This window comes from Porcisia hertigi, chromosome 34, assembly GCF_017918235.1.
Source record: "Porcisia hertigi strain C119 chromosome 34, whole genome shotgun sequence".
NCBI classification, from domain to species: Eukaryota; Euglenozoa; class Kinetoplastea; order Trypanosomatida; family Trypanosomatidae; genus Porcisia; species Porcisia hertigi.
The window spans coordinates 1,109,901-1,245,543 of record NC_090593.1 but is presented as its reverse complement, the minus strand read 5'-3'; the positions used below and the strand labels follow the sequence as shown (position 1 = coordinate 1,245,543).

At 54.5% G+C, this 135,643-nt stretch overlaps 39 protein-coding genes across 39 annotated transcripts in view; all 39 read right to left on the bottom strand.

The window, feature by feature from the left end:
* JKF63_01866 (uncharacterized protein) overlaps positions 1-532 on the bottom strand; it is a gene marked incomplete at both ends in the record, with an annotated part of 2,805 nt that extends 2,273 nt beyond the window's left edge. Inside the window, one exon of the mRNA XM_067897911.1 lies at positions 1-532. This exon is cut by the window's left edge and continues 2,273 nt beyond it. Coding sequence (XP_067754068.1) covers positions 1-532 — 532 coding nt within the window.
* Positions 533-3,525: 2,993 nt separating this feature from the next.
* On the bottom strand, positions 3,526-4,275 carry JKF63_01865 (uncharacterized protein; the record flags this gene model as incomplete). The annotated part of the gene is made up of 1 exon (XM_067897910.1): positions 3,526-4,275. One exon carries the CDS (start codon positions 4,273-4,275, stop codon positions 3,526-3,528), a length of 750 nt encoding a protein of 249 aa, XP_067754067.1.
* Positions 4,276-5,505: 1,230 nt separating this feature from the next.
* Positions 5,506-7,353, bottom strand: JKF63_01864 (uncharacterized protein; the record flags this gene model as incomplete). The annotated part of the gene is made up of 1 exon (XM_067897909.1): positions 5,506-7,353. One exon carries the CDS (start codon positions 7,351-7,353, stop codon positions 5,506-5,508), a length of 1,848 nt encoding a protein of 615 aa, XP_067754066.1.
* Positions 7,354-8,331: 978 nt separating this feature from the next.
* On the bottom strand, positions 8,332-9,624 carry JKF63_01863 (uncharacterized protein; the record flags this gene model as incomplete). Its single annotated transcript, XM_067897908.1, has 1 exon — positions 8,332-9,624. One exon carries the CDS (start codon positions 9,622-9,624, stop codon positions 8,332-8,334), a length of 1,293 nt encoding a protein of 430 aa, XP_067754065.1.
* A 1,800-nt stretch (positions 9,625-11,424) lies between these two features.
* JKF63_01862 (uncharacterized protein) lies at positions 11,425-12,456 on the bottom strand (the record flags this gene model as incomplete). Its single annotated transcript, XM_067897907.1, has 1 exon — positions 11,425-12,456. The coding sequence occupies one exon, from the start codon at positions 12,454-12,456 to the stop codon at positions 11,425-11,427; it is 1,032 nt and encodes a 343-aa protein (XP_067754064.1).
* A 1,119-nt stretch (positions 12,457-13,575) lies between these two features.
* JKF63_01861 (uncharacterized protein) lies at positions 13,576-14,139 on the bottom strand (the record flags this gene model as incomplete). Its single annotated transcript, XM_067897906.1, has 1 exon — positions 13,576-14,139. One exon carries the CDS (start codon positions 14,137-14,139, stop codon positions 13,576-13,578), a length of 564 nt encoding a protein of 187 aa, XP_067754063.1.
* A 2,376-nt stretch (positions 14,140-16,515) lies between these two features.
* On the bottom strand, positions 16,516-17,784 carry JKF63_01860 (uncharacterized protein; the record flags this gene model as incomplete). Its single annotated transcript, XM_067897905.1, has 1 exon — positions 16,516-17,784. One exon carries the CDS (start codon positions 17,782-17,784, stop codon positions 16,516-16,518), a length of 1,269 nt encoding a protein of 422 aa, XP_067754062.1.
* Positions 17,785-18,426: 642 nt separating this feature from the next.
* Positions 18,427-19,311, bottom strand: JKF63_01859 (uncharacterized protein; the record flags this gene model as incomplete). The annotated part of the gene is made up of 1 exon (XM_067897904.1): positions 18,427-19,311. The coding sequence occupies one exon, from the start codon at positions 19,309-19,311 to the stop codon at positions 18,427-18,429; it is 885 nt and encodes a 294-aa protein (XP_067754061.1).
* Positions 19,312-23,846: 4,535 nt separating this feature from the next.
* JKF63_01858 (uncharacterized protein) lies at positions 23,847-24,419 on the bottom strand (the record flags this gene model as incomplete). The annotated part of the gene is made up of 1 exon (XM_067897903.1): positions 23,847-24,419. One exon carries the CDS (start codon positions 24,417-24,419, stop codon positions 23,847-23,849), a length of 573 nt encoding a protein of 190 aa, XP_067754060.1.
* Positions 24,420-25,517: 1,098 nt separating this feature from the next.
* JKF63_01857 (uncharacterized protein) lies at positions 25,518-25,784 on the bottom strand (the record flags this gene model as incomplete). Its single annotated transcript, XM_067897902.1, has 1 exon — positions 25,518-25,784. One exon carries the CDS (start codon positions 25,782-25,784, stop codon positions 25,518-25,520), a length of 267 nt encoding a protein of 88 aa, XP_067754059.1.
* A 6,098-nt stretch (positions 25,785-31,882) lies between these two features.
* On the bottom strand, positions 31,883-33,181 carry JKF63_01856 (uncharacterized protein; the record flags this gene model as incomplete). The annotated part of the gene is made up of 1 exon (XM_067897901.1): positions 31,883-33,181. The coding sequence occupies one exon, from the start codon at positions 33,179-33,181 to the stop codon at positions 31,883-31,885; it is 1,299 nt and encodes a 432-aa protein (XP_067754058.1).
* A 2,206-nt stretch (positions 33,182-35,387) lies between these two features.
* JKF63_01855 (uncharacterized protein) lies at positions 35,388-36,647 on the bottom strand (the record flags this gene model as incomplete). Its single annotated transcript, XM_067897900.1, has 1 exon — positions 35,388-36,647. One exon carries the CDS (start codon positions 36,645-36,647, stop codon positions 35,388-35,390), a length of 1,260 nt encoding a protein of 419 aa, XP_067754057.1.
* A 974-nt stretch (positions 36,648-37,621) lies between these two features.
* On the bottom strand, positions 37,622-38,881 carry JKF63_01854 (uncharacterized protein; the record flags this gene model as incomplete). Its single annotated transcript, XM_067897899.1, has 1 exon — positions 37,622-38,881. One exon carries the CDS (start codon positions 38,879-38,881, stop codon positions 37,622-37,624), a length of 1,260 nt encoding a protein of 419 aa, XP_067754056.1.
* Positions 38,882-39,729: 848 nt separating this feature from the next.
* Positions 39,730-40,083, bottom strand: JKF63_01853 (uncharacterized protein; the record flags this gene model as incomplete). The annotated part of the gene is made up of 1 exon (XM_067897898.1): positions 39,730-40,083. One exon carries the CDS (start codon positions 40,081-40,083, stop codon positions 39,730-39,732), a length of 354 nt encoding a protein of 117 aa, XP_067754055.1.
* A 1,777-nt stretch (positions 40,084-41,860) lies between these two features.
* JKF63_01852 (uncharacterized protein) lies at positions 41,861-43,102 on the bottom strand (the record flags this gene model as incomplete). Its single annotated transcript, XM_067897897.1, has 1 exon — positions 41,861-43,102. The coding sequence occupies one exon, from the start codon at positions 43,100-43,102 to the stop codon at positions 41,861-41,863; it is 1,242 nt and encodes a 413-aa protein (XP_067754054.1).
* A 1,498-nt stretch (positions 43,103-44,600) lies between these two features.
* JKF63_01851 (uncharacterized protein) lies at positions 44,601-46,655 on the bottom strand (the record flags this gene model as incomplete). Its single annotated transcript, XM_067897896.1, has 1 exon — positions 44,601-46,655. One exon carries the CDS (start codon positions 46,653-46,655, stop codon positions 44,601-44,603), a length of 2,055 nt encoding a protein of 684 aa, XP_067754053.1.
* A 761-nt stretch (positions 46,656-47,416) lies between these two features.
* On the bottom strand, positions 47,417-47,728 carry JKF63_01850 (uncharacterized protein; the record flags this gene model as incomplete). Its single annotated transcript, XM_067897895.1, has 1 exon — positions 47,417-47,728. One exon carries the CDS (start codon positions 47,726-47,728, stop codon positions 47,417-47,419), a length of 312 nt encoding a protein of 103 aa, XP_067754052.1.
* A 2,116-nt stretch (positions 47,729-49,844) lies between these two features.
* JKF63_01849 (uncharacterized protein) lies at positions 49,845-51,740 on the bottom strand (the record flags this gene model as incomplete). Its single annotated transcript, XM_067897894.1, has 1 exon — positions 49,845-51,740. One exon carries the CDS (start codon positions 51,738-51,740, stop codon positions 49,845-49,847), a length of 1,896 nt encoding a protein of 631 aa, XP_067754051.1.
* Positions 51,741-53,897: 2,157 nt separating this feature from the next.
* Positions 53,898-57,509, bottom strand: JKF63_01848 (uncharacterized protein; the record flags this gene model as incomplete). The annotated part of the gene is made up of 1 exon (XM_067897893.1): positions 53,898-57,509. One exon carries the CDS (start codon positions 57,507-57,509, stop codon positions 53,898-53,900), a length of 3,612 nt encoding a protein of 1,203 aa, XP_067754050.1.
* A 1,871-nt stretch (positions 57,510-59,380) lies between these two features.
* On the bottom strand, positions 59,381-61,198 carry JKF63_01847 (uncharacterized protein; the record flags this gene model as incomplete). The annotated part of the gene is made up of 1 exon (XM_067897892.1): positions 59,381-61,198. The coding sequence occupies one exon, from the start codon at positions 61,196-61,198 to the stop codon at positions 59,381-59,383; it is 1,818 nt and encodes a 605-aa protein (XP_067754049.1).
* A 1,229-nt stretch (positions 61,199-62,427) lies between these two features.
* JKF63_01846 (uncharacterized protein) lies at positions 62,428-62,910 on the bottom strand (the record flags this gene model as incomplete). Its single annotated transcript, XM_067897891.1, has 1 exon — positions 62,428-62,910. One exon carries the CDS (start codon positions 62,908-62,910, stop codon positions 62,428-62,430), a length of 483 nt encoding a protein of 160 aa, XP_067754048.1.
* A 1,626-nt stretch (positions 62,911-64,536) lies between these two features.
* On the bottom strand, positions 64,537-66,420 carry JKF63_01845 (uncharacterized protein; the record flags this gene model as incomplete). Its single annotated transcript, XM_067897890.1, has 1 exon — positions 64,537-66,420. One exon carries the CDS (start codon positions 66,418-66,420, stop codon positions 64,537-64,539), a length of 1,884 nt encoding a protein of 627 aa, XP_067754047.1.
* A 2,676-nt stretch (positions 66,421-69,096) lies between these two features.
* Positions 69,097-70,158, bottom strand: JKF63_01844 (uncharacterized protein; the record flags this gene model as incomplete). Its single annotated transcript, XM_067897889.1, has 1 exon — positions 69,097-70,158. One exon carries the CDS (start codon positions 70,156-70,158, stop codon positions 69,097-69,099), a length of 1,062 nt encoding a protein of 353 aa, XP_067754046.1.
* Positions 70,159-72,676: 2,518 nt separating this feature from the next.
* On the bottom strand, positions 72,677-73,579 carry JKF63_01843 (uncharacterized protein; the record flags this gene model as incomplete). The annotated part of the gene is made up of 1 exon (XM_067897888.1): positions 72,677-73,579. The coding sequence occupies one exon, from the start codon at positions 73,577-73,579 to the stop codon at positions 72,677-72,679; it is 903 nt and encodes a 300-aa protein (XP_067754045.1).
* A 972-nt stretch (positions 73,580-74,551) lies between these two features.
* On the bottom strand, positions 74,552-75,826 carry JKF63_01842 (uncharacterized protein; the record flags this gene model as incomplete). The annotated part of the gene is made up of 1 exon (XM_067897887.1): positions 74,552-75,826. The coding sequence occupies one exon, from the start codon at positions 75,824-75,826 to the stop codon at positions 74,552-74,554; it is 1,275 nt and encodes a 424-aa protein (XP_067754044.1).
* A 6,859-nt stretch (positions 75,827-82,685) lies between these two features.
* On the bottom strand, positions 82,686-83,531 carry JKF63_01841 (uncharacterized protein; the record flags this gene model as incomplete). Its single annotated transcript, XM_067897886.1, has 1 exon — positions 82,686-83,531. One exon carries the CDS (start codon positions 83,529-83,531, stop codon positions 82,686-82,688), a length of 846 nt encoding a protein of 281 aa, XP_067754043.1.
* A 2,522-nt stretch (positions 83,532-86,053) lies between these two features.
* JKF63_01840 (uncharacterized protein) lies at positions 86,054-88,300 on the bottom strand (the record flags this gene model as incomplete). The annotated part of the gene is made up of 1 exon (XM_067897885.1): positions 86,054-88,300. One exon carries the CDS (start codon positions 88,298-88,300, stop codon positions 86,054-86,056), a length of 2,247 nt encoding a protein of 748 aa, XP_067754042.1.
* A 1,221-nt stretch (positions 88,301-89,521) lies between these two features.
* On the bottom strand, positions 89,522-90,940 carry JKF63_01839 (uncharacterized protein; the record flags this gene model as incomplete). Its single annotated transcript, XM_067897884.1, has 1 exon — positions 89,522-90,940. The coding sequence occupies one exon, from the start codon at positions 90,938-90,940 to the stop codon at positions 89,522-89,524; it is 1,419 nt and encodes a 472-aa protein (XP_067754041.1).
* Positions 90,941-92,888: 1,948 nt separating this feature from the next.
* Positions 92,889-93,659, bottom strand: JKF63_01838 (uncharacterized protein; the record flags this gene model as incomplete). The annotated part of the gene is made up of 1 exon (XM_067897883.1): positions 92,889-93,659. The coding sequence occupies one exon, from the start codon at positions 93,657-93,659 to the stop codon at positions 92,889-92,891; it is 771 nt and encodes a 256-aa protein (XP_067754040.1).
* Positions 93,660-94,461: 802 nt separating this feature from the next.
* Positions 94,462-96,183, bottom strand: JKF63_01837 (uncharacterized protein; the record flags this gene model as incomplete). The annotated part of the gene is made up of 1 exon (XM_067897882.1): positions 94,462-96,183. The coding sequence occupies one exon, from the start codon at positions 96,181-96,183 to the stop codon at positions 94,462-94,464; it is 1,722 nt and encodes a 573-aa protein (XP_067754039.1).
* A 1,253-nt stretch (positions 96,184-97,436) lies between these two features.
* JKF63_01836 (uncharacterized protein) lies at positions 97,437-99,065 on the bottom strand (the record flags this gene model as incomplete). The annotated part of the gene is made up of 1 exon (XM_067897881.1): positions 97,437-99,065. The coding sequence occupies one exon, from the start codon at positions 99,063-99,065 to the stop codon at positions 97,437-97,439; it is 1,629 nt and encodes a 542-aa protein (XP_067754038.1).
* Positions 99,066-100,111: 1,046 nt separating this feature from the next.
* Positions 100,112-101,989, bottom strand: JKF63_01835 (uncharacterized protein; the record flags this gene model as incomplete). Its single annotated transcript, XM_067897880.1, has 1 exon — positions 100,112-101,989. One exon carries the CDS (start codon positions 101,987-101,989, stop codon positions 100,112-100,114), a length of 1,878 nt encoding a protein of 625 aa, XP_067754037.1.
* A 2,109-nt stretch (positions 101,990-104,098) lies between these two features.
* On the bottom strand, positions 104,099-106,822 carry JKF63_01834 (uncharacterized protein; the record flags this gene model as incomplete). The annotated part of the gene is made up of 1 exon (XM_067897879.1): positions 104,099-106,822. One exon carries the CDS (start codon positions 106,820-106,822, stop codon positions 104,099-104,101), a length of 2,724 nt encoding a protein of 907 aa, XP_067754036.1.
* Positions 106,823-108,392: 1,570 nt separating this feature from the next.
* Positions 108,393-110,183, bottom strand: JKF63_01833 (uncharacterized protein; the record flags this gene model as incomplete). The annotated part of the gene is made up of 1 exon (XM_067897878.1): positions 108,393-110,183. The coding sequence occupies one exon, from the start codon at positions 110,181-110,183 to the stop codon at positions 108,393-108,395; it is 1,791 nt and encodes a 596-aa protein (XP_067754035.1).
* Positions 110,184-113,226: 3,043 nt separating this feature from the next.
* JKF63_01832 (uncharacterized protein) lies at positions 113,227-117,729 on the bottom strand (the record flags this gene model as incomplete). Its single annotated transcript, XM_067897877.1, has 1 exon — positions 113,227-117,729. One exon carries the CDS (start codon positions 117,727-117,729, stop codon positions 113,227-113,229), a length of 4,503 nt encoding a protein of 1,500 aa, XP_067754034.1.
* Positions 117,730-119,332: 1,603 nt separating this feature from the next.
* On the bottom strand, positions 119,333-121,393 carry JKF63_01831 (uncharacterized protein; the record flags this gene model as incomplete). Its single annotated transcript, XM_067897876.1, has 1 exon — positions 119,333-121,393. The coding sequence occupies one exon, from the start codon at positions 121,391-121,393 to the stop codon at positions 119,333-119,335; it is 2,061 nt and encodes a 686-aa protein (XP_067754033.1).
* A 4,665-nt stretch (positions 121,394-126,058) lies between these two features.
* JKF63_01830 (uncharacterized protein) lies at positions 126,059-126,328 on the bottom strand (the record flags this gene model as incomplete). The annotated part of the gene is made up of 1 exon (XM_067897875.1): positions 126,059-126,328. The coding sequence occupies one exon, from the start codon at positions 126,326-126,328 to the stop codon at positions 126,059-126,061; it is 270 nt and encodes an 89-aa protein (XP_067754032.1).
* Positions 126,329-127,354: 1,026 nt separating this feature from the next.
* Positions 127,355-128,761, bottom strand: JKF63_01829 (uncharacterized protein; the record flags this gene model as incomplete). Its single annotated transcript, XM_067897874.1, has 1 exon — positions 127,355-128,761. The coding sequence occupies one exon, from the start codon at positions 128,759-128,761 to the stop codon at positions 127,355-127,357; it is 1,407 nt and encodes a 468-aa protein (XP_067754031.1).
* A 5,851-nt stretch (positions 128,762-134,612) lies between these two features.
* On the bottom strand, positions 134,613-135,230 carry JKF63_01828 (uncharacterized protein; the record flags this gene model as incomplete). The annotated part of the gene is made up of 1 exon (XM_067897873.1): positions 134,613-135,230. The coding sequence occupies one exon, from the start codon at positions 135,228-135,230 to the stop codon at positions 134,613-134,615; it is 618 nt and encodes a 205-aa protein (XP_067754030.1).
* Between the last annotated feature and the right edge of the window lie 413 nt (positions 135,231-135,643).

The following is a 135,643-nucleotide window of genomic DNA, read 5'->3' as shown; positions in this document are numbered from 1 at the left end:
AGGCGTCAAAGCCCCTGGTTATGCCCTGAGTCGTTAGTAGGTTTGAGAGAGGGAGGTTGTTATTTGTTGCACTGGTCGTTGCGGATGTGTTTATCCACGGCCCTAGTGCGGTTTTCGATACCCCGACAACCACCTGAGGTGACCGGGTGGCGACCTTCCCGGGTGACCGGGACCGCACGGAACAACTGTGTGCGGTGCGGCTCTGCAGCCTCGTCTCGTGCCTTTGATACGAAAGGCGGGATCCGACGGACGAGCGACTCTGATTCAGAGACGAGCGACCGCTCGAGTCGGGCACCCTGTCCAGGTATCCCGGAGCACCGGGTGCCCCCAAATCTCTCTGGGGATGCCTGTGACGGTGCGGCTGCGCGATGCCAAGAGCGCTGTCCCCTTGGTGATGCGAGCCTGTTGTGTGAGAGGATGCTGCACCGCGGTACTCCTGCCGTAGACGATCGTTCAGGTGACGAATCTCCTCACTGGAGACGATGCTGGTGAAGTTCTGGAGAACAGCGTTGCTGCCAATATCCACTTGCATAACCGTGCGGTCGAGTAGTGGGTGACCACTCGTGTTGTTGTTTCTCTCCCCCCTCCCAGTAGATGTGGAGTTGCAAAAAATATATATACCACCTCTCGCTTCACCTCACAGATAAAGAAAGAAAGCGCAAAACGTCAACGCGAGAACACGGCAACTAAAGCGACGGCTGGGGGTGCGGCGGCGGCGCGTGCACACGCGCGAAAACGCACACGGAGAAGACGAGAAGGAAAAAATAAAGCACCAGTACAAAATGTTGAAGCGAGAAGGGGGGGGGGGAGGAAGGGAAGGGAAGGGAAGAATGCACTTGAGTAAAAACTGAGTAGTGCTTCAACGTGGTTCTGAAGATGCCTTCACTACCAGCATGCAAGCCCCCTGAAAAACTCAGCTTCTTTGCTAACAGACAGACACACACACACACACACACACGCACACAAAGACCACGGATACAGCAAACACGGGGAAGCGATGTAGCGCCAAAGGGGAATTCACAACAGGATCAATTCACGTGGGCGAGAGTCTATAAAAAAAAACAGGAGGAGGAGGAGGAGGGAGGATTAAGTCGCAACAAAAGACAAAAAAAAAGCACGACGGGGTAGGGAGGGGGAGAGTCCGGAATGAAGGTGCGCGTGTGCGTGTAGAATGTCTTCTTTGATCGAAACACATGCAGGGGATTTCCAAGATGACGAGAAACGTCCCCGTCCCTGAAATCACACACAAAAAAAAACACACGTAACCTTAGCAAGGCTCACGCATCCGGAAAAAAAAAGGGTCGACCCAGGAAGGGCAATGTAGAGAGTATGGACAACCAAAAAAATATAACCAGCACCCCCCCAAAAAAAAAGAAAAAGAGGTGGGGGAGGGAGGAGGGGTTGACGAACAGATGCGTACAAAAAAGCAGATAAGTTAACCGAAGTCGAAAATGCACAACAACGGATTCGTGAGAATAAAAAGCGTGAAAGAAAGAAACACACACGTACGCACACGCACACACACACAAATAGCAGATGTACGATTGGTGCCGTTGGGGGGAGGGAGGGGGCAAAGAGAGACGTTCTGAGAGGGGGGTACTCGAGTTGGATAAAACCAGCAGATCTTCCACACACACTCTCACCCTCTCACTCAAAATAGAAACTGATGCCGTCCGACTACCTTCCTGGCCGTCTTTTGCGCACGATCCAGTACACACCAATAGATGTGTATGTGTGTGCGTGTGTGTGTTTCCCGGGTGGGACTTTTAAAAAACGAAAGTCCCAGCGCGAAACCTCCAGTTCAGAGATGGAGGTGTTGTCGTGTGTGACGCAACCTCAAGTGCATCACACGAAGCTCTCCTCCTCCCCTCTCCCTTTGCCTGTTTACCTAGAGGTGAGTAGCGGTGCCAAGGACCTCAAAAGCAGATGGGTGGGTAGAGAAGAAAACAACGGAACGAGGTACGCACGTTGCCTATGTTGTCGCACCGGCGTTGCAGCGTAGTCACTTAATGTGAATTCAGAGCGAAGGCGCTATATGCCGTGTAACGTGCTGGGTTGCGTACAGGCGAACCGCCGTGCCGTCTCCACGACCGCTGTGACACCGGTGTCAACGTTCCGGGGATGCACAGGAAAGTGGGCAGGAAATTCTCCTCCGTGTTTTTTTGTGTCAGTTCTCGTTAGCTTTTCCGCCAATCGACTCTGGTGCAGGAGGGAGTGGAGAAGGTTGTCGAAGAGAAGTGCAGCAAAAATCCTCCGCCCCAGACGACACACGGCAAAGAGACGCAACAATAAAGGCTGAAAAAAAAACCTTCTCCCCCACACCAACAAACGGAATGGTGAAGCGCGACACAAAAAAAAAAGAAAAACAGTACAAGGCAATTCAGAATGCACGGGATCGAAGCGGAAAGACCGGCTACGACAGAGTTAGAGCAGAGAGCGAGGGCTAGAGCTAGAATCAACCGTGTATGTGTGTTTGGTGGGTGCGTGAATCTTTTATTTCTCGGAGTCGGGTATGTGGGGGAGTGGGAGGAGTAAAGGTAAAGTAACGCACAAGGATTTGCCAGAAGCGCTCAATACACACCACTGCTCTGCCAGAAAGGTGGGGGGAGGGAAGGGAACATATACCAACGACGAATGATGTCGTTATGACGAGAAATAATGCAAGCCATAAAAGTTAGAAAACAAAATGGGGATGGGGGATGGGGGATGGGTTGCGGGAAACACGCGGAAAGAGTACCGCAAATCAGCAGGAGCAGGAGAAAGGCGGGGGGAGAGAAGAAAGGGAAAAGGGAGTATGCGTCGGCGATGGGATAAGATGATCTGAAGACATTGCTTTGTAGCACAAAGCTGTAGCTGCGTGCTATTCAAGAGGGGACACTGATGTTGTGCTTCCATAGACATATTTCCAGAGGTGTTTTTTAGAAAGGAGATGCGTCCCCAACGCGGAGGGCGAAAGCAGCATCATACGAATCATACACACACACACACACACACACCTGCTTCCCCCTCCACATAGTGGGGCCTGCCATCATCGTCCTGTTTTTTCTTTCGAGTGTGTATAAAAAGTGCTTCCTCGCACCAAAAACAGAAGGTGAAAATGCCTTTAAGAAAAGTGTGTGGGGGAGCGAGAGACATCGTATCGAAGCGAAGGATAAGATGAAAAAGCGAGGAGGTAGGTAGGCGCACAAGACCGGCAGCGATAGAAGACCAGCCAAAAATAAAAACAGGGGTCAAAAATGTGCACTGCTGCCTGCCCCCGAAAGCTCACACTGGGGCCTCTGTTTGTGTGTGCACGTACTCATTCTTGTGGTACTTGGCTCTGCAGCCCTCCATCACTCGTCGCCAAAAGATACGCAGGCAAGGACATGGTCGACCATCTGTGGTGACGGAGCACAAAAAAAAAACGCGAGCTCTTGTTGACGCACGCGAGGACATGCAGCGCTGCACGTGCGCACTCGTAGAACACAGGTAAAACAACACAACAAGAAAGTCGCTATTTGTAGTGCGCCACCCATGCGCATCGCCTCAGAAAGTCCCTTTCCGAGTACTGCGGGCGAGGCTGCTCGACAGGCTCTTGGGTTTGTGCGACATGGAGGAGCGAGCCTCGGTGCGCGCCTGCGTAACCTCGTCGGCACGCCGCTTCATGCGCAAGTCTCTGGGTATGATCGGAACAGGTGACGGTGCCGTGAGAAATTCGGCATAATCCTGGGCGAATTCCCGCAGCCCGCCTGCGATGATGGCGGCATTGTCAATGCCTTTCTGGAACATTGTATTGGCTAGTGGCAGAACCGCCTCTTCCTCTAAATCGTAGAGCACGATAAACATGTTCTCCTTGTTTTTGTAGGTGTACATCTCTGGCAAAAACGGATTGGTGGAGTGGTGCAACTTTATTTTCGGGTAGTGTAGTGCTGTCTTGATGTGGCACGACTCGTAGTCCTCTACTCGGCGGCAGTCGAGCAACAAAAAACTCATTGCTGGTTTGCCGTCTGCGTTCCCGATACCGCCGTACTCATCCATCGGTCGCGCGAAGCCGCCATCGTCCAAGACAGACTTGGGCTCTTGGCGATCAAGAAAGTCGGCGATGGAGTGTGTGCTTAGCCGTCGAAACAGCTCGCCAGGCTGCTTCTTTGTTTTGACCACCTTGTCGCGCATATACTGCGCAAGCTCGGCGGTCATGCCGGACTCCACAACGGGCTTCACAGCATTGTACTTTGGATTCACAACTAGACGTCGGTTGAGAACATCCTTGTCACCAATGGCGGGATTGATGCTCATGATGGGCTTCGAAGAGGTAGACGGGGGAAGTGGGAGGAGAGAGAAAAAAAAAATGCGTTAAATGGGGGAGTGCAGCCCCGCGCCTTTCATGCGATGGCAGCGTATATCAGTTATATGAAAGAATGGAGAGCGAGATTTGTGTGTGTGGGGGGGGAAGGGGGAGGGAGGTGAGGGAGGTGTCTGATATGCAGGCGCTAAAATCAAACTCTCACCACACAATGAAGAGAGCGCGCGCGCCCAGGTGGTTAGGTACGAGCGTTTTCTTTTTCCCCAAAGAGAGAAAAGACCGATGGGGCCAAGAGAGAAAAAGAGAAGAAGCAACCACCCATGAGAGAGAGGGGGGGGAGGGGAGGAGAAAGCGCGAGTAATCCTTCCTTGAGCAGAAAGGGTTTTGAGAGAACAAGAATGGATTTTTGAAGGTGTAGGACAGTGTGCAGATTCCAAATGGAAGAGGAGGAAGATGGAGGGGGCGGGGGCGGGCCCTATGCCAACCCCTATTGATGGCGGTGGCAGTGGGGGGGGGGGGTAAGGCGTAGTTTTTCCACGTGCGCCCTATGCAAATATCGACCACAATAGCGCACAAGGCGCTAGGTAGAGTGCCGCTCGCCTTCTATTCCCGCAGATCATCGGCTACTTGCGCGGCACTCTGGTGCGTGTTCAAGCGGCTGCGTGTGATTCCCTTTGTAATGATCGAGTCTATCACCAACTAGCCAGAAATGAGCTGGAGTTGCGTTCGTTTCGGGTGTGACCGCGTTGCCCGAGTTCACCAAGGATAAGCTGCACTTCTTATCGTTCTACCTTCTCAACACACCCACACGAGAGAGAAAGGGGGAAAAAATAAAGGTCAACAGCCCACAGAAAAAAGAAAAAAAAAACAGTTGATGAAGGGGGGAGGGGACCAGGAACAGTGAAGCGCACATAGTTGCGGGGGCGGGTAAACGCGAAGGCGTGAGTAAAACAATTCGAAGAGGGGGGAGGGGGAGACACGATCATACACCCGCCCCCTTCGCCGGACAAAAAAAAATCTCTAGAGCGGGCACACGTCAGCCGGTTACCTAACCTTTTGTTTCGTTTTCGCCACCTTGACCGAGACACACAGACACACACACATCCGACTGATCAGCAAGTCGGAATGGTCGTGTATCGCCTTTCCGGGCGGACCAAGCTAAAAACGACAACAACAACGAAAAAGAAAATGAATTCAAATGGGTCATTCCTTGGCTACTTCACCTACAGTTGTACTGTGACCATCGGGGTTTCGTGTACACCTTGATAGAAAGTATTGACATGGTGCGACGGGTTGGCACAGTAGTAGAGAAATCCCTCATGTTGCTCCGCTTGCGTGATCACTGGTGGTGAAGGCAGCCTTGATAATGCAGCAGTTTTTTCTGACGCCCCCAACGCAGTAAGTTCGGTCGGTATTGCCTTCGGCGGCGGCGGCGACGACGACGCCGCGGCCCTCTGCTGCTGCTCCTCCGCCGCGCAGCCTTCTTCGGTGCGGGATGCGGCAGCTACGGGGGTTCCCGCACAACTCAACGGGACTTTCATTTCTGCAGATAACTGCACCGATCGAGCAAGCATATTAGGCACCAGTTGCGACGACCGGGTCGCATGGTTTGTGTATGTACGCCTCGCCAGCGGGGTCAAGGACTGGTTCGACGTCGCTGATGTCAGCGCTGGGGTGGACCTCGGCGAGGTTGCGTTGACCCCCCCTTCCAGGGCAGCCGCCGCAGCCGACCCACTCACCCCCCCCTCGCCGAAATCGGGAAACAGTGGCAATGTGTAGTTTGACCGAGACCCCTGATGCGCCTTTTCCCGCCCCGCTACCAGCACCGCGGTGGGTGACCGCTGGAGAACATCCGCTGGCCGCGACGTCGGCGCTGACTCGCCCATACCCAGCAGTAGCTCGAGGTGACTACTGTTGATGGAGACGATGCTAAGTTCCTGCTTCGACAAAGAACACAACTCTACCTTACCGTTCGCCTTTCGGTCCAATGCCTCAGGAACGTCGTCGGTGGTGGTGTTGACAAGACTTGTGACCACCGGCAATGACAGATGTTGCTTGTTAGCAGACAAGTTTGCTGGACGCGCCGTGCTTGTGACACCTCGCCACGACGAGGCTGGGGTGCCAGGGCACGATGTGGGAAGAGGTGCACCGGACGGGTTGCTAATGCGGCCCTGGATGCTGCGGTTCGAGAAGTAGCTACTGTTGAGCAATGAGACATCGCGCGGCGTGTAAGGGAGATTCCTAGACGGGCTTGGGGTCGCCTCAAAGTCGGCTAGTCCTCGATCACAGACATCGTCAAAAGTCTCTTTGCTTGCTGGCGTAGCTCGTGCGGAAGAAGTCGATGCAAGGGGACCATGGCTTGGTGACGTGCACGATGCCTTTGGCGCACCCATGGCGCTTCCCTCGTGGTGATGGTTCGCGAAGTGTCGACGATCCCGCAGCAGGTCCTCCCTCACCCTTGAAGTAGACAGCAACTCGGCCGCCGCCGTGCGATGAGCCTCTCCACGGTGACCAGCGGCATCTCGGTGAACCCCCGAAACGGTGTCGCTGGTCACCGTGGAGAGGTCATCACCTGGCCTGTGTTGAGGTCGCATTCCGTCTAAAACATCCTCAGCTATCAGTTGGCGTCGCAGCTCTTGCAGTGCTGCCAACTGAGGCGCCCGCAGCCTCTCTTGGTTCTGAAAGGCAACGAACGCTGCCAGCTTCTCTTGCGACGTGCCGAGTCCCACGGCCATTTCGCTGAAACTGCGCAACGCAGACTGCATCAGTGCTTCGTACCCTTTGGTCGTTGAATGGGGAAGTGAGCGGAGCATGTGCGGCTTCCCGAGGACGCAGAAGAGGTGCTGCTTGAGAGAAAACTTCTGCAAGGTGACCTTCGGATTCACACCTCTCAAAGCACATGCGCGAAGGGAACGAGGGGAGTCGAGAAGCGGCGGCGGTGGTGGATCGCGCAGAGTCTCGAACTGCCTGCACCACGCATCTTGCAGCCCCTCGATTGTCTCCAAGTTCACCCCGGCCACCTCACCTGATTGGCCCGACATTGATGCACCCCGTGACGCGTTTCGATACATAGTAACCCTCGAAGTGCCCGTGTGTGTGTGTGTGTGTGTGTGGTGGAGGTAGGGGACGGGGGGGGGGATTCTGTGCAGGGTTCGGCAATTGCAATTTCAAACAAAAAACGACACGCAGGAGTCAACCCTGGTGAATGGCCTGCGCATACTCGGGGAAAAAAAACAAAGAGATGAGAGACGGGAGAAAAATGAATTGACAATTGGAAGGCAAAGAAGAGAACAACGATCTCTCGAGTGGGGGCTGCTTGCATTTCCCCCCCCCAGGAGAGTCAAGGAATGGAAACAGTGATCACAGCCTTTCAGAGGAGGCGTGGAGTGCATGCTCGTGGGGCACTCTCTCAAGTACGAATACCCGAATCAAGCCGAGATAAGGTGTGGGCACCTCTCTGAGAAACAATCGGGCACGCATACCCGAATAATAAAAAGACCCCCCCCCCCCCCCCGAAAAAAAAAAAACGACGTTCCCCTGAAGACGACGCGCGACGTGGAAGTCATGTGTGATTGTATTTTGTGGCTTTTCCGTGTCCCCCCCCTCCGTTTGGCGAAGCGCAGAAGGCGCTGGGAGGGGGGGAGGCAAAGAAAAATACGCCTCATCTCCTGGGCATTGTGCGCTGTTTAGCGAATAGCTCTACGACGTACTCGACCGTTTCTGCTTATCCATTTCTTGCATCACCTGTTTTGACGCAGTTAGCACAACTATCATGGAATGGCAGCGCCGCGAAGGTGAGAAGCTCCGCATCTCAGGCCTAGCGATATAACCTTTACCGCCTGATTCAGGTGGAGTCTGTGTTACTACTATTAAAAACTGCTGCGTCTCCTTTTTTAGGCGTGTGTAACACCGCTGTGGTGGTAACTGAGCAAGGCAACCCTGGCGCCCGGCGGTGGCAGGGGAAGGGGAGAAGAGCAAGACACACTAAAGTAACGGTGAGATGAGCAGCTAAAGAGCACGTCTTATACACATAATCGATTCCGTTCGCGTCATTTGGGTAAGCAAGGAGTCGGAGGTGATGCTGAGTGCACTTGGCGTGCCTTGCGGCTTATGATCCTTTTCAATGTTCGCACAGTGGTGCGGCTCAGTGAAGTCTCCCGCACTGTCAGTCGGCATAGCAGCGGCAACAAAGCGGCAAATTTCTTGAGAGAGACAGCCACCTTGTCGGTGATCATCGTGTTGCCACTCAAATCCATCACCTGCAATCTACGCAAGTACGTGCGGCAAAACAGACACAGCACCCGTACTTCGTCGTCGTCAAGACGCGTCTTGGACAAGTTGAGTGAAACCACGGTGCTGCGGCACACCTCGAGAACACCGAGCAGTACAATAAAGTGGTGTCGACTCTGCCCAATTTCAGCACAACCGCTAAAGTCCGCATTCACCTCGTACGGTGTGGTGTTCATCTCGCGCAGAAGCACAAGTGTCCGGGGAAAAGACATCCAGACCCGCCCCGCGGAAGCGTTAAGAGGAGCTGATGGGGTGTGTGGATGGTGTAACATCGGTGATGATCGGCTTTGCGCTGAAGAAGAGCCCGTGGTGGAACTGAGAGAATTCTGCACGCACTGCGAGAGTCGGTGTCGCACAGTGGCGCTTGGACGGACATCCATGACGTTGCAGCAGCGCTTGTAGCGGCGCTGGAGCCACGCCGAAGCCTCGTCCACATTGAGGGTAGGATGCTTTAGCACGTGTGTCTCGAGTCCTTCTTCTTCTTCGGCCATCTCACTCTCCTTGCAACTCATAAAAAAGCTCGCCCTCGCTTCTTGTGACCTGCTCGTCTTGAGCGAGAAGTGCAGGGGGCCTGGCACGGACGGCGACAACGTGTAGGGTACACCGGAGGGGGTTTGGATCAGATATGGACTAACAGCGATCAACGCTGAAACTTTTTTCTCGCTGTCTGGCAGCGAGGATGAAGCCTCGGCGAGGCGCATCACCGCCTCGCCGTAGCGGCGAGCACGCACCTCTGAGCGGTGCTGCAGACTTTGAGCGACTGCATTCCTGGCCAGCGCGCATGCTATCTGGGAGTGTGCACACAACTGTTCGGGTGTACAGATACACGCGAGATCCTCAAGAGAAAGGGGGTCGTCGGTAGTTCCGCTTCTGCGTGCCCTATCGCGCGTAACTTGCTTCTCCTGCAGCTGCATAACCATGGAAAGGCCCGGGAGAGGGGATGCGCTTTCCTCTCTCACATGGCGGCGAACGCCATTCTCAAAGACAAATTGGATAGCGTTGCCAACGCTGTAGCGGGGTAGGCTGAACTCCGATCGGGCTTGATGCCCCATTCGTACTGCCGTACACGCTCGTAGCGCAACTTACACCTTGACCTCTCCGCTACTCATTACATACCGTGCGCTTATGAATGCCCCGTGCGAGAGAAAAAAATGAGAGAGGCGCCGGTGTAAAGCTAGCCCATCAATGGAAAAGAAAAAGACGCTGATGTGATTGGCGAATGCGTGTAGGCGACCGGCACGGAAACACGCGACGGATGAATGAAGGCACACACACACACACACACACACACACAGACACAAAGTCCTGAGAAGGTGTGAATAGGGACAGAGGGAAGGGTGGATTGGAGGGGTGGGGGGCCTTTCGGCAAAGAGAATCCGAGAAGAGAGGGAGGGGGGGGGGGGGGGTAGGCAGAAGCGCGCGCGAAAAAAAAAATGTACAAATTGAGAATGGAGAAAAAAAATGAAGACACACACACACAGTTAAGGGGGAAATCCCCTCCTCCTTCCCCTGCAGATAAAAGCAATGCTGCACAAAAAAAAACTGGGAGTATAGTTGTTTGGCGTCGAATTGAAGAAAAAAAAAACTTGAGAAAGCAATGACCCACAAAGCGAGACTTTTAGACGCGGTGTGGCGACACACCATATAGTCCTCCCTCGATGTATTCAAGTTTAATTTTTGGGTGATTTGGAATGTGGATAGAGGTGGGAGTGTCTACATGATCACAGGAAGAGGAGGAGGTAATGTTGATAGTGGAAGTGGGGAGAGTATGAAGCGGTGAGAGATGCCCCCGTCACACTTGAGGGGCATGTAGCATGCCGCTGGTGAAAAGCAAATCACTCACATTTTTCTTTTTTCTACAGAGACAGGTGCAACTGTGTCCCAAATCCAGTCCAGAGAAAAGAACGGGCCACACAAAACTGGCAGCTCTCGGAAAAGATGAAAGGACACTGGCGGGTGGAGGACCCAGCGTCACCGTTCCCCTGCGACGTAAAAGAGTTGCCCACACGCTACGTGTATACGAGCACCGTAAGGAGGAGGATAAAGAGAGCACCGAGACGCGGCGACTGAGCAGCCTCGCTTCCCAAGCACATCCGTCCCCCGCCCACGGGGAAAAAAAATACCCTTCGGAGGGGGGAGTCTTTTTGCTGTACAGACGTGAGCCGCCTCTCGTCGATGACACCCACACTTTTTTTTTTCCAGAGTGTCCGCGACACGTACATCACTGTCGACAAAAGAGTAAACCATGAAAAAATACGGCAACAAGACAACGGGGTGGGGGGAGAAGGGTTTTGGCTGTGTCCAGACGCAAACCGGGCATCCAGACGGAAAGGAGGGGAAAGGAGTAGAACATACACCAATGAAATAACGTAGGAGGTGACAGCACATCTATCCACGATCACAAGCTTCATTTGCCGTGATACATCCACCTGCACGCCCCTCTCGCCTGCCCCTCCCCCTCGCATATCTCAACTTGTGACGCTCTCCCCCTCCCCCTCCCCCTCCCTCCGCCCTTGGCCCGCGTGCGGCCCGGTGATATATTGTACATTGGCGTTACAGAGAAGGAATGGACGCCCAACGCTACGGAAAAAAAAAGACCTCCTTTTATCAGCGTTGACGTGCTGCCCTGTCCTGCCTCCTTTTTTCTCGTGTTGTAATGTTGAACGCACGACTAAAACCAACAATATGCGAGAACCACGTTGCGGTGCGGTACGCCTACAGCCTTACAAAGAGGCGTACACGCATATCCAAAGAAACTGAAGGAGAAAAAAAGGGGGGGCCCAAACAGACACACGCACACACGCCAATCGATGCATAGACAAGGACGGCTCCCATAGGTGTCGGTTTCTTTCCTACCGCTGAAAAAACATTCTTGTGTAGATTAGCCCGTCACCGGGTAAATCGCAACAGTGTACCGCGTTACGGGCTTCACTGTCTCCGTAACGCGCACGAATCGACTTCGGGTAAAGCTTCTTCGCAATGACAATGTCATATGGCCCACAAGCTTTGCGTACAACGTCCACTACGTTCACCGTTTCATCTAAGGAGACAAGCTGCAGTACCCAGTTGGTGCCCGTGAAGCTGTTGGCAGTCCCTTCCAGGTTCGGCAGAACGCCGTGATAGGGCTCAACGAACTCCCGAGCGGCCACAGTACTCATGGAGATCGTGGTGAGTGCCGTGGGCTCTAGTCCGACATCTAGCAGCCCCTGGATAGCTGCTCCGCACCGTCCGGAACTGATCAGGTGCGGCTTTAGTAGAACCACCGAGACATTTGGCTCGTCGAACACGGCCAGCGGCTTAGCCTTCGCAACTTCGACCAGTCGGGACCACAAAGCAGCTTGCGCTGCATCCTTGGCGGTGCAGGTGCCGATTGCTCGCTTGACAAAGTCAAACCCCTTCGCAACTGCGTCGATCCGAGTGCACCGTGCTACGACCAACCGAGTATTCTTCAGCTGCTCTGGTAAGTCGAACTCTGAGACGATGTCTGCCCACACCCAGAGCATCTCCACAACGGCAATGGTGAAGCGACACTCCTCCGTCAGCATCGCCAAATAGCGACCCAGGGACTGGAACGCCTCCTCGGCGATGAGCACCGTCGTAGTCTCATTGCACTGAGCGCACAGCTGCCGCGTCACCTCGTCCGCGAATGCTGTGATCGTCGTCGGCTTGCCAAACAGCATTATAGTTGAGCCAAGCGTGAAGGCAGAGACGGGCAAGTCGACGGCGGTGCGTTGTAAATACAGCCGACCGCTCGGTGCCTCCATTAGCTCCACCGTACCGCTTTCGTAAAAGTAGCGCACAATCAGATGCCGCGGTTGTGGTGCGCCCGGGTCCTGCTGCTGAGCATGGAAAGCCATGCGGGGGTCTAAAGTGGATGTAGCCATGGCGACGTGCAAAGAGCGTGATGACTCTTCTCTATCCCAGATGCACGTAACCCTCTGTGTGTGTGTGAGAGAGAGTTTGTGCGCGCACGCCTCTGTGTCAGTCGTCTTTCAGTGTATCGACGTCTCTTGATTGTTGCTGGGGTGTCTCAAATCCACCGGACTCCTTTAATGTGAGATGAAGTTGGGGGGATAACATGGGCGGTGATTCATTGAGGAGATGAGTGTAGCCTTGACAACGATATGCCTCCCTGCCCCACCGGGGGAAGGGGAGGGACAAGGGGAGGGGAGGGGGAGGGGGAGGGGGGTCGTCATGTAGTGCGGGACCGTTTCAGCCACGACTTCTTTCCATCTGCCCCGGCAAACGCCGAGCTTGTCACTTTACAATGACACAGACACGAGACGAGCCTCGCTCTGCCTCACCAAAGATCGCCCAAAACATGCCCGACACGCCGAAAGGTGGGAAGGGGGGACCCGCAGTCTCTGAGTGCCTGTGGGGGGGAGGGGGGGTTCTCGTGAAGATTGAGCCGGTGGAGTAGTTCACTGCATAATGACACAACGCGGCACTGCTGAAAAAGTCATATGCAGAAAGGTGAGAAAGTGTGTGCGGGCTTTCTGAGAGAGGGAAGGGGGGGGGGAAGCATCTGAACACAATGAGACAAGTTTCTAGAAATAAAAAAAATAGTCCGTTCTACCCTGCGATATATCAACGCACCCGGGGAGAAAACATCTCTGTATCGAATTTCCCGCTAGATGTGCCATTGACGGTGCGCAGAAATAACGCAATGAAGCGTCGACGTATAACGCGTGCAGCCCTGATCTCGACAAAAAAAAAGCATAACGCAGGGAAGCAACTCTCTCGATGTGCCAGGCGGGCCTACTTGGAATCTGACCGGCTCGAAACACGCGTGCTTGCGCAACGAGCCACATTGCAGGCGCAGTAAAACGGCAATGAAAGTGTGATGGGGATGTTGCAGAAAGAGTGTGTGTGTGTGTGTGTGAAGGGGGTTGAGAGGGGGGAGGGAGGAGGGGATACTGGGTGAGTTGCCTCGGCCGCTTTCACCCCACCGTGCACACCCCCTCTCTTTCCCTAGACTGTGCTGCTCGCTTTCTTTGGCATGTTCACCGAACGCGTTTCGCTATCTTGCGGAGTCGATCTACTTCCATTTGTGTTCGCTTCACCTCAAACTCCAGCCTCTCCCGCTTGCGGGTCAAGTCCACAAGCTCGCGATGGCGCTGCTTATTGAGGCTTGCGTTCTGCTGCATTTGATCTCGGAACTCCCTCATGTCAGCCGAGCTCTTGGCAGACATACTGGACACTGTATTTTTCAGTTTCTCTGTTCGATCGCGGAGGAGGTTTATTTTATCCGTGTCGCGTGCGCGCTGCTCGTCTAGAAGTTTCACACGAGCATCGAGTTGTTCCACATCCTCTTTTTCTCTCCGCAAGTAATGCAGCAGCGCGTCGACGATCTCAGGTGGTAAGCAAGACGCAGACGCACATGTGAAGTCTCTTTTCAGTTGTGGGGGACCTCGAACGTCGCTGTCGCTCGCACAGCCCAACCCCTGGAGCATCTCGTGCAGGGCGACCACGTTCATGTTGACGCACTCACTCTGCCGCACGCGGTGTCCCTCGTCGACATCGGCGCATTCCGGGAACCGCTGGTCGACTAGTGAAACGTCCTCCATACCTCTATGGGTCGATGCACTGTGCTACGAGAAGATGCAAGCACGCCAGAGAGAGTAAAACACAACTCGTTTCGTATGTGTGAAAGGGAGGGGAGGGGATCACCCCAAACTACAGTAGCCTTGACAAAGGTGAGGAGAGTAAAAGAACCGTATCCATGTGGGCCAGGAAGAACAGAGAGTGGAGGAGGAGAATTCTGGGCTACAAAGAACACATTCTGAGAGGCGTCAACGCCGAGGCTTGTCTCTGCCCTCGCCGCCACAATCGCACGGGGCTCGTCCCCTTTGGAGATGCCAGAAACTCAGTCAGACGCATGCGTCACCGACTACGGCTCTAAGGCTCTTCTACGAATGAAGACCTTGTGCACACATGTGTACCCACCTCACCATCGGCCACAGCTCACCGTACAATCAGAAAAAAAGGCTTACAGTAATGTGTGTAGGGGTGGCGAGGTGACGATTTCTTGACGTACAGGCGTCGATACGGTGAAAAAAAGATTTTGGGGGTGGGGAGTCGATAGCGTACGTCGCTTTGCAGGTGTGTGAGGCGCACTCCGACGCCTGTGCAAGTACGTGAATCACTGGGGTGGTGTCCTCGAGCAGCGTCTCCCAACCGGAAAGGCTCTCTAACCCACTCCTTGGGGGATGCTTTCAAGTAGACAAACACGAGGCCGCCCGAGAAGTCTGCGGCCATTGAAGTTCACCGCGGCCAGACATGCCTGTCCCAACGCATCACCATCTGTTTTGGCGAGTATCCGCTACGGTGGCGGCTTGATAACACCACTCGGGGTGCTCTCATGTGGGAATTCATGAGCAGTGCAGGTTCACTGCGGTCCTCAGCCTGGTCAGTAGAGGAGGTCCACACTGTTGCCCCTTGTTTTACTCGATTTCCTCGTCAGCGCCAGGCTTGGCACCCGCACCCGCACTGATGTCGCCACTGCAGGTGCACGACTTAACTGACGACACCGAGCAAACGCCAAAAAAGATTCTTGGACGCGCCCGCCCTCTCGCTCCAGTCTCCTGATTCCAAAAGTCGTGGTTGTCTGTACCCAGCTAACACGGTGGCCTACTGGAGTCCAACAAACAGACCGAGCGCCACACACACACACACACGCACACAACGGCTTTGCCACCGCGAGCAATACCACTGATGTTGCTGTAAAGGGTGCAGAATTTCGGAACATGTTCAAAGCATAAGAAAGAAAGGCACGCGAGCCTCATCAAATTGGGGCGCCGCAAAAAAAAAAAACCATCCGCCCAAGCCCCGCCTCCTTGTTCGTCTCGTCGAGGTTACGACGCTCCGAAGGGAACTTGGACCCAACCGCGCGCACATGGTCAGCACCTGCAGCAGCAGTCGCCTTGAAAGGTGCAGTGGAAAATACGCCACATGGATCTCCTCACTAGGCAATGGAATTTTGACCCATGTGAAGGGGACAGCAGGAGGTAAAAAGAAGAAGCCCATTCCTCAGACACCCACATCTTTCGAGACTCAGTCAGTCTTTTTCTCATGAAGCTTCACCATGACTGCACCATCACGTGTGACGACGAAGGTAGTGTATGCCACCCGAAAACAAGACGCCTCGCGGATGGATGTCGACGCCTTTGCAGGATACAACAAACGATGAGAGCGAAGGGAGCGGTGTCGTTGTTTTTTTTTGGTGGGGGGAAAGGGGAAGGGGAAAAGAGATGGAAATGCAAATGGAAAAAAGGATATCGGCGCCCCGGCGTGTGTGTGTGCGTGTGTGCCCGCACGCGCAGTGGAATACAGTCGCAGAAGTGGGATTACCGCACACCCCTTGTGCATAACTACTCACGCTTTTCGCCCCTCCTCATACAGCCACATGAGTGTGGGCCAGAGTCCCATATAAAACAACGCATGAAAAAGGTGCTCAGCATTCGGCTGAGAAAACGAATCATGACGCCAAGGGACTTGATGTATCGACTACACTTGAGCTCACTCCGATTGCTTTCTGTTTTGTTTGGTTTTCGGTTGTTACTGCTGTTTGCAGTCAGTCACGGAGGCGCGCAGGTATGCTAGATCGAGGAGGCGGGGAGGGCAGTAAATTCATACACCTCAAGAGATAGAGAACACAGGCAGAACAGAGAGAAGAGAGTGCGCTGGGGTGTGACGACGAACCCCTGTAAGCCTCTTCCTCCTCCCCGTCCCTCCCATGCAACCCCACGCACTTCCCTCCTGTAGTCGAGCGCACCCTACGGCGGATACTGTACATGGAATTTAGAGCTAGAAACCACATCATGAAGAGAGCCAATGCATCCACCCGCGCGTGACACCAAAGGCCAGACCGGCGCCACGTTTCATAGTCAGACGCATCAAGAAATGTTATGCGTGACTCGTTTTGCAAGAAACGCGGACTTCCTTTACTCGCTGTACTTTCCCCACTGCTGATGCAGAAGGGCCTCGAAGCACCGGTCGGACTCCACCATCGCGCTTTGGGGGACGTACCACTGGACAAGCTCCTCGAACTCGACTTTTCCCTCCCGGGCCGTTCGCACATCCCAGGCAGTGAGGAAGGCATCCTTGTCTGCTGGACTAGAGGAGTGGTACTTTCGGTGCAGCTCCTGCACCGGCACACGGTAGGCAGTGTCTTTGGTCTCGAAGCAGTGCACCCACAGTCGCTCCAACAGCATAAGTCGCGCAGCAGACGGCGAGGGAATCAACAGCGCCTCGTAGTACTTGATGTCGACGGAGCCATCCCCGTTGGTGTCGAGACACTCCAGAAGGCTCGTATTCTGCACGTAGAGACGCTGCTGCCGCAGTGCATTCAGAAAGGCGGCCTCGCTCACGAAGCCTGTGCCTGCCTCGTCCGCTTGCGCTAGAGAGAGAGACAAAGCGCGTACTGTAACGCCGCTACTGAGGACGACCGGCGCGTGTTCTCCACGGATCATTCTCATCAACGCCGACTGCGCCGCCTCGCGGTTGGCAACGGCTGTCTTTTCTTCTAAACTCTGCACTGTCCTGTAGGAGGTTCGGTATTGCGCCTCGCCCTTCGCAAGTGAAGAGGAGAAGGCGCACGACACGCCAGGGATCGGCCAGACACCACAAAGGAGGGCTACGAATGACTCATCGTCGCTGCAGGAGGCTGATACGCCACTGTAGTACTGTGCAAACTCCTGCCCACTCACCCTGCCATCTGGGTTAGTGGCTTCGTTGAACGTTGCGTCGAAGTCCCTGCGTACCTCCGCTGCAGTCGTCTCAGAGCGCACGACGGCTGGGTGACCCTCCGCTCTGAATAGCCGGTGCAGCTCGTGGAGGTCGACCGAGCCGCTGCTGGGGTCCTTTTGGAAGATTCGCCATACACGCTGCAACCACACTTGGCGGAGGGGGCTGGGGATCTTACACAGGATGGCGATGAAGTCCGTGGGGTCAATGGTCCCCTTCCTATTTCGATCGAGTACTGTGAAGATGTTCTCGATCTCATGCTCCTTGAGAACAACATTATTCTCCTGAAGCGCCCGCCGAAACACCTCCGCCGTCACCTGCGGGCCGTCGAGATCATCAGCGATGCCAAGAGACCGGCTGAAGCTGCGAATGCCGTTCACTGAGGATGGACTACAGCGGAGAAGCAATCGCCTTGTCTTCTGTGCCGTTTGCTCCAGCTCCAGAGCATTCAGCGTTCTTCTATTCATGGAACGGGCAGTGGTGGGTGTTGGCACGAGCCGAGACAGTCCTGAAAGAGGCAGACGCGAGGCACCGTATGTGCTCTCGTCAGCAACTCCACAATCGGCGGAGATGAAGCCTATGCAGATGTCTTTCCGAGTTTGTGTAATCGCCTCTGTAGCGCTAGCAGCCGCTCGGCTAGAGAGGACGCAAACAAAAAGATGCAACAGGGTGTTCGAAGCTGTGTGTGCGTGTATGTGCGCGCGTTTTTCATGTACGTGGGTAAACAGAGTAGTGAGGTGTGAGAAAGAGGTGGACACTACAGATCAGCACAATATGTGCTGTGTGCAAAGACTGTCGTTTGCATGGGTCAAGGACCCGCTTCAGAATCAGCCCCTCCACAGAAATCCACGGCGAAAAGAGCCACGAGGCTGCCGGGAAAAAAAAAGCATCGACACACTGAGCCTGGACGAACTTGGTCTTGATCACGTTGCTTTTTTTTTTCGTTTTTAATTGTGTGTGTGTGTGGGAGGAGGAGGGGTCTCACTGAAATGTACAGAGGCCTGTCACTTTGTTTTCGTCTGTTGTTGTTGTGGACAAGCAAAGGCGTGAGGAAATGGCTCCAATTGATACATGATGCGGGGAGGGGGGGGGGAGAAGGCGCCGACGCGCTACATCGTCGGTGGCTTGGATGAGTAAGTAGCATAAAGGGTCCTGCGGAAAGTTGTACTGAACGGGTTCGCTCTCATCGAGTCCGCGAGAGACTGCATGTCGCGCGTCACCGCCACGGGATCCATGTCCCACCACTCGTCGGCGTTGCTCAACTTGAACGCCGCAGGACCAGGTTGTGAAGCGTAGAAGTCGACAAGGCTTTCCGCAGCTGCCGCCTCTTTTAGCTTCCTCTGCCTTTTAAGGGAAACGCTGAGCTGCTTCACCCGAGAGTACGGCGTTACATACCCTCCGCTCAGGCTTGCCGTTAGCGTGTTGTTGAGTTTACGGTGAGCCTCGGCATGCGACATGTCCTCGGCGGCTGGGGTTATGTGGCGATTGCCGCGGAAGCCCTCCAGAGTCGTGCTCGCACACCATCCGACCTCAAGACGCTTCTTTTCAGGTCGGTTGTCCTCACGGATGATGGTTGAAAGATAGCTAAGAGGTGCCTCTTGACGCTCGAGCGCCTCACATCGATACGTGTGGCGTTTTGTGGAGGCGCAGGCGCGGTCTCGGTTCCGCGTCCACACGAGTGGTTGCACCGTCTCCTGCATTTTGAGAAAAGCCGTACCTCTCACGGTTTCAGGAAAGTGGGTCGAAACGACATCGACGCCATTGTAGCAAGTGGTGGTGTTGTTTAGGGCTCGCTGAGGAAAAGGATGCAGCTCGTCTGTGGTGGAAGGGTTCCAGCTACGGCGGCCATGGGTGCCGTCGCCGTTGCGGAACCGCTGCACCTCGCGTCGCCGGATCGACAAAGGATGTGTTGCAGGGAGCTCGGGAAAGACGCGCTCTTCACGACGGTGAGACGCTAAAGCATAGGCGCGACGCTGTTCGTTTGAGGAGCTCATTACGGATAGCGGATATCACCATCCCCTCCCCCCCCAAAAAAAAACTCGGACAAGGAATACACGAGTCTGTTGACTCAACAACAAGAGAGGGGGGAGAGAGCAAAATGGCGCCCTGTTGTCTACCAGGTTTGGGGGAGGGGAGTGGGCCTGTGTGTCGACTTGAAGATGCGTCCCTGGCATACACTTTTCTCAGCCGTTGAAAGCGGACACCCCCCACACACACGATTGGTGGGGAAACGAAATGTGAGTGAGGATGGATAACAGGAATCCGCACAATATACGGGAAATGGAGAAAGGAAAAGGGAGGAGTGATGAAGTAGAATTAGATGGAGGCGATATATCCTGCGCGGGGCAAACACCGCATTTTCTCCTTTGCGTCCCCGCCTCTCTGGGCACAGCCAACCGTGCTCTGGTGCCAAATACTGTGAGACACAGCGATACAGTCCAACTGCAGGAAAAAACAAGGGCACTGCAAGAAGGCACAACTAGGAGAAAAAAAGAGAAGACAACAGCGACGCAGATGCGTGCTAGATTCAGGAGTCACGCTCGTAACTGAAGATCCTTCCTTTGAAGAACGGGCGCAGCATGCGTTTTGTAGCGTCGCACATGAGCAAAAGGAGCGGGGATGTTCCACCTTCAGAAACACCGTGAATGCTTCACTGGAGGAGGGGGAGGGGAGAGATCCCTTCCGCCTGAGAAGTGGAGAAAAGCCAGACAAGGGGGCGGGGTATCAGAGAACGAGATGCGCCGTTCACTCTGTGAGGAAGCCAAGCGAATACAGTCTCGTGTCCTCTTGCCAATGCTGAGCCGCTCCTGGCGCTGGTGGGGGGGCACGTACCGCGCGAGGACGTACACGCGATGCATCACTACCCATGTCTGTTGGCATGCCCCGGACGGCGTTGCGTTGCAACAAACCACGACAGTGAATGCCTGTCCTGCGCCAGTCATTGGAAAGGGCGGCCCTGTAAGGCTGACTGGGAATGTATCACTCCCGGCCCTGGCTGACGTACACTGGTGAGGGAGCCGGAGGGCCAGCCTCAGCGGTGCGCCAGGGGGGAGGGTGGGACCTGCATCCTGGGGGGAAGAGGGGCAGCGGCGGTGAGGCTCAGGCGAGTAGAGGCTGAGAGAGCGGACCGTGCCCGGGATGCCTGTGTCGGCATTGCCCTCTGGCGCGTATAGGGACTGCGTTGCACCATGGGATGATGGGGCCTGTGGCGGGCCGAGAGCGGTGTGTGTGTCTGTGTCTGTGGCACTTGAGGACATAACCCTATGCGGCAGAATGGGCACCTTCAAAAACATATATGGAAACTGTAAAGATTTTTTTTTATATTTCGATACGCATACATATAGATGTGTGTGCCCAAAGGTGGATGTGTTTATACGAGAGTATACACTCATCACTCTGGACTTAGAAAAAAAATAACACAGAAAAAAATGGAAGACCCAGGCACAAGCCTGGGCCAAGGAAGCGAGAGAGACCGAGGAGAAACCCCGTGCAGGCCATGGGGAATGGAAAAGCGAGGCGCCGCCGCAAAGAGCGCGCGCACACACACACACGAGGGCGCTAGACAACGTTAGAAGTGCTCAAAATTTATGTAATCCGTGCATGTATATTTTGGCGAGGAGAGGAGCCGATAAAGTAAACTCGCGGATTGACGACAAAAAAAGGAATAGACGAAAAAATTAATCACAACCACGACATTTCGAATCATTTGTGAGAGATTATACGCAGGAATGTTGTCACAGAACTTGGAGAATACGTTTGAAAATGGAGGAAAAGGACACAAGTACAGACACAGGTGATACCATCGCACACATTATAGTTCAACAGACGGGTGGAGGGGGGAAGGGGGGGGAGGGGGAGGGGGAGGGGGAGGGGGAGGGCTCCTGCCTCCGAACACGGGAATGCGATATGGGAAGAAGGCATAAGGAAGCACAGAAAAAAAAAGAATTTAGATATGACGGCGGTGTACCAAGGGTAACGTGCATAACACTTCTCACCTACCCCTCGCCGTGACGTCCCCCACCCCATCAAACGCGGGCGCGCGCGTTTGTCGTGAGATGGAGTGTGGCTGGTCTTTCCACACGAAGGGGAGAACAGAGGTGAAACTCTCGCCCGGCAAAAGTGCTGCTCACACACTTGGCTGTATGGGCTTGTCAGGTCCCCTAAAGAGATCACGCTGTATGGCATCGACACTCGAGAAGTATTCGTCGAGGTGACACGACATCCCTCCTTCAAGTACCTGCCCATCACAAACAACCCCCCTCCCCCCCACCCACCTAACCCCCCACAGTGGAGGGAGCTATGGGCAAGGGGTCTCCCGGACCGCTGCACAAAGCAGTGGTTCAGCGGCCTTTGGTTCCTAAGCATAGCCTTGACTCTACCGAGACTGCCAGAGATCCCGATAGCGTCAAATGCTGATATAACAACGGTGTTTTGAATGAGAGAGTTGCACCACGCTACCAAAACCAGCACCGGTGGGGTCAAATGAGAAAGAGCGCACTAGAGTAGCGCCGTGAATCAGTGGCGCTGATCGTGTCGCGGAGCAGTCACCACGTTCGTGTCGCGCAATTTATCAACCTGCTTGCGTAGTGTGAGCGAGTGGAAAGAAATAAGGGTCGAGGGAGCCGCTTTTCATCAGTACTGGTGACTGTGGCAGAGGTGGCAGAAGCAAAACAGAGTACCGTTCATTTAGATGTACGCGCCGGTTTCTCCCAGGTGAGAAAAGAGATACTCACATGGCACCTCAAATAGATGTCGAGGAGCTGTCATCGACGCGGTTCGAAGCCAAAGAGGCGAATACCACCAAACGTCCGTGAAAAATCCAACGCAACCGATCAAATGCAAGGAGAAATCCGCGCTTCGCTGCGTGAGTCCTGAAAAAGACACGGATGTCCTGCGCCGTAAAGCATGGACGCATCAATGCAGACAAAAAGGAGTATAGCTACAGAATATGTGACTCCGTACTTGTGTGACAGCCAATAAAGTGTGTGGGGGAGGGAGGAGAGGGGTTAGAGCGAAATAACACGAGGAACGCAAACCCATCTTCCGAGAAAGCGAAGCGGGTCTCGTTGGCGGGGAAGGTGGGGGAGATGCAGAGGCGTCGTACGCCCCCCTCAGAACCCCAATGAATGTTGGCCACCTCTTCGAGGTGTGTTGGAAACTAGTACTCCTGTAGAGAGAAAGCGAAGCGCTGATGCTCTCACAGCGAAACCTAATGGGTTCAGCACCCCCCCCCGACTTTGGGTGCGGCAACGTCGCCTGGACTCTCCCCTGGGCGCGGAGTTCGGCAGCTTGCTGCAGCTCCCTTGTCGAGAGTATTGTTGCTCCGGTGTGGGGATATCGAATCTGACCCTGGACCTCCTCTCGATCGTACAAGCCAACGCGAGCAACCCCGAGCAAGGTCAGGCAGTTCGCACCGCTTGCAGCTCACGCGGATCTTTACCTCCTCCAAGACGTGAAGCTCTCGCCAAGCCCTGCCAACACCTGGAAGGTCCCCGGGTACACAACATATTTCAACTCACCGCAACGACCGGAGTGGCAGTACTGCAAAATTTGTGCGCGAGAAACAAGGCGTGCAGTCCCGAAGGATCCCACGGCAACAGCGGAGTGAGGACTCCTCTGTCGAAGAAACTGTCGTTGAGATAATCTACCACGACGCGGCGCTAAAAAGATAAGCAGCGTTTACCTACCTACCCCAAGCCTAGGTCAAGTCTTTTCCGCTTCGTGGGCATCTTGGGAGGCTTCCCTTGGTCGCTCTGCGGGGACTTTCACTCTCCTTCACACCTCCTGGTGGACCCAAGCAGAGCAGCCAGACATAGCCGACCAGCTCGTAGCTTTGACGGGCGACGCCGGCTTCGTGCTGGAAACCATGCTGGACAAGCCAACGTACTTTCAGAGAGGCACAGAAAGCGCACTGGACTTGACGTGGTCGTCCCAGGGATATCAGGGCCATCAACTGGTGTGCCAATAACACCGTCGATGGTGATTATACGTTCCTCACTTATACTTTCACTTTGATTCGTGGAACACGTTTAGCCCCGTCAATCCCCACCTTCCCGAGACTCTTCTAGAGCTGGATAAAAGGGAAATTGGGGTCATTCCCGTGCCGGGGTACTAAAAGCCGTGAAACCGTTCGGCCCGAGGCGGCCTGGATGACAGCCTGGCATCCTTCAACTCTGCCCTTTGGTGCGCTAGCGAGCCCAGCTGATCATACGGTTGTCGGGCTCGCGGGCGCTTCGGTGGCCTACCGAAACGGGGGCTTCGGGCACGCAGGCAGGCCGCAGACCCACAACCAGCCCACCATGCGAATCCGAGCAACGACGCCACCCCCCCCCCTGCGTTCCGATTGCGTAAACGCGAGGGGAATTGCGTCACCAAGCAGGCTCTCAAGAGCACCCCGAGCCGGCGGACATCAAAGGCCGGTTCGGCTCCACTGCTCCATTATCGGATGCGGGAAACAGTGCGCGTTGAACCTTCGACCCCCTCCCCTCAGGATACAAACACACACACACAATATATATATATGTATATCCTACTCGCGCGAGAAAACATTCCGCCCTCCATTACGCAGCATGAAGAGAGACTTGATCGACAGTTCCCGTGTTCTGGCACCAACAACACGGTGAACGCACTGACCATTCAGAAAAAGAAGTGAGGTCGGGTACGTTATTACGTTGTATTCTTCCAGGAGCCCCGGCGCTTGTGGCCCAGGAACAAGGGCCAGCTTCACCTCCTCTGGATTGCCGAGGTTCATCGCATTAATGGAGGAGATGAACGATCGAGTGAGCGGGTCGCGGAGGAGGCTTGTCTTGGGCTTTGCCGCTGCGGTGGACTTGGCAGTCGCATCTGCGCGTGCTTTTCCGCACGAGCTGGTCGACGCACTTGTCAGAGGTGAGAACGCCTCGATGGAGGAAGCCGCTGCGGCTGCAGTATACAAAGAGCCACTGTGGACAATGACGATCACACCCTTTGTGCGGTAGAACTGCATGAAGTCGTGAAGCACTTTCTCGTTCGGCAACTCGGCGATCTCGTACCCCGTCACGGGGGGCTTGCCGACACGAAATATCCTACCCAAGAACAGCCGACTGCATGACCGCTGAAACATGGCGTCAGTCGTCGTGGACAAGTCCTCGTGTTCGAGCAGGTTTCGGCCCCTGAGAAAGCGTCCCTATACAGATAAAGAAGGATGTTAATGGAGCGCGCGTTTCCCTGTGTGGACAGGTGCTGTTTTTTTTTCTTGTTTGTTTGCTGTTAGCTACACTCTCTCTCTCTTTTGTTTGTTCCCTCCCCCTCTGCCGTCCAGAAGCGCTGGCCTCCAGTTTGTCTCACTTGGTGGCGAACGGAAGACAGCGCAGATAATCCTTCGGGGCGAAAAGGGCACTGTGCCTTTTGTTGTGGTGAATTGGGAGAGGGGGGTTACTCGTCGCGCTGTGCGCGGGTGAAAGTTAGGATTAGTAGTCGTGCTGTGAGAAGAGCATACATATAATATACCCCCTCTCCCTTCCCTCCCAGCCACCACCACCACCAGCGTCATTTGATGGTCATGGTGCATGCGAGAGGATATTCTAGATAACACGTCGCATTAGACGAGTATGGACTGTTCCCCCTTTTGCCCCCCACCCCCACCCCCTCTTCTAGTGACGGTTGCGCTCCCAGCTGTGGCACCGTATTTGTTCCACCTTCGGTGTTTGCACTGACGGCGAGAAGGCAAAAAGGGAGGAAGAGGAATACGCAACGACCTTCACAGACCAGATGTTGCCATTGTGCCCCGCAGGTTTCTTCTGGATGCTTTTTATCTTTTCCACTTCTTCTTTGGTTCCCCAATGGGGAAGAGGGAGGGGAGGGGGGGAGGGGGGGCAGCAACGGTGGGGGGGGGTATATACGACGGAGGCACAGAAAATACACACCCAGTATTCACCAGCCCCTCGCCAGAAAGACCCATGTATGTGTACAATGCGCATCCTCATCTTTTCTTTAGTGGAGATGCGTGTTGTTATTTTATTATTATTTCTGCTCCTCCCCCGGCCAATACCTTTCATTTGATGACTGACTTTGAAGTCTGTTAGACTGTTTCCTGTAATAATGCAAGACAACAATAGACGCAGAGCCGACACACACACACACACACACAAATGTGAAAAAAAAAGGCAGCGTTAGCCAACGCTAGGAATGGGGGCACCAGCGAAGCCGTCTAGCCCCCGTACTACGTTTTCCAGCCTGCGTTTCGTTCATACTCCACCCGCATCCGGCGCTCATCCTCCTCAGTAGGGGTGGGGTACATCCAGACCATGAAGACTACACAAATAGGAACAAGTACCAGCTGAATCTTGATCATCTTCTTCAGCTCTGCCTTCACCTTACCACTAGCAGAGGTGTCAGGGGCTGGGCCGGCAGCAGTGCTGTGGCTTTTGAAGCTCTCCAGCATCACCCGAGAGCGCCGCATCAACGCGCGGTGCGTGATAGACAGCATTGGTCAAACTACGCAAACCACCCCAGTCTACAGTGAATCGTGATCAGATCTTGACGGATAAAATTGACAACTCCCTTTTTTCGAGTGCCAAAAAAAAAGGCCAATTTGAGACGAGGAAAAAACAGAGCAAGGTCAGCAATGGCGGGTTTCGAGAGGAGCGGAGGGAGCACGGGAGAGCAAATCAGGAGAACCCCTCCTCCCCCCCCAGTGAAGGCAGAAAGAGAGAACGAAAGAGAAACACAAAGTTGTGCTGATATTTGACATGATGGCGCCACACACCCATCCACAGGAGACATCTCGAAAAAGACAAAAATGGTTCATGAAGGAGATGAGAACTGCACTCAAGACTTTCCAGCCTCACACACACAGACACACACAGTCAAACTCCAATGACAGCTGGCTGTACTGTACATAAAACAGTATCCGTCGTAAAAGAGTAGAGGTGCGTTGACAGCGTGGTCAATTTCTGGGGACACATGTGATAACTCTTTGTTTTTTTTCATGCTGGTCTGCCGCAAGTGAGGCGACGGAAGAGCAAAATGGCGAGGAAGACCATCCCATGAGCCCTGTGGAACTGCTGGGAAATACTCAACGTATACACACACAGACACCCACACATATAATCACCACCCAAAATCTGAGGGAAGGTGGGGCGGATATGAGAGAAACAGCCGTCCAAAGACACTCATGACAAGCCATATTTGCTTCTTCACACGGACACCTTTTTCTACGGTGAAAACAAGACACACTTCAGACCTGAAGCTGTCCATTAAGCCCCATCATCCCATGGTGCAACGCAGCCCCTATACGCGCCAGAGGGCAATGCCGACACAGGCATCCCGGGCACGGTCCGCTCCCTCAGCCTCTACTCGCCTGAGCCTCACCGCCGCTGCCCCTCTTCTACCCCCCCCCCAGGATGCAGGTCCCACCCTCCCCCCCCTGGCGCACCGCTGAGGCTGGCCCTCCGGCTCCCTCACCAGTGTACGTCAGCCAGGGCCGGGAGTGATACATTCCCAGTCAGCCTTACAGGGCCGCCCTTTTCAATGACTGGCGCAGGACAGGCATTCACTGTCGTGGTTTGTTGCAACGCAACGCCGTCCGGGGCATGCCGGCAGACATGGGTTGTGATGCATGGCACCCACCTCTATACGTCATCGGTACATGGTTCTGGTATCTGGAAAAAAAAGACTGCTTGGAGTTGGCGGGAGGGAGGGAGGGGGGAGGGGGGGGGGGGATAAGGTCGAAGCTGCCTTTCGTTGTCCCCATAGCCAGGGTACTGGAGCCTAATAGCATACACTGAGGCTTTCTCTTCACGACAAGGCGAGTCATTCAGGGTTTCACACACAAATGAAAGAGGCACACGCCAAGACAAACGAGACATCCAATACAACGATAATAGAATCATCGGTGTTGATCGTTGTCGCCATCAACAACAAAAGACAGGCGCCAGCACGGATTTAACGGGAAGTCTGGAGATATAAAAAAGGGGGGATGAAGAAGGGGGGGCGCAGATTTTCTCTCTTCGTTGCTACTGAAAGAAGAGAGCCACACACGGGCACCACCAACTGTAAAAAAAAACACAAATCCCATTACATGCTGCCGTACTTCTCTTTTGAGACTGAGGCGCGGTGCTGCTAAGCGTAGATATCCACAGAAATTAAGCAGATGAAAAGAAAACAACAAACCCTGTATAACGTCGACACAATACACCAATATACTCACAGCAACAGACCCGCGTGGACGTCTTCTAGGAAATGGTCTCTGCGTATAGCCAAACAACAAGCGTCCATGTCGGAGAAGTGGCGGAGAGATCAGAAGGGGGAAAGAAACGCACTAGGACCCAATAAGAGTCGCTGACAGAGATATGATTATCCACACACACAAGTACGAAAAAAAGGTGCGCCTAGGTGACGTCTACGAGGGAGGATGTCTCGACGCCTCCCCCCCCCCCCGCCCGGTCGAATATGTACAGCTCGCTGCCGCTCATGTGCGTGGTTCTGTTTGCGGTGCTATGTTGCTGAGTAAAAAAAATTGTTAATCATATATATATATATATGTGTGTGTGTGTGTGCTGTCTTCTTCGCCACGAAGGGATGTATGAGAAGTAGCGTGGGATGCTGAGCATCGGGGCAACTGTGGGCAGGTTGTCTCACAGAGGGCTCGCATCACACCCGGGAACAGAACTACTCGCGCAGACGTATACAAGCGAGGGTTGGTCACGAATAAACGCGCGCACGTAACTTAGTTCGAAGAAGTAAGACGCAAAAAAAAAGACGACGTGACCATAACCGCGGCACATACAAACATTTTCACAAGACAGCACATGGGAAACAACGTTGAAAGTTGAATTCACCACACGGGGAGGGGAGGGGGAGCTAAAACGATGCGCATATGGGGGGCTGCTCATCACTATGGAGATATCGGGATGAGGAGGTTGGCAATTAGCGAGCAGCCTTGCCGCTCATAGAGAACACCGAACCCAGGGCAGGGTACGCAATGGGGACAAGAAAATATAAAAGCACGTATATCTGCACATATATCTAGTAGAAAAAAAAAACAAGTGGTGAAAAATCACAAGGCTAACAAAAGGTGGAGGTAGAGGGGGGGGGGGAAGGGAGTCCATGGGGATCAAAGCCTCCAACCTGAGTAGGAAAAAAAACACACACACGCACCCCTCAAATTCGTAAAGATAAGACGTTTCCCGGTTGTGATGCGTCCCGTGTGTGTATTACGTCCACCCCCAAATTTCTGAATGACAAGTATCGTTGCCAGGTAAGTACTTTGGTGCACCACAAAAACAACAACGTCTCCGAGAGGAGCACCGCGGGGACGAAAGGAGCGAAGACAGGAGGAGGTATACCAATGAAAGAAATGGGTAGTATGCACAGAAGAAACGTTTTTTTTTAAAGCCAAGTCGACCCATCGTCACTAAAAAGTGGGGTGGAGAACAAAACGATGGTGGCGCAAAGACGACGTAAACTATCGATCCAGAAGAGAATGGCGGGGGCGAGAGCAGAGCAGGAACTCACATTTAATGGAAGGAAAAGCACAAACAAAGTCGGTGAGGAGCGAACCCCACCATAAAGAGTGGGAGGGAGGGGGAGGGAGGGGGAGGGGCATTGCCTTCAGCTATATTGAATTATCAAGCCTGCGTAAGTGGTAAAGATGCGATTCTCGGTGAGAATCACAACGCCGACAGCAATGGGAGCAGAAGCAGGGGCCGCACACGCACACAAACATGAGCCAAACAAGTTGGGACCTCCAGAGAAAGTGGGTCCCCACCACCACCACCACCACCACCACCACCTCGGAAACCACAAGACAAGAAACAAAAATATACAAAACAGGGAAGAGTAAACCAATAAAGAGTTACACGGGCGTAAAAGAAAAAAAATGATGAGACACAACGGTGGGAAAACCGGATCAGTAGCGTTGGAGCCAAAATGAACAAAAACAAACAAACAACGAAAAAAAGGAGAGGTAAACATGTGCATGTGATGAGTAAAGAAACATAAACAAAACGCCAGGGCATCACTCGGAAACACTACGGGGTGGGAAAGGGGAGCGGAAAAGCAACTACACCAACGGGAAACATTTTCGATATAAAATCAAAATAACACACACACAAAAAAGGGCACAACAGGAATCACACACACACACAGAGAGAAACAATCAAGCAAAAAAAAACGCAAAAGCAGAGCCTCGGGAGACGAAGAAGTGTGTGTGTGTGTGTGTGTATGTGTGTGTGAGGATGGGGGGATAGAGAATCCCCCACAAAGGTGAAACAAGAAAAAGAAGGAGGTTCAGAGACGGTGGGAAGAAAGAAGCGGGGGCAGGAGCCAACGTGTGACGCTACGCGCTACCGAGCTATTTTTTTTTTTCAAGTCTAATGGAAAACAGGCAAAAAGCGAAAAGCACAACAAGAGATGAGAGCGGCAATCCTTACACAAACACACGGAAAACGCAGAGGAGCAGATGAAAAAAGAAGCCCACAAATTACATCAACATACGTGCAGATGTATGGAAGAAAAAGCGTCGAGTAGGCAAACCCAGGGAAAAAAAAACAGAAGGATATAGGTGAGAAGGGGGCCAACGCGATACAGAGGGAGACCCCACAGCGGAGGTCATCTCCCTCCTCACGCATGAACAACACCTTTGCAGTCCAACAGAAATACGCACACACAACAACTTAGAATGTGTCACTTATTCTCTCGAGAACCCCCGGTGCCTCCTTTCGCTGTTTGGATTCGAAATATCGAATTCTTCTGTTTTCTACGCACAGTGTTGAAGACTAAAAAAAAGGCAAAGCAAGCGAGGATTTCCTTCTCCACAGTCTCCCCAGCACAATCTTCCAATATCCTCAACAACAACAAGAGCCGCTGAAATAAGCCGCTCACGAAAAAAAAAGGACACAGTGGAGCCGTTCCTCGACGCTACTCTGAACATCGAGGTATAGCGGAAAAGACGAGCGCAAATAAACCAGTACAAAAAACCAGGATGTCCTCTACAGGGCGTCCACTTTGACAACTAAAACTTTCCTCAAGTGCCACAGACACACACAGACACACCGCTCTCGGCCCGCCACAGGCCCCATCATCCCATGGTGCAACGCAGTCCCTATACGCGCCAGAGGGCAATGCCGACACAGGCATCCCGGGCACGGTCCGCTCTCTCAGCCTCTACTCGCCTGAGCCTCACCGCCGCTGGCCCTCTTCTACCCCCCCCCCCAGGATGCAGGTCCCACCCTCCCCCCTGGCGCACCGCTGAGGCTGGCCCTCCGGCTCCCTCACCAGTGTACGTCAGCCAGGGCCGGGAGTGATACATTCCCAGTCAGCATTACAGGGCCGCCCTTTCCAATGACTGGCGCAGGACAGGCACTCACTATCGTGGTTTGTTGCAACGCAACGCCGTCCGGGGCATGCCGGCAGACATGGGTAGTGATGCATCGCGTGTACGTCCTCGCGCGGTACGTGCCCCCCCCCCCCCCACCAGCGCCAGGAGCGGCTCAGCGTTGGCAAGAGGACACGAGACTGTATTCGCTTGGCTTCCTCACAGAGTGAACGGCGCATCTCGTTCTCTGATACCCCGCCCCCCTTGTCTGCCTTTTCTCCACTTCTCAGGCGGAAGTGTGCCCCCGACACCCCGCGTTGCCACCCCAAGAGGCGAGGAAAACTCAAAGGCAATACGCGGAAACGAGGCGGGGAAGGGGAGGGGAGGGAAGAGTGGACAAACAAAAACAAAGGGGTAAAAGAGGAGGGTAAATATATAGCCGAATAGATAGCCAGATATACAGAAAGAGAAATGCATAGGATAAAAAAAGGGAGAGAAACAAGTTCAATGAAAATACGCGAGTGCACTCGACAGGAAAAGGGGACGGGTACAAAAAAAAAGAAAACAATAGTGAAAGCGCGCCAGAGGAGGAACATCACGAAAAAAAAATGCGGGAAAAACGGTGTGGGAGCAACTCTTCAAGTGTTTGACTTTGGCTTCCAATGCGTAACAAACAACAGAGGAACGTCATCGGCCCGGTAAGAAGCAGGGGGGAAAAAAGAATGCCTGCGGGACACCTAAAGGAAAGGGGAAAGAAGGGAAAAAAAAGTGCCCAGACTGGACTCTATTCTTTCCGTGGAGAAAGGGAGAGGGAGAGGGAGAGGGAGGGAGGGGGGGGGGGGGCAAGAAAGCAGCAGGGTCTCCATCCACTAGCCATCGCATCTAATGTTTTCTCAAAGCAAACGAAGCAGCCCGCTAGATCGCTTCGGTAGAACACAAACACACTCTTCTTCTCTTCAGTGATCTCATCACGAGCGTTCTTCGGGAAATGCGCGCGTGGCCTATGGTATGAGTAGTTGGAGTTCCAGTTCGAAGAGAAAGCTGGTTAGTCAACGTCCTGACCAATGGAACAGCAAAATAATCATTATGTCGTTTGGTTGCTGTTTTGATCTGACGGCCCGCGGTTTCCGCCACCCGATTGGACTCCCCTGTAAAGGAAACTGCTGAATCTGCGGCCCAAGGGGAAGGGGAGGGGAGACAATAAAACAAACAGTTCGTAGGGCGCGTCAACTGGGGTGTTTCCCTGCTCTGCGGCAGCCCCCCCCCCTTCACTTCTTGCGATGAAGCTCAGCACCAAGGCGTGCATTGGGCGATAGCGTGGGCACCCGATCGCGCAGCACCGCCCCAGTAGGGCTGTAGCACTCACGTCCAGTCCTGTTGCTACCGCCTAGAGCTACCGGTTTGAACACACGAAACACTCGACTCTGTCGAGAGAGACGCTCCTCGTTGCTGGGTACCCTTGAGCCAAAGAGTAGTCGTCCCAGCGTGCGGGGCGAGACGGCGTTACGGAAGCCGTCGTAAAAGTTACGGAACGAGGTGCCATCACAGGTGAAGATACCCTTCACGGCCCACCACCCCATCGAGATGGCCAGCTCCACGTAAACGAAGACGATGACGAGTGGTTTAATGTAGATCAACATCATGAGTTCCATGAACAGGGTGAAGGCGACATCGAGGTAGGAGTCGTGTATCTGAAAGTCAACCTCCTGCTTGAGCAAACGGCTACCGTCACTTACACTGAGATGCCCGACGGAGACAAGGTAGTCGATCATGTCGTTGTACCCCATCCAGAAAAGATTGTTGTACTTCACCGAGCTCGGTGGACGCAGCGCCCACCACGACGGCACAAACACGCGAGGTCGAACGGATGCATCCTGGAAGTACATAGCTGAAACCGAGATCGTGTTCTCCTCCTCCATGCGTGGCGTGAAGTTGCTAATGCCTCCATCGGCGCACCACTCACCGGTGCTCTCCATCTTGAATGGCAGACCGACCAGCGGAACGAGGCAGCATGAGGCAATAAGCGCTTCACGAATCGCAGCAAAGCTAGAGAAACTGTTAATCAGGCGCGACTTGAACCTGGGCAGCACTGTAACGCCGATTTCAAGCGATCCACTCTCCAGTCTCTCACGCATGCGCGGATCGGTATTGACACGACGCAAGTTGTCGCCGAAGCTGTCGATGGAGGCCAAAAGGTACTTCCTCATTCGAAACCAATGAAAGATGGAGCTACGATAGTCCTCGGCAACGGCCGACGCAAACTCTTTTACTTTCAGCATATTATACTGCCCGGAGGCGAGGCACGCGGCCGCCAGGGCACCAGCGCTCACACCAGTAAAGCGTACGCGTTTTCCCTCAGCGTGCCACCGCTGAAGAACACCAGAATCGACGAGGGCGTAGGCGACGCCAAAAAAGTACATGAGGAACCATCCACCACAAGAAAAAGAGACGGTAATGTCCCACTTCTGTTCCTCCTTCCTCTGCTCCTGCTCTGGGCGGAAGTGGGGATCACCGTGGAGTGACGAGGCTGCGACGGAGTCGCGCTCAGACCGGTTCGAGAAGCTCATCGTGTGTGCAGTCCCTCGACAAAGTGCTTCAAGGAAGACAAAATATAAAAAAAAAGACACGCCAGTTGATTGAACTGCGACGCGGCAATGCAGCTTCAAGTCACCAAACCAGCGCACTGCGCACAGGTGTGAACGGAGCACACGAGTGTACAACAAAGCAGAGGAAGAGGAAACAAGAGAGGGAAACGGAGAAGGGAGGGAGGCAAGGCCAGAGATACGCGAAGAATCGCACTGGTACTAAAATATTTGGGTATTTAGCAGGCGAGTGGGGATTAGAAGTAGAGGTGAAGAGTACGACAAAAAATTGAGGGGTGCTGCCTCACGCTGATCGACACCACTGCCGTCGCGCGCGTGGAGACAGATAAGACACGTACAGAAATTGAGTGAGAAGAAAATCAAAACAAAAGGAAGCCAAATTTTCTCTGTCGCCGGATGTTGGTGCTGTTTGGTTCTCTTTTTTCTTTTTGGATGGGGGTGGGAGGGAAGACGCCAACCACTGTTCGCCAAGTCGCAAATAAAGAAAATAAACGAACCCACTGAGGAATACAAGAAAAAAAAACACAAACGCGCACAGACACACAGACAGCAAGAGAACAAAAGGGAGAGAGGGTCCTGTGCAGGGATCGAGACGAGGGCGGGTTGAGAACAACAAAAAGAAGAACACAACACCAAAAGAAAAGCACCAGCCAACTGAAGAAAAAAAACGTGTTTTTTAGATCACTAACCAGGTGCGCTCGTGTAAAAAAAAAAAAGACCTTGCGTTTGCAGGGGAAGAAGGGTGAAGGGTGAAGGGATACCACAGAAACACAAGAGAGATGCGGGTTTTATGGAAAAAGACGCGCGGATGTCAGCCAGGTATCACTAGTGGAATGGATACACTTCAACTGCCTCCTGGACGCGGCGGAACGGGAAGAAGGCTGTTCTAGGGAAGGGGGAAAAGCAGAGGAAGACTCTCTCGCAAGCCAGGTGAATTTCTGCCACGAAATAGTTCAGAATGACGGAGCTGCCTCTCAACAAAAACGCCAGGAGAGGAGAGTTTAGCGTTCGGCTAGCAGCGCGCCGCTACATTCGATGTAGAGTAGGTGCGCACCTGTCTCACGAAATGGAGGCGAAAAAAGCGCAAAGTGTTACAAACGTTTTTCAGAGGGATCCAGCGCAGGGAAGAATCCGTAATGGTGAATAGATGCGTGCGAGGGTGCTCTCAGACAAAATGTATAAATATATATAAATAGATGTGTGTGTGTGTGTGTGTTAGTCTTTTCCAGAAGGGGGGAAGAAAGAAAAACAACAGCGGTAGTCATAAAAGTCCTGGTGAGCGCCCTTCAAATGGAGAAGCATATGTAGCCAAGTATGCCACTTGCAGGTATGCGTGTGCGAGTATCGGCTCTTGGGCGTCTCTTGAATTACACGAGTGCACTTGAGCGAGTGGTTCCCGCTCTTTATATTTTCGTGACGACTCCACCAAGTGGCACACGCAGCTTATCCGTATCTAACAGGGAAGAAAAAGCAAGAAAGGCGATGAGGAGCTGTTTGTAGGACACACTGCAGTCTAAAGCTTGTAACACTGTATGTGAGGTGTGAGCAACAAGGATTAAGGTACTTGGCAGACACCGAAGAATCCGTGTAGAGAAGGAGGGGAAGGGGGAAAAAAGTAAGAGGAGTACGATATTGGAAAGAGAACGACATGCAGAAATTTTCGTTGACAAAAGGCAAAACAGCGGACCGAAGGCTTTTCCTATGACACCGCATCCGCAACGCAAGGTCCAACGACGCTTTCACCCAGCCAACCATCACAAGAACCAGACAAGCCTTCGACAAACCCAGCGTGAGAGCACTAGCCAAGACACCGGCGTACATACCCACCCCAAAAAGTGAAATACTCGCCCCACTCTTGGTGCTTCACTGTCCAGTCACCTCAGCCCCACCCTTTGACTCGGTCGTCGGGTCACACTGGAATAATCTTTCGTGTTTGGGATCCCTTTTACAAAATAGTAAAATCAAAACCAGTTCGAGAGAACTCGAGCAAAAAAATGTTTAAAAAATGCACTCAAGCGATGAAAATACACAGCAAACGAGAGAGAGGAACCGGAACACGCAGAGTGGGGAAAGCACAGGAGGTACCCCCCTCACGCGACTTCACACTGCCCTGAGAAAGGCCCGTGCACCAAATACACGCACACGGAGTGAAGCGTGAGTGATGACGCGCCTACTTCTTCGCAGTCTTGGCCTTGCGCTCCACGGCACGGGCGGCGCGCTCCTTGCGCAGGCGCTCCTCGCGGCGGATACGGTCCTTCTTGAGCGGGCCGAACCACTGGCTCTTCTCCTTCTTCGTCTGGAAGCGGCCGTGACCGATCTTCGAGCTCGTGTCGATGAACTTCAGCACAATCTTCTCCTTGAGCAGGCGCGACGTCTGCGGCGCCATCGGGCGGCGCAGCGTCATCACACGGCGGCGCGGGCCAGACACGGAGCCCTTCAGCATCACGTAGTCGTTGCGCACCGTGCCGTAGCCAACGAAGCCACCCATGGGCGTGATCGTCTTGGCCGTCAGATCGTATGTCGTCGTCGCCTGGTTCGGCTCCACAGAGACCGTGCGGCCCACCTGGTAGATCTTCTTGTTCAGCTGCGTGCGGTGGTGGTAACCGTGCTGACCGGCGCGAGCAACAGTGTACATGACACGGGCAGGGTGCCACGCGCCGATGCACGCAACCTTGCGCAGACCACGGTGCGTCTTGCGCGGCAGGCAGGCAACGCCCCAGCGCTTCACCACGCCCTCCGTTCCGTGACCCTTCGTCACAGAGCACACATCACACGCCTCCGACTGCTGGAACACAGAGTCCACGCGCACCTCCTTCTCCAGCAAGGACTTGGCCAGCGCGATCTTCGCCGCGACGTTGCCGCCGTTGATCTGGATCTCCTGCACGTGCGCCTTCTTCACGCCCACGCGGTGGTTGCGCAGCTTGCGCAGCTGCGTGTGCGCAATCACGCGGATGACGGACGCCTTCTTCGCGAACGCGTTCAGCGTGCGCGCCTCAGCGAGCTTGCCCTCCTTCGTGTTCGCGAACTGCTTCTGGCGAGAGAAGGCCAGCTGCGCTGACTGCTTCCAGTTCTTGTAGTAGCGGCGGCGGAACTCCACACTCGTGTGGTGCGCCCACACAGTGCCGATCGTCTTCAGGCCGACTGGCGTCTGGCGGTACCCCACAATGCCGACAATCACCATCGGTGGCGCCTCCAGGATCGTCACCGGCTCCACCACTTCCTTCTTGTTCACCTTCGATCCAGGGCGGTCGACATCGCGCACAATGTGCGTCATACCGGCCTTGAACACCATAAAGCTCGTCAGGTGGGGCTTCTGGGTTGCGTCGTCCTTGGGGAACGCGCGCGCGCGGCCGCGGATCTGGCGCGAGCGCTTGCGCGGCAGGAAGCCAAGATGGCCGTGGCGGGGGTGCTCGAACTTGCAGTGAGACATGGCGGCAGTGTGGAGAGAGACACTTGATATGCTGCAGATGAAGAAGAAATGGCCAGCGCTCGTTTTTTTTTTCGGGGATTAAGAAGATGTACAGGGGAGAAGCCAAAGGTGAAAGAATACCCGAACGTGAAGCGATCGAGAGAAAGAACAAAAAAATACAGGATCACCAGGTGGAGAGGAAATCTACGCAATCAGGAACAGGAATATCCCAGGATAAGGGCGCCCAAAAAGGCAGGAGAGAAGCGCTGACCCGAGAACGCAGTCACGGGGGCCGAGTTTGTGAACCGTCTACGGCTGCCGGTTGGCGGCCACCAGATCAAAAAAAAAAGACGGTCTCACCATCCGCTGAATGAATCTTCTTAGCACGAGTAAAGGCTCCGCTACACAGCGCTCCGAAATAAAGAAACACTGCTGGACGCGGTAGGGCACGAGCGAATGGGGAGGACGTGAGCTCCTCCAGGAAGCGCGGATTATTCCCTGGCACCTTAGCGGCAAGAGGAGCCGCTGCGGCGTAGACTGAGAATGACCCACAACACGTACGTGGAGCACTCCCCCCCCCCCCCCGCGCGCGTTTTGCACCCTCCGTCGGACTTTCACCTTTTTTTTGCCTTGTTTTGAACTGAAAAAAAAAATCATGGAATCAGAAAAGTACCGGGAAAACAGAAAACAGGAAAACAGGAAAACGAGGGAGCCTTCGAATGGGCCCCAGAAATCCCCCCAAACTCCGCTGGTCGACCGCCGAGCAAAGACCTAATACGATTCATGCGTGAGACTGCTGAGGATTGTGTAGCGCTGAACAAAAGCGAAGAAAGATGTACGAAATGAAGCAACGGGACCAAACTAGGGGAAGAGCAATGTGGAAGGGAAACACCATCACACTAAAGGGGTGAGGCATGTACATCTCCCCCCCTCCCCTGAGAAAGGCCCGTGCACCAAATACACGCACACGGAGTGAAGCGTGAGTGATGACGCGCCTACTTCTTCGCAGTCTTGGCCTTGCGCTCCACGGCACGGGCGGCGCGCTCCTTGCGCAGGCGCTCCTCGCGGCGGATACGGTCCTTCTTGAGCGGGCCGAACCACTGGCTCTTCTCCTTCTTCGTCTGGAAGCGGCCGTGACCGATCTTCGAGCTCGTGTCGATGAACTTCAGCACAATCTTCTCCTTGAGCAGGCGCGACGTCTGCGGCGCCATCGGGCGGCGCAGCGTCATCACACGGCGGCGCGGGCCAGACACGGAGCCCTTCAGCATCACGTAGTCGTTGCGCACCGTGCCGTAGCCAACGAAGCCACCCATGGGCGTGATCGTCTTGGCCGTCAGATCGTATGTCGTCGTCGCCTGGTTCGGCTCCACAGAGACAGTGCGGCCCACCTGGTAGATCTTCTTGTTCAGCTGCGTGCGGTGGTGGTAACCGTGCTGACCGGCGCGAGCAACAGTGTACATGACACGGGCAGGGTGCCACGCGCCGATGCACGCAACCTTGCGCAGACCACGGTGCGTCTTGCGCGGCAGGCAGGCAACGCCCCAGCGCTTCACCACGCCCTCCGTTCCGTGACCCTTCGTCACAGAGCACACATCACACGCCTCCGACTGCTGGAACACAGAGTCCACGCGCACCTCCTTCTCCAGCAAGGACTTGGCCAGCGCGATCTTCGCCGCGACGTTGCCGCCGTTGATCTGGATCTCCTGCACGTGCGCCTTCTTCACGCCCACGCGGTGGTTGCGCAGCTTGCGCAGCTGCGTGTGCGCAATCACGCGGATGACGGACGCCTTCTTCGCGAACGCGTTCAGCGTGCGCGCCTCAGCGAGCTTGCCCTCCTTCGTGTTCGCGAACTGCTTCTGGCGAGAGAAGGCCAGCTGCGCTGACTGCTTCCAGTTCTTGTAGTAGCGGCGGCGGAACTCCACACTCGTGTGGTGCGCCCACACAGTGCCGATCGTCTTCAGGCCGACTGGCGTCTGGCGGTACCCCACAATGCCGACAATCACCATCGGTGGCGCCTCCAGGATCGTCACCGGCTCCACCACCTCCTTCTTGTTCACCTTCGATCCAGGACGGTCGACATCGCGCACAATGTGCGTCATACCGGCCTTGAACACCATAAAGCTCGTCAGGTGGGGCTTCTGGGTTGCGTCGTCCTTGGGGAACGCGCGCGCGCGGCCGCGGATCTGGCGCGAGCGCTTGCGCGGCAGGAAGCCAAGATGGCCGTGGCGGGGGTGCTCGAACTTGCAGTGAGACATGGCGGTGGGGTTTTCCGTTTAAAGCTGTACGAGCGCGCGGGATGTTTTCAGCAGTGCACATATGGCACGGTTACGGTTGTTTCGGATGTGTGCGCAAGCATAGAAAGCGTATCATTTGAGGGAAATGAGTCATAGAAATAAATATTCCGTAGAAGAGGAAGGCAAATCACAGGCCGTAGAGGATGGGGGAGTGTGACACGGTGGATGACAATGGGCACGGCACCGCGTGACAGCGAAAGGTTTCTCGAGCATCTCAGGTGCGGTGGACTTTTCAATTTTTCGATACTCAGGGATCTGTCGACGCGCCTTGGGTTGTCTTTTTAATTCTTTGTTTCGGGGCATAGAGAAGCACATGAACATTCCCGTTGCGTTGCACGTGCGCTTGCTCGAGAATGTAGCCGTTCACTTCTGCACAACTTGTCCAATAAAACCCTGGCGCATATGTGTGCGCGTTTCAACTCTTTTCTTTTCCCTGGGACTGGCGCCTCGATTGTCAACCGTGTGGTGCGCTGGGGGAATCAGAGAAGGGGAAGAGGGGGGGGTAAACAGGCGGAAGCGACAGACTAAAAAAGACTACACTCTCAGGAGTCACCAACACGAAGTTGAAGGGGAAAACAGACGTCTGACCAGTCTCCACAACTCCGCGAGGGTGAAGCAATTTCTGGTGACATCGTCAACCTGTTGATGATGAACAAACAAAACAAAAAAAACGAAGTAAAAAAAGGAACGTGAGACCTACAGTGTCATTCGTATCCTTTTTCCCACCCTGCACCAGAGGTGATACCGTTGTGGCGCATCTCTCCGGGGTAGTGGCTCACTTGCGTATCCCATGCAGCACGCGTCGCTAGCTATCTCCCTCCGAGTTTGACGCCGCTCGTTGCGCCGGTAGGGAAGTCCACTTTGCGAGCGATGTTGCTCTTCGTCATGAATGGCCCCCGTACCTTAGTTTCTTTCATCAACGTGTATCGCTGAAGCACAGGGTCCCACATCACCTTCTGCAATTTCCGACCGGTAGCGTCGAGCCGCTCCGCCTCAGTTTTGATGTAACCCTCCATGTGCCCCGTGTTGGCCTCGCTGCGCAGCGCCACTGCGTTATTTCGAATCTTCCGCGGAATCACCTTTGGAATGAAACCGACCATGCGCTTCTTTAGGCGTGTCTTGTATTGGCCATGACCAAACAAGGCGGAGGAAACACGAAACATCGCGCCCCTGTCAAGCGCACTCGACCCGCCGCCGATCTGCGTGCCCTTTTGTTTACCCCAGAGTGAGGAGGGAGGAGGGAGGAGGGGGCCCTTTTCACGGATTTCGCCCCGCTCCCTTCTTTCGTACGCCCTTGACTAGAGTACACGAGACTGACGCGTCTGGTGAGAGAGCGAACGTATCTTTCGTAAAATTATGCGTATGAGCACGTGTGGAGGGGGGTAGGGGGGAAGGAGGGGGGATGTGGCCGAGCAGTGAGATGATAACGGGCGGTAAAGAAACCGGCTGGCATGGGAGTGAAAAGAAGGCGTGCCGCCGCACCTCTGTGAAAAGTAGTGACACGGTTAGCGTTGTGTCGCTGGGCCTTCTACTTTGTTCAGCAAAGCATCGAGTGTAGATTCAAGTGTCTGAGCAAGAGCCCCCGTACAGTGTCATCAGGAGCGACCGATTCTTTATGATGGCATCTGGCTTGCACAGAGAAGATGGCCACTTTTTTTTGTCGTCGAGGAGGGAGGTGGGTTCTCCAAAATCAACTACCTCCAGTCGATGGCAGCAACTTACTAAGTGAGCCGCTCACAACCACCACAATCGACGATGCCTCACAGCTCTCGGACATCTTTCTTTCTTCTCGCTCACGGCGTCTCCATAATGGCGGGGCCAGACCTTTGAACGGGGTATCAGAGAACGAGATGCGCCGTTCACTCTGTGAGGAAGCCAAGCGAATACAGTCTCGTGTCCTCTTGCCAATGCTGAGCCACTCGTGGCGCTGGTGGAGGGGGGTTGGGCACGTACCGCGCGAGGACGTACACGCGATGCATCACAACCCATATCTGCCGGCTTGCCACGGACGGCGTTGCGTTGCAACAAACTACGACAGTGAGTGCCTGTTCCGCGCCAGTCATTGGAAAGGGCGGCCCTGTAAGGCTGACTGGGAATGTATCACTCCCGGCCCTGGCTGACGTACACTGGTGAGGGAGCCGGAGGGCCAGCCTCAGCGATGCACCAGGGGGGAGGGTGGGACCTGCATCCTGGGGGGAAGAGGGGCAGCGGCGGTGAGGCTCAGGCGAGTAGAGGCTGAGGGAGCGGACCGTGCCCGGGATGCCTGTGTCGGCATTGCCCTCTGGAGCGTATAGGGACTGCGTTGCACCATGGGATGATGAGGCCTGTGGTGGGCCGAGAGCGGTGTGTGTGTCTGTGTCTGTGTCTGTGTCTGTGTGCGCACGTGTGTGTGACATTTGATGTCACGACGTTCGATGGCAGAATCAGGTACTTTGTAGTAACAACAAAATTCGAATCGCATCCTGTTGTCTGCGGTGCACACACACACACACACACACACACACAGGCCCCCAAGATCCCCACCACCACCCGCCCTTTGAGGATTTTCGGCGACCACACGCACACACTTAAAAGCAAGCCGAAAACTGAGACAAAAGGGAAGAGCAGTACCCTTTCGAGCAAGTAGATCCCGCGCTTGGAGGGGGAGGGGTGGGATATACGCCATCGCGCGAAACTGAGATTTCTGCAGATATGCGCGCTCACAAAAACAGCAACAACAGCCCAACAAATCGACCTTGTTTATTGCGCCTGGAAACCAAACACCAGGCGGGGAACCCCCCTTCGCGCACACACATACACACACACACACACACACACACACACCGCTACACCAGTATCACAGCGCAGCACTTGAATTGAGCATTGACCCCCACCCATGACGGTTCGTCAGACTCTCTCGTGTTCCCTTCATTTCACTTCCTCTCCGCCGGCATCGGCACATCAGATGCCAGAACCGTCGCTCTCAAGAAACATGCGCTCGTGCGGTCGCAGTACATGGTTTGGCTTTTGCACAATCGATGAAAAAGGTGGTACATCGCGCACTACCCAACAGTTCCCACCTATAGTGCTGCGTTCACCGATTGTCACACGTCCCAGGACGACAGCGTTCGCATACAGTGTGACACCGTCCTCGATAATGGGGTGGCGGGGCAGGTCTCGAATTCTCTCACCCGTCTTCTCATCTGTCGGAAAACTCCGCGCACCGAGGGTGACACCTTGGTAGATGGAAACCTCATTACCGATACGCGCCGTCGCTCCAATCACGATACCAGTACCGTGGTCAATAAAGAAGTGGTGCCCGATGGACGTGTGAGGGTGGATGTCGATCCCCGTCTCCGCGTGCGCCATTTCGGTCAGCATACGGGTGAAGTTCTGCGGGACGCCGAGCAAGTGTAACTGGTGCGCCACACGCTGGTGCACCATGCAGCGAAGCCCTGGGTAGCACAAAACCACTTCGCTCGGCGAGGAAGCGGCAACGTCTTTTTTCAAGATGGCCTCGACGTCAGTGCGCAGGAGCCAGCGAACATGTGCCAATCGCCCCACGACGAATTTTGTCACAATCGCATCTGCCTTACGCTTGCAGTTCGCAAGAAAAACGGTTTTGTGACTTTTGCGGGCGTCTGCGGCCTCGCACATTGGGCCTGGGACAGCGGTAGTCGGCTTCGACGACGCCGGCGTAACTGGCGAGCTACCACAGCTTACTTGGCGGTCCAGCACCTCAGGCGCCACCGGTGGCACGACGATCCCTGCCGCCAGAGGAACAACAGCCTCAGCCTCAGCCTCACAGTCAACTTTTGGCCCAGTCGACAGAGAGAGGGTCCTGCCGGGTGACTCATTCCACACGAGCGGCGTGCGTTTCGACGTACTTAGTGGCCTAAAAACGTCAATGTTCTCCACTGCTTTCGGGTCGTCGTGCAAGACAAAGGCAAAGTAAATCTGAGTCGTGAGAATGTCTGAAATGTGCCCAATAACCCACTCCATCAGGGAACCTACCTCGACCAACGCTGGTGTGGCATGCGACGGCGGGTTCGTGCACTCTGGGAAGAACACATAAAAGAGACACTCGATGAGTTCTTTCAGTGTACGAAGGCTTATGCGAGGTTGGAGGGTCGGCGAAGTGCTGTCCTCCTCCGGCGGGCGCAGCTGCGCCAGAGCCTCCCGGATGCGGTCAAGACGCTTCATAGTCGACTCACTTTGACGCACACACACACACACACACACACACCTGTGATTGTATGAACCAATCAAAAAAAAAGGGGGAGAAGGGGGAAGAGCCCACAAAAGATTATGTTTTGTTAAGAAAATGAAGCGGGCAAAACAACCAAGACGTCTTTCGACTTAAATATATGTGAGCTGTCGCACCAAAAACCTCTGGCCAATAACGAGAATTGCAACCAGGGCGGATGACACTATACGGAAGTCTGGTGAAGCGAGAGGCGGAAGAAGCTGCACGTGGGGAGAGGGGGGGAGGGGGGACGCGTACGTGCAGGTGTGCACCACGCGACACGACAGGGTGTAAACCACAAACACCAAAAAAAGAAAGGTATGAGAGAGAAGAAAAAGAAACTGCTGGGGAATGAAAATCCAGCTTCTCTCGACCTGCACAAGACAGGGGCGAAAAAAGAGGTGTCAAAGCGTGAGCGCGGCTGTGAGTCGAAGAGCTTTTTTGTTTTTTGTTGTTTTTTGCGTAAAAATGGAGGTACTTGATGAAACCGAGGAAGGGACCTCTCAGAAAAGGTGCGCCTCAGAGCGAAATGAGGCAACTGTGTGACTGGTTATCGGTCAGTGTATGGCTGCTGTTTTCCCGCACCGTTTTTTTTTTTCATCACACGGCCAGAGAATCGAACCTCTTGTCAAAGAGCATTAAAAACAATTCGTTGTGAAATACCACACAAATAAAAAATGGGTGCAGTGGAAAGACGGTAATGATGGAAATGAACTACACGCGTATTTTCATATTCTCCATGAGTGTTGACGGATATGCCGTGTCTAATTATTGTTAATTGTTTTTTCGGGGTGGGGGGAACCTCTTGCCATCGCAAGAAAGTCGGGAGGTGTAAAACGCGGCTGTGCAGGGGCGTGTCGGTGGGCAAGAGAGGGGGAGGATGGGGAGAGGGAAAAAGATGCACGACGCAGTGAAGGCTGAGATCAGCAACGAAAATGGACGCGCACAGCCACAAAAGCACACACAGCTCCACGCAACATCCCCTTGGGTCTGCAAAACCTGCCCAGCCCTCTCCCCCTCAGCGCGGAAAAATCTCTTTCTCGTTTACCGCTGCCAACTAGGTAGTTTTAATCTGGGAAAAGACCTGCGCAGCCGACTGTACCCCAGGGCATGGCCCCTCCTCTGAACCAAAAGCAAATATGTGCGTCTTTGAATAAATGTGTGCTGTGAATCAACCACAAGAGACAGATCCGCTATGCTTGCAGGTTCTGCGTAGGCAAGACAACCAGAAGCGCGTGTGCTTATGCGGAAGGGATGGAGATATAACAACTACTGATCTGGGCACTTCCCTTCTTTGCAGCCTTCTCCCCTCCTCGCCCCCCCCCCTCCCCTCCTATCATATAGAGTCTTGCCCTTTCGGCCCTAGATTCCTTTTCATATGTGGAGTGCAGGCGAGCAAAGAGTGAAGAACCACAACCTACACGGACATCGCCACCACCCCCATCCCTTTGATGCTCACTGCTCGAGGCCCGAGTTGAGAGCAAAGGGATACTTCTTCAGTGTAAGAAGAATGCGCCCTGGTCGAAGAAACGCAGCCCCGCTGGCACCCCGGCCCTCGGCACCGGCGCCCCCCGCCGCCGTTTTGTTGCGTTTATTACCGGCCACCGCCTTGGATGCACCGGCCAGCGGTGTTACCGCGCTCATAGAGGAATCCGAAAAAACAGGGCCGTCAAAGACGAGTTTCACCTTCCCAGTTTTGCCAAAAGAGGAGTCGATGATCCCCTTGACAGCGCCAGGCTTGCTGGCCTGAGTCGGTGTTGCTGCGGCGGCGGCGTCGGTATCCTCGGGCTCAAAGACGACGACAAGTCGAAGGAACTTTTGCACCTCTGCAAAAAGTTCAGCCTTGGGTCGCGCCTCCTTGCCAGCGCCGCCTTTGCCCTGTTTGATACCCGCAGATGCACCGGTGGGACTACTGCCGCTGCTGCCGCTGCCCCCGCCGCCGGGCGACTGTGACAACACGACGCCGTCGGCTATGCAGCTCCGGCTGTCTAGTACCCGGTCCACTCGCAGCGTACGATAGCGGTAGCGCACCACTGGAAGTCGCCGCCAAGCTGGTATCAGATGCTGACTGACGGCGTGGTCTGTGCAGCCCGATAGGGCTGCCGCAGTCGTCGAGGCAGCACCGTCTTCGCTGAGGATGTAGCACACCGTCCCGGCAAGTGCGATGCGGCAGAAATTCTCCCGCTCCACATCGAGGCGCATCGCGATCATGGACGCACCGGGGGCCGCCAGCACCGGCCGCTCAAGCAACAGTATGGCGTAATACTCCTGCTCGGCCGGTGCGACGGGCAACGGCCGTCCTGGGACGATGGCAGTGGAGTTGGCAGCTGTGTAGCTGATAACGACCTCATCTCCCAACTCCTCCACCCACGCACTCTCAATGGATGGATCGAATGGAGTGGCCGCGCCGCAGACACCGAGGCTCACGCTTGTGTGCGACGGGCGTGAAAAGTAACGCATGGTCCCCATCACGGTGGTATGCCCGATAGTGACGTGGAATTTCGTGCGGGTGTCGCACGGCAGCGGGTGATAGCGCACACGGTGGACGCGGGCGATCAATTGCGACGAGCTCGCCAGCGAGCGGCCACTGCCTGTGGCGCTGCAGAGTACGCCGCGCTCCATCGACGCAGGGTCAAACTGAGTTACACACAACCCAACCCGGTCACCACTCTGCGCTGACTCCACGGGTTTGCGAAACACTTGAAGGCCCTTGACTCTGCGCGTTGCCTGCAGTTCTGGTACGAGCACTGCATCCCCGACTCGCACCACACCGGAGGCAATAGTACCCGTGAAGACGGTTCCCTGGCCCCGCACGGCGAAGCAGTGATCCACTAACATGTAGAAGCTCTCTGGCCTCTCACTCTCCCTCTCTTTTGCTGCTTTCAGGGCCACGAGGTCGACCACGCGCAGCACCTGCGGCAAGACCGCCTCGGTGTTCACAGCCGGTTCGATCTCACCAGTTGCCCCGCGTGGTGCAGCCGCCACTTCCACCATGTCCACGGTGGGCCACCGCGTGCGGCGGAACGTCTGCTGGAGCTTGCGCCTGAGGGTCGCCAACGTCGTCTGCTTCGCTGCGGGCGTGGCGCCCTGTATGGCGTCCACCTTGTTCAGTACAACAACCAGTGGCTTTGCCAACACCTCGCCCAGAACGAGGCACTCAGCCGTCTGAGCCTGTAGACCCTTGGTTGCGTCAATGACCAACACCATTGCATCGATGATCTGCGCCCCACCCACCACGGTTCGAATGAGTGAGGCGTGCCCTGGGCAATCGACGAGCGTGCACTGCACTTTGGTCAAATTAGCCGCCCGTAGCACCTGGCAGGCGTCCTCGTTTCCATCTTCGATGGAAACCTCCCCGGCGCTGAAGCCGAGGTCCAGAGTAATACCACGTGACTGACTCTGCGGACTCTTATCAAAGGCGGCAGTGGAGGCGGTGCGTGACAGTGCCTTGGCCAGCGCCGTCTTGCCACTATCAACGTGGCCGAGTAGGCCGATGTTTACGTTCAACATCTGCGCTTGACCAGGACTTTTCGAGCCTCACCTTCAAATACTGAGCCACCGGTTGGAGGGGGAGGGGGGGGAGAGGAACAAGACGGATAATCCCCTCCCCTGCCACGCTTGCAACTGGTGTCAAGGGCTCGAGCGGTGCACGCAGACGCGTACAGAACTGTGGAAGGGAAGCAACAATGAAAAAAAAAGAAATAGGGAGGCGTGATAGCGGTGTGAACACGAGTGCAGTGAAGTAAGCATCCCTTCCAAGCATCAGCGTTAGAGAGGGAAGAGCGGCTCACGTCGTGCTTTTCTCCAGCTCTGTGGGTGTGCGAGAGCGCACGCTGAGGAAAGAGAGCGGCAGGCTTGCACATATATCAAGGGTGAATAGTGGCGTTTCTCCCGCATGCCGGCCACCTTCTCCCCACCGCCGCCCGCCTCCGCCTTCACATGCCTCGTCCTCTCTTTCTGAAAAGGGTATCGGATGGTTGTCCGTTAAACACACACACACACACACACACACACACACACACACACACACACACACACACACAACTTACCGTGGAGCGCTTGCGTCAATTATTGGTGAGAGGAACGGAATAAAGGAGGTTACTCAACTCAGATGCGCAAGGCACAAAGCAAATGCGCGCCCGCACCCCGGCAAGCCTCGTGCCTCCCAGAGACAAGCAAGCAAGCAAGCCAAACAAGTACGTGTAGATATTTGTCGGTGTGCCTTTCTCCGCCCGTGTGGGCCAAAAAAAAAAAAAACTGACCTCCCAACCTCAACCGCCATGCAGGGTGGATACAAACTCCACCTCGTCGCCATCCTCCAGAACGTGCTCAACGCCACCAAACACCTCCACATCACAACCGTTCACAAGTACCAAAATGCCAGGGCGCACATTTACACCAGTGGCGTCGACGAAGAGCTCAGGTCTCTCCTTGATGTAGCCACGCCGCATTATGTCGATCAACTGTGAGACAGTTGCGCCAACAGGAACTACATTGGCCAAAGTGATGCTCACCTCTTTGTTGAAGAGAAGCTCGACACCGCCGCTGAGGGCAATCCTAATTTTGGTGAGCGTCGCTGCCATTTCGCGTGCGGCCGGCTCCAACGAATCAAGTTCAACGACTCGAATAAAGTCTCCTGTCGGTGACAGTGTAGTAGTGTCTTGTTGCAAGCTGGAACAGTCAGTGGCGATGTGAAGATGCTACGCGGAAGCCCACAGAGCAGAGCCTAATAAAACACACTTGGGTGAGTATCAGTGCTTTGAGCAAGCGTAGCACAAAAACCGGGAGAGGTACAAAAAGATACAGAGAGGAGGGTGAAAGTCAACAGCGTGCGCAGAGGAAAGGAGATCCCCTCCCCCGCCCCACTTCCACGGCCGCCCATGAGGGCCGATAGAGGAGAACAAACACAGTTTCCCCCTATGTGGCCATCTGATCAAAGGAGACGCATAAACCCCTACTCAAGTCGGCCGTTCCGCACACCCATCCCATGGTGCAACGCAGTCCCTATACGCGCCAGAGGGCAATGCCGACACAGGCATCCCGGGCACGGTCCGCTCTCTCAGCCTCTACTCGCCTGAGCCTCACCGCCGCTGCCCCTCTTCTACCCCCCCCCCAGGATGCAGGTCCCACCCTCCCCCCTGGTGCATCGCTGAGGCTGGCCCTCCGGCTCCCTCACCAGTGTACGTCAGCCAGGGCCGGGAGTGATACATTCCCAGTCAGCCTTACAGGGCCGCCCTTTCCAATGACTGGCGCGGAACAGGCACTCACTGTCGTAGTTTGTTGCAACGCAACGCCGTCCGTGGCAAGCCGGCAGATATGGGTTGTGATGCATCGCGTGTACGTCCTCGCGCGGTACGTGCCCAACCCCCCTCCACCAGCGCCACGAGTGGCTCAGCATTGGCAAGAGAGAAAAGGAGGTTAACTGGCTGACATTCCTCAACAATAACGGTACGGAACCCCTTTTAAGGCCCCTCCAAGAAAAAAAGTAGAGATTTCTCCCGCCATCATGACGCACAGAAGGAAGGGCAAAACACACAGAAAAGGAGAGAGTCGTGAACGCAGAAACACGAACTCGATAAGCGTTTGGTCACAACCCTCCCAAAAAAAAAAAAAGAAAGGTGAAAAAAAAAAGGAGGGAAGACATCGGCGAATTGTCGACTTTAGGGGGGAGAGTGGCGGCCTGAGACACGCCGCTGGAATCACTCAGGAGGCAAAGAAAGCAGCGCCCACACAAATGAAATCTAAAAAAAAAAGAAGCTGGAGGAGATCACAGAGGTGAATCTTTTAACGCCTCGTCATTAGCCTCTTCACAGCTCTCCTCTTTTTTTTTCCTTCTCCCTCTCCCCTAAAGAGGGGGGGGTGGGATCGTGCTCGCTTTCATCAAAATAATTCACGGTTTCCTCACCGAGGAGAAAAGAAAATGTATCCAAGTGTGGGTGTGTAAGGGGAGGAGGGGGAAGTGCACAGCTCCATGTACGCACGTGTCACTGTACGGGCCAATTTGTTTTTTTTTTGAGGGGGGGGGGGGAAACAGGAAGAAATAAAGGTCATACACGCGTATCGACATACTGGAGGGACGGGGCGGGAGGGGGGGGGGGGGGTAAGAAAACACACGACTAGTGGTAGTAGTAACTATAAACATCGAGTGGAGAGTCCATCTCAACCACAGGCAACGGCAGGTGTGATGAAAGTGAAAAGGAGGGGGGGGGGCGGTGGCGGGAGTCAGAGAGGAGGGAACGGCGGCAGCAGCCAGAGAGGACCAACAAAACGAAAACAAAAGTGCGCTTCAGACAAGGCTGGGACCTCCCTCCCCCCGCCCCGCAACCGCCTGTCAACGCTCTCGCCCTGAGTAGAGTGTCCTCCCGCAGCCCTTTCCCGGACGCCTCACCTCCCGCCCTCTCAAGATAGTCGAAGAACGATCCTCAATCTCAAAGATTGGATTTTTTAAAAGGTGCGGAGTAGACCAAACATACACATGTGGGATTCGCCTTTTCAAGACGGGTTTGTCGACTGGGGAACATTGTAAAACAAAGAAGAGTTGGCATGGCGAGTCTTGTACATCGAAGTCACTAGTCTGAGGAGTGTCACACTATGTTGTTCCTGTGTGTTCCGCATAGCTGTTACTTGGCCATGCATGTGGCGTGGTACGCTCCACAGGGTGAACTACGGGGTAGCCCACCTAGCGACGACCCCTGTCCGCTACGAGGATTCGTGCGCGCCCAAGGCGTCCAATAAGTGCGCCGGGGGGGCATCGAACGGTGGCGTTCTGTCCGGCTGTGGTGATGAGGCGCTGCGCATGCGCTGGCGATACGCCGTGTACGTCTCGTCCTCCTGCACGCACGTGATCAGTCGTTCGCGTGCCTTACTAGGCATGAGGTCGAAGGAACGGCGGCTCAGCTTTGCTGTCTTCACCACGGCGCTGACGACCACTACATCAGCCACGGGGAGGTGGTGATAAATGAATTCAATGTGGCCGGCGCAGTCACCACGCCGCAACAAGGCCACCTCCTTCACATCGCCGCTCTCTACATCATGTGCCATGACGCTCAAAGTGCCCTCGATTATGATGTGCAACCAATGGCTTGGCACACCGGCCGTGATTAATTTTCGCCCCTCCACGTAGAAGTCCTCCTTGAGGCATTCGGCAACGCAACCTACTTCGTGATGGGAGAGCTCTGCAAACAACGGAAGCGATGAAAGGAAGTCGATGTACTTAGTATGTTTTTCTTCCATCGCGCGCGATGTGATCATCTTGTAGGTGCGGCGCTCCAGTGAGGCGCACTGGACCCAAGTGCGCGCCACAACGGAGACGGTGTTTGCCACCTGGTACATCAACCCCAAATCGCCAAGCGTGGAGCCGCGTACGAGAGGCACGACCACCTCCACGCCGTTCCCGTTTACTGCCGTCGTCTCCGCCTCACCATCGAGTACAATGAAGAACGTGTCGTTCGTGTTGCCCTTTTGCAAGATTGTCGTGCCCGCCTCGAACTCTTCAATGTCCATGATGGACGCGAACTTCGCAATATCACTGTCGTCGAGCGCGGAGAAGAGAAAATGACGCACAAGCACGCGCGAGATTGTCATCATCTTTTCCTTTGATTTGGGCGTGGCGGGGAAGTTGGCAATGCGCGCCTCGTCAATGTCGAAGGAAGAATCTGAGATCCCGGAGCGGCTCGGGCGCTTCATTTGGATGCTGCGACGTCGCTGGTCTTCGACGTCATCAATGAAGGCCTTCACCTGCTTTGAAGCCTCAGTGTCCTTGGACGACGTGGAGCTGCTCTGGGGGTCAACTCTCTGACGGCCAAATTTGAAGTGTTCAAGATTCTCCTGGAAGCAGCTGGAGTTACTGAGAACGAGGGAAAGCGATTTACCTGTGTCACCGATTCCTGAGTCATCTGGCATCGACTTGCCTATCGCGGCGTGGTCAAGTGCTGGCGGCGGCAGGCGCTCTGTCATACCGGCCACTGGTGGCGGTGTATGGTCGAAAAACCGTACACCAGCCTCAATAGGTGTAGCGGATGACGTCGCACCCAGAGGCAATCTCCAACCCATCATCGAAGACCCCGTGTGTGCCCTACCGTTTTCCAGATCGAGAATAAGCTCCTTCACTACTTTTGCAAAGCCGAAGTCGATGCCCTTGATGTGCGCTATGTACCCAGTGACGCCCGCAGACGCCCTCGTGGGCGCAGAGACCGCAGGCCTGGCACTCGTGCGTTGTGGTGAGGTGGAGGAAGGGCCCCTCATGCCGCGGTTTCCACCGACACCGCCGCCAGAGGGCCTGGCATTCCGCACCCTTCTCCCTCTCGACACGTTGTTCGTCGTGGCGGCGGAAGTCGAAGTGCTCGGCATTGTCGGCAAGACAGGCGCTAGATCCGCTCGGCGCCGTATTTTCTTCTTAGACTTGGGCACGGCCGGCTTTCTCTTTTTGGTAGCCTCGGCATCGGCGCACCCTTTCTGGGCAACCAGCTCGCAAAGATGCGCGTAGTCGTCGATGCTGGTGCTTATGCTCTCCAGGATTTTCCTTCGAAGCCTTATCGACACGACCTCGCCCATATCGCTCACGAGTTGCGCGACATACTTGTCAAAAGTGGACATCTGTAAAAGACAAGATCTCGAGATGTACGGAAGTAGAACGTAGTGTGTGTGTGTGGGGGGGGTCAGTGTCTGCGGCTCAAATATGTACTTGATTTGTTTGTTTTTTCGTTTGTGCTACACACCGTGTGTGATTTTTCCTCTTTTTTACTTGTCCTTTTTTCCCCCTTTCTGGGGAGTAGGGAGGGGGATGAGATTGTGAGGTCAGAGAAGCGCAATCCGATGCAGTAAAACCACACACACACACACTCAGAACGGTGTTGTCGCCAGGGTTATATGTTACCGGGAAGGGCGTTGAAGAAACACAAGAAAGGAGGAAGGAGAGAAAGCGAAGGACGAGATGATACAGAGATGCAACAGGCGGTAGTCCTTTGAAGGTAGCGACGAGAGCTGGCCCTTGACACTGAGCACCCCAATTCACATCCCCATGCCGTCATTTCTCGTCTCAGGTGAGATACACGAGTCAATGATGACATGAGCGTTTCACTACAGGTGCGCAGGTAAAGCAACCCTGATTCATGGGAGGCGGTATGAAGCAAGAGCCTCATCCTTGAGCACCACATCCCACTTCTGCTGTAACACTGATAGAATGCTGTTTCTTATTATTTTTTTTCTTCTCCCTCTCATATTCTGCCTTCCCATCACCAATAATTTCATTCAAACACAGACAGAGCACAAAAAAAATAAGTGAGGAGGGTACACGAGTAGCACAACTTGACTTTTATTTTCGGGGGGATGGAGCGAATCCAGCGAGTACATTTCCTATGAAGAGATTTCGAAGCCCTTTCCCCTGTGCCCCCGTCCCCCTTCCCCTCAATCCACCCGCCCCGCTGGAGGGGGGGGGGGAGGGGCAGAAAGAACTATCGTGCCGTAGAATTGGGGAGTTAGTGCCACAAACATTCACAAAAGGACAGGGGGTCCACACATCCACCTCATTGCAGTACAGCGTACAGAGCCCTTCCATTCGTACAACTCAATAACACCAAACCCATCGTGTAGGAAAAAAGACCACAGAAACCACCACCGCAAAACGGGTGAGAAACGGGTAGCTGGCAAGAAGAAAACCTACATGAAAATACCACACACACACACACACACACACACACACACACACACACACACGCACACCAAAGGCGAGTTAGTCACGGCAAAAAAGAAAAGTTTGATAAATTTCTCCGCATGTGCCGCCAAAGCACACGCGTGCAGGAATTTTTATAGACACAAATAACAGGACATCAAAGAAATGAGGGGATCAAGGAAGGTAACAGAATGAGAAAGAACCAATCACAATTACACCAAAGCGACGGGCATAGGGGGAAAAGTATGGGACTTCACTGCTGAGCATCGTGGTGTGTGCATTTAGGAGGGGGGAGGGGGGTTGCCGGTCACATCACCGGCATGTACACACGTGAAAGAGCGCTCGCCTTCGCGTCATGCCGGTCTTCCTCCGAGAAAGAAAACGATACCAGTAGATCCCACAAGCTGGAAGAAGAGGGGGGAGGTTGTTCTGTTTTTTGTGATATTCCTCGAAAGAGAGCAACAGTGCACAAAAGTGAAAAAAAGGGGGGATCAAAAAACAGAAGAGGGAGAAGTTGGTCGTCGAGGCAATGTCGTGTGCGCAAAGTAGTGCAGATACATGAAAAGCAAATGGGAAGTGAAAGATGTACATGACACCATTAGTGTGAATGGTAGCCCATACGCCCACGTATATGAAGTTCAGTGTGCGTTGTCTTTTTTCGTGAACTCCTTCCCTCCTTTCCCTCCTTTCCCCCTCCGCGCGTACATGAAAAGTAGCCCTTCAACAAATTTGAAGAAAAAAAGATGGAGAGAGTCTAAGAAAACGCAAGGATCGAGTCTAACAAAACAAAGAAAAAGAGACTCATATGTCGTGTCTTGTGGACACCACACACTGAATAAACGAAAACAGTCGGCGCACGCATGCACGCACCTGTCTCCTCCCCCCTCCTGTTGACCAACAAACGGCGAAGCGGGGCCCTCTGAGCAGGAGCATGTGACACAGAAAAGTGCAGCCGCGTCAATGGAGAAAAAAAACGCAAAGATCCACTGCCATTTGATAACTAACCCACCTCTAGTTGCGTGTTGCGCCACCGCAAACGAAGAGGAGGGAAGGCAATCCATTAAGATTGTTGGCCAGCATTGCTATGTCTCCACTGTGGTATCGTCAGGGATAAAATTCGGCCTCGAACGGCAGCGCGTCGCAATCACCACTGGCGGGACCGCGGTCGGGACGCTGTTACCACCTGTACTGTGTGATTCACCGCGGCGCAAGGCACCGCTACCTCCTTTGCCGCTAGCGTACACGATAGCGGCAGCGCTGCTCGCCATCCCGGTGCTGCCGCTGTAGAGGAGCGAGCGCGGTGGCCCAGTCGGTGCCGTTTGCAACAGCAGCACAGTTGCCGTCTCCAGTGGCAGAAAGCTCCGCACTCCACTGAAGGTAGTGCGGGGAAGAAGCCGTGGATTTTTGATGGTGATCTTTTCCGGGTATTCCTCCGCCGTAATGCTCCTCATGATAGCCACCAGTTGGGCGTTCCCAGAGTCGCTTGTGGACGACTGCACCTCCTTGCCGTGTGCCTTGAAGGACTGCTCAAAAAGCAACTCCGCTGACTCGATTTGCAATTGCCGCTGTAGCCACAGGGCGAGCCCGCGGGTGGAGTGAAACTGTGTAAAGGGAAGCCGACTTTTCGGGTTCAGACCTTTGAGATCTAGCAGTGCAAGCAGCATCGCTCGACCGGTATCGCGAAAGGTTACCGGTGTGTGCATGAGAGGCGGTGGGCTCGTCATGGCATTGCTAGAAGGGTTCGCACTATTACTCACCAGCGGAAGGACCGGATTAAGCGCATCGGCCATCACATGCGAAGTCTCCAGGGTGTAGCTGTGTACAATACCGATCTCGGTAAAGGCCACCACTCGGCTCGAAGAGTCTTTGCGCTTGCCAGACTTGCCCATCGCAAACATGTTGGCCTCCGAGAAGTTGCAGCTGCGAAAATCCAGAAAAGGCGTGTTGAGCGAGACGAGCTTTGCGTAGAGCAGGTTTTCAATCTGCCTCGGGCCATCCATGCTGTTGCCATAAAAGAAAGTACCCCGCTTGTTAGCGTGGGCATGCATGTCGATGAACAGCGACACACGGGTGCTCAGCGAGTGCAAGAGAGCCAAAACTGCATACGGCGCGGGGTGCAGCTTATACGACGGGTTTCGGTACATGCGGTTGAGGTCGATCCCATTTGCGTCAACACGGCTATGGCCACGTACGACGCCGTCCGGATTTAGCATCGGTACGATGCAAAACACAAAGTTGTGCCGCAGCGCCGCCGCACAGCTGTCTGTGGTGTTCATCAGGAAATCAATGCAGCCGTGCATGAGATGGCTGCCTGGGCACTCGCCTGGATGCACGCGAGCTGTCAGCACAACATATTGTTTGTTCGAAAAGGAGAACGGCCGCTCCGTCTGGCCGAGGGCCGAGGAGTAGGGGAGGCCGTCCTCCTTCGAAATGAGGGGCTCTCGCTCCATCATCATGTGGCTATGGTCGCTAACCGTCAGCATGGTAACGTCGCGGCCCTCCAGCGACTTGCACAGAACCTCTCGATGGAAGTAAATATTGCTCGTCGCCGCTGTGTCGCTTCTATTCTGGACACCCTCAGCGCACCTCTCACTCCTGTCACTGTCCCCGAACTCTTCAATGGCCGAGATGTCCTCAGTGGGCGGCTCTGTCACGTCACGCTGCTCGGTTTTTTCGGGTAGAGCTTGACGATCAAGACCCTGAACACCAATCACGCGCGTAGCGTTGCTTTTCTTCGCCACAGCCTCCCACATCGCAAGGTTGCGTTGCAGTGTGGCGTAGGAGTAGGGGTGGTTGCTTGCAATGTAAATCGCGGGGGAGTCCAGACGCCCCTGCGGCGGCGTGTAGGTGACCGGGATCTCTGCCTCCATTTTGAAGCTGAAGGTGAGGTTCATGGCAATGTTTTTCTTCTTGCCCCTTTTCTTCTTGCCAGGCCCGGGTGGCTTGACAAACGATGAGATCGGAAACGTGATTCCCCCGGGGTTACCGTTGCTACTGGCGACATCGCCGCCGTCGCCGTTGTTGTCTCCATCATCACCACCGCCATCGCTGTCAGCATCGTCTCTCGACACGGACTTGTACACTAATAGAGGGTAACCTGGTGTCTCTGGCATTGTCTCCAGCACGTCAACCTGCGCCTTTCCAATAATGCGTGTGTACTGCGGTCGCGTCGGCACAACAGACATGACCGGCATCCAATCATAGGTAAACATGTTGCTATGCGCCATGCCGACAAAGGTAATCGTGACGACGACGCCCTTACCGCCGCCGCGCACGGAGAAGTGAAACCATTGTCGGTTGTTGGTCTGGGACGGTGCGTTTCCGCAGTCCATCGCGGTGTACATGCGGTAGTGGAGTGCGCTCAACCGCTCCACTTGAATCAAGTTGCCGCTATCGAACTGCGATGAAAACTCGAGATTGTCCTCCTCAAAATAGAAAGTGCGCTGGTTATTGGGTGGTCGCTGAAACACCCAGTGCTCATCATCAACTTGCGGCTCCTGAACCGTTGCGGCTGCCGCTACACCCTGCGATCCTTTTACATTACGTTGAGTCTGATCAGCTCCTTGTCGAGAAACTTTGCAAGGGAGTTCTTTTACGAGAGATGAGCTCGTGCCCCTGGAAGTTTGATGAACACCCTCTGCCGGCGACTGCTGCGAGCTTCCCTCCTTCGGCGAACTCTCTTTAACGCAACCGCTGTAACTCAGTCCCATCCCTGTCACCCTAGCCTCGTTCGTGGAAGAGGAATACCCCACGGCCTGAAAACTAGAATCCAGCAGTGGCTCTTGTTGTTCGCGTTGACGCAGGGGGTGCGACAGGCTTCGGCTAAGTATGCTAGTTTCTCGGAAGGTGATTTGCTGCTCTCGCAATAGACTACTACTTGGACCTCTGCTCAGAGCTTCCGGTCGACTGATCGGAAGCGAGCTCTGCCGGGAGGCAGTGCGCCAAAATGGAGAGGGCTGCGGCGGCGATGAGAGCGGTGTTGTCAGTGGATACGAGCTGCGCGTAGATGGTGTACTCGATCGAGTCGAGTGAGTCGGCAGTACGCGCACACGGTTAGGCGGGGAGACAGACTTTAACGAAGAGACGCGCGGAATAGAGCGAAGCTGCTGAGTCTGCTGTGTTGTGAGCTTGAGCGCGCGATCACAGCCGCCTAATTGGACCCGCCACTGTGGGTACAGTCCAGGTGAACGCCGCTCTACGTAACTGCTGCTCCTCGAGGGCGAGGAACGCGTTCGAGCGTACCCCTCGCTGCCCTTCGGTGGAGTAGAGAAAAGAGGCGAAGGGGATAGGCGACTCCGCGTCAGCGCTGTTGGCTGTGACGAGTTGCTTTCACGCCGCGAGGCGACCTGAGGTCGTGCGGCTTGAGGGTTTAGTGGAAGGGGGTACTTGGAAGCGGAGCTCTCACCACGCGAATACCCATCCGGCGCCCCCGACTCGGGGACGTCGGATAAGGTGACCGAGAAGTCACTGTAATTGGACTTTCCAACAATCGCGTTCGTGCCTATGCGATCGTTGTACGTGCCGCCCTGCACGTCAGCCTTCCCCTTTGCTGCCTTTCTGGAAGGCGTGTGAGTGGATTGGAGGTAATGCTGTTCCGACTTTTTCTTAGACGGTGTCTGCGCCGTTTCGGGTGACTTCGATGTCACGGCCGTGTTTGAAGATTCCGTGACGGGTACCAAGCGTTCAAGAGGCATTCATGAGAACGTGGGAAAGTAAAGGTCCAAAGAGGGTACACGGCTGGAGCTTGCGTGGGGTAAACATATACAGAAAACAAAATAAAAAAAACTAATTCTCTACCGCGTTACAAAAATCGTCTGATATGGAGCTTTCGTGTGCGCGCTGTTGTTTGTTCCACCCTTTTTTGGGGGGGGAAGGGGGGGGGGGGGCGATGACAATGGTGGTGAGAAAAAAGGTTATAACAACGCTTTTTTTTTCCCGTTGCTCTTTACCCCCAGCTCAAAATATATTTGAAAAAAAGAGAACACAAGAGCAACAACACATGGAAAAAATGAGTTTACTTACAAATCGACAACGCTTCTGTCCGACCGGCTGCTAACGAACAACACTAAGCCGCACACACACACAAACACACACACACGAAAACACGAAAAATGAAATGAATTTTAAAAGTGCGCACCAGAATGGAAAAAACGAAAGTGTGTGTGTGTGTGTGTGAGGGGGGAGACTATCAAAGTACTTTCTCCCGTCTCTTAATAATACGCAAAAAATAAAAGGTTCCAAGGAGGACGCCTGAACAGCAGATGCAAAGCTCTCTCTTTTATTGCGGTAGACCCGAAGCTGCAGCGTCACGAATGAAAAAAAAGGGGGAAAAGAACGCAGCAGGAGAAGCGTCTGAATGTCCAGGAGAAATCAAAAAAGAAAAACGTGGTGATGATAACTCTGACACTACATATGTATCGCCACTAGGACCCCGCCGTGTGTGTCTCTTTCACAACAACCGCGTTTGGAATGTGCTTTTCCCTGTTTTTCCCCACAGTAAATATGCTTGAGTGTCCTGTGCGCCGGACTTGTCTAGTTCTGAGCAAGAGATTGCTATCTTCAGCTATTGTACTTGAAGCAAATCGAAAAGAGGGAGCTGACTCTGTATACGGATGCCTGTGCTTTCCTTCGCCAGCGCAAGAGAGGGGGGGGGGGAAGGAAAAGGAGAGAATAGAAAAGAGGTGTGGGGGAGGAGGAGAAAGGCCGCTCCATAAATGGGAGAGGGGACTCGCACACGCAAAGGAAAGTAGCACCGCTGGCATGGCGCTCCACACGCCACACACACAGACACACACACACAGCCAAATGAACGAACGAGCACCGCCCCCCCCCCCCCCTCCCCTCTTATCGTCTGTTCCTCGCGGATGGAAAGCTAAAGAACCTCAGAGGATGAAAGAGGAGAATGAAGGGACCAATGAACAGTGTCACCTCTCTCTCTCACAATACACCGCTGGATCGAGCCCCCTGTCAAGAGAGGCGGATTATCGTAAGTAAAACGGAGGCGTCGACCGAGCTGATCCTCGTCCTTTGCGGTATCACACTGTTGCACGCACGTGCACACACAAACCACAACACAGGTGTCCTTCTGAGCGAATAGCCTTTTTTTTCACTTTGCTTTTTGAGAAGTTTTTTTTTCATTATCAAAAGAAAACAAGGCCAACACACTACCATGACATAAGGTTAACCTTATAGCTGAGCGCCAACGAAGCAAACCGAGCACCTCCCCTGATAACCACTTTTATGAAGACCCCACCGACCCAGGCATCCGACACACACACACACACACAAAGTCGTAGAGACAAAGTACAGCGGCATTTATGAGAACCAAAAATACCGGTGCCAACGCTTGAAAGGCATAAGATGAAAAGAGAAGGGGGGGTGAAAGCCGCTGGGCTCCCATACATGATGACAACGACAGCAAATAGGTGGAAAAAAAAGCGAGCGCAACACGGCAAACCAGGAGCGCATCCCACGCAGCGTACGAGACCCTTGCACGGATGGACGGCGCACTTTGCTTCCCTGTGCTCTTTCTCCTTTGCTCTCCCTTGAATCACTCGCTATCCAACTAACTTCCCCACCCAAACATCCATGCTTTCTTCTTCGGTTGCGCTGCTGATGCGCTCACGTTCTGTGCCGTTGTCACTGAGCTTGCAGTTTCAACACTAGCGTGACGACTCGGCTCCGCCTCATCATCACTGCCCAACGGGTAGTCCATAAAGGTGGATGCGATGTCGACGAACACCGGCTTACACGGCGCGGCATGGTAGTCGGGAGGGAAGCGCAGGACTCCTTGCGCCACCCGAGTCATCTCCTCATCAGCGTCCATGAGGTAAGTCGCCGATGGAGCCGAGTCACCTGAATCAGGGCTCGCATACATGGATGATGCAGAGAGCACTACCTCGGCAGCTCCCCGAACCAGGCGCTGCTCAATGTGCTTCTGCAGCGAAGCCACATGAGGGCCATGCGCCCCCTGTAGGAGCGCCAAGGCGTCGCGGTAGTACTTCCGCGCCGTCGCCCACGACCCCGACAACCGCCAACTCTCGCCAGTGAAGAACAGCTGACCAGCTGCGCAAACGGCGTGCAGAGACTCGACGTCGTCGCGCCCCGAAACCCCTGGCAGCAGCTCCATCTCGTCGACGCTGCCAGCCGCAGCCTGGTAGAGGCGCACAACTTCCAGTGGCGACGCGTACTGCGTCGGAGCAACCTCCGCTTTCTTCCTCCGTTGCTGCTGCTGCTGCTGCACGTGACCACGGGGGGGTGAAGATGACTGTGAAGTCAAATCGGCATCGGCGCTCTTCAGTGTCCGTTCCGTTGCGTCAAAACGGCGGGTATAAAGATCGGCCAGGAAAAGGCTGCGCCGCAGGGTCTCCTGCGCCAGGTGAAAGAGAATGTAGTGCACGATCAGCTGATAATCCATTTTGACGGAGCCCTCCGGCGCCGCGCGCAGGTCCTGGCGAGCGTGCGCAAGTGCATCGTTGTAGTAGTTAATGCGGCGGTCCATTAGATCGAGGACACGGTTTGATTGCCCTACAGCCATCACCCCGTGCGTCTCTTGCAGCTTCGCCTGGTTCGACTCCACCTCCACGGCCTGGGCTTCGCGCAGAGCATCCTTGACTTTGATACTGTACACATTGAGCGCGCGCCCGTTCCACGACAACTGCGATGGACCGCTTGCCAGCACTGCGCCGTCGTCAGCACTATCATTAGCGTCAGGGCCGGTGAAAATTGCTGCAGGTCGATAACTGGCGAGGTCTTCACCTAGGCGTTGCATGCAATAGGTGACGCGATCGTCGAGCTCGTTCATCTTACCCGCGATCACGACCCATTGCATCGCACTGCTTGTCGAGCGCAGTGTCGCGTAAATCTCACGGGCTCCCAAGAAGGCCTCCTTCGCCTCTTTGAACCTGCCGTGGGAGGCGTGGCAGCGACCAGCGGTATCCTTGAAGTAAGCCAGGCATTCCTTCTTGACACGATCGGAGGCCACCGCGTTGGCTACCTCGTGCAGCTTCAAGGCCCATTTTACCGATTTATTCAGCCTCTTCCGATACTGAGCTTGCGGAGGCACACCGCCCTTTGGTTTTTTGACATCGCCGCCGTGCGAATCCTTCTGAATCTGTAGCTGCGCCTGCATGGCCTCGGCCCCTGCCCAGCAACGCTCGGCGTACAAAGCAAGGAGCATCAGATGGCGAGCATCCGTCGCGTTCTGCGGAGTGACCTCCTTGTGCAAAAACTTTTTCTTGTCGTTAGACAGGTTTAGCTGCTGTCGCAGTGAAGCGAGGCGGTTCGAGATATAGTGATGGTAGCGAATATAGTCCTCGGTGCGCAGACCGTGCTGCAGCTGCGTCTCCTTTATAAAGAGCGTCAAGTCGAGATCCACCGCCATTGTCCAGTGGGAAGGGCGGCGAAGGCGTGTAGCAGTGGCACTGGGGCACCGTAGAGAGAGGCGAAGAAGCGATAAAGAAACACAGAAAGAGAGGATGATGGTGATGATGACGGCGACGAGAAGGACAAAGATGAAGAGTGCTGAGGCGCCTGATATAAAACCTTTTTCAAAAAAAAGGAGAACAAAAATTCACCCCAACAAAGGCGCAGGGGAGTCTGTGAAAAAGTGGCACAAAAATACGCGCAGCGACACACAAACGCGCGAGCAGGGAGCGACTGGCAGGAACAAGTGCATGTGCGCGCGTGCACAAGTTTATGCGTGGGTGTGGAATGGGTGATGAACCGCAAATATGTTTAGATGAGACCCCAAATAGAGTCGAATTCGCAATGAGACGTGTGCCAGAGAGTATTGACGGCATTCAGGTGGGAAAGGAGGAGGGAGAAAAAAAGAGAATTTGATAGTTCCCCAGAGAGCTTGAAAAAGAAGCAAAGGAGCTCCTGCTGAGTTGTAGCTCTCGTCGTGGAAGCGAGGATACCCACAGACGGATGCCTCTCTGCTGGTGAGAAAAGATTGAGCAGACAGAGCTGTGTAGCGAGTGCGGACGCCAGCAATGGGTGATGGGATGATAAACGATCGTCCTAGTGCAAAAAAAGTGCATCACTACCTCGCCCATTACGACCCTTGGGCGCGCACAGCATGAACACTCACCATCCTCGAGACGACGGCAGATCAGATAGAGGCCATCGTGTACACACGACGAGGAGATGACGATACAAAAGACGGACGCGTTTCCCAAACGGTTTCCACTGTCTGTGTGTGTGTGTGTGTGTCTTTTTCTTTTTTCGGGGGAGGGCTGTGAGGCGATTGGACGTGGGGAGGGAAACCCCCCACCAAAAATAAAATTGAAAGAAAAAAAAAAACAATACGAGATGAGATAACTCACAAGAGGACGCACCCCAAGACGATGCTCGTGAACCCGCGTAGCTCGTTGGCCAAGTAAGTGGACAAAACTCGTCACGCGAACCCCACCCCCACCCCCACCCACCGCGGTAGCGGGGGTATGCCCCATTCGCTGATGAGAGAAGGCGGGAAAAGTTGAAGAGAAACAGGGCGATCACTTTGTCTGACTGTCTCCCTCATTGCCTCTTCCGTCTTTCCCTGGCGCTCCGCCCTGCAATGAACACGCGAAAGAGCACGAAAGAAGGACTAGGCCTGATCAGGACATGAGCCTACTTGGCAGCACCAAACTTGCGGATGTGCACCTGGAAGGCCAGGGAGTCAGCGAACTTGTGGCCCTTCCGGGTCAGGCGCTGACCAGACTGCGCACCAGGCTCTACCAGACCGAGCTGCGTCAAGGACTTGCAGGCCCAGTGCAGAGGACCCTTAGAAGAGGTCACGGTGTGCTCGGGACGGCTGCCATAGTTCTTCTTGTTGCCGAAGCGCTTGCTCAGGCCACCGTAACCGACACCAGGGCGCAGGTAGATGGCGCGCAGAACGGCGGCGCAACGGATGTAGTACCAGTCCGGGTTCTGCGGAGCGCGCTCACGGCCGTGGGAGCTCTTCATGATCTCGGTGCAGTTTGGCACGAAGATCTTGCCCTCCTGCTTGAAGTGGCAGGCGGCCGTCTTGATCCAGCGCCAGGCGTTGACGTCCTTCAGGGTCGCGCCCTTCCTCTTGCCGATGCGGCGAATCTTGTTGGTCGAAGCAGTCATGATGCAAGATGGATTCGTCACCTTTCTAGAATATATATATGTATATATATATATATATACACGTGTGTGTGTGTGTGTGTGTGTAGATATATGTATGTATATGTCCCAGTAAAGGACGACGCGTGTCGGTTTTCGGCGGGTCGCGGGTGCACGCGGGTTTGCGGTGATTTGTACGAGAGGCCAGGTAAGGATAAAACACGTGCGCAAGGTTCAAGAGAAAAGTGAGGGGGGGGGAAGGGAGAGAAGGTGAGAAGGTGAGAAGGGAAGAGCGAGGAGGGGCTAGAGGCGACCACTGGGCAAAATAATAATAACCGTACAGACACACCCACATCTACCGCAGACTGCCAACCAGTGCAAACAGCAAAAAAAGCTCCAGCCATACTGCAAGAGTGGGCTGTACGATCCCCTCCGAAGAAATCGCGCTGTTCCTCTTCCTGGTTCACCTGACTACAAAATGATGCAGAGATCGACCTGAGCTATGTGACCGCGTGTGTGCGTTTTGGGGCCACGGAAGGAGGCAACAGAGGGGGTGGACCGGGGAAGGAGAGGGAAGGGTGATCCCTACCCGTTCGTCCTCCTAGGCTTATTTGAGAGTGGTACAGAAGAGGAGCCGACATACATTCCCCCCCCCCCCCCTTTGTATAGCGTGGCACTAATCGAAACCGAAAAAAAGAAAAATGGAAAGAAGGCAAGAAAATGAAATTTCCTCATCGTCCTTCAAACAGCACAATCCTCAACAAATGTCCACGGGTACAAAAAAGGGGGAGGGGGGGGAGGAGGAAGAGATCAGGATGATCAGGAAGGGGAAGGGAAAGATCAACCAAACCTTTAGAGGGAAAAAAAGACGCCAGGGTCATTCCTTTTCGCTTCCCTCCCCCCCCCCCATCACTGTATAGGTGTATATAAATATATATATATATAAATATATATAAATATATGGGTGCGCACAAACTGGAATCCGAAAAAGGAACCATTCAACTCACAAGAAAATTTATCGACATGGAGGACGGGGGAATAATGAAACAGGAAGAAACTCTTTTTTGTGTGTCAAGTGGAGAAAGAAAGAGAGAGGAAAGGGGTGGGGGGGAGCTGTAAGATGCAATGCGAGAAAGCTCCTTACATAGAACCGAATTTGGAAGCAGGTGAAGAAAAAGTGGGAGAAAAAAAAAGGGAGGTAACACAGGTCAAAACTTTAGTGAAGAAAAAGTGAGCATCAACGATATAGATGGACCAACTACGCAACCTCTGCATTACGCCAACGCTTAGCAAAAGTACGACAAGTACGCAAAAAAAAAAAGAAACGGGGAACAGGGTTACACCACAATTAAAACAATCTTTTTTTCGTTCGAGTGACGCGTACCGCGTCACACGACTTGGCGTGTTGAGACGCACGCACCCACCAAAGAAAAAAAGATCACACACGTTGTGTGTCGCGCAGTCAGTCACCACAGTGGTGAAGGGGGAGGGGGAGGGGGGGGGGTATACACGGGATATTATCCAGCTCTGTTGAGTCGGCCATGCCGCACAGAGACAAGGGACTTGAGACCAGTGAAATGGTGTGCGGACACCCACACTAACATACACACGCGCAAACATGTAAGCGATATATGCTCCATTCAGGGCACCTCAGCTTTCCGGGCGCGTTATTTTACCGAAGTACTTTTCCAAAATGGGATTGTTCACGATGTTCCGGTCACGCAGAGGAGTTACCGGGCTGCGCGATGGTGCTCCACCATCGGCCGCCAAGTTGGCTCCACCTTTCTTGATCCCACACTTTGCGAGGGTCATCTGCGGCCCAACAGTAGACAACGCACACTTGAAGCTGTCATATACAATGAACTCGAGCTGAACCGCGCTACACGGCACCTGCGCGGCACCCCGGAGAATAGCGATGGCGCCTTTGTTGTCACCCATGCTACAGTAGTTTGGGGCGGAGAACAGAGTCACGACCAACCCATCCTGGCTCCACTGAAACCCGGCCTTGACGCACTGGTGGGCGCGCATAACGAACTGCATGCGGTGTGACTCGCTGTACTGAGCATCCTCGCCGGGTGCCGGTCCAAAAAACGAGTGACCATCTTCCTCGTCGTCCTCGTCCACTCTCGACTGCTTCAAGGAAGGCCCGGGGGCGGCATAGCCGTAGTTGGTGTCGAGAAACCGACGGGTGACGTCTGCGCCGAAAGAGTAACCGCTCCCACGCAAGTTTACGCTACACCCAGTCTCGTGGTCGGATGGATCGGACCAAAGGAGCCCATCGACAATTTTGTTCGGCTCCCGCTTTGAGGCGGGAATGCCGTAGGCGTCACGCGGTGACTGCTCTGGACTACTCGTTATGCTGCAGTTACTGCTCAGCGGTGGCGTGAGCATTTCGCACCGCTCAGTGCCGTAGGTTTCGCGCCTTATATGGTGCAGCTGCTCGATGCGCTGCAGGGTCGGGCTTAGCCCCCCATGCGTACAGAAGAACGACCCTGCGCGGCAGTGCACGACGGCCGCTAACGGGAGCCAGCAAAACACCGCGTTGAACGACACCCACGCATCCAGATCGGTGTCGATCAAGGAGGGATGCACTTCGCCGCCGCCGTCATTCCCCCGACACCTGCCACATGGCCAATCCTGGACAGAGGCACACATCCCCTCGAGAGGCAAAGAGCAATGATGAGGGCACGGGCACTCCGTCATCGCCGCCTCGTGATCAACGTTAATTGGCAAGCGCTGAATAAGGGAAGCAAGGGTGCTGGTGCAGCCCAGTTGTAAAGAAGACATGACCTCGCTAGTGTGCAGTGCCATCGAAAACTTCGCGCGGCATTCGTTGAAGAACCCGTAGAGGCGGTTGGTCTGAGCCTCCTCGTGATTTCCGCGCAAAAGGAAAATGTGCTCCGGGTACTCAATCTTGAGGGCCAGGAGGAGCACAATAACCTCCAGCCCCCGCGGGCCGCGGTCGACGTAGTCGCCAAGAAACAAAAAACGGACACTCTTCCCACTGCCAGGCGCGAGTCCGTTGCCGTTGTCACGACGCCACACAGCTGTAGTGCAGGAGGACAGAAACACCGAGGGTGACGAGCGCGTTCTGCGAGGACTTTTGTGGGGTACGCCACTAGATCCACCGCTGCCCTCATCATCGATGCCCTTCATCCGCTGGGCAGATTCCAAGTGGCCCTGCCGGGAGACCGGCGAAGACCTGGCCAACTGAACAGACAACACACTTTGGAGCAGGTCATTGTATTGGCCGTGGACGTCGCCCACGAAGACATACTCATCTGCGTCGCTCACCCATAGGTCCAGCACAATGGGCTCCTTCGAAAGGACTTTTTTGGCATCTTCACAGAGCTCAACCGCCTCAGCCGTACCGCCGCGCAACACGTCCGTAATATCGATGTTGTTGATGTATGATGGATCATAGTACCCGGCCAAGAGCTCCGAAATAACACACGTGTACTTGTTTCGCGCCGGGGGCACCAGCTTTGGGTCATACAGGTAGTAGAGGACACCAGCACGGTCCAAATGAGGCATCTTGCAACTGCAGCAGACAAGGAGCGTTCTTCACTGCTGCACTGCCCCTTTCCGGCACTCTCTCTATATTGAGGCTGATACTACGCCCTGAAAGCCTCGACGCAACTAGTCACTAGTGGCTGCAGTAAACCCCTCTATTGGAGTCGTAGATGAGCGAGCGGGCGCGCGCGCGCGCAGACACAACCCTGGCCTCCACCCTCTTTTCACAGTTTTTTTTTTGGGGGGGGGGGGGAAGGGGTGTTGTGTTTTGTATGTTTTTTGGATAAGCCGCCCCCCTCTCTGTGTGTCACTCATTTCGTCCTCGGAAAAAAAAGTGCACCGGAGATGGCATCCACACGAGGACGCAAGGGGGGGAGGGGGGGAAGGGGAGGTTTGATCAAGAGTGGGGATGGAAAGAGGAGAAGGATATTCAAAGTACGGCATTACATTCCCAATTATGTTTGCAAAATGCTCGAAAGCTTCGTCAATGCGCCAAAACCCCCTAGTGTCTCGGAGAAGTAATAAAAGAGCCGTCGAAGCGCAGATGGAAGATACAAACGCGTGCATAATAATAGAAAAAAATAAACTACGCGTCTATCCTGCTATTCCACACGTGGGATAGAACTTTACCGCCAATCTCTGGCAGGGCCATCACGCGGGGGTGAAGCGGCCTTGGGCACGTGCTCCGGCAACTCTGGGCCAGGCCAATGGAGCACGGTCCCGGTCTCCAACCCTTCCCTACCCACCGCACCCGCTTCGCAGATCGGCTTACAGTCACTCGCAGTATGCTGGTGGAAACACCGCGCATCCCCCGAGATGACTCAGGCCTCACATCAAGCCGGCGCTGGGGGGGCCAGGTGGGGCGCGGTCGCGTCACGCCAACCACCATATGGATGATACAACCCCCTCCACGGCCACAGCTTGATCCGAGCCAGCGTAATCGAGGACCAGACTGCCCACACCCATCGCCATGATTCGCACAGACTTCCCTACGTTGTGAAGGCTTGAGCCCGCGCGCCCAACCCGGTGTGGATTGGCGTTGACAGAGTGATAGTGTGACCTCGCACGTGTTTCACAGAGAGAGCAGTGGCCCCCCCCCTCCTCGACGAAACGATTAGATGCCCTGGGGGGTAAGCCTCCTCATGGAACTACGCCTGATCAAGCGCCCACGGGATATATTCATGGATATATGCATGTATATATACAAACATTCATATATAAACGAGTCGGAGCAGACACACGAGGAGCACCACAATGCACGCCCACTGTATTTAGGAGAATCGAAAAACGACTACTTGCCACAACCGACAAAAAAAAAGTAAGCGCAACCGGTACACGCAACGAACTCCATGGAAAAAAAAACAGAAATCTGCTTCGGAATTCCCGAACCGTAAACGAAATCGTGAGAGAAAAGCTAACAAAACTGAAGAGCAGCAAATGGTGCGCGGAGAAAGAGGGATATGAGCGACACAGCGAACAACGAACAGTATCACGGACACATACGCGATCATAAAAATGAAAAAAACTGTTGAGCGTGTTCACCACAGAACTATGCAACGTACAATTACAATTTTATTGCGTTACCGCGGTCTCTCCGTTCATTTTGACAGAGTCGGAGTGAATAAACAAGACATGGGCCAATCATCTGCGTAATAGACAGATGACGCCAGCAAACCGCCCTTCGTGCTTTCCCCACCCCATCCTCAGAAATGTGAACCCCCGCAGGGCAGCAGCCCCAAAAAGAAAAACACCTAGAAGAAAATCCCAAGTAGACAGAGAGCTCACGTCAAAGCTTCTTTACCCCCTCGTGCCTCCTGCCTAACCTCAACCAATACAGAAATATACATGACGTGCATGTGCCGCTTACTACATACACGGAGAACTGGTAAACAGCCTCCGCTGCACCGCGGCCAATGCCCGGGTGATTTACGTCTAGCCGGCTCCCTTCACCCCAGCCGCCGCCTGCTCGCCCACCGGCTACGCGCGGTCTGTGACGGGCGCCACAAAGACTGGCGTGCATTGCATGCCGCGCGCGTGGCAGAGGGTGGCCTGGATGTGTGCCGGGTGTGCTCAAGGGGGCGCCCCCCCCCAGTCGGCCGGTCTAGGGTCGGGGCCCTCTCAAACTCTACACCCTCTTCTTCTCCCCTCCCCTCCCTCGTATGCCGCGCTTGCCCCTCAGCCGCCTGAGGTCGCCCCATTCCGCAGAATGGTGTCGGCGCTTTCCACACTGCAGAGCCAGAGCGCTCGATGGTGGGGTTCGGGGGGGTCTCGCCGCGCCTCTCGCGTCTGCTGCCATGAGTCGGTGGCAGCGCGAGCGCTCCGCTCTCGTCTCAACCCGCACGTCCCACACACGAGGAGGTGCACAACGCGGTAAGGTGGAGAAGGTAGATGGGGGGGGAGAGGGAGGCGCGCAACGAGCTCACAGTCCCAACAGACCTGTCAAGTCATCCTCACACTGCGTGGTGCGCAGCTACCAACGCAATCACGGCCCCGGGTCTCTGCGGCACGGCCTCGGCCCACATTTGTCCGCCGCCACCGCGAGCCCACAACCAAGCCGGAGGGCAGGCTGCATGCTCTTGCCATCATCACAGGGTCGGCCTCCAGGCCCCAAGGCACCAGCCGCGAGGCGGTTAGAAACGTCAGAGAGGAGCACAATTGAGTGACAGGTAATTTTGTTTTATGTACCGAGAGAGAGCGTTATCGGGACTCAGAAGCAACTGAGTCCTCCCTGGAGAGAGAGAGCACCGTCACGCGCATTTTTTGTAGTGTTTCTGGATGAATTCGAAGCCTCTTGAGAAAAGGGGTACGAGACGCAATAGGGGGACCACCTGGCCTCGCACTGGCATCTGCGCTTTTCTCTGGGCCAAAGCGAGTGGAGCGGCCGCTGACACAGTTGGAATGGCCCCCCTCCTCCTCATTTTTCCCCCCCTCCTCCGCATCATCACTGCCGGATGTTGTGGGTGGCGACTCGTCTAGAGGTTGGGCAGCAGGTCTTGCCGTAGCTGCAGGGCGTGCATTCCAGGAGGTATTCGAGTCAGGTGGCTCTGATAATTCAAAGAGGGCACTGGGCAAGGCAAGCGGCGCACAGACAGCGTCGCATTGGTGCACTGGGGATCGCGACATCGGAGACGATGACCTCACCTCGTTCCTCAGCCTTCCTGCAACTCTAGGGTCGTTCTCTTCCGCTGCTATGGCCAGCGCGCGAGCCGCCAACTGAGCACGCATCGTGCTATACCAGAGCGCCTTGGATGTCCCAGGTTGAACGCCACACAAAAGAAGTAGGTCTTCGTCGGTCACCTCATCTGTGGGCATCGGCGCCACCTCAGGTGCTTTTGGGCATTGATGCGACAGCTCTGCACGGACCACGGCATTGGCGGAGAGCTGCCGGGGCCGTGAAAAACGAGCACTCTGGCGTGGACCCTCAACACTATTGGGCCGCACCTTACCAGACGGCGGGTGCGGCCATGGCTTGCGTGCGCCACGAGTCTGCTTATCCGGGGTGTAGCCAGGTGAGCCGGGCCCAAGATGACGTGCAGCATTCCGAGCCCCTGCACGCTTAGGCGATGCCAGTCCACCAGGAACACGCTTGAGATGGAACGCTGGGGCCGATGGACCAGCTGAAGGGGTGTCTATGGCTGCACCAACCAGCCCCAAGGATTGCAGACTGTTCTTCCGTTGCTCAACAGCAGTAACTAATTTGTTGCGTGTTCGCTGAGAAGGGACTCGCAGAGGAGCTGGTGGTGAAGACCGCTTGAGCATTGCTGTGCAATATGCAAAAAACTAAAGAGACGCATCGGACAGGTTTTCGTTGTTGCTGCGTCGCCGCTGCGCGAAAAGCGGGGCTGCTTGTTAGGACTTGGCGTAATTCGGATCGAAGCTCAGCATGACTAGAATCTGTGTCTCGGTTCTCTAAACCTGTGTAACGCCAACTCGGAGGCGCAGAAGGACAAAAAAAAAGACTCACAGTGAAAGACAAGGAAAAATCCTGGCGCGGCTTTGATGGCCCGCAAAAAATAAAAACTGAGGCCAGAGAGGGAGAAGACAGGAGGAGAAGAGAAAGAGAAAATAACAGTCATAATCAAAATCAAAATAAACGGAAATAAACCACACACACACGCACACGCAAATACTAATAAGGATAATGTAAATTGAATCTGGTGAACTAAAATGCATATCTATCCCGTGAATGTATGTCTCTACTCCAGAGCTAATGGAAAAAAAAAGTAATTTTTTAAGGGAAAGTGGGAAAAAAAAGACGAGACGCGGCAATAAAAAAAAAAGCGTGGAAAAGACAACAGAGGCGCTGGCAAGTGCGTGGGAAGCACAAAGAAGAGGGCACGTAGCAGAGAAGCAGAGACGGTGTCGGTGATACTGAAAGTGCACACCAGGAACAGTGAGCCGATTGAACAAGACCAAGGGGAAGAAAAGGTATGGGTTTGTGAAAGAGAGAAAAAAGACACGCGCAGGAACGAAGCGACGCTGCGAAAAAAAAAATGGCAGTTTAGAAAGCGTTCGTTTTTTCTTTGGGGAGGGGGGGATATTGGTGGCTACAGGCAGCTCAACTGTAGCGTTTCCTTGATCTCTGTGTTTGAAATGTGATAATACACATATAGGTATATATGTGTATATATTTATATGTATATATGAGCCACGCGTACTGCGTGAATATATACAATTGAATAGGCCCGTTCCCGAGCCAAATGGAGAATTGATGATGTCTACAGTCCTAGTCACTGTGATTCAACGGTTTCGCTCTTTCACTGGGAGAACAGATGGGGAATGTGCATGTGTGCGTGTGTGAGTGTGTGTGTGTGTGCGTGTGTGCGTGTGGAAGGTTACATCAAAAGGAAGGGAGGGAGGAGAGAACAGTACAGACAAGCTCTACAACGACATGTATATACACATATATTTCCTCTCGAGTCACTTTGCCCAAACGGCAACGTGTAGCCGCAACTGAGTTCGCCACACCCCGGGCTGGTGGGCAGGGCCATCACGCGGGGGTGAAGCGGCCTTGGGCGCGTGCTCCGGCAATTCTGGGCCAGGCCAATGGAGCACGGTCCCGGTCTCCAACCCTTCCCTACCCACCGCACCCGCTTCGCAGATCGGCTTACAGTCACTCGCAGTATGCTGGTGGAAACACCGCGCATCCCCCGAGATGACTCGGGCCTCACATCAAGCCGGCGCTGGGGGGGCCAGGTAGGGCGCGGTCGCGTCAAGCCAACCACCATATGGATGATACAACCCCCTCCACGGCCACAGCTTGATCCGAGCCAGCGTAATCGAGGACCAGACTGCCCACACCCATCGCCATGATTCGCACAGACTTCCCTACGTTGTGAAGGCTTGAGCCCGCGCGCCCAACCCGGTGTGGATTGGCGTTGACAGAGTGATAGTGTGACCTCGCACGTGTTTCACAGAGAGAGCAGTGGCCCCCCCCCTCGCTGAAGCAGCAGCCTGTGGTGTGCACCACGTTATCAGGGCGTATGGGGAAGGGAGGGGGGGGGGCGCTTAGGGCGATATGGAAGGTGAAAGGAATAATTGAAACGGTTTTTTTTTTTGGAAAGCGCTCGGGTGTGTCATTCAGGCTAAAGCAAGAGCCTAAAGATACCGTGAGCCATAGTACGACATGACTTCTTTGCTGGTAGAGGGAGGGGGGGGGGCTCACCGCTGCATAGATTTCATGAACTTTCTGACATACGTGGCGTTCTTCATGTTCACGCATCCCCCTCGGCAACCCCAAGACCCCGAGAGAGCAGAGGTGCTACCACAGGAGATCTCTGCACACTCCCAATGACACGCTTGGCATAGCAAGTCACCACCACCATCACCGCTGCTGACGTTTGGTCGAATCGCAGAAGCTGTAACCCGCATCTCGAAACATACTGAAATACATTTTTTCTCTTTGTTGCGTTCAACATCACTCAAATACGCTATGTGTGTGCTACATCAACATGTCCAACACACACACGTAGACGTACGCGAAAAAAAAAACGCGTGAGCGATTTCATCGCGCAAACGGGGTAGTCTACATCTGCTGCCCTTAGGCTTTGTCTTTCCTCGAGACTCGAACTACATGACCACAGCGCACACGCGCACTCGACACCAGCACTGACATCTACGAGAAAGACACCAGCTTCGTTGATATAAAAAAAAAAGGGGAAAGAACACGCTCCCAAAAAAAAACTGCGGCGACTGGGCCCCATCGCCATAAACTCCCCCCCCCCCCCCCCCCCCCCCCCCCCCCCCTCTCGGGAAAGTGAAGCACCTGTTACCTCCTCTAGTCGTCCTCGTCGCCCTCCTCGTCCTCCTCCTCCTCCTCTGCTGCCGCCTGTCTCTTGCGCTCTAGGCGGGCCAGCCGACGCGCAGCCGCACGTGCAGCCCGCGCCTTCGCTCGCTCCTCTGCATCGTAGGCCTGCATCACATGATTACGCACCGCCACCGCATTTTGCAGCACTTGAGTCCACTTGATCCAGTTCGCTCCTGAAACCTGCAAAACATCCGTCTCCGCGGTCACCCCTTCCGGGACGGAACCATCAGTTCCACTTGACGACATCGCAGTATACCGCAACGGCTGACCAGCAAGGTAGAAGCGCATCAACGGTGTGCTGCGCACATCAAGCAGGTTCAGGAGCTCCTTTAGTTGCTGATAGGACTTCTTATGGAGCAGCGCAGTTTCTTGGGCAGTGGGCTGCTTGTTGAGCACACTGTACGCGGGGTCCGCCGCGATCAAAAAATCAATGCAGGTTTCTTCCTCCGCGCATGCGCAGACGTGAAAGAAGCGGGTGTGCCGCCGCTGCTGCGCTGTGTCGCGATTCTGGACTAGGTGCAACTCGATATCACGGTAGAAGTGGCCAGTGCCAGCAAGGCGCGCTGCGCTACCGTTGGCCTGCGAGTCGTCGTCATCGTAACCGTCATCACCGCCCTCGCCAGCGTCCTCATCTTCACTTTCTCCGTTCCCGTCACCAGTGGCTCTGGCGTTTAGGCCATCTACCTTTGGATATTGAATATTGCGAATGCCGCAATGACGGCACAGGGTGCTGGTCACCATCACGCAGCAAAGGTTTACGGAGTCTTGTGCAACTTTTTCTTGAAAATCCTGCACATTGAGCAGCATCGTAATTTGTTCCTGTGGCAGCGGCTCGGTGACGCTGACCGTCTCGGACCCTTCGTCTGGGTTCATTGGAAACACAAGTTGGTCAATTTATGACCCAACGCGACCTGTCATTAAAAAACGAAAGACGCTCCGAGTGGCCTTAATGAGCTTCGCTCGAGTGAGTGTGTGGGGTGGGGTGGGGTGGGGGGTCTGTCCGTATGAACGTTTGTGTTCCGCGTGGTAGAGCGCCTTTATGGTTGTCACGAAACTGGCACGCTAAACCGAAGAGGGAGAACAAAAAAAAAGGACACCGAAAAAAAAGAAGTGGTCGAGAGGAATGAGCCGCATCATGACGTGGGGGCACTGAGGCCGTGACAAGACAAGCATGTATATGGTGGTTCGAATACGCCAATTCGACTGCACACGGACTCTCAGACGTCACGCAGAGCTCTCGTCTCCAAAAATAAAAAAGAGGAAGACAAGACAGCAGGCTCTCATGGTCGCACTTCGTTTGGCGTTGATGCCGCCCATCTGGCGTATCCACTCCACTTGCACAGAGATCAATAAAAAGAAGCAAACAGTTCACCCACTACTCCTGAACCTAGCGAGGGGGAGAGGCACGAGTGTGCCCCCGCGCTACCCATGATGTGCCTTCGCCGTCTGTGTCTTCCTTTTTGCCTTCTCCCTTCTTTTCCTCCTCTGTTGCGTATATCACGACTACAGGGTGACAAGTGGTGTTGCCCTGTTGTTCATGTAGCTGTGCATGTCGCTTAGAATACACGATTGACGTCTTAGGGGAAGGGTGGGGGGGTGTCAGTCATCGCTGTGCCGCACACGCACACACGCTGTTAACTTGTTAAGAAAGAAAGGCGCCATGCGGGGGTTAATCGTCGCAATGGAAAAAAAATGCAAAAAAAAAAAGACGGCCAGGAGGGCCAACCACCAAACGGAAACCCCCTTTCGCACACGACTATTTCATCGGAGACACCGCCTACTGACAAGAACGGCCCACCAGCCCCAGCCTGTCTTCCCTCGACTTTCCTCCCGACGATTCTAGGCTCAAAACCGCGGCTTGCGCTGTCTCATTGTGTACTTGGAGTCTGCAGTGGTCTTATAGCCGCGTCGGCGCCGTTCTTCTTTCTTGAGAAGCACCCAGTCCCGCGTGCCGGTGACAGGGCGGTTGTCCTTTCGGCGGCGCTTATGCCCGTGTGCAGAAGACGCTCGCGCGCGCTGACTGTGAGGGTGTGCATCCCGCCCCCCGACGCGAACACGTTTACGGCTATTGGGGCTGTGAAGCCCGTCGTCATTCTCATCGTCGTCGTCGTCGTCCCCGCTGCTGTAGTACTCTTCCCCATCGTACTCGGAGTCGTCGTCGCTGCCGTTCTCATCGCCATCGTTCTCCACCTCGCCTGTCAAGGCGGGCGGGGGCACGAACCCGCCCTGGACCTGACCTGCCTGCAGCACGAGGTAATACTTCTTGGCACGCGCCGAGTGAGGGAAATCGACGACGACACCGCCATTGAAACCACACTTCATAGCAGCTCGCGTTATCATGTGCACCTGTTCAGGGTCGCTGGGGAAAAATTGAAAGATGGCTTTGGCACCGCGACGCAGCGCATTGTAGAGAGACTGAAAGAGAGCCATCAGTCGCCGCTGGGGAACCTCGCCCCTCTTGGTGCTGTGACATAGCCACTGCAACACCGAGATGGAGATGCAGCCGTCGAACGTGCCAGGGCGAAACGGAAGCCCGTCCCCAATGTCGCTCTGTAGCACCTCCACCATGCGCGGCCCTGATGCCGCATCGCTGCCTCCTGCTGTGCTGATAGAGCCCTCTCGGTCGACGCCGTCATCCTCTTCACCGTCGCCTTGGTTCGTTCCTGCCCCGCTCACCTCCTCTTGGTCCTCCTCAGAAGTTATAAGGCCCCACTTCACATGACTGGTATCAAAACGCGCATTGCTGCTGCTGGTCAGGAGCGCCTCCTCCGCCCCCGCCTCGTTTTGTGCACGGTCCATGTCATAGTACCTGAGCTCGTCCTCCTTGGCAATGCGCAGCATGTCGCGACTGATATCGACGCCCATCCACACGTGGCCTTGCTCTGTCAGCACGTCTCCACTCAAGCCACTACCGCTCCCGATGTCGAGGAGCAAGGCTGAGCAATTCGCGCCGGTGGCTGCCGCCGCGTCATCCCTTGGCAAAGCCAGCAATTCCAGCGCACGCAATGTCATGTCGCGCTGAATCTTGCGCACACGCGTGCTCAGAGTATATTTGCGTGCCTCAGTGGCGTTGTAGAACACCTCTGGCGGGTTCTCCAGTTCTGGGCGTGGAGCCGGCATCTTCGAAAATCCTCTTTTTCTTTTCTTCCGCGTACGGGACGCACAGATTGTGTGGTTCTATCCGCCTCTGACTTTGCTTGCCTCAGTGAGATGAGTACAAACTGCTAAACCAGTTTTGCTGGAGAGCGTCACAGATGCATCACCATGCGCATGCGCCAAGAGAGCAGTATGAGGGAGTGTTGCGCGCTCGAGAGTAAAGAGAGATGGAAGAGAGAGAGGGATGAAGGAGAGGGCGAAGGACACTGGAGAACGCACACCAATCCTGCCTTCAAAGGCAGTAGGAAACTGTGAAGGTGTTGGGATTCTTCTTGGGCCCATGGCCCAAGGGGAGAGAGGGAAAAGCCCACGATATCTATGCCCATCGGCATCGGGTGGACATATTTTTCTCCCCACCCCCCCCTCTGTCTCGAGCGTGAAGAGGAACGAGACAAAAAAAAACGAGCGGCTGACACACCAAACAATATAAATATATATACCGCTATGTGGTGAGAGAAACGAGAGTGAAGGGGGGAAAGAGCAATGATGAACCTCCCTCACCCCCGAGTTAAGAAAAAAAGGGCGGGGGAATAACGGGTTATCCCCCTCCTTTATTTAGAGTTAAACCCACGTAAGGGGGGAAAAACGTAACGGCTGCATGAGACGCTAAGGCTCTGGGTGGCAGTTGTCCCCGTGGCCATCAGCCCATAAGAGCTGAAAAAAAAAAGTTACGCAGGTGATCATCTATTCTTTATACAAAAACCAACTCTACAACCGACAACATTGTGCCGTAAAGCAAAATCGTGATAAAATCCGCTCCCCCACTAAACCCATCCCCCTTTTCCCGCGAGCAAGTTGCACAGAAAACTTGGATCGTCAACAACCCACTTCCCTCCGCTGCACCGCGGCCAATGCCCGGGTGATTTACGTCTAGCCGGCTCCCTTCACCCCAGCCGCCGCCTGCTCGCCCACCGGCTACGCGCGGTCTGTGACGGGCGCCACAAAAACTGGCGTGCATTGCATGCCGCGCGCGTGGCAGAGGGTGGCCTGGATGTGTGCCGGGTGTGCTCAAGGGGGCGCCCCCCCCCCAGTCGGCCGGTCTCGGGTCGGGGCCCTCTCAAACTCTGCACCCTCTTCTTCTCCCCTCCCCTCCCACGTATGCCGCGCTTGCCCCTCAGCCGCCTGAGGTCGCCCCATTCCGCAGAATGGTGTCGGCGCTTTCCACACTGCAGAGCCAGAGCGCTCGATGGTGGGGTTCGGGGGGGTCTCGCCGCGCCTCTCGCGTCTGCTGCCATGAGTCGGTGGCAGCGCGAGCGCTCCGCTCTCGTCTCAACCCGCACGTCCCACACACGAGGAGGTGCACAACGCGGTAAGGTGGAGAAGGTAGATGGGGGAGAGAGGGAGGCGCGCAACGAGCTCACAGTCCCAACAGACCTGTCAAGTCATCCTCACACTGCGTGGTGAGCAGCTACCAACGCAATCACGGCCCCGGGTCTCTGCGGCACGGCCTCGGCCCACATTTGTCCGCCGCCACCGCGAGCCCACAACCAAGCCGGAGGGCAGGCTGCATGCTCTTGCCATCATCATAGGGTCGGCCTCCAGGCCCCAAGGCACCAGCCGCGAGGCGGTTAGAAAAATCAAACTACCGTCGAAAACTTTCTTTTTTTTAAGCCAGAGAATACACGCATGTCGCCTGGTCAAAAAGACCACCGCTGTGTGAAAAGTATTGACAGAAAAGCAAAATTGAGGACATAAAGAGTAAATTTTACTTGAAATGCTTTTTTTATAGTCACACTTTTTGGGGGGAGGAGGAGGAGAAGCGCATTTTGTCTATTGTGCACTTTTTGTAGGTGTGCTCATGTGCCGTAGCGTCTCTCCTTGGGGCCTGAGATTCTGTTGGGCTTGATATTCATCTCACGGCCTGCTCTGCTTTTTTGATTCAACGCCACACATGCATGTGTGCACAGGCGCGTGGAAGCCAGCGTGCTGGTGACGTTGTGTTTTTCCATGTCGCCACCTGCGTCTTGCAAATATTTATATATATATATATATGTATGTATATATAATGTGCATGAGGCCGAAAGAAAAGCCTCAAGTACCGCTCGTTGCTTCTTTTTTTTTTTGACGGGAGTGTATAAATACCTATCTGCGTGTGCATACTGAATGCATGGGTGAGACATGGCTAAAGCATAATTAGCCTTGAAAAGTCAAGTGTCTCTTTGTGTCTAAAATAGGAGCGGACTACCATGGAGTAGAGGTGTGCGAGGTGCGCTGTGGTGTCTATACTGGCGACAACCGGATCCCCGCAATCAGCCCTCTCCCTGGGAGTGCCGAGAAGCTTTCCTAGATCATTTCTTTTCGTGTTTCTTCTGCACGTCTCCCACATCCCCTTCTCTCTTCAACGTGCACATTTTCCAGTCGAGTAGCGGTCATGCAGAGGGTCCTTGATCACAGCCCCCTCGTTTTTCCCCCTCTCCTTCTTCTTTCACAGTCCTAAGAATCTTGATACGATTTGAAAAAAAAGGAAAATAATAAAAATAAAAGAAGTGCACAGAGGCCCGTCACTCCCCGCGCCTCCCACCCGAATATGACAAAAACGCCAGCCAAAACACGTGATAAAACACGACACGAAAACTAATTTTGAAAGAAAAAGAGAGAAAAAGACAATGCAAACCAGAACGGAAAAAAAGGGGGTGCATAGAATACAGAAAAAAAAAGAGCCATAAAAAGAAAAAAACAAAGGAAGCAGCAATTCTAGAGCTACTCAAATTGCATAAAGACATGCACATGTACATACGGGTGTAATTTCCACAGCTTCCCCCCTCCCCCTCTCCCGTCTCTGGTGTTTTTGCTAAACGATGTGTCAGCGCCAAGGAGGGGGGAGGGAAGCTGTGGAATTTTTTTAAAGAGAAAAAAAAGAAAATATCTGGAACATGATGGAACATGATGGAACGAGAGGGACTTCTTTTTGTTTGTTTGTTTGCACTGAGCTTTTATCCTGAGGAGGGACACGAAGAAGAGGAGAGGAGAGGAAAGATGGAGGAAAAAAGGGGGGGGCAAAAAAAAAAAGAAAGGAACAGAAAAAAAAGGAGGAGAAAGAAGCGAGAATGTCTGGTGGCAGTATTTTCATGTTCGGGCGGTATGGGAAAGCGCAGGGCAAAACACAAGCGAAGAGTGAACAACAAGGCTGGAAGGGGGTGAAAACCAAAAAAAAAACGACTGTAGTAATGATCAATAAATTTGAAACGGGTGGACAACTCCACGGGCGCACACACACACACACACACACACATGCATGGACGCGAAGAACACATCAAGGACAGAGAAAGGAATAAGCTGAACAGAGGAGAGCAGCACCACCGGTGTATAGAAATGCTTTGGCGTGCTGGAGATGGAGAGAGGGGTAGGGGTAGGGGTACAGAGAGGAGGAGGCAGCAGGAGGAGATGTCCATGTGGGGGTGTAGGGGAACGACGTTTGCGTTCTTAGCTACGAGGAAGGGTGGGAGGTTCGCCACTCACATGTGCCACAAGACCCTGAAAAACAAACACACAAAAACAAATTCGAACCAAGACAAAAAGGGAAAAACGCGAAAAGAGAATTCACCTCTTCTCTCTCTTCTTCTGAAAGACGAGGAAAACACACACACACACAAAGAAAACAAGAAAGCCCGAATCGGCATTTTAAAAAGGAAGGCAACAGGGAAGCGGAGAAGGTGCCTGTCATGCCCTCCGTCGCCCATTGTCACCTTCATGCGATTAGCTGATCCGCCTTCCTTCGATGTCGACAAACACGGAGCAGAAGGGCAGGAGGCATGTATATATATATATATATATACGCACACACCAACACACAGAAAAGGCCCCCAAAAAAAGACGGAAACGTGGGGATGGGCAAGGAGGAAACTAAGGTGAATGTGGGGTGGGAGTTGAAGAAAAAAAGGATATAAACCCGTGAAAAGAGAAAGTTACAGGGATAGCCGAGCGCAAAGGGGCTGATAATAAATATATATAAATTATATATATATATATATACATATATAAATATACATATATATATATATATATTTAAATATTATATATATATATACAAACAGGGGAAAAGCTGAAGCCGAGAAGAGTGCGTGGGTTTGCTCTGAATAATAACAAAATGACGGTAGGGGTCATCTGGCAGATAACATAGAAGTTGTTTTTTTTTTCAAGAGCAAATGCAGCAAGACATGCGGGGGGGGGGGGGTTGTGCGGGGATTAAAGCCCTGGAACAGAGGAACAAAAAAAATCAGAGTAAAAGTAGTGTGCGTGCGCGTTTGTAAGTGAAGGGCCAGAAACAAGAGAGGTGAGCAATCCACCCTTTTTTTGTCGCAAAGTGCACCTTTTGAATGGTTCGTCCTTTGTTCAATGGACAGTGTGTTCCGAAGTTGGTCTCCATCGCCGCTGGCGGCCCTCTTCCCCGCGCCAATAAAAACCCTCTTGAACACACGCTAGAGGCCAAGTCGATATCGAGGGGGGGGGAGGGGGGGGCACCACGCCAGCACGTCGACATTTTTTTTTAACATGGGCAATAGAGTCAAACATTTGAAACGTGTGAGTCAAATGGCGAGACTGTCTTACACCCAAAAAAAACAAGCAAAGGGGGGGGCACCCAAAATAGACAAAAAGCAACATCGTATACACAGAACGATGGAAGAGAAACGCAGGTGGCAGTGTGGGGTGGCAGGAAAAGTTCAGGCGCCTCTTATCAGTGAAGAGAACACGCACACGCACACACGATACAGAAGACCACGATGGGGAGAGGGGGGGACGGAGACGAGAGAGCCGCGTGGAGGGGGGGTGAAGATGAAGGCGACACGACGCATACGCAATAACACAACACAAAAAAAAAAACGTCCGTACACTTTGGCGAAGAGGGGGAACTGAAGGGGTTCCGTATAAGACACAACAACTGATAAAGGAGAGAGGGGAGAAAGAAAGTGAGCGGCTACCCCTTTCTGGACACCGCACCTCTCACCAGCTCGCATACGTACATGCACACATGTACACATACTTGCTTCCTACTCTCCAATCTCATACAGGCTCACTTGTGAGTATCTCTCTGCGTGTGTACCTTTCACCTCTTTGCGCGTGGCTTCTCTCCTATGACATGTGGCTTCCCATACCACCACCTCCAGGTAGTACGAATTGTGTGCGTGTGGGGGGTATACATACATACATTTACATACATGAATATAAATATATATAGATATATGCGTGTGCGGCGTGTGTGTGTGTGTGTGTGTGTGTGTGTCCGAGTATTACTACATCGTGAGAGAGAAAGGTAAAGAGAGAGAGAGAGGGAGTATGCGTGCACCCACATCACCCATCCCATACCCTCCAATTAGAACAAGGTTCAAACATAGTAGAAACAAAAAAAAAGGCTGCCATAAGATTGACAATTACACGCACCCGCGTCCCTACACACAAAACACGGGTGTGGAAAGTAGACGGATGCGTAATGGGCCGAAAGCCAGCACACTTTGCCAAAACGGGTGCGGAACCGAAAATCAGAGGCGAAGATCGGCAAAACAGAAAAGGGGAGAAAAAGCAAACAAACAAACACACAAAATCAGAGGCACATAACAGAGAATAAATTTTATATAAAAAGCACACACATGCACACACACAGAGAGAGACCATTCTACAGACACCAGCAGTGTTCTTCCTTTTTTTAATCTCCCTACAACAAGGCCAATATAAAAGAGAGAGGGAAAACAAAGACCACAAGAAGAAGACTGAGAGGTGCCGAAAAACTCCAAATGCGATAACGATCACAACTTCTTGGTGTATAGGTGTATATATGTGTGTGTGTGTGTGTGTGTGTGTGTCTTGTGGGGGTATCGGTGAAGGAGAAAAAAAAGAGTTTAAACTGTGGCAGAGCAACCTCATCCATCAGCAAAGGCATCGCGAGAAAAAAAATCACGCGCACTACTACTTCACCTACCCTTTTCGCTCTTCACTTCCTTTTCCCCATACGCCCTGATAACGTGGTGCACACCACAGGCTGCTGCTTCAGCGAGGGGGGGGGGGCCACTGCTCTCTCTGTGAAACACGTGCGAGGTCACACTATCACTCTGTCAACGCCAATCCACACCGGGTTGGGCGCGCGGGCTCAAGCCTTCACAACGTAGGGAAGTCTGTGCGAATCATGGCGATGGGTGTGGGCAGTCTGGTCCTCGATTACGCTGGCTCGGATCAAGCTGTGGCCGTGGAGGGGGTTGTATCATCCATATGGTGGTTGGCGTGACGCGACCGCGCCCTACCTGGCCCCCCCAGCGCCGGCTTGATGTGAGGCCCGAGTCATCTCGGGGGATGCGCGGTGTTTCCACCAGCATACTGCGAGTGACTGTAAGCCGATCTGCGAAGCGGGTGCGGTGGGTAGGGAAGGGTTGGAGACCGGGACCGTGCTCCATTGGCCTGGCCCAGAATTGCCGGAGCACGTGCCCAAGGCCGCTTCACCCCCGCGTGATGGCCCTGCTCACCAGCCCGGGGTGTGGCGAACTCAGTTGCGGCCACACGTTGCCGTTTGGGCAAAGGGACATGCTAAGAAAGTGGGGTAATCCTTTCCGCGGTCCACGTGACCCACATCTAGTATACTCAACTGATATGGGGGTCCATCGTGAATCACGTTTTGTTGTTGTTGCTGTTGTTCTCCAGCTGAGGAATCCCTCACGTATCCCCCTCTGCTCTTCACTTGCGGCATCCATCCATAAAATAACACACATACTCACACTTCTCTCTCCACACCCTCCCGTTCCCCCTTGGTTCGCCTCCTTGCGTGCGCGATGATGAGACTCCACGCAAACAACGTAGACCTGTGGCAACAAGCAAAGTGCGTTACAGCTCTCACGCTTTACTTCTTCGGTTTCGGCACTGGGCGTCCAGACGTTCGATCCACGCCACAGCTCACCACCTTGCGGATCACGCGAGCAGGGGTGGCAGGCACCTGATGCGAGAAGAACGATAGGATGCGCTCAGGTGTGGACGTCAAGGACGGTGTCGTAGTCAAACCTCCAGCTGTTACCGAAGGAACGGGTGACTGCTCCACGCTGTCGGACGCCTTCATCGACTTCGCATTAGGCGACGCGCACTGGAACGAAGAGGTGGTCGCTTTGGAAAGAATATCGAGCAACGCCTGCGTCTCGGCCGGCAGAGCAGTCGCCTGGCAGACAGTGTGGGTGCGGATAGGCGTGCTTGCGGGGTTCACCATTGCCACGGGTGCCTCGACGGCCTCGCCGTAGCAAGCGTAGAAGCTGTCCTCTGGGGTGCACACACTCTTCACCAAGCAGAGGGAGTACGGGTCATTGCGGTGCACCGTCAAGGCAGGCGTGAAGGGCTTAGCGAAGACATGGGAGTCCAAAGAGGAGCCGCAATCCACCAGCCTGTAGGGGAGGGGGGTCGCTGCATCAGCGTCCTCGACAGCTTTCGCAGGAGTGGGACTTGCATTGCATTTGGCAACGGGAAACACCTCACTGCGAACACATGGGGTTACCCTCCCAGCAGCAGCCGAGCGACTGATGGCCTTGACGCTGCGGAGCAACGCTCGTCCGCGAGGAGTACTCGGGACGACGGCGGCGGCAGCAGTGGCAGCTTTGAGACCCAGCAACGCGGCACCCTTGCTGTTATTGATGTTCTCAGCATTGTCGACGGCCAGCGTGCAGTCCGACAACGGGCACGTGGAAGGAGCAACACGGCTCATTTCTTTCTGACGTTTTTTGTTGTTTTGCTGTGGCGATGCTCAGCCGATGGATCCTCCCGTTGTCTGGATGACTGTTTTCTGATCGTTACTCGGGCAAAAAAAGTATACGCCTTGGCAACTTGAAAAACAGTGCACGCGGATGAAGAAGCAAAACAATACGCAATGAACAGCCTTTTTTCTCTCTCTCTTGTTTCTGTGCGCGTATGAGTCTGTAAGGGGTGAGGAGGAGAGAGGGGGGAAGGGGACGCCAGTTGTGCTATCGCATACAAGACTGGAGAAGGGGATGAAAAAAAAGAGGAGGAGGAGGAGGCTGAAGACACAAAAAAAAAACGAAACGATGCAGACAAAAATTAAAAGGAGGAGGAGGTGAGAGGCGATGAGGCTCAGCGAAAAAAAAAGATGAGTGAAAGCAAAGCCAAAAGGGGTGGAGAGAAGTGAAAAAAAAATGAAAATCGAAGAGACCAGGGAAAATTACATATGTATATACACATATGTATGTATATATATATATATATATGTATAGGGAACAAAAATATAGATGTGGAGTCGTTAGAGTGGGAAAAAGGGGGGGAGAAAATTAAACAAAATGAAGACAAGATAATCTCCTCGGGCCTTTGTCACTGTTGTGTTTGATTGCTTTTTTTTCTCTCTGATTCGTCAACCTGTGGAGCGGCGAATAGACATACACACATACAAAGCACACAAAACACACACAGAAAGAGAGGCGCTATGCGCGTGTTCTTTTCGTAGTGTTTCCTTGCACTCTGGGAGAAAAAAAAAACGAACGGTTTGTGTGTGTGTGTGTGTACCTTAGTTATCTGTCTTGTTAGTATACTTCAACGTTCCACTTGAGACACCTTTAACCCTTGTGGGGGGGGGGGGTACCTGTGGTCAGACTTTTTTGATTGTTCACTGGTATTCTCCCTCCCTACCGCGCTGCTGTCGTCGCTGTCACCTCTCGCTTGCTTTTTTTTGTTGATCTATTTTTCCCCTTGATTCTTCAGTGTATCAGTAGACAGGTGATCAAGATGAGAATCAAAAATACAAGTGAAGAGGAAGAACAAGCTGAGAGCAAAAGCAGGAGGGGACGTACCAATGATTTTCTCCGTTGTTTCTCTATTCGCGTGTGTTTCTGTTGCACGTGAGTTGCTGCCTTCTTGCTGGCTTGCTTTCGCTTCTGTTTTCGGGGAGGAGGGGGGACTTGTCAGTGAGGTTGACAGAGAAGGAATAAAAATAAGAGCGAAAAGAACACAAGATGGGAACGGCCAACGACCAAAACAGAAGAGCAGCGTGTATACGAAATCAGAGGCGCGGCTGTGGTAACCCTACAATTGAAAGAAAAAAAAGAAGATCGCTGGACACACTAAAAGCTCTAGTTGCAGTCGCAGTCGTTTTGGTGGCGGATTGTATAGATAGCGCGTTTGAGAAAACCCTTATTCTTTTTTTTTACGTTGAACTACAAAGACATTTAATAATCTGATATGCCGGGCGTAGCCGCGCACGAGGAAACAAGGTAAGATGAGTACCGAAAGAACGCAGTGAGTATGAGTTCGAGATGACGCGAGTGTGCGTTGAGCGGAGTTAGAAACAGGCAACGTGTGCCACAGAAAAAAGAGCGGGGGGGGCATTTCAAAACACAAGACATTGGCGATGTCAAGGAAAAAGTGCAGGGGGGTGTGCAGAACCAAGCGAAAAGAAAAGGAGCGAGAATAGATGAAATTTACGGAATACCAAAAGGAGACATTTGATCGGGTGTGCCCCCACCCCACCCCCTTCCACCCTCCCCCCTCTTCATGGGATGCATAAGGAAGGAGTCGTGGTTTCACTGAGAGTGTGCCCCAGCTGGCCTGCTGCTCGTGTGAAATACCCCACCGCTGTGTGTGTGTGTGTGTGTCTGCGTGGCTCTCGACTGAGAAACGCAAGCACATGCTCAAGAGAGAAGAGGGTTAGGGCCTTCACGGACCACGAAAAGTCGTAACGTAAAAGCAGCGGATGGGCGCCTGTTCCCTGTGACGGTTTGTAACACCGTTTGCGCTTTCTGTTTGGTGAATGCGGTGAAGACTTTCCCTTTTTCATTTCGGGATGTCGCGATGTCATGGGGAACACTACACAGACGACGCACCCTGAAAGGATTAGGCAGCAAGCGAGCATGACGAGTGGATGTGGGTGTGTAAGAACGTAAGTGCAACAGCAAGGTTAACGAGAGACGACGCTCACGCTCACGCAAACCCACGCATCTCCAAGACACTCCTCTACAGCGGCGAGACCTTATACTGTTGGACTACCATTTTCTCTAGTGGGCCAGTCGCCCCCCCCCCCCCCCTTTTTTTTTTCGCCTCCATCGCTTTTTCGGACCCACCAACCGACGCGCTGGAAGTGAATGACGACGACGACACGCATCTGTACAAGATCGGTGCGCCAGTGAAGGAGGTAAGCAAACAGTAATAGACTAGAGTTCCAAAAAAAAAAGTCCTGACATTCAGCGATGGAAATAGTGGGAGAGACCCCTCAAGAGGGGAATATCACTTGACGGAAGTGGTGCCACACTCCCTCGCGAGGAACTGAGCGAGATCTTCTCTCCTGCACGTCAAGCGCCTGGTCAGGCGTGCCAGCATACCAGCACAGAGAGCGGAAAACAAAAGCCCAAGTGAGAGCACGTTGAACACCATGGCAGCATCAGGGCTCGGAATCGTTGTACCACTCGCCACAGTGGATCGCACCCAGTAAACACAGTCGCCGTCGGCTCTGAGGGTCACTTTTGCAGCCGCCGGGGCCCCCCGCCTCCCGTCCTGCCACGCGTAAGTGCCGTTGAGCATCTCAAATAAGATGGCGAGGGAATCTTGGTGATCCAGCTGGGGTGTCGAGCCAGCCGACGCAGCGTAGCGACGCTGCACATGACAGAAGTCAAACTCGGATGACGCCCCCACCGCGCCGAGATCGACCGCCGACGCTGCACGGTGAATGACCACCAGAGGCTGTGGTACAAGACGGTTGCTGTTGTCGTCTGGCGGCATCTCTCCCAGCTCCGACCAGCCAAAAAACAGCTGGAAACGGCCTAGCAAGACTCCGTCTTGAGCTCGGCATCCTCGAACATCGATACCGCCGCCGCCGCCGACCATCATGTGACACTGGCGAGCATGGTTGTACGCAGCCTCGTAGGCAGCGATATGCACCGATGTCAGGGTGGTTTCAAGGAGAACCGCTAGCGTGTTGGAGAACACGTCTGTGTAGGCGTGAACAAGGCGTGTTGAACCCAGCAGAGACTCCATGTTGTGCAAAGAGGGGCGCACAAGATGTAGGGGGAAAAGCAGAAGGGTGCGCACCACATCGCCCTCGAGAGGGCGGAACGAGTGTAGTTGTGCTGGCCCCTGGTCATCGCTGAGCATACTCTCGCGCTGCTCCGCGCCGACACCGGCATGGGCGTCCATCAAGGCCAACGCCGGGTACAGCTCCACGCTCATGTATCCGTGTACTTTCCCGTGAGTGCGCACCTCATAGTGCACTTCCGGGGAGCGGCCGATCTGAGATAGCTGACTTGGCGTAGACGAGGCAGCAACAGATGTCGCCTCCGCCTGGTCCTCCTCGGGAGACGAGACTATCGCCGTGCCTGGGAGCGCGGCGCGCAGCTCCTGAGAGAGTCCGCCAGGGCCGATGTGCACCTGGAGACGACCATCCCTCGCATAGGCCGGCAACTCCCTCGACCACACGTCCCTCAGCGCCTCCAAGTCTGCCGCTTCACCCGCAACCATGCTCATATGAAACTTGACACTCAGGTGAACAGTCGGTGGCTGCGCCGCAGTGCCGTTTCCTGGCCGGCGTTCCTGTGTTGCCTTCACTGAAAAGTGCTGAAATGGGGTGCCAAAGTACTTGGGAAAGGAGGGGAACGCAGCCTTGAAGATGCCCTCTGGGAGCCCTTCCTGGGCGTCACGGCCGGGACGACCGACGTTTAGCAAGGGGTTCACGTGCTGTGTGCACAGGGTGTCGTGATAGACAAGATGGTACGAGCACCAGTGTGCGTCCTCGCCACCGCTGGCGCGGTGGGACGAGGTGTTCCGGAGAACGACCCCGTTTGGTCGCGAGTGCCGGGGTGTAGCTTCGGTCCAGCTCAGCGGTGACGAGGTCAGCGTCGACACAAACTGAGCCGCCCATTGAAAGTGGCTCGCCGGACCCCGTTCTCGACTGGCACCACAGAAGGAGACAGAGGAATAGCTGCACACAACGTGGTGAGCGAGGTAGCGCCGCAGGGTGTCAAACAAGAAGCTTGTGCGTCTATTCTCCTCTGACAAGGACGCCGGGTCGCTGCTGCTGCCGTCCTGGGCCTTGTAACCCTTGGGTATGGACCATTCGGGCCGCCACTTGCCCCCGCAGCCAGACCAATCGAGGTGTTCGAAGCCGCGGCGATGCAAGACAAAGTACCAAATCGGGTCGAAATCTTCGTCAAATGTCAACTGCTCAGCTGCGACGTCGTCGATCTCGCTCGCCTCGGAGTCGCCTTCCCACGCGGCGGCGGCGCCAGGTTTCGCAGGCAGCGTCAGAGACATCTCCTCTACTACGGACACCAAAGTAGGAGTGGTGCCTGCCTCATCAAGGCTACCAGTCAGCTCCTCCACCATCATGGAGTACCGACGCGAAGTCTGAGCGGTGTATGGGGACGAGGGTGCCCCTGTTGCAGCCGCCACCGCCCAGGTGAGTGTGACAACTACAAACGTGAGCAGCGCACCCAATGTGTGCCGCCGCCACTGCACAAGAGGAGTGCCGTTGCGCATCATGTCGGTACTCCCGTGCGCCTCCTCTTTTCGTCAAGGATTGGAATAAGAGCCGGGGGGAGAGAGAAAAAATGTGAGCACCTCCAGAGTGGTGCAACGGTTGCCTCTTGCGGAAAAAAAAAACGCCTTCACATACAGGGGAAGGGGGAGGGGGAAGGGGAGGGAAGGTTTGATGGTGTGTGCCCCTCTGGTGCCAGTTTAGGTTCCCCTTTAATTCGCTTTTTTCTTCTTAGATGTACGATCACTACTCTCACCGGGTACGTGTGCACGGTGAGCGTGATGCGGAGTTGGCGAAGTGAGATCTACTAGGGGAAAGAGAGAGGGAAAAAAATGAAGAACTCGGTAACGGCCTCCACAGTTCCGCGCTGTCAACCGCAGGTGTCCCTGTCACAGACCATTTCATGTGCAGCGGTGCGTGGGGATCTCTAGAAGTTTTTTCACCGGTCACTCTCCTAACTTTTGCTGGTGCTATAATATAACCTCTTCGGTCACCACTGGTGCTTGCATTTCCGGTGTACACATTTCCAGCCGCGTGCGTGCGTGCGTACATCGGAACCTGTGCGGCCCACTAGTCCAGGGCCTTGGAGCCGGGGTAGATGAGCTCTCAGACCGTCACCACAATGTTTCCAGCATAACACACCAAGGAGGTGGCCAGCTGTGGTCATGGAAGCCCCAAGAGTGGGAAAAAAAGTGGAAGCGGAGCCGCCAAAGAGCCACACCAACGTCTCCCTTGGGGGAGGGGGGGGGGAGGGTACAAGTAAGTAGCCCTTCACCACCACCTCCTACAGTCGCTCAAAGTCACGCAAGATCATCCCCAGTCAGCCGATATCTCGAACGCAGCGCCCTTACCCTCTGTCATCAACCGTCACCAAACGAGAACTCAAATATTGAGTGGGAACCCCTGGAAAACGCAGCACCCTCCGTGAATGCGCGTGCTTTGCCCTTCCGCATTACTGGTTTTGCTGATATTTTTGGTCAGAGTCGAGAAGGCGTAGTGGCAGAGAGAAAAAGAGAGCAAGAGGACGGCGCGAAAGATAGAATACACATGTACAAAAAAAAAAGAGAACAAAGCCAAGAGCACAAAGATGAGGCCTTCACAAAATTGAGAGAGGTGCGGGAGAGATGCACTGATCGAATACCCTTGCGCAAGACCACGGATACGCGACGACGGCGTCCCTACAGGTGACCACCACGCCAAAGGTTCGAGGTTCCTCGCTCCCGCCTCTAGCGAATGCGACCAATCTGGCTAATGAAGGAGCCGACCACGAGCCACGCCAAGTACTGAGCGCGGTTTTCTGCCATCATAGCCAATGTCTCCTCCGCGCGCGTGAAACGAGAAAAGAAGCGAAACTGTAAAATGAACTCCGCGCGCATGTAGCTTGTTACAAATCCTTTCCATGGGCCACGCAAAACGCCGGGTTGCACCACCCGCCGGCGAACATACTTGTGATCTGCCCCGTTTGCTTTCACCTCGATCAAGTCGTGAAGCGGCAAGAAGCGGATCATGTGCCGGCTGCTCAGTTTGTGGTACCACGACAATACCGCATACAGACCGCTTGGCTGGTGGAGAAGCTCCTGACCACCGCGGAAGCGCGTCGAGCTCGAAATTACATCCAGGAAGCGAATCACAAAAAAACGCGAGTGAGGCGAGCCGTGTGCGATGAACTTCAGCATCATCGATCCGGGTGACACGTATTCGTCAAATGCGAGAATCACCTCACGTGGAACGGACGGCGGCGGAGGGACACCGCGGTAATATGCGACAGCGCTGATTACGCGCTGCAGAAAGCCACTCGGCTGCAGTGACGGCATCTGAGTCAACCGAAGGGATCCAGGCTGCGTCGTTGGGTTCACCTCCGCGACATCCTCCCCATACAGGTCAAGGTGCTCACGCAGCGGGAAGCCCGCCTTCGACTCCTTTGCACCGCGCACTGACTCTTGGTCTCGCCTGTCGTCGTCGACCCATCGGATCCCATTGGCAGGGGAAGCGTCAAGGTGAAGGTGTCCGACCGGTGTGAAGCGAAGTCGGAATCCAGGGCTTCCGCTTGGCCTTGACCCTGACAATTTTCTCTGTCGCTGTGCCCGCACACGCGGCACGCCGCAGTCCTTCTTCTGACCTGGCGATCCTGCCTCGCTGGAGGAGCTGAGACTATTAGAGTCTCTGCTCGAGTAAGAGTACGTATCGGAAGATGTATATGACGAAAAAGATGAGGACGACGCGTCGTACCACCTGTCGCCACCGCGCCGAACCTCTTGTCGCTGCCTTGGACCACCCCTTCGGTCTTGAAAAGCAGCATCCCGTCGCCACTGGTCTTCAGATGCGGATCGCTCTATACTTTCCTTCACTGGTACTGCCCTTGTCCTACGACCCGTCGGTAGACGGTCCCATGGAAATGTGCACGTGTCATACCGCCCGTTCAACTCGCCCGTCCTCCTCCTCGAACTACTGCCACGAGATCTACCCTTGCTGCCGTAGCGCAGCGGCCGAGTATACGCGCTACTGAAGTAGTCCGGAGAGGATGATCGATGCAGGCCCTCGTCAACCCCCCTCGTCGGTGACCACCACTGGGAGTTGCGCCTGGACGACATAGCATGGAATTCGCGCGAAAGGTTGTCGGCAATACCCTCGACGTAGTGCCCCATCGTCTCTGAGAGATCGAAACAAAAGAGAGGGGGCAAAAAGATAGGAGAAGAGATGATGAGTTTGACGACAGGGGTTCAATGTCCACGAAGGGTGATGTAAGCAATATATATTTAAAAAAAACAAAGAGGGAAGGGGCGGCTATAGGAGCCCCAAGGGGGATCTCGCTGGGAGTGCACGTCAAGAGTGCGCGCACTAAACATAATCAGAACGAAAAGGAAAAGAGAAGGTTCCGCGGTGCGTGTGACCCTCCTCCTCCCGCCCCCTCCCCAGAGCACGACGTGTGCCAAAAGTGCAGGAAATCAATGAAGAGGAGATACGCGCAATCAGACAGAGAGGCGGAAAAACCAGGGGGAGAAAAGATCGACTAGAAAAGACGAAGAATTCAGGATAGACGAGACACCAAGGAGAGTGTGAGTTCACGCGATGGGCACGGGATCAGTGGACTCTGTGGCAAGAGTGGTATAAGCAAAGCTGTGTGGTTGCCACGGTGTATACAAGTGCCTGTGTAGTGCTGCCGGCCCACGTAGACGCTCACGGCCCCACGTGCTCTCAGAAGTCCGCGAGTGCCCACTGCTGAGAAGGCCAATGCCACCTACTGCTCCTTATCCCCGTGTGTGGGCGTACCTTCGCCTTTTGTGGGCGTTTGTCCAGCTTCTGGACTGAGCATGTCACAGCTGCTGCAAAAACAACAAAAGAATGTGCAAAACAAGGGAGAGAGGTGCAGTGAGACAAAGATGAGAAAGAATGAGATGAGATCGTTAGAGCGGTGGAGATCGCCAGCGGCCCCTGCAACTTGCCAGTGCAAAATGCTCGATGCACAGTGGGGGGAAGGGGCAAAGATGAGGCAAAGAGCACGAGGTGTGAGATCAACCAACGGAGGATAAAGTTCAGGAGGGAGGAGAGATCACCGGCCCGCGCACCGCTGTTAGGCCTGGTATCCTCTCTCCAGCTGAGATCGTGTGCCAGCTTTTTGCGCGTCCAACAGAATCCTCCAAGATAGCGTCAGGTGACGTGGAGCTACTGCCTCTGGTAGGCCCCCCCCCCCCCCTTGAGGAGTTGCGACTACAATACGGTGCTGTGGGAGGGCAGTATTCCACCTTTCCACCACCACCACCACCACCACCACCCCTCCAACCCTCCAACCCTCACACACCCCTCTCCGGCGAGCCAACTTTCACCACCAACTTGACGGTGACATGCACATATGCGTACGTGCGCCCACATCTGTCTGTGAATGTGGCGCACTTTCCTTTGTTTCATTTAGTCCCTTTCCATTTTGTTTTTTGTTTGTAGTTGCAATTAATGTTAGTATCTCACGAGTACTCTCTCTCTTTTTTTTTGTGCGTGTGTGTGTGTGTGTACGTGTTTGACGTATACACACACACACACATGCACAAAAAAAAAAAGAAGGGAGAAAACGAAAAAAGAGAACAACGCCAACACAGAGGAAACCGAGCCAACCAACGCTAACCCTAGGACAGACACATGCGAGCGCCCTTCTCAGCCATCCGCCTCAACTCTTCTCCCCGCTTCCCGGTGCACTCATCCCAAACCACAGTATATTTCAAATAACAGTGAACACGCTCAGTCGGAGAGCCCATGCCTACACAGAGGGGGGAGAGAGTGACGTCTCCACACATTTAGGGAGAGAAAGGGGGAGAGAGTAAAAAGCAATGAACGACAACCATAAAACTCGCACAGGCTTAGTGCACCATCGCCCCTTTTTTTTTGCAGGCGCCCGACGCATCACCAGTGAAGAGCAGGTCGGCAAAGCGCACACACAAACAGACAAAGGAACACGGACACGCACATACGGAGCAGCGCTTCAACGAACCCTCTGCGAACGTCCGCATATAGGTACCCACAATCGGAAAACCCCCCAGCAAAAAAAAAACAACTTAGTCAACTTGTAGTAGAGTAAGGGAGGTTGAGCCTCTTGTCGGCAACTTACGAGCGGGTCTCGGCACGCGAGACGTCCAGCACGACGTTTTTGAAGTGGAATTTGCCCTCCTTTATGGCCGCATCGGCCATCCACGACTCCTCGAATATCACAAAGGCGAAACCACGCGTCTGGTTGTTGTCGCCGCGGGGAATACGCACGTTCTTCGTGATCCACCCACGACCCTCGAAAATGCGGGACAGATTCTCCTGTGTGATGTCGTCGGACAAGTTGCGAATACGGATGCCAGTGGCGGACTGCTCGCGGGTGTCTGTGGACTTGGATGCAACAGCACCCCATGTAGAGCCGGCGCCGCTGCGCATTACCTTGGGATCCTTCTTCGCCTTCTCCTCCATCTCGCGCACAACGCGCAGGTGCTCGTCCTTGACGACGACATCAAGACCACTAGCCTCGTGGATCATACGCTTCACCTCAGCACGGCTCTCGCGCTCGAACTGATCAACTGAGCCCATCTCGAGAGCCAGCGGTGGCTCCGCGGAAACGAGCATGCTCTGGTCGCCCTTCCCTTTGCCGAAGTGGGCGAGTTTCCTGCGAATGTCTGCCATTGTGATGGGGCGATCCACGTGGTACGAGCGCACCTTCCGCATCACCTCAAAGCGGTTGCCATCAGCGTCCACCTCGAAGGTGGTCTCCGTCTTTGCAGTATCCCATGACGGTCTTGGATCCTCGGCCTCGGAAACGTAGCTGCCGTTGTCATCGGAGCCGTACGCTGCCTGGTACTGCTCCTCGTCCTGTGCAGTATCGGCCCAGTTCGACATGGCGGCGTGGATAAAGACACAAAGAGACGAAGGAATGCTCACGCAGGGAAGCAAAAATCGTCGAGGACGGGGTAGAAGTAATAGAGGAACACTTCGGCGGCCGCGGAATGGAAGAGGGCAAAAGCTGTTAGAGAAAAAAAATGCAAAAAGGATGTTGCAACAGCACACTTGGATGGGCGCTGGAGTTCACGTGATTCACCCGCGTTTTATGGGTTGCGCAGATGGTGTGTGTAGATATGGAGGAGGGGGAGAGAGAAATGATAAAGGTGCCAGGTAAACATTTGCGTGGAGAGTGCGGATGCGATTGCAAAGCCAGAGAAGGGGGGGGGGGATGAGGGAGGAAGGCAAAGGTGCACGAAGAGGGGACTTCTCTGCCGCAGTCGGCGTGTGGTGCGGGCCACAGCGACAGTGGCGAAGTTTCGATAAACGCTTTGTCGTCGCCCGCCAAACCCACACCACTGGGTCTTGTGTGGGAATCAATCGAAAAACGTTGGAAATGGCCCATGACGCTTTATTTCATTCTTTTTCTCTGGCGGGGAGGGGAGGGGGAGGAAGGGGGGAGGGGGATCCCCCTTCATGTGCCTACTGGAGGTGTTTCCCCTCCCCCTTCCCCGTCATGGGCATACGGGGCGCGGTAAGAAACCAGAGGCAAGATGAACTGGAGTACAGTAATGGGCGAATTCGTGCTTTTCACCTCTTTGATCAACGTGCACGTGGGTGTCCCCCCCCCCCCCGTGACGTTACGCTGCTGCACGGAACGACTTCAAAGCGGGGGAAGCACGCGGTCGCCATAGACACACCATCAGTGCCGCCACTGCGCTCTTTGACGTGGGAATCGCTGCTGCGATGAGCCAGAATCTGTGCGGATGCGCACCACCCCGGATAAGGTCCCGTTGCGCTGACGTTCTGAGAGTGCCTGCCACGTTTCGGCTGGCGCTAGCGAGCTAAGGTGTGGCGTTTGGTCGGCATCGTCGCAGCGACCGAGCCACTTACCGCTCTGCGCACGAGGGGCCTCCGACGCACGAGGCTTCGCTGACTGGGATCGTTGGAAATGTTTACCTGCGTCCGAGACAGTAGTGGCGTGCCCGGTGCGACGAATCCCAGCGCCAAGGGACCGCGTCTCTTCCTTCTCCTTGTTGGCCAACCATGATGACATCACCGCGTACTTTTCCTCGAGTCGGCGCAGTTCTGCGCGAACACGTGCGGCCTCGTCGACCGCCTTCGTGTTTTTCTCGCCCGGCACTCGTCGTGTTCGTGAAGAGCAGGCTTCTGCGATTGGCTGCCGCAGAGAAGTGGAGCGATTATGGCGAATCGGGTGCGCACACATTGAAGACGACGACCCAACCATACCACCGTCACCCTCTTCGGGCAGGTGGCTGCGACCTGGCCGCGCCGCTGAGCGGTGCTGACGACGAGCATGAGCATATTCGGTGCCATCTTCGTGTGGGTCAGCCGACACTTTGTGCTCTGTGCTAACTTCGCCGGGGGCAGCACAGCTGCCGTAGGTGCGGCGGTGGCGACCCTCTCTTTTCCCTCGCCTTGCGCGTTGCCGGTGCCGCCCCTGTAGCACTTGTGTCGCGTAGAGCTGCTGATAGTAGAGCATCCAGGCGTAATAGACCTCGTACCAACGCATGGTGGGGTCCGCGGTGTCCGCAGTCCTGTTAGACGCAGAGAGGCTAGTGGGGTTGCCAACTGGCATATTCACACCAGAATGGGCGGGGTAGGGCAGCGCTAGTGACCCTGAAAGGGTTGGAGTGGGGACTGGGCAACCCCACGGAGAGGAGGTATGGCAGCCAGCTGTTGGCCTCGGTTCGGCGGCTGTAGTGACGCGGTCGGACGAAGGTATACGGTCCCCGTCGCAAGGGTGGAACTCACGGCGTCGGAGCTGGTGGTGGACATCGTTCTGTTGCGGCCGCTGTGACCGAACATTCCCTCTGCGATGCGCGGCAGAAGCGGGTGAAGCGACCGACGATGTCGCTCGTGTGCGATGGAGAGGTGAGTGCCCCTTAGCGGAGGAGTGCTCGACATCCGCCGCACTGTTGCACCGTGCATATTCCTGCGGTGTAGGGAGGTCTGTGGAAGCCTCCAGCACGCTTTCTGCCTCTCGCAGGGCTGCGGCGACGGCCTCCGGGTCGACATCGGATGCCTGTGAGAGATCTGCGAGACGCTTTACCATCTCATATCCTGGAAACGACGCAGTACTAGATAACGATCGAGAGAGAAACTCTGTCTGAGATGCAGCGACGCGAAAGACATCTGCATCGGCAATAGGCGGCGACGACACCTCACGCATGCATTCGCTGAGCTCAGCCCACTGTGGCGTTTGATACGGGGAAAACCGCAACGCATCAGTAGGCGGTATTCGAAACGGCGCCGAATTCGGCTGTGTTACTTCACTGCGAAGGTGGCGCGGAAGGTTTCCGTACAAGTCTGGCGCCAAGATGCCCTTCAGCGCACCATGACGACTTTCATGAAATGCGAGGACGTCATCTGCGGTTTCACCTACCCGTCGTGCAGAAGTCATCCGTGAGCGTTGGTCTGTAGGTACGGTGAATCGATGCCCGTTTGTGCCCATGTAGCTTCTCATCCAAGAAGGGGTTTGGCACGTGGTGTGCGGAGTGGCGCAACGTGACCAAGAAGCAGCAAAGTGATTTTTTTAAATAGTAAAATAGGGAATTCTCCGGTTTCCAACTTTTCTCTGACTCGAGCGTGTAGTGCAACGCCTAGCAGCGACTCACGTGGTGGTCTGTGCAGCCCGACTGTAAGCCAACCATCAACACGAAAGCTAACAGGAAGAGGGAGGGAGGGAGAGAAGTGTACTCAAAGCAAGAGGCAGTGAGACGAGGGAATCTAAGTCTAGAGAAGTGAAGACCAATGATGATGATTAAAAAATTCCCCTGGCACCCGTGAGAGGGGGAGGTGGAAACTTAGAGAGGATAGGAGAAGGGAAAAAAAACAATAAAACCTCCTAGCTGTGCAGGGGCGTGCGTCGGTCTGTCTGTCTGTCTATGTGTGTGTGTGCGTGTGTGTCACGCAGCCTAGGTGTGCCAGGCAATGATGCACTGACCAAGACACCAAGCTTTTCTCTCTAGACCAGCGTGTGTGGGAGGTACGAAGAGGAAGGAGGGGCTGCGTTAGGTGGACCCACCTGGGTATGTCCTTTGCGCAGGACGTGTGACACTTGACATGAGTCAAAAAGGGTGACAAAAAAAAAAGAAAAAGTGTGTGTTGAGGTGGAGGAGAGGAGGAGCACGATGAGGTGGCGTCACCGTAGAGAACATGGACGACGACGACGTCGGCGTGCTTCAGCACCTACTGCGACGCAGTCTTTACTTTCTCTTTTGCAATCTTCCTTCTTTGGGAGGGAAAAAAACAAAAGAAGGGGGTGATGTCACCGTGGAAAGACCAATGGGACCCACAGAGAAGCCATCACTGTGTGTGTGTGTGTGTGTGTGTGTATCGCCGTACGCAGGGACGGGTGCAGCAAACGGGAAATAGAGGCAGTGAGTCAAACTGAATACACTGTACCCAGGACTGCGAGACTTGAGCACCGCCCGCCGATCGCTAAAAGCCGGCGCTTTCCGCTGGGGGGAGGGGGGGAGAGACTCGAAGGCACACCATACGCCCATACAAGAGCCTGAAGGCACGAGCACCCTCATACGCACAGGCGCGCAAACGGCGACACGCAAGCAGGGAATAGAAAAATGGCCTCCTCCCAACGGCGGCATGCCGTCTCCGGCGGCAGTCCTACACATGGACGCCATGAACCTCCGCAACTCAAGACTTGAGAGGCATCCAAATGCGCACCGTCGAGTCGGCGCTCATTGTGGCGATGATCGGTTTGCGAGAGCGACGCACAGTTGCCCCGGTGACACGGTCGTGATGGCCCACCAGGCGCTCCAGCACCACCGCGCCACCATCATCGGTTACATCACACACCTGCGCGGTATTGTCAGGCCCACCTGTGACGAGTAAGTCGCACTCTGTCAGCCGTCGGGGCGGCCGCGCCAAGCTGTCCATCTCGCCATCATCGAGGAACACTGACATGCTTGCCTTACCACGCTCCCCCTTCCAGAAACCGGAACGCATAACGTTGCCGCGTGTTGGCACACCCGCTAGGACGTTGCGCAGCACATAAAAGTTGACACCCTCCTTTCGGCCGCTGCCGGTGAAAGCGCTGAAGTCGCTCCGATACAGTCGCACCATGTTGTCTCCCGAGACACACAGCAACCGGCGGGTGTCATCATCGCTGTGAAAGTGGGCGATAAAGGAAATAGGGGAGTGCGACAGCTCATTCTCGATTTCTGTGGTGCGAGTGAAGCGAGGTGAACCGCTGAGGCCGCTGGTGTTGACTCCCGTCATGAGCACGCCGTTTGACCTGGGCGCACTGCTGCCGCCGGCAGCGCCGTCCTCCGTAATTGACATGGCTGTAGTGTTCCCCTCGGCCGGGCTGCTAATGTCATTCAAGGATCCCTGCCAGGACTGCTGCTGCGCCTGCACTGGTGGCGATGTTGATGCTGACAATCCACCACCAGCAGCGCTGGTATTGGTCGACATAGCCTGATCAAGCCGCCGTATATCCCAAATAGACACAACTCCATTGCTCTGCCCCATCAAGAGCTGCTCGGCAGACTCGTCATAAGTCAGCGAGTTGATGCGGTAGTCGTGATCCTGAACTATGCCCTTGCCGCCGACACGAACGTCAACAATGGCCGTCTTGTGTCGCGAGTCGGCGCAGACAAACAGTGAAGGTCCTAGTGGTACTGCAGAGAGTACAAAGCCGTGGGCGTTGTACTCGTACAGGACGTCCTTGCTCGATGTGCCGCCGTTCACATCCCATAGCTTCACCGTGTTGTCGTACGACGCGGAGAGCAGACAGTTTGGGCTCATCCAAGCAACGTCGCTTAGTGCCTCTTCGTGCGCAGTGGCGTCCCACAACTTCGCCCCATTGAAATAGTTTTGCACAATCAGACGGCAATCCATGCCACCGGTGGCAATCAAAGGGTCCTCGCTGTCGGAGAAAGCGCAGCACTGAACCGTCTTTGTGTGCTCGCGCAATTGTTGCCGCATCTGGAACTTCTTGTTGTTGTATTGCGCAGGGGGCTCACTACCCTCCTGCGATACGCCGATTGCATCGTACTGCACCTGCGCCGTCTCGGCATGTGCCCGTTCCAGAGCCTCTGTACGCAGCGCACGGATGTCGATGGGTGTCTCGAGTGACACACCCATTGTACGCAACTTGCTTACAGCAATGTCGAGCAAAGAGCTGACTTGGTAGAGCTGTTGTCGAAGGATAGTGTTCTCCATGCGGGCCTCGGTGAGCTGCTTTTGCAGGAGGATGCGCTGGTGCTGAGAGGCGCTTGCAGGCGCCTGTGTGGCGGCCGAAGAAGCCCGATTATCGTCCATTTCGTTGTTCAAGTGGTACAACGACACAATCGTCCGTATTCTAGATATAGCGGAGTGGGGAGCCTAAAAAAAGTTAAACCCTGAAGACGGAAGCCTTCAGAGTGCGCGTCAGCCAGATCGAAGCCGAGAATGCGTTACAGCGATTTTGAAGGGTCCAAGAGGAACACAAACTCTCTTCAACGTTGTGCCTCGCCCTTCGGTCGCTCACGCGGAGTGGCCGAAAGCCAGAACAGCCACCGAAAGGAAAAAGAGGGGGGATTCAAAAAAAAAAAAACAGGAAAAAAAAGACCCCTCGATGTGTTCCCGCAGGGACAATGGGCAGTGTGTCCAAGAAGAAAGCTGTGGGAGTTTCTATGGGGTGCGTGACTAGCAAGCTTCGAAGCGTGCTTGCCTTTGCGTTTTGGGGGGTTGTTTTGTTCGTGTGACGTAGATTGGGGCAGAAAATAGGTGCCGTCGCGACACACACACACACACACACGCGACTATCAGTGCACGGAAAAGACGAGAGGATGGGGGAAGGGGGGGGGGGCGTGTCTCAGGAAGGCACGCGCAGCTCCGAATCATAAAAGCGGATGAGATGATGAAATCGAGGATGAAAAGGAGAAACAGAGAACCATGAAAGAATTTGCAGCGCCGTTTTGAGAGCCAGTTAGAGAAAGGGGTGCACCGAGAAAGCTCATTTGCGGTGGCGGGAGGAGGGGGTAATAGGGATAGCATCAAACGCTTTGGGGCACATGCGACTCGTGAATGTAGCTCCCCCCCCCCCCCTTTAGACTAGAATTGTTCGGCTCAGCTTATTTTTAGGTGTGCAGATGATACCGCGGGCCAAAAAAGGTGGCCCAGGGGGGGGGGAGCGCGATCGAATATGCAAACGCGCTACCCGCAACTCACCTCGCTGTACGTACTCCTTCCATTTCGTTTGCGTTGTCTGCATCCAGCATAAGTGAGGCTGAGGTGGCAGTGGTGGTGGTGGAAGGGGGGAAGAAAGTCCAGTTGCAGATTAGAGGTCTCCTTAAAGGGGAAGAAAGGCACATGCATGCCTGCACCTACGCCGACCACGAGTCAACCTGATAGCGACCCACACGGCCAAGTGCTCTGACGTACGCTGAAGCCCCAGCCTCATCCTGCACCTCAGGCACAGTGGCCTGGACAATCTGCTCAAGGGTATGCTGTACGTCCTTTGGCATCTGCTTTGCATTTCCACAGACGTACACTACGCCAGGTGCTACTTCGGCACCCTGACGCTGCAAAAAGGACGATGTGAGTCTCGCATGTTGGCCCAGCTTGTGCTGTACGTACACCTTTTTGTCGGTGTCTCGGGAGAAAGCTGGGATGATTTGGAGAGTCGGCAGCAAACCCGTCTCCTTTAGGGTCTCCCATTCCTCGCGGTACAGGTAATCCTCCGCCTCGTGGCGGCACCCGAAGACCAACACCACCGGCACCTCCCTCCAGCCCTGCGCACCACAACCGGCGACGTGCCGTAGAATACTGCGAATCGGCGCCACTCCTGTGCCGGTCGCGATGCAGAGCAGCGGTGCCGGGGTTGTCGGAAGTGCAAGGGAGCCCTGCCAGACACAGCACGTTAGCTGTGTCCCTGGGGTCGCATTCACCAGGTAAGAACTGCATAGTCCGGTGCGGCGGCGCCTCAACGGGGTTTTCCAGTCCAGGAGCCCTACGCAAATGTGGAAACGAGCGGTGCCGTCCATCGCCGGCGCAGAGGCGATGGAAAAGTAGCGCGGCAGCATCAACTTAGTGAATGACAAGACCAGTTCCAGAGATGGATGGAGGTCCTTGAAGTCGTGCAGAACCTCGCAGACGTTGCGCTTCTCGCGGTGCGCGTACTGCAAGTAATCGTTCACGTTGGACGGATCGGCTAGCTCGTAGAGGCGGTCCCGTACAGCCTGCGCGCTTTCGCCGACCCCGGTCACCTCATGCGCGAGCATCCACAAGAACTCTTGTGACACCACAGCGTCAAGATCAAAGTAGTGCCGGAGCAACGTGCGTAGCGAGAGAGGCCGCCCAAAGAAAGGGCGGTTGGGCTGCCGAACAAGTCCATGCGACGCATCTGCTCTCACGACGACCGTCTCTGCCCCGTCGTGCTGCACCAACTGCAGCAGCTCTTCTACTAACTCTTCGCGATTTGGGCAGTAGATGCCGAGTGCATCACCCACATCGTAGGACGCAGCGAGTGTGCTGTTAGGGTCCACATGCAGCTCGAGGTGGTGAACCACTTGCTCACACGCAGCAGAAGTTAGACGTTTGTTCGTCACGACCTCGCAAGAGAAGACGGGGTCGGCAAAATGCGGTATTGGGGCACTGGAGGCGGCGTCAGCGAAAGAGGATGATGCACCAGGAGTGCCCGTCTCGCCTGCCGAGTGAGACACGATGCTGAAAAGAGGGAAGAAAGGGACATCCCCCTGCGGGTGTGCTGGGGCATCTACGGCGGCACTGCTCTTGCCCGATATCCCGAGCGCCGTCCACAGCTCCGTAAGCCAAGGCTGCAGGGTTTCCTCAATGCCTTTCGCATCGCTCTCGTCTCCCAGCCCGCGCATCACGATCGGCGTGCCGCCCAGCTGCCGGAGACGGTTGTGCAGCATCTTGGCCATCTGGTTGAACTTGAGATAGAGAGAATCACCGAGGCCAAAGACGGCAAACTGCAAGCCCTCCATGCTACGAGGAACGTCAGATTCCAGTAGCGCTGCCCAAGACTGACGAAAGGTGTTGGGTGCAGCCCCTTGATTTGCATTAGAGCAGATAAATACGACAGGCCCACCTGTTTTCGGCCACTCTGCTATAGGTACGTCATCAGCGGGCGAGCAAGCGACGGACACGAATCCCTGGCGAAGTGCCAGTCGGGCAACGCGGAGCGCTATCCGCTCCGCGTTGCCGGTCTGGGTCCCGTAGAGGATCAAAAACTGTGTCATGGGGCACAGAAGAACACCCCCAATAATGAAAGGGAAAGAGGGCTTCAGTGGAGCTAGCCCGATAGATTGTAGGTTAGCAGAACTCAGTGTCTCGCAGGCCACTCACTCACTCGACGGTGCGCGCTGTGTGCGGCACAGCAATTCAAGAATCGAGAGAGAAAGAGACACGACGTGTAGCATGTGCATGCTTGACGGGCCAGAAAGGTGGTCTTGCAAGAGTACACGAAGATAGAGGCAGTGAGGGAGCCAAAACATCACATACTTTTATTCAGCAAGACGAGACCGTCACCATGTGGCGCTGCACACACACACACACACAGCACATTCGGTGCAAGCGATAGACTGGCAGCAGGACAAATACGTGTTCGCCCCGTCCGCGTGTGTACGGACTCGCCGGCAGATAGACTCCCCGCCACCGCCACCGTTACCATAACGGACAACATGAGATGAAGTCCTGCTCTCCTATTCCCCGTTTTACCTCCCTCACACACACTCCAGCAAAAAAAGCTGAGAGTGAACACACACACACAGACACAGACATACATGATAACAGTGATGCCCTCCACAGACACTCCCCACCCCGCCCAGGCCTTTGGCTAGTTGGAGAGCTAATCCACACACAAAGAACCAACAACCCACTTCCCTCCGCTTCACCGCGGCCAATGCCCGGGTGATTTACATCTTGCCGGCTCCCTTCACCCCAGCCGCCGCCTGCTCGCCCACCGGCTACGCGCGGTCTGTGACGGGCGCCACAAAAACTGGCGTGCATTGCATGCCGCGCGCGTGGCAGAGGGTGGCCTGGATGTGTGCCGGGTGTGCTCAAGGGGGCGCCCCCCCCCAGTCGGCCGGTCTAGGGTCGGGGCCCTCTCAAACTCTGCACCCTCTTCTTCTCCCCTCCCCTCCCACGTATGCCGCGCTTGCCCCTCAGCCGCCTGAGGTCGCCCCATTCCGCAGAATGGTGTCGGCGCTTTCCACACTGCAGAGCCAGAGCGCTCGATGGTGGGGTTCGGGGTGGTCTCGCCGCGCCTCTCGCGTCTGCTGCCATGAGTCGGTGGCAGCGCGAGCGCTCCGCTCTCGTCTCAACCCGCACGTCCCACACACGAGGAGGTGCACAACGCGGTAAGGTGGAGAAGGTAGATGGGGGGAGAGAGGGAGGCGCGCAACGAGCTCACAGTCCCAACAGACCTGTCAAGTCATCCTCACACTGCGTGGTGAGCAGCTACCAACGCAATCACGGCCCCGGGTCTCTGCGGCACGGCCTCGGCCCACATTTGTCCGCCGCCACCGCGAGCCCACAACCAAGCCGGAGGGCAGGCTGCATGCTCTTGCCATCATCATAGGGTCGGCCTCCAGGCCCCAAGGCGCCAACAGCGAGGCGGCTCTTCCTCGTAGAGCAGGGGTACGAGGAAAAAAAAAACAAATGCACGATAGGCGAAGGGCGGAACGCGAGGGTGACACCACCGTCAGACGGAAAGGCACAGGCGAGAGCACAGGAAACAAAAAGAGGGGAAAGAAAGAGCAGTACAGCAGAAGTTGAGCCCAACTACAAGAGCTCAAAGACAATGAAGTACCCCCTCGCAGAGCATCGAAGGGGGGTTTACGGGTGGTGACCCCACGCGCCTGTCCTCCCTGCCTCTATACCCTTTTGGCGGCAACCGCATAGAACGAGCATAGTAGAGTGGAGGTGGATGCTCGAAGCACACATGCGTAAGTGAAGGGCCTCGTGTACGGGGGAGGGGGAGCAATGGGTCAAGCACACAGTCACGGCAAGAACCAATAAAAACACACGGCGGCGAGAAACCGGGGCGTCGTGGAGGATTGGTGGCGGTTACGAGTTGTAAAAAAAAAAAAATGAATTGCATCACCACACGACTCAGAGGCGAGAGGATGGGGAGGCAGAACGCCTGAGAGACCATAAAGAACGGCGTGCACAGACACAGCAAAAGGAGCAGATCCGAGCAACAGCAGTGGGGCATCTGCCATAGCAGCTAATCGACAGCGACACAACCGCCTTGCGTGTTTCATGGAGCTCTAAGAAGCAAGCAGATGCTGCGAAAGCAGCAATACGTCGATGCATGAAAAATAGTTATGACTCTGTTGCTAACGGGTTCACGGGCTCGACTCCAGCAAGCGCGACAGTTCATGAAGCACCATCGTGTTGTTGAGCACCTTCGACTGCAGCTCGCGGTAACCGCTGTAGTACTGCCCGACAAAGAAGGCGAGCTTTCGATTTGCATCGGCCAGAGTCGAGAAAAGCGCACTTAGCATAAGTGTGGACAGCTCATGGCACTGCCGCTGCAGGACGGCAGCAGGAACTACCGGGCAGCCCGCAGCAGCATCACCGCTGCTGACAGTACGGCCCAGTGACTGTTGCACCACCTTTCTGACCACCTCGACTATCGCAGAGGCGTGAGACTGCCACTGGGAATGTAACTGCGCGGCCACCTTCAGCGTGGCACTTTCGCTCAGCTCTTCGGGCAGAGCGGAGGGCCGGGCGGGCGGGTCGAAGTGCGAAGTTTCCGTCGCCACATTTTCGTGATGCGTTGTGGATGACATCTGACTAGTGGAGTCAAAGAAACTCTCTCCAAGCACCTCCGTCGCTTTGCCAATAAAGACAAGAAGGTGCTTCCACGATGACTCGCCGTTTGCTAGCTCAGCATGCGCCCAGTCCCTAATGGCATGATGAAGCTCGCCCTCCAAGTACGGCATGTGCTGCGACCCAGCGCCGGCCCCAGCGTCCCCGCCAAGAGCCAGGACCCCTCTAGTAGACATCGTTGGCCGCTCTGGCGAGATGGGGTGGAAGTGTGAGCATCCACTTTTCGATTCGTAGTTGATCGGTCCAGTGAAAACTGGGTGAAACCTTGTTGGTGAGCCCGATGCACTGTCGCCATTGAGCGAAATCAACTCTCGCCACGTCGCCAGGATTGTGTACACGTTGGTGCACGCGAACACCTGTTGTGCCAATTGAGTTGGGTAGCGGTGCTTGAGCTGGTCCACGAACTTCATCATGTGGGTCAGAGAGTTCTTCACAAAGGTTGCAACAGAAGCGTCGAAGGCCCGTAAATCGCCACCAGCGAGCGTAGAGGAGCGCACGGCCGCGGTGTTGAGGTACTCCAGGTGACCCAGCACACCACAGATGCGGTAGATAAGCGGGTGAGGTCCCAACACTGCGCAGTGTGACTTGTTGCTAAGAAGGTCTGTCCAGCTGCAGTTTGTGGTAGTGGTGCTGTGAAGCGGAGACAGTTGCAGCGTCGGCAGAAAAGCCAAGACGAGCTCGTCATTCTTGACGGCCGTCCGCAGCGAGGCGCGCAACGCCGTCTTCGACCTCTCCAGCACGACACTCAGCAGTAGGAGCGGGATGGGATCGAGCAAAGTACAGAGGTACTGCTTGACCGCTTCTAAGACACGCAGAGTCGCAAGCACTTCGGTGCGCTCAGTCACAAGAGGTAGAACCTCCATCATCGAGGCCTCAACATTGCCTACTGCCCGGCCCAACACCGCGCAGGCAATTCGCTCCGCGCTTGTGAAGTCTTCGCCACCCTCGACGTTGCCAACTACGCAAAAGAAGTTGCCGATGAAGCGGCACTCGGACTCCACGGTGTTAACCAGGGCCTGGAGGCAGCGAACAAACTGCCACGCCCAGCTGTTGCACTCATTCAGCTGTGCTGCGACGTCGTCGTCTATATGCAGTTTGCCATGACGTACCCCAAGCGCGTTCACCGCCTTCACAGAGTCATCAAAGGTAGCTGGACGCAAGAGGTGAAGCGCCTCAGCCCTTGAGACCGCCACACCGGAGGGGATAAGGTCAGCGAAGCCGCGCATGTGTTGCGAGACGCTCCGCTCACGACGCGGGAGCATCACATCTGGAAAGTTCATAGGAGGGGGGGTCACATGGTTGCCGGGCGGGGCACCGATGTCGCGGTTGCTCATAATGTCCCGCGCTTCCTCCACCGAGACCAGGGGCTCCAGCGGGCTCGCGTGCACCGCGGACAGCTCCGAGAATTGGGCAATCAAGAGGCGGAACTGCTTTACATAGAACTCTGACATGTATCGGATGTAAAGTTTGGTGATCTCCATCGCAACGGGCTGGTTGTAGAGCTGAAGGAAGCGAAATGCAAATTGCGCACTCTCCTCCAGTGACTGCTGCCTCTCGACGGTTCGCGATGGGGCCTCGGTGAGAGCGACGATTTCCTTGGTGAGAAAGCGCTGCAGTTTTCCACCCGCCTTGTGTGCAGCTGCCGTCAACTTTGGGCGGATCTCGTTGTCCACCGCGGAGAAGCGGACAGCCTTGTTGCCGGAGAGAAAAGCCAGCCGGCGGTCCAGTTCACGCAAGTTGGCGAGATAATTTGCGTCGACGTTTTTGGTTGAAATGACATCGCAGAAGGAGTCGCACTTCTGCAAGGCACTGTAGACCTCGTTGATCTTGTTGCTCACCTGGTGCCGGTTGTTCACCCTCCGCACCAACCCGTCAGCCTGCTGCTGCATATAAACGATATCATTCGCACTGACTTCAAGCTTGCGCTGAAAGGTCAGCATCTCCTCCTCAAAGCCGACGATGTTCTCCTCGCACGCGCTGAACTCGTGATACAGCTGTGCAATCTGCTCCGCCGCCTGGACGTGGGCGTGAATAAACGTGTCTCGCAAGCCACGCAGCTGCTTGTTGTGCAGGCTCCAGGCGCTCTCCAGATCCTGACCACTCCGCAGATACTGCGCCAAGGTGGCAGCCTGCGAGTCATCCTCGTCCTCGTTCACTGTGGCGAGAAGCTCGTCGATTTCCTCGAGCCGGTACAACGCCAGTTCGGCGCTTTCCGCCTCGGCGACACACCCGCTCATCTCGGATGGACTACAACACGATAGTCGCGCAGCAGGGGGGGGGGAGGGGAAGATGGATACTTTTGGGTACGATAACGGTGCGTGTGTGTGTGTGTGTGAGGGGAAGGGGGGGGGGGGAGCGGGAGGGAAGCGGGAGGGGAGCGGGGCACGAGTTCAAAAAAAAACGCAGATGGTAAAGAGAAGCAAGGTGGAGGGGGGCAGTAATATGCAACGACTTTGTGTTCTCCCTTGAGGAGAGGGGGGAAAACACCAACAAAAGAGCACAGCACACCTTTGCAGCAACTCGAGGAAGCGGCCTGCGGCGCTGTAAAGAGAGTAGATGGGGTATACGTACATAATCGATTCCCCCTTTGCTGCTTTCACGCCAGTAAGTCTGGCGTGCGGTTCACTACAGCTGCGCTTATCATTCTGTCTTTTCAGGATGGCAGGCCGGCTGTTGTTGCTGATCTTTTCTCTTGTCGGGTTGAGTCTGTTTTTTTCTTTTTCTATGACACCTCGACTGACGCGGGCGCACACATCAGTGTTGTTTATCGAGGGGGGGGGATGGGGGGACTAGTGCCCGCTCTGTGGGGAAGTCAAGCAACCCCCAATCTGTCTCGCAACCCCGAACCACCCCCTGCTAGGGAAGCAACCAAATGCCAACAGCAGTGAAGGTTGAAACGATGTATCGTTACAAATATCCGCCGCCACTTCCTGAATGGCGTTGCGTCGAAGCGACCCTCTGATAACGAATGGATTTGTATCACTCGTTTAGTGGGATATTAGTCGACGTGACCGCGTTTGACCCGTCCCTCGTCGCCCCCACTGGTGAGAGTATAAGCCATCCCCGACGAATACACCACAGGGGGTGAGCTGGCATAGTGAAAGTCTCTGAGGTTCGACCTGCGAAGCAGGTGGTTGGTAAAGTTCCAAGTGGCGGCCCTACTCAGATGCCTCGGTCAGTGATTGCTGTGACGCGGGTTGACTGAGGCCTTACACTATGCGATGTCTCCCGTCATGCTCGGGGTTCAGGAGGGTGGGATTTAAGTCTTGATGTGAATCAGACAAGATAAAATGAGGAATAATACAATGGTGCAGCTTTCATCCTCGACGAACACACACACACACACACACATAACCTCTGATATCTACACCCACCAACGCACCACACTACTCACTGGATCTTTAATAATGACTCCACCCTCGTTCACATATGCTCCGCAATATGTACGATAGACACCAGTAGAGAAACAAAAAAGGGAGAAAAGGGAGGAAGGAGGCGAATAGAGAAAAATAAAATACAAAAAGGGGGCCACCACAAATTACCTCGGCCGGGGTGTCAAACAAATCGTACAGCGCACACAAAAGACAGGAAGCGAGCGCTCCACAAGAAAAACAAAAAAAATTAATGATAATATCGAAGTGGAACCTCGTAGCGGTCGAACAAATCTTTAGAAGGGGAAAAAGAAGGGAGAAGGCCTTCTAGAGAAGCAGACGCACGCACACACACACACACAAAGTACACCAGCGCTTATACTCGAATGGCCACCTCCCTCCCCTTTTTTGTACCCCTTTTGGAGCTGCTCCTCTCCTAGGGAGACTCCACGGACACCCTGCTGCCCTGCTTTGATGTCGACGAGGTGCTCCTTCTCCTGAGATCGCTCGCAGCGTTGCTGCAGAGACGAAGCATTTCCACGTAAGCCTCCCGGGTGATCTGCATCAGTGTCGAGTCCTGTACGACGCGACAGCTAAACGTGGGCACAAACGAATCAGATGATAATGCATCGGTTGCGAGGAGTGACCAGCTGCCCATCTCCAGCGCAATCGACTCCTTTCCGGCAAAGACCTCTACACGTCCGGAGACGACAAGTGTAAAGACAGAGGAGGGCACGCCATCACGATAAAGCCAAACATTCTGCTTGTCGTCGTCCTCCATGCCGCGTGCGTCCCTTGGTGCCCGGACGCGGTACACGGTGGTGCACTCCGCCATGCCGTGAGTCAAAGCCGACACATCCTCCATGTTGAGTTCGGGCAAAGACTCACACAGGAAGAGTGCGGCGGCGCGCAGCTCGTTGTGATTAAGGTGGACCCGCCGCGAGCACTTGGAGGTGAGACCAATCTGCCGCTTCGCTAGAGTAGAGGCGTTGCCAAGTCCTGAGTGGGTCGCCTGCTGTGGATCGATGTCATACTCATCAAAGATTTCGCTGTGGATGAGTTCCTCAATAATGTCCTCCATGGTCACCAGACCCTTCACCTCATAGTACGGGTCTCCGTAGGGGCGCTGTTGGACTTCCTGCACGAGGGCAATATGTGACTTCCCAGTCTGGAAGTACTTGAGCATCGAGATGAGCTTCGTTTCAGAAGGCACAACGTGACAGCGACGGTTGTAAAACTTGACCAGCAGAAGCACCTTCGTGTTCTCCTGCGGATTGGCCATTAGCAAGTCCTTCGCAAACAGGACACCAATGACGTTGTTTTTTGTGGTTTGGTACACCGGGATTCGGCTGTGGCCGTGGTCAGAAATCAGCTGAATGGTCTCCTCGTTCAACCGCTCATTCGCCTCCAACATAAGCATATCGCCGACGGGCGTCATGACCTCCATCACCGTCTTCTCGTGTAGCTCCATGGCACCCACCATCAGATCCACTTCGCCGGCGCCGATGCCAGACTCGGCGCTGCGGGCGGCATGCATGAACATGAGCTTCTTCAACTCATTGCGCTCGTAAATCTGACCAGGGTCCTTGCCGATGAACCTGTCGAGGACTATGCTCAGCGGCTTGCAGAAAGGCCAAAAGATGAAGACGAAGAACCTCACTAGCGGTGCCGATTTGGAGCCAACCTGTAGCGCATGTGCTGACATTAGAGCTTGCGGAATCACCTCCCCGCCGAGCGTGGTCAGTGCAGTCGAAACCACCGTCGCCACCCAACCGTGGATGTGGGAATCAGTGATCTGCGCAATGAGCGTGTTCACCATGACGTTGCCCAAAATAAGCGTACACAAGAGCTGGTTACCGAGTTGTCGAATGGGCAGAATCTTTTGGGCGTACGTCTTGTCCGGCTCAGAGCCGCTGTCTGCAATGATTTCGAGCGATAAGGTGTCAAGGCCAAGCAGTGCCAATGTCAGTCCAGCGAAAAGGGCAGCAAACACCAAGAGGATGGAGTCGGCAACGATGAGCGAGACCCACTCGGACGCACTAAGGTTATCACTCAGCTCTTTCACAGGCATTTTGTCCTCACTCCCTTCGGCTTCTTGCACGGGTGCCCCAGTTACCGTGGCTGGAAACCACAACAGTACTAAGAGAAAGACGCCAACAATCTGAAAAAAACACAGCGTTGCCGCGGGGCGCCGGCCAGAGGCCAATGGGGATTTTTTGAGGCGCATTGTTGTCTAAACCAGAAGAGAGTGACCACGCTGCAGCACGCAAAAATGCGGTGGAGGAGAGTCACCTAATAAGAAGAGGGGGTGTGCGGAGGAGAAAAAAAAAAGGGGGGAGGAGAGAGACCAGTGGTGAAGTGCGTCGAGAACAGCACACTAGAGGTTAAGACGGAAACTGCGCTAGCCAGAGTCGTGTCGGCGGAGGTGATGGGTGAAGCCCCTTCAGCGAAAGACGAATATGCATGAGGACGAGCACGAGAAAGGAGGACATACAAAAAAAAGAAGGGGGGAGTGTCCAAAACAAAGAGCTCAGACTCTTTGGGGGGGGGGCGCGCCCAGGAGACACGCCAAGAGCTCCAACCTCGAACTACCACATGTGCCTGTGCTCGACCCTGGTGGTTGGTGGTACGCAATCACCAGTCCGATGGGAATGGGAGCCACGCAACAGCCCCATACTCCCCTCTGATGCATCCTAGCCGCTGCGGAAAAGAAAAGCAAGACATTTTGTCCGCTTTACGTCTTGTCCATATTGTCAAGGTGGCGGCCAATGTGTCGTGACGGCTGCAAATCCTCGTAAACACAAGCACAGGCGGTGCATACACACATGCACACGCGCAGACGCCTGCACACTAGCACTAGACACACGTCAAGAACGGAAAACAAACCCTGCAAGTTCTTTTTTGTTGGAACCTACACCAAAGTAACAGAAAAACAGAGGCGCAAGACCGGTGCTAGAGACGAGTGTGGGAGAGAGAAAAACGCAAAAATATTTTTTTTCGTGTGCGTGTACCTGCGCATGCGTATCACCTTTTGCGGTGAGTCTGAAAAATACATGTGAATAACAAACTAATAAATAAACGGCACAGCGCACCACATAAAGTGTGATGGAGGACTATGGTGTTAGAGGTGTCAGCAGCGCGGCTGCAGAAGTTGAATTCGTAGAGAGGTGGGGGAAAGGAAGAATGCCAACCAGCAATCATGCCAAACAAAGTAACTCGCCGCCTGTGGCGTCGAAGAAATACCGCGGATCCGCTGACGTACATTTGGAGGACGCGCAGGGAGGGAGGAGAGACTTAGATGGGGGGGGGGGAGTTCAGCTGACTCATTGCAATTTGTGGGCATCACCCCCCCCCTTTCCCCCTGGGGGGGGGGGGGGGGGCTGCGGCGGCGTCTCTAAGCTCCTATGCGAACCACAAGAAAACGGGAAGCGAGGAGTGGTGCTCAGCTGGGTTGGGCCGTGAATTCAGCATTGGCGGTCTAAAAGGTAGGAAGGATGGCAGCACATGCCCTAGCAGCGACGGTCCCGTGTTCCCCGTCGTCACGCTACCCTGTGTGACGCGCATGTATATCGACAACTGTCAGTACACATGCTTTAATGGTCACATCCGAAGGGCAAGCAACACACCGCTCCCAAATAAGAAAGTGATATACACAATGAAAGAAAACAAGACCTACTCACGCACGCAGGGCTTGATCACCCCTCACCATTCGAAACCACAGACGGTGGCGGCTCGTGCTGTATTGGGGCTAATAGCAGCCGCAGTTGCAATGGCACGTGCGCTTTTAAGAATAACAAGTCGCATGAACGAGTGCAAGATGGAATACGTGAGTAGGTGTCATCTCCGCAGAGGATCTAACTAGAGTACCTAACGAGCCTATTCAACACCATCGTGACAGACACCACCACCCGTCCCACTGATTTGCGGGGGGGGGGGGGGGAGGGCGAGTTGCAGAAATGACGGCGCGAAGTACGAAAGAGTCGTGGAAAACCACCTCAAGAGATGAGGAGGAGTGTGGTGGCCATTTGTCGACCGGTGGTGTCCTATAGCACGCAGAATGTGAAGCGAGCCGATGCTGGTGAACCCCCACGAGAAAAAAAAAAGATAGTTACATGTCATACCTCGCCTGACGGATCTACCCAACAGCCTTCATTTTTTTTTCCCATACAGCATCCGTGACAGCAATTTGGTGCCGATCAAATGCGAAACAGGAGAGGCGGAGATAACGGAAGATCAGTTTGTATGGACACCACAAACAAAGCAACACACAACTTTTAGAACAGACGCGTTCATCGCCGCACCGGGAAAGAGCCGCAACTCGGGTTTCATTCATTAGGGGACGCACGTCACGCTGCCTGACCCTCTCAATAGTACCTGGCAACCAAACGGGCCACCAGTAAGAAGCCACAAACGAGCGAGCCTGCCTCGTGAAAAATCCGCACTGCGAGCGCAACAGAAGGGAAGTGGGGCACAACATGCCCTCTTTGGTGACTGCGCCCTGAGCGCCAATGGTCACTTCGCGCTCTCTTGTACCATTCTATCTCCCTCTCTCGCAGGGACGGGTGTGAGCGGATCTACATGAAGCGAGAAGGGAGGAAAAGAAAAAACAGGCAACTAAGATCAGCGGCCCAGATGCAGGTACACACGATTACAGCGTTGGGTGAGACAAAGTGGGGAAAGCGAAATCGTTCTTATCTGTGCGAGGTGACCCGGGGGCGCGCGATGACACCACACAAAAACAATTTGAATAAGCGAAATTGATCACATCTGCCACCCATCTACACACACACACACACACACGTCCCCCTCTGCGCATACGTGTGTGTCCAGTTTCTGACTGACAAAAGAGATGCATGGCCGCGTGCACCGTAGAGAGACAACGTTTCGCGTGGCTGGGTAGGCGTCGGGGCCTGGAGAACAAAGCAATGCAAGTACACCCATTCCTGGCCAGCAAGACGCCTGTGCTTGTCTTTGGCTTTCCGCGGTAAGAGGGGAAAGGAATGTCGCGGCTCCAGACAAAGAGAGACCCGTACTGCCAACGAGCAGATATGTGTACCCGCATGCCCCCCCCCACGCGCCAACGAGGCGGCGGCAGGACCTGTGTTTGGCTTAGCCAGGACAGCATTTGTGAAGCGAATTCGGCTACGGCTGCTCACCGCACATCAACCCTAGATGAGCTGATATACCCTCCTTCCCATCTCTACTGGCCTGTGTAGTATTCGAAAAAGGGGGGGTGGGCCAGCGCACCCCTCTTTTATCGCAGGTCTCCACTACGCCTCTGCTTCACCTCTCTCTGGAATAGTGAAGACCTGCCGTGGGGGTGGGGTGTAGCGCAGTGCGTGATAGAGCGAAATGGACTGCCAAAACTGTGAGGGGTTATCCTCTTGGAAGAACGTGTGGAGAGCGCGGTGTGGTACGCTGTGACTCCACTCACGCGCCTGCCGCAAATGCACCAGGACTAGTCGCATCAGCTGCAGGCCATCCGGGAACCAGAGCGACTTTGGAATAGCGTACACGGCGAGCGAGACGCACACAGTAGTGAGCATACAGAGATATGATAAGTAGAAGGATGGAGTCGTGAGAAGCACCGAGAAGGTCTTATTCGACGAGTTTGGGACGTGCGCGTAGATCCAGAAGCAGAGAAAACACGACCAGATAGAAAAAAGGAACGAAAACCAGTGCGCTACCGTGATCACGTGTGACTCGGTCCACACCGTGTAGGTGTGCACGGTTACAATTGCGATGTATGCTGCGTAGAAATCACCGCGACGATCGAGCACCCATCCATTCGCTATGATACCTCCGGTGCCGCGTTGAAGCGCGAGAGATAAATAGTAAATGATGGTACCGTGCAGGAGCGCTCGAGCAATGTAGCCGTAGAAGGTGCTGGCGTTCAAGTACCGGCCGCGCTGGGACATGCGGTACAGCGGCGTTGTCGAGCAAAGAATCCAGTGCGAGAGGGGTATGTTCATCACGCACAGAAAGGTCACAGGGACGGTAGGGATTGCGTTGTAGAGAGTGAGACTTAGTGAGTCCCAGAAGGACACAGCGGAAAAGTCGGTGGACGTATTGAAGAGCACCTGCACCCACGCAATGAGGACAGTCTTCCAAAAGCTCTGCTGCACAATCATGGCGGTGCGCTGATACGCTGTATGCCCATGGACGAGGAGCAGCTTCGACAGGAAGCAGAACTGACCAATCGCAAAGTCTGAGGCGAGCTGCGCCTCACTTCCCTCTCGTCCCTTCACTCCAACACCGACGTGCGCAGCCTGGAGCATGGGAACGTCATTACCACCGTCCCCGATGGCGAGCGTTATGTGGCCCGCGCGTCGCACCACGTTCACCACGTATGATTTGTGAAAAGGGGTGGTGCGGCTACACACAACTGCGCGCGCCTCCAAGAGGCACTTATGGAAGAGGCGCACCACCGTACTATGGCCTTTTGACATGAAGTCCTCCTCCTCGAGGAGGCGGAGCGTCTTTCCAGAGAGCGTGACGCAGTAGCCGAGCTTTGGGTCAAACTTGTTGGAACAAAAAGAAGCGGCAGATACGGGTTTAAATGACAAGCCAGGTCGCGGACAAGGCGTACCGCACACCACAGACACCATGCTCAGAACCGCAGGACTTACTGGGCCATAGCGATCCTCTATGGTGCTCAGCGGCTGTGTGGTGAGCGGGTGGCTGAGAGGGCGAATGCGCTCACATGTTGCCGGCTGTGTGAACTCGTGTACAAAGTCCTCGAGGCCGGAGCGCTCCCAGAGGTAGCAGCGGCACCACCTGCGCACCTCCTGCCAACGCGTCGCCATCGCCCTTCTCTCCGCGGGACTTTCGTGCGCCGAAAAACCCACCACCTCGGAAAGCCTATCAGAAACATAGGCCAAGTGCTCCGCCGGAGTCAATAGATCCCCCTGCGGGGGGGTGAGCATGACGACGCGGTCGGTCAAAGCCAGCAGCCCGCAGGCAACAGCCGTCTGCTTTGCCGTCTCGGCCTTGTCGCCTGTCAGCATCCACACCCGTATGTTGGCCTGGCGAAGCTGGGCGATCGTCTGGAGCACGCCCTTCTGCAGCTCGTCCTTGACCGCCGTGATGCCGCAGTACGTAACGTCGCGCTCGAGGAGGCCGTAGATGCGCTGGAGCCCCACCTCTCGATCCGCCTTAGAAGTGAAGCCGGCCTCCATCGCGGCGAACTGGCGCAGTGCGTCCATTGCCTCCTCCTCCGTCAACTTACGGTACCCGCACACGAGGGTGCGCAGCCCTTCGTTCGAGAAGCAGGCGAGGCGTTTCTTGATGACATCAAGATGAGAACTACTGTAGTTGTCGGCGCAGCACGGCAGCACCTTTTCGTCTGCACCCTTGATCAGCAACACATACTCGACGGGTAGGTCATCGCCACCCATGCGGGTGGTGTCCACTGAGCCGTGGACTGCTGCTGCTGCGCTCGTCGCGTCCACAGTCGAGCAGCGCAGGAGCACGCTCATCATGCCGCGGTCAGAGCTGAAGGGCAGAGTGTAAACCACATCTACTTCGAGGGAGCTGTGTGCCTCACCCCAGAGCCCGACCGTCCCGTGGGTGCGGCTGCGCTGACGCAAGGGAAATCCGCACCGCTCGGCCCCCTCAACGAGGGCTACCTCATCTGGTGATGATGAGATCCAGCTTCTTGTAGACGACCTTCTCTCGCTTGGGCTGTTGTCTGCGCCTTGGGTACTGGTAGCGGTGTCCATCACGTCGCTACTACCGCTAAACGACGGTGACAGCTCCTCCTCAATTGTGTTGCAGAAAACCATTGTGAGCATAAGGTAGTAGTCTTCCAGTTGGCCGCGGGCTGCTCTGGACCTGATGACTTTGCCCACCTCAGTCAGGGGACGGTGTTGATCCGGTGCGATGGCGTGCTCGGTGCTGGCCGAGAACACGTCGTCTCCGACGGTGGCTAGGGCAGAGAAAGTCATGATGTTTGTCGTGAGAGTGCCCGTCTTGTCGGACAAGATGTATTCGACCTGGCCCAGCTCTTCCGCCAGGGCTGAGTTGTTTACCGACACGGGCTCACCGTCGAAGCGCATGTCTTCGTCCCAGCGAATCACATAGCTGATGTATGCCTTAGATACCTCGACCATGACTTTGAAGGAAAGTGACACCATCGGCGACAGCATCATCAGGTACCTCAGCGGCAGTATAGGGAAGTACTCATTGAACTTGATCAACCTATCCGATCCACCAAGGTACCAGAGTGCGGAGTGCGCCTTCAGACGCACACTGGAAATGATGGCACACACCGACATCAGTATGAATTGGATCAGAAAGATGAGCAACGTCAGGTAATTAAAGTGGTGGTCAATCGTGGCCCATTTTGTCGGCGGCACGCGACGTGTCATGCACATCTTTGTTTCACGACCAGTGAAGATGACAAGGGCGACGACGAAGTCTGTGCTACGCAATCGACTTGATGCGTACACGACGTTGTCGATGCCGACGGGGATAATCTGCTCAGGGCCATCGAAGTAGTCGCACGTGTCCGACCCAGGCCCCATGGAGGACGGGTGCAACGGAGTGCTTTCCTGTACCATGTTACCCGGCTCCAGAAGACCCCTGCGCTCGTCGTCGGTAAACGAAATGTTGGACCCCTCATGATAATCTGGCGTGTGGGCCTCAGATTGACGACGAGAGAGCGACACCCCCACAGGCCCCGAGAAAAGATGCAGACGCCCCTCGCCCAGGGCTGCTCTGCCTGTGCTTGTTGCGTTCGCAAATATCCGCGGTGCCTTTGAAGCGGAAAGGAGATTGTAAGGGGAACCTCTCGCTGACTTCCGTGCCTCGCCTCCTGGTTTGCTTGTGTCATCGACACTGTCACTGCAGGCGGCTGGCATCGGCAGGCTCGTCCCATAGTACTCGGACGAGCTGCGCGGCCTACGCACCGTTGCGACACCGTGGTAAGAGTGCAGATGCGCATTCGGACCCTCGGACATCAACACCAGACGTGAGCTACAAACGTACTGAAGGCAGCTCAGTTGAGTATGTTTGACTGTCTCATAGGAGCGCTGCACGTCCGGCATGGGCACATCTGTGAACTTCCCCTTCGATAGTCTTGGCGAAGCATCTACGCCAAGTGTGTGACTGTCATCTTCGACGGGAGTCGGGGAAGTCGGGTCATCACGGCTCGTCAACGCTGGTAAATAAAATGGAGCGGCAGCCTGAGAATCTTTGAACATGCGGTTCAGGATGGCGAAGCGCTGCTTCGAGCCAGTTTCGCCGTCGAGCGACTCTGTCGTTATGTATGCGCCGCCTTCATCGTGCGAACTCAGCAAAATCAATACGTCACTCGGCACCTTCTCGAAGGAGTGCAAAATAAGAATGTTGCCGACGTGGATGTCGGCACTAGCCACCTCCTCCACCTCTAGCGTACCGGGTCGCAAGCGTTTGTAGACCCGCTCATTCACCTCAGCATCCTGCCGATGGCGGCGCAGGTCGTCGAAGCCATCCTTCACGGCGTGAATAAGGAACGCGACGCTGATGGGAAGCAACGTTGTAAGGGGGCTTACTGTTGCTACAGACGGAATAAACTGCAGCGTCGCCACAATCAGGAAGTAAATGTTGATGGGACGGTGGAACTGCTCCCAAAGGTTCAGCGGCAGAAAAGTGAAGACGTTGTACTTGGTGCTGGAAATTCGATTGTCACAGAAGTCCGTCTGGCCGCGCGGGTCATTGCAGTAGATCGTACGCTGTTCGCCAGAGCCGTCCCTCGAGTCCTTGGCAAGCAGCCGCTTCCACCACTGCCACATGTTGCACAGTCCCTAGGCTACAATCGGAACGATAGAGTCAAAAGAGAGTGGGGGGGAGAGCGAGCGCAGCGGTGGAAAAGGGGGGCAGGAATGAGTACACAAATCCCTGCGAGGTTCAGCATCAGCGAAAGAGAGGAAAGCCGAATCACTAGAATATCTGGTGTGAGTGGGACGGTTTAAGGGGAAGGGGGTGGAGGGTGGAGAGCCTTTTTTTATATGTGAAATCAGATAGTGAGACGGCTCGGAACCGGCGATAGCGGAAAGACAAGCAGAGAGAGAGAGAAAGAGGGACACAAAAGAAGAAAGACGAAAGACACAGACCACCGACAATTCAGAGAAAAAGAGAAGCAAAAACAAACAAAAGAAATTCAAAGAAACCTCTAAAATAAGACGCCAATACACCACACCGCCACAACTACAAGGGGAAAATAATAAATAAATATATATATAGGATATACGTACATATATATATATATATATGTATATAGATGTTTATATGCATACAATAATAATAATAAAGGGTTCAAAAAGAGGGGGAGCAGAACGAAGAGACGCAAACAAATCCAGGGAGCGTACAAGAAAGAAGAGAAAAAGCGGAACGTGGAAAGGGGTGGGTGGGCAGGGCCGAGGAGGCGGGGGGGAAGAGAGAGAGCACCCGAGACGAGACAGCCTCTCCAAACGCGCAAAGGGGTGCGGACTCGAGCAAGAAGAGAACTATAAACTACAAAAGCGCAACCGCAGCCAAAGTGGAGGTTACGTTAATAAGAGAAAGATATCCGACACTTAGCGGGGGGAAGGAGGGATGAGAAGAAAACCAATACGAAGAAAGAGGGATGCCTTATTAAAGTGGCTCCTAAGGTGTTCTTCTTGAAACAACGTTCTGAGCGGGGCAGACACACACACACACACACACACAATGACTGAGCAGAAAAAAAAAGGATAGGCAAGACAGCAATGAGGCAGAGGATCAAGAAGAGGGAAGTAAGGGGGGGATGGAGAACAAATGTGTAGGAGTCTCATTATTCCGCACCCGTCCTCGGTGAGCTCATGTTCATCATTTGAAGCGATCTAGTTTACACCTCTGCGTTGGTCATCTGCGTGCGATTCGGTGACCGCATTCGTGAGGAGGTAGTAAAGCTGCTAAATGGAACTGGGTGGCACAGGGAAAACCAGGGCGCAAGCGTACCGAGCTCAATGGGCTACGAGACGAAACCGGCGCATCGAGGTCGCATTTTCCAGGCCAGCGCGTCACACTTTTTTGTGTGCCTTCGCTTTACCTTGTTTACTGGCCGCCATTACTACTGTTGAGTTTCGAGGGTACGCTGGTGCGCGCGCGTGTAAATTGAATAGAGGAGGAAAAAGAGGAAGGGTCGCAGAACACAAATCACAACGCGAAGGAAATAGGGGCTGATTCTTCAGCCAAGCAGAAGGTGGGCCATAGAGTAGTGTAGTCGGCCGCCTCTCCTCCCCCCCACCCCCGCTGTGCACGTCTCAATCAAAAGCGAGAGAGTCAGAGCGGAGCGCCCCACTCACCCAGAGCCTTGTGTTTCGCCAAGAAAAAGACAGGAGAGAGGCGAATGCAGCGCTCTTTGAGCACCGGACCTCAGGCAGATCCGTTCAATCGGGCCAATGCCGCAGAAATGGATGCCTTTAGCTCGAGCCCTCTCTCGCGCTCGACAAACGTCTTCCCAAAACGCCAAGACAGCCAACAGTACATCTCTGCTTGCCGGAAGCACTGCTCTAGTTCTGTGACAAGGTCTCTCAAGGAACGGGGCTGCTGCCGGTGTTGCTGAGGTGCCTCTCTCCTATCGCATACCACTCCAGTGTCCACCTGCTTCATTAACTCTGCACACCGAACGTCGAACCGCAAAAGCACTGGCTTCCCCGCAGCGTGATCCATGGCGTAGGCGAGAATCAGCTGCAGCGAAGCTGCACTAGTGTCGCTCAGCGGCAGGTAGCAAAACAGAATGCGATCCGTCAACGAGAGGTCACGCACCGGTTCGAGGAGTTCAGCCAATCGCAGCAGAGAGCGATGGATGTCACAGGGGAAAAAGTGCTGCGACACTGAGCAGGACGAGGCAAACCTCGACATGAGCTCAAAAAACGATCGGCCATTGGGATCCGAAGCTCCCTTGCCCTCCTTGCGCGCCTTGGCAGTCTCCAGTTCGATAAAGAGCTGAAGGATATCGCTTGTGGGTAACAACCCCGCCTTTGTAATCGGGGCCAACTGGGCAGACATCGCGGTGTCAAACGCCTTCATGTCACGCTCGTGCAGCACGGTGCAGTGACCCACAGCGTGCTGCCGAGCAAGGCCAAAGCGACCGGAACGCCCCGCGATTTGCTGAACTGTCTCGGCCGGCAGCTCCACCATGTTGTTTCCATCAAACTTGCGCATTGTAGTGAACACTATGCGCTCGATGTTCATGTTGAGACCGTAGGCAATGGCGTCTGTCGAGACGAGAACGTGCTTTGTGGGCATGGCTCTTTTCGGCGACGGCACGCAAGGCTGAGTCCTCTGTTGCGATATCGCACTGAAACTGGCATCATTATTTTTTGTATCGACACCACAGGCAGCGGAAGCGGCGATGAACTTCGTGGCCCCGCGATTGAAGCGGGAAGCCTCAGCCTCTCGCACCTGAAATGGCATGGCGCCGTAGATGGCAGAGCTCGCGACACCAGGAAGTCGGTTCAGCTTGTCCCGCAAATCGAGCACGTTCTTCTTGGAGAAGCACACAAAACAATCACCGTTCTCCACTGTTTCCGGTCGCAACCTGGAGCAAAGGCTCGGCGAAACAGCCAGTGGCACGAGACGCTTGTGCTCTACCAGTGACAAGTACTTGCGCTCGTGGGTGGCATAAAGCAGGTTTTGAATGAGCGGCAATGCGCGTGCCTCTCCGCAGAGGTGAACCTCGCGCGCGGGCAAGCCGAGGAGCGCACGCGTCCAAGCCCACCCGCGGTCGCGATCTGCTATCATTTGAATCTCGTCCACGACCCCAACATCCACTGGCACGTCTACCGGTGTCATCTCCACGGTGCATGAAACATGCTCTGCGGCACCGCCAAAGACGCGCTCATCGCCAATGAGAAGGTCGCACGGGACACGCTCTTTCACACGGTGCCACACCTGCGCCGCCAGCGCCTTGAGAGGAGCACAGTAGACACCACTGCGTGCACGCATCAGCGCCTCTAGCGCCGTGTGTGTCTTTCCACTGTTAGTGGGACCGTAGTGGAAAATAAAGCGGCGGCGTGTGAGACGCGCTTGGGGGTACCAGTCCCATGGTGTGTGCATGGCGACTTTGGTTGGAGCCTTCCGCACTGTGTGCCACTGCGCGAAGCGGAGAAACAGCAGGTTCATCTGGCTTGACAGGTGAGAGGAGGCGTTTTGGAAGGAAACAGCCCACGCCTCATCGCACCACACACCAGGATCTTTTTCGAACTCTTGAAGCAATCGGAGGGCGTTCTCGTGAGATGGCTCGTGTATCGCCTGACGGAGAGCCTCACGGGCTGTACTGCTGCGATAGATGGCATCGCAGACATGGTGCAGTTGTTGCTGCCGCGCAGAATTTGACGGCGATGGCTGAGTCGCGCTAACAAAACGAGGACTCGCCGACAACGCCAGTGATTGTGCGACAGTAACAACGGCAGCTGGCCGACGCCATAGCATTGCGCAACAGCCACCACAACACGTCAGTAGAAGTACCGACGCGATGAGCTAGTCTTTGGCAGAGCGTCGGCCAGCTGCCAAAAATGTCTGCGACGGATCGCTTCCTGTCAGTTGGCTGCCCACTAGTCTCAACGCCCAGGTAAAAAAAAAATACATATGTATATACCCCAAGAATACACGGAAGGGTACAAATACGAATAAAAAGTAGGGAATCAGTAGAGGGTGATCCAGTGAAGAGAGAGAGACCAACGGCTCCATGTACTACTAACGAAAATGCAACCCCCCCCCACCCACTCCCTCGCGCCAGCACACAGCTGCCTGCACACCCCCCCCCTCCCCCCACACACGCACAAGGAGGGGGGGAAGACGAGCCCCTGGTGGCAGATCAGTGCGCGCGGGGGAGGGGGAAAAAAGGAAATAAGGTAACCGATTCCCTCATGCGTGAGTAATCCTCAGCACGGGGATATCCAGCAGAGAGAGAGGGAGGGGGAAGGGGGGGGGGGCACGGGGGAAGAAAGAGGGGAGGGGGAGAGAACAATGCAGCGAAAGCGAAGATGATGAGGCGGCGTCATCTCCCCAAACCGGAGTCCTCTTTGAGGAAGCGCGACCCTGGTGGCCTTTTCCTCCCCCCCCCCACCCACCCCCACACACACACGCGCTCCTTGACTTCCTCAATGCACATCGAGCAATCGGAACACGTCTCTGGAGCGGTGCTCTTCCTGGCAGGCGCTCAAGCACACGCACATGTACACGGGACCATCACTACTATCCTTCTTGATTCTTTTTCTCAAACGTTCTCACGCGGCTCCGCACTGTGTTATGTGAATGCCGTAACAGACACGCATGAGAATCCAAAGAAAACACATTTTTACAGCATGGTTGCGGACTGGATAGCGCAACAGAGGAGAGGAGGGGAAGACGAGCGAATCGCTGCCAACCTCACCTGCACCATGACACTTTAGGACGCCCTAAAGTGAGAGAGTAACCAACAACGCCAGAAAAACGAGGGGGTGGTAGCTGTCGTCTCAAGCGAGCTCCTTGCTGGTCCTCAGGCCCCTTCCAGATTTTCCGCACTCCTGAGCATCAGTGCACCCGCGCGCCCACATGCAAACACGCACGCGACCTACCGCACTGTTTCCTCCTCATTCCCGCAGTCCTCCGTGCAGTCTGTCACGCGAGGACGAGTCGAGCTCTCAACGTGCGCGTCCTCCTCACCGAAAAGAAAGTCCTTTTCGTGCTCCTGCAAGAGCTCCACGCTGCGGCGCAGGTCGATAAAGAGAAGGTATACTTTCTTAATGTCGTCCACGGAGACCGTTGACGACTTGCGCTTCTGCGCCACCATATTGGCTGTGGTAATGAGCTGCAGCACGTAGCGCAGTGAAGTCTTCTGACCCAACATTGTCAGAAGAGCGAACGCGTCGTCCGTCAGCTCTACATCTTCTTCTTCGCAGCGGATGTTAATGATCTTCCCGAGCTCCTCCTGCGAATACGGATTGGTTGTGATGATCATCATGCGATCCAGGAGATCTATCGGAATGCCGTGTGGTGCCCTGTATTGCGTGCCGCGGATCCGAGAAATGCCGCGATTTGACGCGACGATCACCACCGGCGCCAGCGGGCTTTCAAGGGCGCGGTTCAACCACGAGAAGCATTCAATGTCGAGCATGTGGACCTCGTCAATGAAGAGCACCCCGGGAACGATTTCGCCCTTTCCCTCTTCCCGCCACTCAGCGACACGCTGATCGATCTGCTCACGAACCTCGGGCTTGATCTCTCCGGTGTCACCAGCGAAGAGAGCAAGGAAGCCCTGCTGACGAGAATTGATCACATCCACCTCGTGCAGTGTGACGGTGTGCACCACCTCCTTACGCTTCGACAGCTCGCCCTCCGGCGTCTGCACAAAGCGCGTGTTTGCGGACATGGCATCGAAGTCCTTGCTGTGCACAAAACTGCGACCCAGTTTGTGGATGCGGCCAGTGGCCTTGTCGATCGTGATGACGTCACCCACCTGCACCTTTTCTTTCTGCAAGCTCTCGATCATCTTCTGTCCGAGGTCGAAGGTAGACTCCATGTCAGAAGTCTTCAGGACCAATTGGCCGGTGCGCTGATGAGCCTCGGCGGGATTCGTAGACGGCCGATCAATGGTTACCTCTACCACCTCACCCTCGATCATCTCTGTCTCTTCCTTTATATGCACGCCAATGCTGCGACGAAAAGCCTGCGTCAGCGCCTCAGTTTTGGACATCTCGAGAGAAAAGATCTCGCTTCCAGCGATCATGGTGAAGGGTGTCTCGGGGCCGAGAGACTGGGCCATGGCCATCGCAATCGCCGTTTTCCCAGAACCCGGCCCTCCGGCGAGCATCACACACCGGCCGGCGATTTTGCCCTTTTTTACCATCTGTACCACCACGCCAGCCGCGCGCCGGGCCTCGATTTGACCAACCATGCCCTGACTCGAGACACGCGCGTCGAGGGTGTCATCGAGCCCGAGGCCTCGAATGTGGGAGTGCGCGCCGACACGCTCCACGCGGGTGAGGTCGCGCGCCTCTGCAGTGCGAATAGGACCCTCTGTCATTGAGAACTGAAAAAAAACAATACAGCACTACTGACAGGACAAAACAAAGTGATGGAGCCTCTTGGATGCACGTGACGTCTGAAGAGCTTTGGGGGTTGTATTAGAAAAATCTTGTCCACAGAATACGCCAGGCAAGTGAACACCGAGGAGGGGGTTCGTGACGTACGCGTGCGCTTTGGCGTGAGTAGATATGGACAGAAGATGCGCGGCGTCGTGATCTAGGGAGAGAGAGGAGGCGGAGAAGGGGATAACAAAAAATCTGACAAAGTATGCCTCGCGTACAGATCCACCCAGAGATGTACGAAGATAAGACCCCCAGGGGCACCTGATCGTTACCAGGGAGGAGGGAATAAACCGAACGGAAAGAGATCACCAGGGTCCCCTCGGTGTCTAAGTTAAACCACGCAAAGCTCGTAAAATAAGTCAAATGCTGTCAACAGGCGCGCTAGTCGTGTGCCGTAGCAGCTTGTTCCTGACCTTTGTGAAATAGTGGGTGTTGGGCCGGTGGGATGGCAGTAAAGCGTGGGGGTAGCTAAAAAAGGCTAAACGGTATACGGCGGGAACATGAACACGGGGAAAAAAGAGACAAGCTGACCAGTGCAAAGATGGAGAAATCAAAAAGCAGAAAAAAAACATCGGGCATTGTTCAGCGCGGCGAACGAGCACAGCAGTCTTTTGTCCGCTAGGAAGAGATGCCCTACTTCAAAGGAAACGATCAACCCTGAACAGAGAAACCGTCTCCATAGGCTCGCCTCTCCATGACACTAAAAGGCCCCACGTGGCGATAGCAGACCTCCAAACGCCCTTACAGCCCCATGAATTGCACGATAAGAGCAAAGCATGTGCACAGGCACATCGGCGTTTTTTTTTTTTTTGGGGGGGGCTCCCTGCCTTGGAACCTCCCCTTCACTCCGTCCACCTTAATCCTTTATTTTCTCATGTCAATAAATATATATGCAAACGAGCCAACAACTCACTCGCCTCCGCTGCGCCAAACACATAACCCAGATTGTTTGCCACAAGCTGTCTCCGCTGTCGATGCGGGTCAGGCGTCTAGCCGGCTACGTGCTGTGCGTGACGGGCGACACAGAAACTGGGGTGATAGTGCACGTCCTCATCCAGGCGGGGTGCGACAAGCGTCGTTCCAGAGGGCATGAAGCGTTGCGCCTGTCGCGCGGATTGGCCCCACAGGGGGGGAGGGGGGGCGAAGAGAGGGGTGATATGCGGCCACTGCCGCATCCAGACTCCTATCGAGGGCCTGTCAATGTGCCGCACCAGCTAGCGCCGCGCGGCGCCCCCCTCCCCCCTCCTCAGCCCAGTGCAACTGCACAGGGTACAACACAACGCACGCATAATCCAGGACTGGGCCCAGCATCGCCGTAGCGCCGACACAGCAGAGGCACCAGAGCTGGAGGCGTGCCTTCGTTGAATCACCCACGTCCTTCGTAGTGAGCTGGACAGACCGCCATCACAGCCGCAAGCCCCTGTGACACAGGGCCAGCGCTAATCTGCCCCCATCGACACCGAGCGCCCGGACCCCGGACCCGAGGACGGGCTCCAGACCCCCAGCTTTCTTAGAGAACAGCTGCTAGGCTCTTCTCATGCCATGGCGGGGTGAGCGCCTTCTTCAGCAACTGTATTGTTTATCAAGTGAGGAAATACGGCGCACAGAGAAAGATCAAAGGTTTATCTCCAGCACGACTGCACTAGGGCACACACGCACACACGGAGCGTAGGCACTCGGAAAGGAGGAAGGGGAAAAAAAGGAGAATGCGGAGTCTTACTCACCGGCATAGGGCCACTGTCCACCCTCCACCACCCCTCCCTTCCTTTTCAGAAGTAGAAGAGTACTCCAACACTCAGCCGGATTCTCCATGAAAGCAGGGAACCACGACTCGCCACAGCGCAGCAGCGTTCATTGTCGTGTATCGATAACAAATGTAAGAATGCTATTTGAAGAAGAGCAGTTGTGAATTCAACCGACTCCACTCAAATGAAGGGAAGAAATGTAACAGAGGTGTAGAGAAAAGGGGGGGGCGGGTCGTTCTCCCCGACGAACGCATGCCCATGTCTCCGCTGTGGCCGCTGAGTTATAACTTAGACGGATACTGGACTAAAAACGCCTTTGCCTTCTCGACAAAGAGCTCTCGGGCCCTTTTCTGACCAACTGGCTCGTACTTCTTCCACGCAGCCCACTTGCCGTACTCCAAAATTTTCGCGCGACTTGGCTGCTTACGCGTACACTTGCCATGTTGCGCCACACACCATAGGCCGTACATTTCAATCTTCTGCGATACCGACATCTTCGACCGCAGGGGAAACACCAACCTCGAGTATCTCTCACATTCTTCAGTGGACATTTTTTTTGGCTCTTTTTTCGCTGCTCTCGAGGTGGAAAAGTGCGTGTGTGCAAGTGCACCTGCGCGATATCACTCCCAGGGGGTAGCGAGGGAGAGGCAGAGATGTGTGAGAAGGGCGGTGCAGAAAAATAGAGGTGAAAGGTTTGCCAAAATACAAAAAAAGAAACTTTTGAAGTGTCAAGGGACAGCGGGAAGGAGGGGGGAGGGGGGTTGCTGTGAGTGTTGACAGCGTACGTACCCATCGCATGTGGCCAGGAGACCGACGTGGTATCGCCGGTGTAGCAGCAGCGGCACCGCAAGGAGACGGAAACAAAAGCAAAGGGAATAGAAGATGAGTAGGTAGACCATAAATTCTTCTACCAATGGGGAAAGGGGGAGGGGCCAGCAGTGGAGAAGCGAGGCGCGGTTTAGGGAAGTTGACAAGGCACACTCGTTGAAACACTGGAAAATTACAATCTCGATGCACCGACTACACCCACGCTCGAGGAGAGTGGTGGACTACCCTCTTTGTTTCGCGGATGTGCGAACCTGAACGGTAGCTCTGATAAGACTAGGTCGGTTAGGACGGCAGGGCCCTGTTACCCCCTTTAATACTGTGTATCGACTGAGCTATACGTAACCATTGGACGTCCAAGAACGCCGGTGCGCCGAACTCGGCAGTCAACAACGTGCCAGAGCAAACCAAACAAACAAATGGTTCGCGGGAGCCTTGGCTGGGTTGCGCCAACTACATCATCCACATGGTTATGTTCTTGTGAACGTGTGAGAATGTGTGTGTGTTTGTCTGTTCCCGTTCGGCAGTATTTGGGCTTTTCCACGAGGGGTGTGAGCGTGTATCTGTGTATTCAAAGTGAATGGAAGTGGCAACAGGGGGCCACACAAGAACGGAGACGTATATGCCAGCGCCCGTGCCGAGGGCACGCCAGCGAGAGGGAAAAGGCAGAGAGCGACGCTCAAAAATGATGCTCACACACACGCGAGACAGCCCGCAGAGGCTCTGAAGCATGCATTCCATGCGTCTGAGCCTCATACGCCTCGGATAAAGTACTTACCAGACTGCGTCAGGTACTTGAGCCCCTTGTACGGCTTGCCATTCTCGTTCATCACCTGCACCGAATCCACACGAAGACTGCTCATGATTCGGTTCGGCAGCTGGAAGGACACAGTGGCCAGGGTGGCATTTCCAATTCTGGCCTCACGAGTTTCCCCATGCGCTGGCTTCAACGATGCCGCAGTGTCACCCTTTCGCTCACTGCGGCTGCCACTACCCCCCGGTTCGAACAAAAACTCGCCGCCGAGGGACGGTGTTGCTGACTGCATCAAGTTGCCCACGCTCCACGTGAGCGTCCAGTTGGAGCGGTCGAAAACGGTCGTCCCGCTCGAACAGTTCGTTACCGTGAGCGATGACGTATTCGACGGCAACAGAAGACGCACTGACAGCCGCTGAACCTCTTTGTCCTTTTCCATGATGGAGGAGAAGCCTGTGCCGCCACCGCGGATGCCTGCCATGCAGTTGAAACGACCACCCGTCGCATTGAATGTCACCTGCGGCGTCACATAAAAAGGGGGTAACGGCATCTGCAGGGATGTCTTGCAGGTGTACCTCATCAACGTGAACTTGCCGTCAGGAGGAATAAAGCACAACGTCCGATCGTGCTCGTAGCGGTCCAAGCGGACGCAACGATGAAAAGCGACGTCGTCAACAACGGTGTCGACGTCGCGCAGACGTAGTATCACCTCCGGCATGCCGCTAAGCCGGCAGTTCACTTCAATACTACCCTGCACGGCTGCTCTGATGCAGCGGCCCTCGCTGTCCAGGACGTAGTCCAGCGACTCTACCACGTCGAAGAGTATTTCGTTCACGCTGTGACGCGCCTCAGGATCCCGCCATGGCACACCACCGAGTAAGCTGTTCAGCTGCCGGCTGCCAACCCCAATGGCAGTGCGACCGCCGACTGGCATCACTTTGTTCACGAGCGATGTGTCTAGAATCGTGCGTACGCGATTCTCGAGCGTCGGTCGTGGCACTAGCTCCTCCAACGCGTAGAGCTCCGTTGTGAGGGGGTAGCCATAATCGAATATCTCCTGTAGCAGCTGATAAACAACAGAGAAGTTTTCTCGAACAGTGTTCTCTGTAACCTCGCTCAGGTACGCTGTGAGGACGCGGACTACGAGACAGAGCTGTTCTAGCACTACCAGTGCTGTATCATCCGAGGGGTATGTGCCGACAAGGAACACGTCGTTGCGGTGGATGTGCGAGAACACAGTGCCGCCGTAGGCGACAATGGCCGCTGGCTCCTCGCTGAGTCCCTTACACGGTGCCATGAAGGTGGACCAGAACCCCTCCAACGTTGAGCGTGGAATTCTCTCGCCAAACTGCAGCTCCACCATCACCTCGCCGTGCTCATTTAGCAGAAAAATGCACGACAGCATCACGCTTCGCGGGGTGAGAATACGTCGAACGTCACCACACCGCACGAAACAAGAAAGCTGTGACGTATTTGCTTCACCCCCTTTTTCTCCTCTTCCGGGCGAGGGGGGGAGGGAGGGGGAAAGACAACGGAGAGAGTGAAAAACTACACGCGCTTTCTACGAGAGGAAATGAGGATACACACACGAACAAAGCTCCAATACAAAAGTGAAGACCGAAGGAGGGGGTCGACACAGCCACACATCAATGTGTGAGCACCGAGGGATGTGTGCAAGTCCTCTGGAAAAATGAAGAGGGAGTAGCAGCAGCCGGCGGCTTAGTAGTCTGTGACACCCGTCGCTCACACATACACAGACGTCCTATCGGTAGCTGTCCGACGAGCTTCCTTACAATCCAGGTCACAACGATCAAGAATTCAACACCATGTAGAAGCGGGTATGCAGAAAGGTGGAGACCAGGAGTCCCCAGCAGTTCAACATTTGTCCAAGTCGACAAGGCAGGGGGGAGAGGGGACAGGAAGGATGAGAGGCTGTAGGGACGGGGTATACGTAGTCGGTTGTGTACCGACCCGGAATTGTGGCGTGGGAAGAGGGAAGGTGCGTATTTGCCTGGCAGATCCCCTCAATGATCGACATCGCCTCAATACCCGCTTTTTTTGTTGAAAGTTTCCGCTTGCCGTGGAAGCGCAGAGTCTATTCATGTCGCAGAAATAAAATGCGCGCGCCAGCGGGGGAGGGGAGGGCCAAACACCCATCACAAACCCCCACCCGGCAGAAACTCTAGCGTGGGCAGTGCAAAAACAAAAAAAAACACCCAAGACGATAGCGTAGTGAAAAGAGCCAACACACTGGGTGATACATCTCTCGTTCACCGCCTCTCTCTAGGCAACACGTCACCTGTGGAGTGTCTGTTCGAGTCGAAGTGCACGACTTCGAGGCCCACAAACACATACACATCTCTGGCCACAAGAAAGTGCGGCAGCGCAAAGAAGTGTATCGTATGCTTTTTTGTTGTTGTTTCCGTTTGTTTCAAGACAGGCTTAGCAAAAAAAAAAGAAAAAAGACAACCCCAGAGTGAACAAGGAACCGTAATGTTGATCACACAAGAGAATGGAGAGGTAGTTTGGCATGTGGAAAGCCGGGCCAACACTACGACAGTAGGAAGGGTACGAGGGGAAAAACGCACGCGCACACACATACACACACAACAGCAACACTAACAGAGACGTCGACACTGTGTTGACATCAAAGAACAAAAAAAAGCTCAGAGCCACCCAGACCCATACACACACAATACTATATGTAAATACATATAGGGGCAAAAGTGAGACCAAAAAAAAAAGTGGCAAAGTCAAACATTACTATGCACACGGAGTAACAGCGACCAAAGAAAAAAAAGAAAAACACGACACTAGAGGGGAAAAGGGGGGCAAGATGCAAAATGAAGCGTTTGAAAAGGAAGCCTGCCGCTTCCGCTCATCGCATTACTGGGGACAGACCCTTCTCCGTGCGTGTGTGTTTTTTGTTTTTTTTTTCAACTTGCAAGATGACTCCTTTGTGTGTTATCGGCTCTTACATAAAATTGAACCTCATCTCATTCATTTACTCACACTGTCATTGCTGGTGTCGCCCATGAACAGCAAGACTGCCCTTGATAAAAATGTCAAGCGATAGGATCTGCGCATGTGCTCTTGTGTGTTTGCGTAGGCCTGCTTCCATCTCACACCTCCTGATGGAAAAAAGGGGGAGAGAAAAAAGGTGCAATGAGGAGAGAAGGACCACGTGAACTCTATTCCGTACATGTCACTCCTTCTCCCAATCCCCTTTCCGCCTCTTTTCTCGGTGATAGACTTTATTTGGTTTCGCTTCCTCCCCTTACTTTCTCGTTTTTTTTTTTTGGGGGGGGAGTCGAGGGACTCTCTCTTTTTTGCTTCTGCTGCTTTCCTCTGTGCATAGGTTTGGTATTTTCCTTTTCCCTACAAAAAAACCTTTGTGTTTGTGTGCGCACCTTCCGTTTGCTTGTCCGTCATTGCCGTTAAAAAACCCCTTCGTTGATAGACAACTCGAACAAGCGAAAAAAAAGACAAAAAAGGAATGACAGAAGAAAAGAGGGAACATCCCCCGTCTCTCTCACTCGGTTGTGGCTGCGGTATGAGTAGAGACATTGCCGCATTATATTCATGGTGTTGCGCTCGAGCACCCCTAAAATTGTCCTCTGTTTTTCTGTATCCTCTCATATGCACCCCTTCCCCTTCTCTTGGTGCGCCTCGCCGCACGCTTGCATCTTCTCGGACTTCACTTTTCCGTCGCTGTCCCCCACATGTTATCTTCATGGAATGAAAACAATATGCAAAGTGCGAATGTGCCAGTGAACAACGAGATAAAAAAGGGGGCGTGAAGGAGTGGCGAGGAGCGAGTGAGAAAAATAAATGAGAAAAAAAAAACAGACGGACGTGGCACCAAACAAAGAACACAATATAGGAGGATGGACACAAAAAAGGGGAAAAAGACGAAGGCGGGCACGAAGGGCACGGAGAGGTCCAAAGAGACAAAGGAAGAAATAAGGGGGCCTAATCACAGGACGGGTCCTGAAAATTATTCAGTGCGGTTGAGTCGTCGTAAGGTGAGCCCGTGAGGAGAACAGACGCTCAAAAAAAAGGGGGGACATTATCTACACGCGCGCCTCAACATCTTCCATTGATACCACCTCCGTCACCACGTATGTGTGCCGCATCAGCCTATACGCACCTCCTCTGTACAATCCCAGAAGGAAACAGAGATCAAAGAGAGAAGTTTAAAGGAAACCGATTTGCGCTGAGAAGCGGCGAAGTGTGAACGAGAAAGCAACCGTCAAACACACAAATGATCCATTTTATACTTATCGCCATATTTCGCGTACCTCCTTCACACACCTCTGCCACGTATACGCGTCGTTTGTTGGTACATTTGCTGCTGCTGCTGTGAAGAACATCAGCCGAAAATAGTGCGCGCGTGGGTGTATGTACCTCTCCCTCTTCTCTGTGTGTGTGTATTTTTGGGGGGGGGGTACATTCTCCTGTGTCTTTTCTTCTTTTCTTGTTTTCTACAACTATTTTCTTTGTTCTTTCTTGTTTGTGTCTTTTTTTTCCCCCCGGTGGGAGTGAAAATGGGGTTGTTCCCTTGTTTTCCTCCTCGTCAACTCCTGCACTTCCTTTTATATGCTTTCGCCTATTTCCTTGTTTTTTACTCATGGCCTTCGCTTTTAAAGAAGGTTGTGTTCTGCGGCGTTCGGTTTAAGGGAGACGGCCGACCCCCGCTGTCTCCTTTGAGTGAGTTCCCCCGCCCCAATTTCCCCTTCCCCGTTGCCACTACACACGCTACGTGACATACTTTCGTTTTTTTTTTGGGGGGGGGGAGGGAGGGGGGAAGGACGTATACATATCAATATATAAAATATATATTTTTTATACAAATACACACAGAGAAGACCCTGAAGATGACCGCTCACTGTACAGCTACAATATGACGAAAAAAAAAACAACGAAAAAGGAAGGGCAAGAGGTGGGGGCAAGTCAAGAGAGATACGTAGGGGGGGGGAGAGGAAAAAAGAGAGGTCAAAACTAGCTAGAGGCGAATGTGGGGGGGGGGGGGGGGATGGCGGCAGCCCAAAAGGAAGGAAAAAAAGAGGACAGATAAACTTTTTAGGCGCCAGAGAAAAAAGGAAAGAAAAGAGACAGAACCAACACGATGCTGCCTGCGCGGATGGAGTCGCAGAAAAACGGAAAAAGGCGGTCAGAGGCAGGGAAGTTCTTTGCTCTTTGTTAGTTTCATTCGTAGAAAAGTGGTAGACCTCTGGGGGGGATGAGAGTGAGTGTGTGCGTGTGTGTGCTTACTTTAATGTTCCTTCCGACAGATCGAGAGAATCCTTTTTTGTTTGTGTTCGGAGGGGTTCCCCCCCCCCAAAAAAAAAGGCCACTTTTTCATGGAGACATCCCCATTTGATCCCCTTCCTCCGTCGCTCTTTTCCTCCCACCTGTGTGTGCTTTCGGCGCTTTGTGGAGCCCCTTTATCGACATACACACACACACACACACAGACAGACAGACAGACCTCTCTGGGACATTCTCGCAAATCATAGTCACTGTGATCCCCCTCTCTTTCGTTTGGACCCAACTTTCGACTCCTCCGCACGAACAGTTTCTTGCTGGTTCATCGATGGAGAGAATGAAAACGATGAGGGGCATTGTACGCCGACAAAATAGAAGAACCCCCCCCCATCATGAAAACACTCCGTCTCGGAAATAGAGGTGAACGACCATCAAAAAAAAAAGAGGGGAGGGAGGGGGGAGGGGAGGGGAGGGGAGGAAAAAAAGGGATGTAGGCCACTTTTTGGAGGGGGGTTCCCTTGTCCTCTTTGGGGTTTTTTGCTTGTTTGCTTCAGTTACAATCGTCAGGGCACACAGGGGGAGGGGGGGGGGGTTCGGGGACTTTGAAAAGATACACGTAGGTAGTACAGCTTCCACTTTTTACCTCTTTTTTCTTTGTTTTTTGTTAATGTTTTTTCTGCCTCAACAGTTGTCCTACAAGAGAGAGGGAGAAAGAGAGGGGAACAACCGTAAGGGGAGGGGGGAAAAAAGAAAAAAAAAGCGGGGGAGCGACATATTCTTGTTTTTCTGCGAATGTGTATGTGTGTGTGTGTGTGTGAGGCAAGTGCGTCTGTGCGTGTTTTATACTGGGGGTGCGTATGAGATATTCGTCTGGCTTCACGTACAGGTTTGTGAGCAACCGGGAAACGCAGCGAACCGCACAGCGTCCTTGAGGAAATAAAGAAACGACACCATAGAGCCAGCTGTCATTCTTTACTGCCAGCCAAGAAAAAAGGGGAAAACGTCAAGATGCCGAAACAAAAAAAAAAAACAGAGAAACGCACAAATCCAAACAAAAGTCAAACGACGGAGCCTCAGCAAAAGACATCAAAATATATAAACAAGAAAATTATATATTCGTCGGGGGAGGCGGAAAGGATGGGGGAAACGCGCACAAAGATGCAGACACACTCTCTCTGGGCGCTGTCGAGGTCAGAAAGGTAGAAAATGTGGAAAAAAGAAAAAAAGGTGTGACGCTTTACCCCCCCCCTCATGCCCTCCGCCCTCCCCCCCCCGCTGCTGCGGCTGCTGCTCCGTCTTTTTGTCTTCTTTCGTTTTTGAATTCGCGCACGCCGTCTACAACCCCCCCCGCCTCGGCACCACCACATTTTCCCCTTTTCTTCATTTCACACCCCACATTTCATGCGCCTCGCAACGATCGATTCGCCGACACACGCCAAGGCGCTCATAGAAAATGCACACATGGTAGAGGGAGACGAGGTTCGAGCTCGGACTTGCTGAAGTCACTACACGGTGAACCGAAGCACCCGCGAGAAAATGAATCAACGCCAGCATACCGAAAACAAACCAAAGAAAAGTGGGTGAGGCACGGAGAGGAGAGAGTAGAGAGCTAGTCTGTGCGTGTGCAACAAAGCAACAGAGAAAATAAAACGCGCTAAACAAGTGCGATAATGCACCTCATCATCCACCTAAAGGTTAAAACTCGGGTTTGTGTCATCTTGTCTCGGCATAATTCTTTTCCTACCCCTCCATTAAGTCTTTAGCTGCGCAATCACACGCTTTAGATCTCAAACACACACGCACACACACATACACACACACACACACACACACTTACCAAAACGATGTTGCTGCAAGTGAAGGGATAAGGCGGAGGCAAGCGAAGACAGCTGTAACACTGGCACGAAGTCCCGTCCCCGCCACTCAGGAACGCACTGGAGAATCGCCAACTCCCCCGATTTCCGCTTCTTTCTCCTTTCTTCGTGGCTCTAGTTCTCGCGGTCATCGCGGCGATCGATGCCGGCTCCTCCGCGACCACCACGGCCTATACCACGGCCACCACGGATGCCACCGCGACCGCCACGGCCACCACGGCTGCCGCCACGGCTGCCACCGCGACCACCGCGGTGGCTCATGGTAGGATCGCGCTTCTCTTGATCCGAGACCTCGCTCTCCGGAATCGGCTCCTGGTAGCCAGGGTTGGACTTGTCCAACTGTTGACGGGAGAGTGTGATGAGAATTGTGGACACCTTGCGCTCCACCACCACGTTTTCGGGGTTCTGGTTTCGGTCGATCGGCTCGTACTCATCGCAGACCAGCTCAGATCCCAGCTCAGTAATCTGGTGGAGACCAGCAATGCGGCGCTTCACAATCTCGGCGATGTTAACGGCGTTGTAGATGGCGCCGCCCATACCGCTGATCTTCACCGTGTCATTGCGCGTCTTACCGTCCTCGCCGTTCAGCACGGCGATGGCGTACGAGATGTAGCTGTGCTGGCCGTGAGTGGCAGTCACACGCACCTCGTTCTCAGCACCCTCAGAGCGCTCGCGACCCTGGTGGGTGTCACGGACGCGGCGGTACTCATCACGGGACGGACGCGGCGGCATTGTTGCTCAGTGAAGTTGTCTTCTTGGTGGTGATGGATAAGGAAGGGATCGGGCAGAGAAAGGCGGGGGGCGAGGGGCTGTGCGTGATGCGAGTAACGAAATAGGCGCGGAAAAAAAAAGACCAAAAGGAAGACTAAGTCTCTTTTTTGATATGATAAATGAATTGTGGGAGAATATACGTTTATGGGTGGCGTGTTTTTTTTTTGGAGGAGGAGGGGGGGGGGGGGTAGAAAGAACACCGGGCCAAACCAGCCGTAGATGTTTGTGAGAATTGGAGAGGGAAACGAAGGAATTAGCGCGCAGAGAGCTCAAGATATTTTTTTTTTTGAAGAGGTGATGACAAGCAGGGGCGACGCATAGACGGTGGTACCCAGCGACACCTGAATATACATGTATACGACGCAACACACATT